Source organism: Elaeis guineensis, chromosome 1 (assembly GCF_000442705.2).
Source record: "Elaeis guineensis isolate ETL-2024a chromosome 1, EG11, whole genome shotgun sequence".
Taxonomy (NCBI): domain Eukaryota; kingdom Viridiplantae; phylum Streptophyta; class Magnoliopsida; order Arecales; family Arecaceae; genus Elaeis; species Elaeis guineensis.
Window position 1 is genome coordinate 146110342 of NC_025993.2, and position 144179 is coordinate 146254520.

Consider the following 144179-nt stretch of genomic DNA (forward strand, 5'->3'; position numbering starts at 1 on the left):
GGTCCTCACACTTATTTGTTTACGGATTGAGTCGAGACTACAAACATGTCGGTGGAAAGATGATTAGCACACTAGTCTGACATATTGTTGAGAAAGATCCGGTGTTAAAGTTGAAGCTATTGTGGCAACCGTTAATGATCAATTTCAATATACAATGTCATACAGGAAAGCGTGGTGTGGAAAGCAAAAGGCATTGGTTGATATTTATGGAGAATGGGAGCCGTCTTATGTTAAATTATCCTATTATATGGTTGCACTTCAACATGCAAATCTCGATACAATTATTTCATGAAATTTTTTTCAAACTGTGAATTTCAATGTTCGAGTTTTAAATTATATTTTCTGGGCTTTCAAACCATCTATCCAGGGTTTTACGCACTGTCATCCTGTAATCAGCATTGATGGCATGCATTTGTATGGAAAGTTTAAAGGTAAGATGTTAATTGCAACAGAATTGATGCAGAGAATGGAATATTTTCATTAGCATATGCAATTATGGATGAGGAGACGACTGCAAGTTGGAGTTGGTTTCTTTTTCAGCTCAGAATATATATCGTTAAAGATAGAAATAGAATATGCTTAATTTCTGACAGACATCCAGGTATATTAAATGCCATCGCAGATGAGTCTATTGGATGGAGTCCACCACGTGCCTATCATCGATACTGTTTAAGACATATCTGCAGTAATTTTAACATTCATTTTAAAAATATGCAGCTGAAAAGAGCAGTATGACAAGCAGGAAGCGCTCATCAAATTCGCAAGTTCAACTTTATCATGGATAGGATCATAACAGTGAATGAAGAGGCTTGAAGCTAGTTGTCCGAGATAGAAAAGGAGAGGTGGATGTTGGCACATGATGATGGCCTGTGCTATGGTGTTTTAACTATAAATTTGTCAGAGATTTTTAACAGTGTTTTACGAGGAGCTAGAAATGTGCCAATTACAGCTTGTGTTCAAATGATATTTTATCATCTTGTGAAATACTTCAATACGAGGTATGCCCAAGCCTTGAGATATGTAGAGAAAAATTCAAATAATCTTTTTACTCCTCATATTGCAATTAAGATTACTGAAGATCAAGTTAAAGCTAACCAGTACTGAGTAACAGCATTCAACCTTCAAAGAGGTATATATGAAGTGCTTACGAGGAGAGCAAGCGCAGGATTACGAAGTGGAGGAAATTTCCATACTGTTACTTTAGCTGAAAGAAAATATTCTTGTGAAAAGTAAAGCATGTACAAATATCCATGTTCACATGTTTTAGCTGTGTGTCAAAAAATTGCTGTACATTTTAGTGATTTTGTAGATGATGCATATACAATTATAGCATATATGAATGCTTGGAACGGTGACTTTAATCCATTACCACACGAAGATTATTGGATGCATACACGTATGTTCAAATGTATTCCTGATCATCATCGTTTGAGATCCAAGCAAAAAGGTAGACCAAAGTCAATAAGACTACGAAATGAGATGGATGATAGGCAAATAAGAAGTAAGAACCACTGTGGCATTTATAGGGAACAGGGTCATGACCGCCGTCGCTGTCCTAGGATACTTCAACATACTTCAACTTCAAGCAGTGGAAGAAATTAAAGGCTCTGAAGACTTATTTTCGTCATTATTTTATGTATTTCTGTGAGATTGTATTTGAATATACGTGTTTAATATCTTGAGATGAACTAAATTTTGTGTTTAAGTTGTATTGTATGACAATATTGTGTTTAAAATATATTTCTCTTAAAATATATTGTATCTTATTTTTTAATACACCTGTGATAATATCATTATTTTAGATTCATTAGCATATTATGGCTTACGATCCGCGGTATCTCGATCCTTGAGACAGCAGTATTCTTACATTGCAGGAGCATCATCCATCACAGACTATTTTAGATGGCGGCGTAAGCATTCCAATCCTATTTACTGTTTAAATTTTTTTTTTAAAAGTCATATACATTATCTAATTATTATATTTTATTGCAGGAGCCCAGACATCTTCATCTACGACGATCCGATGCTGACTTCTGGAGGACAGAGGACATCCCACGTAGAGTGCTAGATTATTTACGATATCTTGGATTTTATGGAGTATATCAGATTAGTCGTATACAGATAGACGTTGGTCTTATTACTGCTTTGCTTGAGAGATGGCGTCCAGAGACACACACATTTCATCTTTCATTTGGTGAGGCATCCATCACTTTACAGGATGTCGGCATTTTTACTAGACTACCAGTTGATGGCGATCCAGTTACCGGAGTTGATCCCACGCTTACCATTTCGAAGTGGCAGGCTTTGTGCTTGCGATTGCTAGGGTTTGAGCCCGATGCACACTTTTTCGATCATTCATGACTCAGGATTGAGTGTTTGGATGATCGTTATCGATATTTTCATATTGCGGATGATGCACTAAAGGAGATGGTGCAGCAGTATGTTAGGAGTCAGGTGCTGTGGTTGTTAGGTGGTGTCCTGTTACCCGATACTTCATCGAATAAGATGAAGTTGATGTTTTTGCCATTATTAGAAGATTTAGACTTCGCTCGTAGACTCAATTGGGACAGTGCAGTACTAGCTTGCCTATACAGAACTATGTGTCGGGGTTCTTATGCTGATCAGAGTGAAATTGATAGTTATTTTGTATTATTACAGGTATGTGAATTAAAAATTTTTATTTTTAATATTTAATTATATTTTACATTGGGTATATCATGTATGATTTTTTTGAAATTTGCATATTTAGGTATGGGAGCGTATACCGACTATCAGTCCATTACGACGACAGTTGCTCGAGATGCCATCAGAGCAGCAGGATCCTGATGTTCCATTCAGACTAGACGAACCATTGGAATATAGGTATCAAAATATTATTTTTTTTATTTCAAACTTACTGTTTTAAATTCGATAAAATTTATTGTTGCCCAGCTATGCAACCCAAGAGGGGAGGGGGTGAATTGGGTTTCTAAAAATTTTAAGCTTAACTTATGACTTATGAAAAATGTTTGACAAAGCTAAATAAATAGGGAGAGTAAAATTAATTCAAGACTAATGGCTAAAAGCAAGAATGCAAGAGAATAATGAAGAGTTAAAGAAGAGCAATTAGACACACCACAAACAAAAAGATTTATAGTGGTTCGGTGCCAACCTTGCACCTACATCCACTCCTCAAGCTCCTACTTGAGAATTTCAATCCACTAATCTTGTATTCAACCCGAATACAAACATCGAAAACTCCGACTCTAGCTATCCCAAGCTAGACCACTTATTTTTCGGATACAAGCCAACCCAATACACTCCGATTCTAGGTTCGGATCAACCTTTCCTTGTTTTGGAACCCTTCCAAAACAAAAACAATAACTCAATCAAAGTATAACAATGAATAGCACAAGTAAGTACAAAGAAAGCTCCTTTAATGAGTGTATGATGCTTTAAATACACTTTACTCAAAGAGAAGAAGACTCTTTTTGATTTCCTCAAGGTGGTTGGAGACTTGAATGTGCACTTGAGGAGTTGGTGAGCTTGGATTAAAGGCTTCTTGAATGCTTTGAGTGAGCTCTTGCTTAGGGCTGAAAAGTTTGCTTGAAATCTCCTTTTCAAAATTTTTCTTCTTTATGTATCTCCTTGATTCCCACCTTTTTGTCCCTTTTATAGCTTTAAAAAATAGTGAAAAATATTCTAGGCTGAAAAAGAGTCGTTAGACCACATTAAATGAGCATTAAAAGCATTTAAAACGGGTTAAAAACTAGTCGTTGCAGAAAAATTCCGTCACAGGGGTCGACTCATGGGTCGACTCATGCCTGAGGGTCGACTCATGGATCGACTTACAGGGTGTGCCAAGTCTGTGCCGGTCAGGAATTTCAGCATGCCAGTCATCTCATGTGCCATGAGTCGACTCATGGGTCGACTCATGATTTTCAAACATGCATATCTTTCAAAATACAAGTTCAAAAATAATAAAATTTTCACTAATGGATCACAAATCTTTTGTTCTATTTTTTGATACTTTCAAATCAGGATTTAGGTAAAATTATAATTTTTCCCTTGAAGAGCAATAAGTCTTTTTCAAGTGAGAAATATTAGTACCCCTTCAACTGCTTTGTAATCATCAAAATCAATCTAAGGAGCAACAATCTCTCCCTTTTTGATGATGACAAAATATTTGAACAAAAGTATATATATGAATCAATGAGCATGAATTTCAAAGGAATGAAATACATTATAGGTAGTTTGAAGATAAATAGAAAATTTACTACCAACTTGAAAATTACTTATAAGTGCATTTGCTTGAAAAGAAGATTGATTCTTTTGGCATGTGATACATGTGCCCATTTGCATAAACAATTGCCTATTGCTTAATGATTTGAAAATTTGCTCATTTGATTATGTGATTCTGGTATCAGAGCAGAAAATTTATTTTTGTTATCAGAGCAAAGCAGAATTTACCTTAGGATTTGAAAATTGCGTGTTTGAAAATATCTCATTTGCTCATTTGCTTGTTTTTCAAATTTCTTAGCATCTTGAAAATTTGCTCATTCTCATTTGATTATTTAATTTTGGTATCAGAGCATGTTTAAAAATTAAGTGTATCAATGCATGTCTAAGAATTAATTTTAAAGTATATCAGAGCATGTCAAATTTTAAGGTGTATCAGAGCATGTCTAAGAATTAATTTTAAAGTTTGCTCATTTGCTTTTTGCTTAGCAATTCACTCATTTTATTTTTAAGTCTTTTATTAATCTTGCTTTTGATACTTTTCTTTAATTTCTCCCAATTCACTCATTTTATTTTTAAGTCTTTTATTAATCTTGCTTTTGATATTTTTCTTTAATTTCTCCTCCTTTTTGACATCATCAAACATTGTTTACTCCCCCTTTTCTTTTGAATACATTTTCTCTTTTTGTTTCTTGAACTTCTTGTACTAATCATTAATTTTACTAACATTAATGTTTACTCCCCCTGAAAACAGCAATCATAAAATAAAATATGCCATTTAGTACCATGGATATGAAATAGACATTAAAAGTCAAAGAGTAGATATATAATCAAAAAGAGATTGATACCAAGGTTGTTTCAATACATATTCCATAATATAAAAGTCAATTAGTTAACATCATTACATGGACCAAAAGATAGATCCTAGAAAGAACAACAGACAAGGCTAGCTACAAGGATCTAGTAGAGCTCATGACTAGATGGATCAGAATCAGATGTATTAGAGATGGGGTGGGGAGATGATGGATCACGACTAAGGACTCGTCCTCTACCCCGTCTGCCTCTGCCACGAGTAGGTGGGCGAGATGATCCTGAAGACTGAGAAGCCATAGACTGGACTGTAAGAGAGAGCCTGATGGTGTCAAGAAGGTTCAGAGCTCTCAAAACAGACTGAAGCAGTGCAGTGAACTGTGTAGATGCATGCTCATTCGAGCCTCTGATCTCTCTCCTCAAGAAATCAAATCCACCCTCCAATACACTTCTAAGTCTGTCTGCCTCCATAGTTAGGTCTGAGACCTCAATAGTGCACTCCTGTGGCTGTGGATGGGCCAGAGCTAACACTTGCCCCTGCAAGTCAAGTACTCTCCTAGTCAGTCTCAAAATATAATCCTCGAGCTGCTGAATCCGAACAGACTGATCTGAGATCATCTGAAATACAGTGGAGATATGGGGGATCAAGGTTTGATCAGATGCATCTAATGATATGGATCCCGGTGCAAAAGCTGAAGTGCTCCACTGACGAGAAAGCAAGGAAGCCACACGCTGAGAAATCAACTCAATCTGATCATCAGCCAATCTGAACTCTGAGGGAGGTGCTCTGCTGTCTGGCTGCTGAACTTGTGTGTGCCTCCTGGTGGACTCTGAAGGGCCAGCCTCTGGATCTGAAACAAACGGATGTCTGGAGATGCTTCCCTGAAGTCATGGAGAGGTGATGAGGGACCTTCTTCCTCAGCTCTGTCCTCAACTCTGTCCTCAGCTCTCTCCTCAGCTCTCTCTTCTGTACCCTTGATCCAACCACCATCAATCCTAGTGAATCTCATGCGGTGCAGAGTGTGTTGGTTGATGGTGTCAGAGTGAGAAAGCCTAGCAGATGCCTCCCCCTCAAAACTAACTCCAAACCTTCTGAATACCAGTGTGAGGGCCATACCAAAAGGCAGATGTGCCTTGGATCTATTCAGTGTTTCTCTCATGGCCTCAATCATTAAAGCAGGGAGATTTAAGGGAGTTTGGGTGATCACATGAAACATTATACATATGTCTCGGTCAGAAAGGAGGTCATGTCTGCCACTTCTCGGGAAGAAAAGCTTTATTACTAATTGATGTAGAATTATCATTTCAATTGACAAGATCTTGACTTCTAATTTATTTAGACTTCCCGAGTAAGTTCCTCCTAAAATCACATTGATCCCTTCTTCTTTCACTGGGAGTTCCATGTTTGAATATCCCTCACAGGGCAAATGTAGAATCTCTCCCAAAATAATAGGATCTAAGCAGATATCAATTTCCTTAACAGTAGAAGTTACTGTTCCATTGCCATAGCACAGATTCAGATAAAACTCTCTAACCAAATCTACATATGTAACTTCTTTGAGAGAACAGTAAAATTCCCAACCTTGATTTTTGATCTTTGAACCAAAGGAGAAACCTTCTTTTTCAAAGAATCTGAAGTCCACATTCTTGCCAGTTTCTACCTTTCTGTCAGAGAGTGGAATTTTGGTAGGACTGAGAGGAGACTGAGAGGAACCTAGTGCAGATGCTGAAGCAGGAATGGGAGCAGAGGAGGTCTGAGAAGCTTGCCTTTTCCTGCGCATGCCTTCTTCCAGCTCACGGACTGATTTCCTTCTTTGAGGGAGTTTCATTTTTGGGGCCATTCTCACCACAAGAGCAAGCAAGGAGACTCGGAAGATCAAATGGGTGAGGAAAAGGAGGGTTATTAGAGGATGGAAAGAGATTTTTGGTGGAGAGAAATCCCGATTTGGAGAAGAATGGTGGAAGCTAGGGCACGCTCCAACCGCTTCAATCAAGGGAGAAAAATGTGAAAAAGCTCCTTTTCCAAGGGGCGATTTGAGGTGGAGAGGTGATGGGAGAAGGATCTTGGGCTAAAACTTTAGATTTGGAGAGAACGAAGATGAGGACGATGAGTTTTGGAGGGAGGAAGACGAAGAAGGATGGGTCGGCTCATGAACGGGCTTTTAGTTAAAAAGAAATGAACCCGTGGGATGTTGGCCAAAAATTTCAAGTATGCCATTGGGTTGACCTTAGGGGGTCGACTCATGATTCACAAAATTTTAGGAAAAATATGAATAAATTTTAAAAAAATTCAGAATTTTGGGAGAAAAATTTTTGCTCAGTGACAAGTTGTGAGAGGGATAATCTTGAGCTTTTAGGTCCAGGAGAGATGATGGAAATTGAGCTCAAAGAAATTTTGACATCGATTCCTTGGAATTGGAGAAATATTTAGGCAAATGGATCAAGAATTTCTAGATTTCTCCTAATTTCACAGAATCTATCCTCACTTAGGGCCTTTGTAAAGATATCGGCTAATTGATTTTCAATGCAAACATAGTCAAGAATTATATCTTTGTTTTGAACATGTTCTCTTATAAAATGATGTCTTATTTCAATATGTTTAGACCTTGAATGTTGAATTGGATTTTTAGTAAGATTTATGGCACTAGTGTTATCATATTTTATGGATGTTTCATTAAGTTTGATATCAAAGTCTTCGAGTTGTTGCTTAATCCACAAGATTTGAGCACAACAACTTCCGGCTGCAATGTATTCGGCCTCAGTCGTAGACAGTGCTACCGAATTTTATTTCTTGCTAAACCAGAAGATTAGATTAACTCCAAAAAATTGACAGGTTCCACTAGTGCTTTTTCTATCTAATCTACATCCAGCAAAATCAGCATCTGAATATCCTATTAAGTCAATTAATGAGTCCTTAGAGTACCATAATCCTAGAGTTTGAGTACCATTTAAATATCTAAGAATTCTTTTAACAGCATTCAGGTGAGACTCTTTAGGATTAGATTGAAATCTAGCACACAGACAAACACTAAACATGATATCAGGCCTACTTGCAGTTAAATATAATAGAGAGCCAATCATACCTCTATAATATTTTAAATCTACACATTTACCTTCTTCATCCTTGTCAAGCTTACATGATGGGCTCATGGGTGTGCCAATTGCTTTGGAGTTCTCCATTCCAAATCTTTTGAGTAATTTCTTGGTGTACTTGCTTTGGATGATGGAGATTCCTTCCTTTGTTTGTTTGATTTGGAGTCCGAGGAAGAATGTAAGTTCTTCCATCATGCTCATCTCGAACTTCCCTGCATGAGCTTAGCAAAGTCTTGACAAAGAGATTCATTAGTAGACCCAAAAATAATGTCATCAACATATATTTGTATAATTAACATATCATTTTGATTTCTTTTAATGAAGAGGGTTGTGTCTACATTACCTCTTGAAAAATTATTATTTAGTAAAAATTTGCTTAGCCTATCATACCAAGCCCTAGGTGCTTGTTTTAAACCATATAGAGCTTTATTTAATTTAAAAATATGATTAGAAAAAGCATGATTTTCAAAACCTGGGAGTTGTTCTACATAGACTTCTTCAGCAATATATCCATTCAAAAATGCACTTTTGACATCCATTTGAAATAATTTAAATTTCATAAAGCAAGCATATGTAAGTAGAAGTCTAATGACCTCTAATCTAGTAACAGGTGCAAAGGTCTCATCAAAATCAATTCCTTCTTCTTGATTATAACCTTTAGCAACCAATCTTGCTTTATTTCTTATTACATTTTCATGTTCATCTAATTTATTCCTAAAGACCCATTTTGTGTCAATTATTGAATAATTTTTAGGTCTTGATACTAAAGTCCATACATTATTTCTTTCAAATTGATTAAGTTCCTCTTGCATTGCATTAATCCAATTATAATCATTTTCAACTTCTTCAATAGTTTTTGGTTCAAGATGAGAGACAAAAGTACAATGATTAAATACATCTTTAAGTGAAGAACGAGTTTTTACCCCATGCATAGGATCACCAATAATTAGCTCCTTAGGGTGATTGTGAACATACCTCCATTCTTTGGGTAGGTCATTTGTACCTTGAGGTTGTTCTTGATGTTCTTCACCTCCCTCATCCTGTTTTTCTTCATGTTCCTCATCCTCTTGAATTGTTGAATCTTTCAGAGTGATCTCCTTCATTCCTTCTATAAGAGGATCTGCATCATCAACACCTTCATTCTTCCTTGAAGGAAGATCGTTAGATTCATCAAAACAACATGTATGGACTCCTCTACTACTAAAGTTCTTTTGTTAAAAACTCTAAAAGCTTTACTAGTGGAGGAGTAACCAAGAAAGATTGCTTCATCTGATTTTGCATCAAATTTTCAAGTCTTTCTTTACCATTATTTAACACAAAACATCGGCAACCAAAAACATGAAAATAAGCAATATTAGGTTTTCTTTCTTTACAAAGCTCATAGGGGGTTTTCTTTAAAATTTATCTAATCAAAGCACGATTTAAAATGTAACATGCTATGTTAATTGCTTCCGTCCAAAAATATCTTGGAAGGTTGCTTTCACATAGCATGGTACGGCCATTTCTTCTAAGTTTCTATTTTTTCTTTCTACTACCCCATTTTGTTGGGGTGTCCTAGGAGCAGAGAAGTTATGACCTATTTCTTTTTCATCACAAAAGTTTTCAAAGTCTTGATTTTCAAATTCAGTTCCATGATCACTTCGAATATTTTGAATTAAAATCCTTTCTCATTAGTGACTTTTCGGTAAAATTTAGTGAAAACATGAAAAATTTCATCTTTGTGTGCCAAAAAAAAAATCCAAGTAAAACGAGAGTAATCATCTATAATTACAAAACTATATCGTTTTTCTCCTAGACTAATGATTCTAGTAGGTCCAAATAAGTCCATATGCAAAAGCTCTAAAGGTCTAGAGGTTGAAACAAATTTTTGGATTTAAATGAAACTCTTATTTGTTTACCTAGTTGGCATGCATCACAAATTCTATCCTTTTCAAAATTAATTTTGGCAAACCAAGAACTAATTCTTTCTTAATTAATTTTGAAAGAGAATGCATGCTAATGTGTGCAAGTCTGCGATGCCAAAGCCAACTAGTCTCATTAATTTTAGCATTCAAGGATATAGGCATTGCATGTTTATTTTGGCTAAATCATTTAAATCTACCATATAAATATTACCATGTCTATGTCCAATAAATTTAATGTCATCATTAATAGGACTAGTTACAATGCAAACAGACGATTCAAAAATAACTTTATATCCTTTATCACAAAATTGACTAATGCTTAGTAAATTATGCTTTAAACCATCTACTAACAAAATATTTTAATGTATTTGGAGGGAGTGATATCAATGTTACCTATACCGATGATCTTTCTTTGCCATTGTCTCCAAAGGTGACCATCCTCCATTCTTAGCATCAAGAGTGATGAATTGGGATTCATCACCAGTCATGTGTCTCGAGCATCCACTGTCAAGATACCATTTCCTGTTTCTCCTTGGGATGCTAGACACATCTGCAAACAAAAGTCAAGTTTTTTTTTAGATACCCAAGCTTTCTTGGATCCTTTTTGGTTAGTCATAATGTTCCTTTTGGAACCATATTTTTTTTATATTTGAATTTGCAGACTTGTTAGAGAAGCAAGTGTATGACTTATGTCCTACTCTACCACATTTGAAGCAAGTAATATTAGAAGATTGTTACTTAAAGAGTTTACATAGATATTTTTCAGATACTTTTGTTTCTTCAAAGGGTTATAGCCAAGTCCAGCCTTGTCATACACGGCTTTTTGATTATCAAGAATCATATTAAGTTTATTTGAACTCAAGGTGAATTTTTCTACTATTGTTTTAGCTTGGCAATTTCATTCTTTAAACTTTGATTTTCTTGAAGCAGGGTGGATTTTTCAATTAAAATGCTTTCATTTTGTTTCAATAAAGATTGATTTTTCGATTTTAGATCTTTGTTCTTCATCTCTAGTTTTTTAATTCATCAACTAAATCATAAAAAGCTTCATGTAATTCTTCAAATGTAAAGTCACTAGGAGTTTCGAAAATTACCTCATTTTCGTGTGCCCTAAGGCACAGGTTGGCTTGTTCGGTTGAGTTTTTCTCTTCGGAGCTTGAGTCATCACTCGCACTCCAAGTGGCCATCATGACCTTCTTCTTGTACTTCTGAGACCCTTCTTCAGTTGTGGGCATTCGGATTTGAAGTGTCTCGGCTTCTTGCACTCGTAGCAGATAAGGGGTTGGTCTTTCTCCTTTTCTTTGCTCTGTTCCCTTTTGTGAATGGCCTCTTCCTCATCCCTTGTTTCCTTTTTCTCAAAAATTTTTTGAATCTTCGGGTAATGAGTGCCATTTCTTCATCCTGTTCTTCATCTTCAGTGTCATCAGTTTTTTCATCTGGTGGAGCTGTGGATTTGAGGGCAATTATTCTTTTCTTTTTGACTTCTTCCTCTTGATGTTGCTTCATGCTTAGCTCATGAGTCATCAATGATCCAAGAAGCTCTTCCAAGGTAGAATGTTCAAGTCCTTGCTTCTTGGATGGCGGTCACTTTGGCTTCCCAAGTTCTTGGTAAGGACCTGAGAATCTTTCTTACAAGCTCACTGTTAGTATAAGACTTACCAAGACTCTTTAAATCATTTATAATATCAGTAAAGCGAGTAAATATTTCAGTTATGGACTCATAATGCTCCATTTTAAACAATTCATATTTATGCACAAGCATGTTGATTTTAGACTCCTTTACTTGATTGGTTCCTTCATGGGTTACTTCTAACCTATCCCATATTTTTTAGCAGATGAGCAAGTAGAAATACGATTAAATTCGTTAGCATCAAGAGCACAATAAAGAACATTCATTGCTTTAGCATTTAATTGGCATTTTCTTATCAACCTCATCCCATTCTTTTCGGTTTGGCTGATTCCACACCATCTATACTTTTAGTGGGTGTGTGAGGATCGTTCACTATGATACTCCATATATCATAGTCGAGTGCTTGAATGAATATTTTCATCCGAGCTTTTCAATAGGTGTAATTAGACCTATTGAAAAGTGAAGGTCGGTTGGTGGATTGCCCCTCGGCTAGAGAAGTGCCGACTTGAGTTGCCATAGATCTTTGGCTCTTTGATTGTTTAGATCAAAATAGGGCTAGAGCACCGGGCTCTGATACCACTTGTTGCCCAGCTATGCAACCCAAGAGGGGGGTGAATTGGGTTTCTAAAAATTTTAAGCTTAACTTATGACTTATGAAAAATGTTTGACAAAGCTAAATAAATAGGGAGAGTAAAATTAATTCAAGACTAATGGCTAAAAGCAAGAATGCAAGAGAATAATGAAGAGTTAAAGAAGAGCAATTAGACACACCACAAACAAAAGGATTTATAGTGGTTCGGTGCCAACCTTGCACCTACATCCACTCCCCAAGCTCCTACTTGGAATTTCAATCCACTAATCTTGTATTCAACCCGAATACAAACGTCGGAAACTCCGACTCTAGCTATCCCAAGCTAGACCACTTGTTTTCGGGTACAAGCCAACCCAATACACTCTGATTTTAGGTTCGGATCAACCTTCCCTTGTTTTGGAACCCTTCCAAAACAAAAACAATAACTCAATCAAAGTATAACAATGAATAGCACAAGTAAGTACAAAGAAAGCTCTTTTAATGAGCGTATGATGCTTTAAATACACTTTACTCAAAGAGAAGAAGACTCTTTTTGATTTCCTCAAGGTGGTTGGAGACTTGAATGTGCACTTGAGGAGTTGGTGAGCTTGGATTAAAGGCTTCTTGAATGCTTTGAGTGAGCTCTTGCTTAGGGTCGAAAAGTTTGCTTGAAATCCCCTTTTCAAAATTTCTCTTCTTTATGTATCTCCTTGATTCCCATCTTTTTGTCCCTTTTATAGCTTTAAGAATAGTGAAAAATATTCTAGGCTGAAAAAGAGCCGTTAGACCACATTAAATGAGCATTAAAAGCATTTAAAACAGGTTAAAAACTAGCCATTGCGGAAAAATTCCGTCACAGGGGTCGACTCATGGGTCGACTCATGCCTGGGGGTCGACTCACAGGGTGTGCCAAGTCTGTGCCGGCCAGAATTTTAGCGTGCCAGTCATCTCATGTGCCATGAGTCGACTCATGGGTCGACTCATGATTTTCAAACATGCATATCTTTCAAAATACAAGTCCAAAAATAATAAAATTTTCATCAATGGATCAAAAATCTTTTGTTCTATCTTTTGATACTTTCAAATCAGAGTTTAGGTAAAATTATAATTTTGCCCTTGAAGAGCAATAAGTCTTTTTCAAGTGAGAAACATTAGTACCCCTTCAACTGCTTTGTAATCATCAAAATCAATCTAAGGAGCAACATTTATTTAACATGAGTAGATTTGGAACAGATGGAACGTTGCATTCAACGTTCATCACGTATCGACGAGAGTGGCACGGGTTTATAGGTGCCAGTTGGATATATTAGTTGATACATATAGACAGATAAATTTTTAATTTTTTACAAATATCATTTTACAGTATTCATAATCTATTAAAATTTTAGCTTACTAATTTTTTTTGTTTTAACTCTATCAGTTTTTGTGGGAGCCATATACAGATGAGATATTGACTATACTGTCGCAGATGTGTACAGTTGGACATGACATATGGACTGCTAGGGTGCCACTTATTTGTTTTGATGTGGTAGAGTGGCATCTTTCCCATTGTGTCCTCGGCAGTTTGGTCAGATTCAGGGCATCCCAGAGCAGTTTGATACCAGCCAGGGACTTCATCGTATTGATTGACGAGGGAGAGCTCATATTGACTGACGTATCAGACATGCAGAGTACATCGATATTTGAGATTCACATCAAGATCACATTGTTCAAGGTGATCCTATTTTAAGAGGCGTTCATATACCGATGACTACATGGCTTGATTTTTTAGCATTACGGTGCGAGTCATTGGACAGCCTCAGTATGCAGTTTCGGATACGAGGGGAGAGTTCTACTGTGCATCTTTTGATAAGATTACAAAATTACTTTATGTTATTTGTGTTATATTTTTGTTTTATATTTTACAGTATACTGACTGTTTTATTTTTATTTTGTAGACTGATTTTATGTCGGATCTTGTGTTAGATGCTCGTCGTACTTTATCTACGACTGATGAGGATGAACGGATTCAGATACTGTGGGAGATAGAGAGAATAAGTTCCGAAATATTGATGGCGATTGGTGTTGATCCATATAGCTGTGCGCCTTGGTATGGAGCAGCCCCGACGTCAGATATGAGATATACGCCGTCACCATATGTTTCACATATGCCATCACCGCATATTCCACAGATGTCATTATTAGATGCTGCACAGATGCCACTGCCTTTTGATCCATAGATGGCAGCACCTTCTTCTTCCTACATCTTCCAGATGACATCACCGGGTACCAGTTGGCCACATGAGTATGATACTTTCTTTTCAGGTCCATCCGTGTATCCAGATGAGAGGGTTGAATGGGTCTCTCAGTCCGTAGATGATCGGACAGCATCAGTTATTCCTGAGCAGCATGATCAGCAGATCTCCTCCACTGATATAGGAGAGGAGCCATCACAGCAGGAGCACTCGACAAGGACCTTCCTGAGAAGGTCCAAGCACCACGGGCACCGTGACGTCCTTGTGGGACTTAGTCTTTGTTATATTTGTACTTAGTATTTTTTATATTTTTATTATACTATTTTTTGTACGTTTACATTATTATTCTATTTAATAATATTAAATATTAATTTTATTTTATATTATTTAATTTCAAGTGATCGGATATTATGCTTTGTGCATATGGATACACGTACTCGAATGTGTCTCAGAATATTAGGAGAGAAAAAGTTATGCTAAAAGGACTATAAAAATTATAACATAAATAATAATAATATATTGAATAATTTAATTATGAGATGAATCGGATCGTACTGGTATATCTCGATCTGATACAGACACGAACAGGTACGTATGGTGTGGTATGAAAAAAAAATTAATTAATTTTAAATAGAGAAAGTAATTTGAAATGATGTTTCTTATTTGAATTATATTTTTTATTTTAATTAAAATTAATAATTTTATGTTTTCTAAATTTAAAATTATAATTATATTTTTTTCTATTTTCTTATATTTATGGCTTCTTTATGGTACTTCTTATTTTTTTAATTTATTATTTTTTTGATATTTTTTTATAATTTAATTTTAAATAGAAAAAGTAAGTTGAAATGATATTTTTTATTTGAATTAAAATTAGAATTTTTTTTAAATTCAAAATTATACCTTATACTTTTTTACCATTTCTTTCTCATCTTTTCTTTTTTTATGGTATATTTTATTTCTTTAATTTTTTAAGATTTTTGTGAAATATTTTTTTAAGAACAAATTTTAAAAGGAGAAAATAATTTAAATTTATTTTTTTATTTGAATTAAAATTAAAATTTTTATTTTTCAAATTTTAAATTTATAGTTTTTTCTCATTTTTTCTCATTTTTATCTTTTTGGCATTTTTTAGGTATTTTCTTCCTTTATTTAGAATATTTTTAAAAAATTAAATTTAAATTAATTTAGTTATTTAAAATGATGTTTTTATTTGAATTATAATTACAATTTTTATTTCTTAAAATTCAAAATTATAAATTTTGTTTTTGAATTAGAATTATAATTCTTATTTTTTTTAATTCTATTTTTTCCCCTTTTTTTATGGTATTTTTTATTTTTTTACATCAATTTTTTTCTTTTCTTTAGATATTTTTTTCAAAAAATAATTTGAAAGAGACAAAATAATTTGAAATGATATTTTTTATTTGAATTAAAGTTAAAATTCTTATTTTTTTTAATTTTTAATTTATAGTTTTTAATTAAAAATTTCATTTTTTAAATTTAAATTTATAATTTTTATTTTTTTCACATTTCTTTCTCTTTTTTTTCTTTTTCTATGATATTTTTATTTTTTTAAATTTTTAAGATTTTTGTTTTGATATTTTTTAAAAAAATTAATTTGAAAAGAAAAAATTAATTTAAAATTATCTTTTTTATTTTAATTAAATATTAAAATTTTTATATTTTAAATTTCATTCAAAATTAAAATTTTAATTTATTTTTAAATTTAAAATTATATATTTTATTTTTTCCCATTCTTTTTCATTTTTTTTTACTTTTTAAAATGATATTTTTTATTTCAATTATAATTAGAATTTTTATTTCTTAAAATTTAAAATTATAAATTTTATTTTTCAATTAGAATTACAATTCCTATTTTTTTCAATTCTATTTTTTTCTTTTTTTATGATATTTTTTATTTTTTTACAACATTTTTTCTTTTCTTCAGATAATTTTTTTTAAAAAATAATTTGAAATGGACAACTAATTTAAAATGATATTTTTTATTTGAATTAACGTTAAAATTTTTATTTTTTTTTAAATTTTAATTTTAAATTTCTTTTTTTTCACATTTTTTCCTCATTTTTTCACTTTTTTATGGCATTTATTTTTTTATCAAAATTTAATAAAATTAAAAATTTAACTTTTTTTAATTCAAATTTATAATTATATAATTTTTCTTTTTTTTTTCATTTTTTCCTATTTTTATGAAATTTTTTTAGGCTATTTTTTTTATTTGTTTGAAATATTTTTTAAATAAATTAATTTGAAATTGGGAAAGTAATTTGAAATGATATTTTTTATTTTAATTAATTTAAAAAATTTATTTCTTTTAAATTTCAAGTTATAATTCTTATTTTTTTTATTTCTTTAAATATTTAATTTTTTAAGGGCATTTTTTTATTTTTTTATTTTTTATTTTTTGAATATTTTTTTTAAAAATTAATTTGAAATGGGGAAAGAATTTTAAATGATGTTTTTAAATTAAATTTAAAATTTTTATTTTTTTAAATTCAAATTTATAATTTTTATTTCTTTCGCATTTCTTTTTCTTTTTTTCTTTTTCTATGATATTTTTAATTTTTTAAATTTATAAGATTTTTGTTTAGATATTTTTTTAAAAATATTAATTTGAAAAGAAAAAAATTATCTAAAATTATCTTCTTTATTTGAATTAAAAATTTAAATTTTTATATTTTAAATTTTATTCAAAATTAAAATTTTATTTATTTATAATTTTAAAATTATAAATTTTATTTTTTTCTCATTTTTTTTTCATTTTTTTCTTTTTTTTGAAGAAAAATTAAAAAACGTCATTTTAAATGGTATTTTTTATTTTTTATTTTTGGATGATATCTACATAAAAATTATGGGTGACGTGGCTGGATAAAATGTCATTCAAAATGATATTTTATCCCTTTCACATTAGATTGGTAAATAAATTAAAATTTATATTATTTAGATAAATAATTTTTTTTTTGTATTATTTAGAAAAAGGACTCTCAGCTAAAGCTAGTCGGAATGATTGCATCCCATCATATTTCTCAAGTGAAAGTAAAATAAAATAATATTTTAAAGGAGGAGAAAAGACCGCGTCAAGTCTAAACATGCTATAGAATTTTCTTTACGATAGGCTGCTAAATCGATGACGAACTCTCTTCTAGTAACGTCATGCAATGCCTAAGCACCTCTGTGAGTGGACAAACATGCAACCGCGTCCCCACAAGCACGCAAAAGAAGTTAGAGTCCAGGGGATTCCATATATAAAAGTCCATGGCTCTAATTTATCTCTTTTTTTTTTCTTTTCTTTCTTGAGGAGAACATGATACATAATTTCTCGTGGTCTGTGTATGGCTAAGATCCAGCTAAGTATTCTGATCTGCTGCACTATCTACCTAAATTTATTCAAGCTTTGTCGAGGCCTTGCCGGTCATAGGATTTCTCCAAGGGATTCCATCACGTTATGTTTGAGTGCTTGGAAGGGTCCGTTTTTTAGGTGCACCACAAAAATAAACTTTCACGAGGTTCACGTACTGAAATGGGACCCCTCCACCATTATTCAGTTAATGTGGACCCATGAAAGTGGCCTCGTCCAATGGACGGCAGCATGCGGCGAAAGGACCCTATGCGTCCATTGCCTTTCTCCATGGGCGCCCCTTAATAATTGAACCATATATAATGCTTATGCTACGGAGGGGCCACGCTCGCGATGACTCCATCCTCAATCATTAACGATAGCAGGTAAGTTAGTCGCCCACCAGAAAATTTATCATGTGCACGATGTTATAAGCTGAATTTTTGCCAGCTCATAGCCGAATATAATTTTTAATTGGACCAGATCATCATTGAATTGGTGGACCGGTCACTTTGCATATTGCTTCACGGTTAAACCGGTCCATCAATTAAGAGATGGACCGGATCGGTCACTGAATTGGTAGCCATGCTGGAACGCCCCCCTCCAACCCCTTTTACCGTATCCCAAAAAAAAAAAAACCTAAGAGATGGATCTGAACGGACCAATTACCATCCTAAAGCTGAGTGGATAGGCATTCCTTGGTAGCCTAACTATCGATTTTACTCTTCATCAACCAGTTGGCCTACCAAACATAAGTTCCGCCGTAATTTGCAATATATTTAGTACAACAAGATGATAAGAGATCCTTAGGAATTCTATTGTTACCCAAAGTGAATTTTAAATTGAAGCAGATCGACTGCATATTTATGTATTTTAAATTGATAGCATAGACTTGGTTTATCGATCAGCCCACTCATATTTATGCATCGTTTCTATTCCTTAAAAATTGATTACAGTATTTCTTAACCACTTTGGTCTCTTTTATAACTCTCTGCTTTGTTTCTGTAAATATTTGGGTCTCTGTCTTCTGTAAACAATTGAGCTTTTATATTCTAATATCTTTTATCAAAAAAAAAAAAAAAAAAAGATTATGGTGACACAAAATTAACTCAAGCCAATAATAATAAAGATTAAGGGAGAGAATTAGTCGCTAAAGAAGTGAACTCAGAACAAGAAAAGGATTCGGTAAAGGATTCTAAGATCCAACCTCATTATTGGGACACTCAACCTGCTAATGGTTACAGAATAATTATGCTGGACAATTGTTATTATAGAATAATTATGTTGGACATCTAGAAGGCAGCAGCCGCGAGAAGCCTCCGGCAGTCTGGCTGTGATGGAAGTCACAGGGAAAGAAAGAGTTCGGATAAGGATATCTTTGAAGAAGATTGAGAATAAACAAACAGTGGAAACAGAAAGAACAACTGTGAAGAAAATGTTTTCTAATCGAACATGATAACTTGGCATATACGGTATGTCTACTTAAGCAAAGTATAAAAACTTCTACATGCTTCTTTCTTTAATGAGTAATGAAAATTTTATACAACTTATAAAGCATTGTCGGGTCCTGGTCTCAAATATGTGACAGACGAAAATTTCTCTCCCTCATCTGATGAGCTGGATTGAGGCAGCATATTGGTGACGCACAAACTTTTGTCTCCTGGCTATTAGAAGCCCACTTGGACCTTCTCCTTGGACGAAAAGCAGATTTTTAAAACTCTCTTCAATTCAATTATTCAATCTTTGACACATACAATATACTTTTCCTCCATTTATTTAGGTGATTCCAAGCAATTTATGAGCACAAACCAAAACCTCCCAGAGCTCCTCTCTCTCTCTCTCTTTTCAATAACCTATGAAGGACGGAAATTTAGGGGGGGGAAAAAGAGCACAACCAACAGCCACTTCTCTCTCTCAAATGGCTGATAACGCATTGCATCCAAGCTCAGATGACCCAAGAGCCCCACTCCTCCCCATCCGCACGCCTCCAGAGAGCTCCCACCTCACTCTCAAATCAATTCTTACCTCAAAAACGCTCTTCATTATCTCGGGGCCTCTAGCATGCATGCTCATATTCTTCTTTGTCGATCTCAATGGAAGCATGCAACCAGAAACATGCTCGCAGTCCTCTCATGGGTGTTCTTGTGGTGGCTCACCGAGGCCGTCCCTATGGCTATCACCTCCATGTCTCCTCTCTTCCTCTTCCCCATCTTCGGGATTGCTTCAGCTGATGATGTTGCAAAATCCTACATGGATGATATCATCTCTCTCGTGCTCGGTAGTTTCATACTGGCATTGGCCATCGAGCACTACAACATCCACCGCCGACTGGCTCTGAAGGTGAGTTCTTTTTACTTGTATCCGTATTCAAATTGTTCAATGACCTTTCGAACTAGTTTTAAAGCTTCGAACTAAATCAAAAGCCGTAATAAATTCATACATAGAATCATGTTTCTTAATTTCGCATTCAAAACGGTAAAAGAAAGACCTGCTCAAGTTAGTTTCATGGTTAAATTTCGATATTGAGGTCTACTCACCATTGTAGTTATTATTTGATTGGGATGCAGATAACTTCGTTGTTCTGTGGAGACCCTCTGAAACCACCATTACTTCTACTCGGGATCTGCGGCACCACCGCGTTTGTGAGCATGTGGATGCATAACACTGCAGCGGCAGTGATGATGATGCCGGTGGCCACTGGAGTGCTGCAGAGGCTCCCCCAGGGGGACTCAGTCCACCCGGACATTAGGCGGTTCTGCAAGGCGGTGATACTTGGAGTAATCTATTCGCAGCGATCGGAGGAATGAGCACCTTGACAGGAACAGGTGTTAATCTCATCTTGGTGGGGATGTGGCAGAGCTACTACCCTCAGGAGAAGCCCATCAGCTTCAGCACTTGGTTCTTCTTTGGGTTCCCTTTGGCTCTACTCCTCTTCTTTGCCCTGTGGGGTATCCTCTGTCTTCTCTACTGTTCCAAGAATTCAGAGAAGGCACTTTCTGCTTACTTGGATAGAGCTCACCTGAAGAGGGAGCTCGAGCTACTAGGTAATTCTTCGTTCACGGATCTTTGGGGAGTCCCTCTGTTTTGTTTGTATCTTCATTGCTTGTCTCTGAATGATTTGAATTTATTAATAGAAAATATTGTAGTTACAATTCTAGTTTTTTTTTTTTTTCTTTTTTTTTGTGATTGAATAGGAGGTATTACCACCCGGTATTTAATGCTAGAGAAGAGAAGTATATCGTACGTACATAGTATGATTAAGGTTAGAAAGATCCCTAGAGATCTTCATGAAGGCTGACCTACAAGATGTGTGGCTCTTTTTTCTCATTCTCATTCTTCTTTAAATCTTCCCTCCTTGCTGCTCTATTTTTTTTTTTTTTTAATCTTCAACAAAAGCCGGCAGCTATCCCTGCCTCTGTTTGATTCGAAAAGAATATCGCATGCCTGACTGGATAGAATGCAGTAGAAAGATTTTCATATGCCCAAATAACACCTCACTATATGATTTCAACTATAGTGAGAAAGCTGTTCGAATCTTTTGCTTGTTGAGCTTTTGTGTTAAGGAAATTATTTTTGTTCTCTGTGGCAGGTCCTATGGCTTTTGCTGAGAAGATGGTTTTAACTGTGTTTGGAGTAAGTCTTGATAATCTGCAAGTCTCTTATATAGCTTGGTTCAATTAATGACAGACTAAGTTGTTTTTTGTGGGGCTATGGCTTGCAGTTGCTTGTAGTTCTATGGATGACAAGAAGCCTAACAAATGATGTCCCGGATGGGGGGCTCTGTTTCAGGACCGTGTGGGTGATGGATCTGTCAGTGTAAGTGAAGAAAACCTAACAACCATTTCCACAGTATTGCTAACAAAAATCCTTGAGAACAAGAATAGCTAAATGCAATCCTGAGTCCATTCTCTCTTTTGATTCAGGTGATGATGGCAACCTTATTATTCATAATTCCAAATAAAAAAAATGAGGGAGAGAAGCTAATGGACTGGAACAAATGCAAGAAGCTCCAATGGAACATCATTCTCCTCCTTGGTGCAGGCTTTGCAATTGCCCAAGGTGTTCAAACTAGTGGCCTTGCTGATGTGATCTCTGCAAACTTGGACTTCCTCAAGACTGCCCCATATTTAGCAATTGCACCACTGGTTTGCCTAGTGAGTGGGACGATCACAGAATTCGCATCGAACAATGCCACCACCACACTCGTACTCCCTCTTCTTGTCGAACTAGCTGATCCATGAGGGTACACCCTCTCCTCCTGATGGTCCCAGGAGCCATTGGGGCTCAATTTTCATTCCTTCTCCCCACAGGCACTCCTTCAAACATTGTGGGTTTACTACCGGGCACATTGATATTAAGGATATGATCAAGACTGGATTGCCATTAAAGATTATCGGCATTGCGGTGCTGTCACTACTGATGCCTACTTTGGGTGAAGTTTCTTCCACAATCAATTGATGCACTTGATTTGTCTGCACAATTTGATAAGAACATGGGCTAATTTTCCTTTCTGAATTGATGCAGGGACACTTGTTTTCGAGACAAACAACAAGCATGAGAACAATGTCAAGCTCAATTCTCTTTCATGGTGCCAGTACTTCATGCATGATGATGGCAGAAGAAACTCTTAGTGCTGTGAAGAGCCATCAGTTGTAATTTATTTTTTTCTTCTTGGGAAAACGATGGTTGTAACTTACGTGTCCAGAGTTCCTTGATCTCGTTCCGGGAAATGGGGGCTTGTTCCATTTAATTCTAATCCTATAAATCTTCGTTATTTTAATTTCCGCAATGCTTTGTAGATATCATATGGGAAGTGTTTTCTCAGAAAAGATGTTATATGAGAAGCAGAAGTCCTTTGTAGGTTCCCAACAACCCTTCGTTTCAGAGCTACAATGCTCATTGCTCATGGGGATCATGTCTTGTTGTTCTAACAGTTTAATCACCTAAACTCAATTTTGTCGTGATACAATGGTAGTTCTAAGATAGGATGATTCCAAATTTACATTCAACTTACATATTTAAATTTTACAAATTAGCTGATAAGGTTTTTCCAAGAATGTGTAATTTACATCCATAAAAGGGATTTGCAATGTTAATACAGACAATAAAATAAGAGTACATCCATAAAAATGGAAAGAGATCCGATACGAACGAGAGATGAGATAATGAAGAACCCATGGAAATGATCAATTAAATTTCTAGTTCATAATCATAATGTCCCAAAAATGATTAATTACAATAGTCAACATGCCTCCTTTCTTCCTTGGAGTTTCGAGATAATTAACAGAATATCACAAAGACAACCTATGAACCCCATTTCCTCTTCCAAAAAACTATAGTTTCTATCCATGTTTGGACATTCTGTGAGAGAAGCTGGAAGCTCTTAGACATGGAGCTCTGTGACAACCGGAGCATCCCAACTCCACAGGAGCCTTAAAAGAAGAAGAAATTATTAAAATTGTGATTGGAGACTCAGGAGATCTTGGACATTGCTGCTTTGAAAATTTGAGCATGCATATCATGAATTCAAAGTAACTGAAACTCTTCTTTCCTAATCCTTCCACGAAAAGATGCATCTTTTCCAACATTCTACCAAAATAAAAGTTTTCTAGATTACCTTCTTTAATTAGAGGCTTTGCTTCTCCAAAACTCTTTTAATTAGAACTAAGCTTCTATAGACAAAATGATTCATGGATTAAAAATATTTTTATATAGAATATTTTTATCCTGCTGTGCATTGCACATGCAAAGGCCAGTATATATATATATATGTTTATATGTAAGAAACCGATTACACATTCTGGTTTTATGTTAACATCCGGGTAACGCTGTATCTTCACTTTCTATTTGCGAAGGAATTTCTTAGGGGTGGCAATGAGAACCTAAAACTATTCACTTGATTAGGTTACGGTCTTGACCGGTCCAGTTTGTTTGTTTGGGTATCAAGTATTAGGTATAAGTCCATGACCTAGTATGTTAAATGAGGCCCATGTCAAAACTCAATTTATCGAATCATGAGGATATAGATAGAAATTAAATTTTTGAATGTGCATGATATAATTTTCAGAAGAGTGATGCAAGTATTTAGATACTGATTCAGCGATTTTATAAACGGAGATTAAGAAGGGTTAGCCTAAATAGGTAGCAGTTGAAAACAGTGAAAGATAGTCTAAAAATAAATAGTATAGTTTGCTTAGCCATGCAATAAAAAGTGCAAGACATGGACTAATCAAATGAGTTGGGAAATCAAATTCAAGCCAATCCAATTAACCTAGGATTGGATTTGCCAATGCCCATTAGATTAGCTAGTTGGCACCTTTATCCAAAAGCTTGCTAGTGAGGAGATCCTGGTTCAAGTCATGGATATTGCTCCAATAAATAAATAAATAAATAACTCGGGTGAGGTTCAGACTATGTAATCTTGATATATTGATCTATTGGACGACTTGGCAAAGAAAGAAAATCAAAGGAGACTTGGAGAAGAGGATGGGACCAGCTGCTCACTATGGCAACATGTTGGCATATTTGGTTGGAAAGGAACTCGCAAATTTTCCTCCAAAGATGTCTTTCATTAACTTTATCCTCTACAAGGCTCTTCGTTCCTTCATTCAATGGGACAACATTGGCAGTGGGAAAGCTAAAGAGAGCTATTAAGTTCTTGTGAAATTTCTTACCCCTTGGAACTTGAGTCTCCCTTGTCTGGTTGCTCGTTTTATCATCAGACTGTGTATCCCCTCCGTAACTCTGGAAATAGCTTTAATCCTAACCGAAGCTGGGGAAGCAATTCTCTTCCTCTATTTTCCCTTAAAATAAATAGATCTGTGGATAGGTCAAAATGGATTTATTTATAGACTTATGGGGACTTGATATATTACCTAGACCTCACCCTACAATTTCATGTTGTATAAGCTCACGCTGCATGAATTACGTAAATCTTTGCTCATCGTTGCTTCTCTCTCCATTTTCATACTGCTAAGATCTCTCTCTCTCTCTCTCTCATTTCTACGATAAGTAATATTCGATTTTTCTTTTTCTTTTGAGAGGAAGTAATATTTAATATTCAATCCCCAAAACTAGTAGCCATGGGCTTTGGCGGCCAAAACAAGATACTCCATGGGAAGAAAAATTGGACTCTTCTTTTGACGCAAATACAAAATATAGGGTGCGGCATATCGCCAGAGGCTGATGAGCTCCAGGTTTCGGTGGACACCAAATAATATAGCCGGCATTTTGGTTGGAATCTTCCTAACGCATATGCAGCAGCGCAAAAGGCCGCACTGCTGCTTTACCGGGTCTCGTGTCCTGAAGTCTAGATGTCTCAGCTGATCCACGCTTTTGATCACAAATTTATATTTCTTCTTTCTTAATTGTATTATTATTTCTAAAGCGAGTCCCCTTGCTTGCTAAGACCTTTCCTTGTTCTTCTAATCCACAACCAACATCGATAACCCAATCTACGTGTACTTATACATAATCTCATATTCTTCATGTTTGTTTGGACTAATCTATGCTCTGTTTCTTGGCGATGTTTTTAAAATAAACAATAACAAAGGAATCAGTCCAATATCAATTATACAAGAAAGACAAACAAATGCTGACCAGTTTTATTGCTTACCTGGTCCAAGTTTTGCAGACCCACGATGATAGTTTAGTTGAGAGACTCTTCCAATGTTTCTCTTGGTATAATGTTTTAAATCCCATGGGGCAGAACCTGATTTCTCCACAGAATGGGATATACTAGTATCCCATCCATCCCAATCATTCCAATTAAACATTCCTTCTTTTCTTTTTTTTTTTTTAATTTTTTTCTTTTTATTTAATTTTTTTTCTTTCCTCTATTCTTTCTTTTCTTTTTCTTCTTTCCTTCCTTCCGCTTTTTATTATTTTTTCTTTTTTTTTTTTCTCTTTCTTTTTCTTTTCCTATATGGATGGATTTGAGGGTTCAACTCCTATCTCGATTCCATTTTCTTATTAAAACAAGATGAAATACCCTCTGCCTTTCTTGTTGGGATTTCAAACTTTGCTCGGTGCTATAATTTTGAATTAAACTTGAGCACATCACATGGTCACTATTTTGTCTTTCCCCATCCAAGCTCACTAATATTGAACTCCTACAATGACAGTTCAAGTGACATGCAAAAACCAGATCCCCCTATCCCACAAATCATTAAATCAAGACTAGTGATATCATTGCCATGGACAATTTTTTAATCCTTAACCTACTTATTTCCAAGAAGGATGCATATTTAATCCAAATGGTCTCTTTCGGAAAAGAGCAGTATGGCCCCATAACCATATGTAGGTGACTCACATCTTATCCTGCAGACAATAACATTCAGAAACCACTTTTGACACTTTCTTATAGAAAATGGTTTTCAACTTTGATTGTTTTCAATTCAGCAATTAGTGCAGGAAGAGAGAAGCTGCACACTTCCAACCCCCATTTCCCTTCCATTGAGCTGTTTGTACAATCTATGAGCTCCAACAAAACCACCACCAAAGGGACATACCCTTCAGCTTCCCTCAGCCCACCACTGGGGAAGATGTATAAATATAGCAGGCCTAGGATGCAATCCACACCAAAGCCTCTTCCAAAATGGATCATCACCCAAACAATTCGAGCTCCTGTGACCCAAAAAGCCCACTTCTGCCAATTAGAAGACCCCTCCAAAACCAAAACTTCTCATTCAAATCAGTGTTGCCCACCATTACCAACTACCTCTTCATCCTTCTTGGCCCCTTGGCATGCACATTTATATGCCTCTTTGTCGACCTCCATGATCATGGTTCAAGCAGGAACATGCTGGCTGTCCTCTCATGGGTCTTCATATGGTGGCTTACCGAGGCCGTCCCAATGCCAATCACCTCCATGTCCCCTCTCTTTCTCTTCCCCATCTTTGGAATCGCTTCATCTGAGGAAGTCGCAAAATCATATATGAATGATGTCATCTCTCTCATGCTAGGTAGTTTTATGCTAGCATTGGCTGTGGAGCATTATAACATCCACCGGCGACTAGCCTTGAATGTAAGTTTATCTTCGATCTCCCTTGTCTGGTAAAATTTCAATAGAATGTACATTACGAAATCATAGCAGCATAGCTTGCAATTATATATTCATAATCATCCACCACCAAGGAATCCGAAAAGAGTCAGAGCCTTACCCCACTTACAAACAGATTGTTCATAGCAACTTTACTATTACATCAGGACTTGCTCTCTTTTAATCTTACCATATAAAAGGCTAATAATTTTGATAATACTTTCTAATTCAATCAAATTTTCGAAAAAACTGATTAGCTAATTGTAGTTATGATTTGATGCACAGGTGACCTTGTTGTTCTGTGGAGACCCCCTGAACCCCCCACTGCTGATCCTTGGGATTTGTGCCACGACGGCGTTCATAAGCATGTGGATGCAAAACACAGCAGCAGCAGTGATGATGATGCCAGTAGCCACTGGCATACTGCAATGGCTCCCAGAAGGACGTCTGGAGGTGCACCCAGCAGTGAATCGGTTTCGCAAGGGAGTGATACTAGGGGTGATATACTCGGCGGCCATCGGAGGGATGAGCACCCTCACGGGAACTGGTGTCAACCTCATATTGGTGGGGATGTGGGGGAGCTCCTTCCCTGAGGAGATGCCGATCAGTTTCAGCACTTGGTTCTTCTTCGGTTTTCCCTTGGCAGTGGTGATATTCTTTGCATTGTGGGGTCTGCTTTGCCTTTGCTATCTCTCAAAGGGTTCTAGAGGTGTGCTTTCATGTTATATAGACAAAAGCAGCTTGAAGAGGGAAAAAGAGTTGCTAGGTACGTAATTACTTACATTTGTCCCTGTACTTGATTTATGAGATTCATTAAACTGATATTATGTTTCGAATTCAATAAAAGTTGGGACTTAGGACTCAAGCATGGAAAAGGTTATGCTATGGCCAACCAGGTTTTGCCAACCTAATTTGTTTAAATAATCAAGAGATCAGGGGAAAAAAAATGTTATGATATGACCAAGCAGGTTTGCCCAAAAAAAAAAAAAAAGTCCTTTGGCACTTACTAATATGCCACCGTAACATGATAGGATAGAAGTTGACAGACCTAATAAAATGTAGAAATTATGCCTTAAACTTATACAAAATCATGGTTACATTATTTAATAAATTCTCTTTGGTTAGTTTCCTCTATTGGTCTTTTTTATAGGTACAAGTGTTATTTGTGTGACAGGTCCCCTGGATTTTGCTGAAAAGATGATTCTAGCTGTGTTTTCAGTAAGTATCTGAACTTTTAACACCAAAAAATTTGTTTTTTTTTCCTGATTTACCTTTTTTTAACTTATCTGACCTCCTTTGTGGTTCTGCTTGTGTCCAGTTGCTTGTGGTTTTGTGGATGACAAGAAGCATAACAGATGAAATACCTGGATGGGGGTCTCTATTTCGTGGACGAGTGGGTGATGGAACTGTTAGTGTAAGTGCAGACAAGAAGCTAACAGCTGCAACATAGATTGCTGGCTTAACCTAACATATGAAAGAACAAATAAATACAACTCCATACCTCTTTCATTTCTGGTGCAGGTGATGATGGCAACCTTGTTATTTATAATTCCAAACAGAAAGCAAGAGGGAGAAAAGCTTATGGATTGGAACAAATGCAAGAAGATCCCATGGAATGTCATACTGCTACTGGGGGCTGGTTTCGCGATCGCCGATGGTGTGCGCTCGAGTGGTCTGGCCGACATACTCTCTGCAAGCCTGGGCTTCCTGAAGACAGTCCCACAGCTAGCAATCACCCCCCTAGTTTGCCTTGTTAGCAGCAGCATCACTGAGTTCACATCTAATAACGCCACTGCCACACTGGTCATCCCTCTCCTCATCCAACTGGCAAAAACCATGAGCATCCACCCTCTCCTGTTGATGGTTCCTGGGGCCATTGGAGCTCAGCTTGCCTTCTTGCTCCCCACAGGCACGCCATCTAACATCGTCGGGTTCACAACCGGGCACATCGAGATCAAAGACATGATTAAGATTGGACTGCCACTAAAGGTCGCTGCCATTGGAGCATCATCACTGTTGATGCCCACATTAGGTAAAGAAGCTTTCATTTTCTTGGACTAATTTCGTACATCCAATTTACCGCTAAGTTTGATTTACAAGCTCTGAGCTACCTACATGTGTGCAGGTGCATTTGTCTTCAGGACCCAATAAACTTGGCATTATGTTGAATTTGCCAGAGGCGTGAAGAGTCCATGAATCTGTAACGAAATTTTTGTATCCTACAGGTCGAGTTTGAGCTGATTTTTTATGTATAGGTTTCCCTATTGGTCAAGGAATAGATTATTAGATGGAGTTTCACTCCATCCTAGTTCAAGTTTTATATAACTTATTTGTAATCAAACTTCTGGTTATACCAAATCTTTCTTGCATACAGTAATGTCTTTAAGTCCTGACATAGAGAAACAAAGAGCAAAACTCGATGGTTGAGAAGATTTTTCTCGAAGACTCGTGAATTTATGCAATTATAATTAGGCATACAAACTGCATATCATACAAATCTGTGTATTGAGTGCACATCGATTACAAAATAATGGAGCAAAAGCCTTATTTAACAGTTGAAAACACATGAAATGGATTTTTAGGGCGAACGCAACCTGTGGCTCACTTAATATTGAACCTCTGTACTTACCACCCATGTAAATTCAATTTATCTTGAGTCTAGATTGTGGCTTCGTTGGATCACCATCAGTCACATGTACAACAGATTCTCTACAATGAAGTTCTGTTATCAACTGCAAACTGGATTTTGCTGATGAACTCATCAACAGTCATGGTCCCAACCTCACCACCCATTCGAGATCTAACAGTTACTCTTCGGGTCTCAACTTCCTTTGGCCCAACAACAGCCATCAGGGGCACCTTCTGCTTCTCTGCATTCCTTATAAGCTTTGGAAGGCGCTCGCCATGACAAAGCTCAGCTCTGATGCCAAACGATTTCAGCCTCAATACCACCTCACCGCAGTATTCAACCTGAAATGTACAACTAAACTATGATGCAAGCATTCGACAATTGTATCAATTTAAAGCCCAATTTATAGATGACCAGCTCATCTCATGTATATCAAACTGGTCCACTGGATGGCAGACCTAAAATAATAATATCATTGATATTCATAGCATATCTCAAAGGATAACCATTAAGTTCAAAAGAGCTTTCTGAGTGTGAGTGAAGGTTCTAAGTAATACCTTTTTCTTCGGTGTTGAGGCTTATTGCGTGGGAAAGGGAGGATGTGCAAGATCACTCTCCAATGTATGTTAAATTAATTTCAAAATGAAAGATTCTAAATTTTATTTTATTGATCCTCTGCACATGTACCTGCTTTCTGGTGTTTGCCTGGAAATACGACACGTACATCTCAAGTTTGAAAGGACATGAGGGTAAAAAACTACTGTGATGGTCAAAATTGAAAGGTGAGAGAAGCTTTATATCTTTAAGGATTTAGATTTAGTAATTTGCAACCTCTGTTTTCCGACACATCCTTTAAGGAGTATAATACTTTAGTTGTTTTGAAATATTTTAAAACTGTGTACCAAAAACATATCCATATTAAACTAGCACTTGCTATCTGCTTAAAGAAGAAATAAGCTAGGGCATATCGTGCGGAGATCTTGAACATTTTGTGCCAATGTTAACCACCCAATGGAAGATGCTATTGCAATATCTTCTTATACTCAGTAGTAGAGGAAAATGTCTTGGAAGTATAGCAATGTGGTCAAATTCCTCTAGGTCATAGACATTAGAGTCATTTTGAAAGTTCTTCAATGGACACAAAAACCAGGTATACTCAAATGTTTCCTAAGTGGGTTTGCTGCCTCAAACAACTCTTGCAAACTCAATCACAAATGAAATGCAAACTACAATATTATTATGACAAATTTCTCAAAAAGAAAATAAAAATATGACAAACCTAAAACAACTCTATCAGCCAAAAGAGAATGTTAACATGCTAAATTTCAGTAACATTAAGAAAATCAGAAATTTCTGCCCATAAATCTTCTGGAAGAATAATTTAAACTTTATAAGCAACAGGAAAATATACCTGTGAGTCGGTGATGGGCAAAACACGAGCCTGGATTGGGGATATCCAAAGCGGAAAGTCGCCCGCATAGTGCTCTATGAGGACTCCAAAAAATCTCTCTAAAGACCCAAGAACAGCTCTGTGAATCATGATAGGCCTTCTTTTCTCAGTGTTTGAATCCACATAGGAAATGTCAAAACGCTCAGGCAAATTGAAGTCAACCTACATTAATTTATAAACAGGTTTTGTTAGTAAATGTGATCTGCTCATTCACAATATCAACTTGCATGCCTCTAGGAACAATCTGAGTTTAAAAAACTTGCATGCCTCTAGGAACAATATGTCAGATAGCTTGCCTGCACTGTTGAGCACTGCCACTTCCTTCCAAGAGCATCCTCAATTTTGATATCGATCTTTGGACCATAGAAAGCCCCACCACCTTCATCAATCTGGTAGTCCCAACCTTTGTCATCTAAAGCATCTCTAAGGGCAGCAGTTGCTTTTTCCCATATGTCATCATTGCCCACAGCTTTCTCAGGCCTAGTTGAAAGGTTTACTTCATACTTTCTGAAACCAAATTGCAGTAATGTCTCCTCAGTCAGATCAAGAACACCCCTGATTTCACCTTTGATTTGGTCATCCAAACAGAATATATGTGCATCATCCTGCATGTGTAAAGATGATTCTATGAAATGCAAAGCAAATACTTATGCATTTTATTCATTTCACCATCTTATGAAGGACGCCCACATCAGGTTTTGAAAGCAAATTTGTTACACTATCTGCAACCCCTTTTTGTGACAAAGCAACAAAAAATAATACTGCAACTAATATAGCCTCGCTAGATGTCACAGAACATGCAGCCATTAGTTCAGTGAGTGCACATTTAAGTGTGAGCTGTAAATATCTACTGCATTTTGCAAAAGAATAAACGAACTTCCAGATCGGTCATGACTCATTATATAATGCTGAATTTGATGTTCAATTTACAACAAATGCAATCAAATCAAAGATAGACCCAAAATTTATTTTCTTTGCGAATAAAACCCAAGACCTGAGATTTGTGACAAAGCTCACGGCTTAAGCATCAATCACTATTGGAGTGACCCTTGATAAATCACATGAAGGGGGATTTCAGCTAAAAAAACAAAACAAATCATCCATAACACTGCATTGCAATCCTTTTAATTCTAGCAAAAAATAAAGAAGATAAACAGAATTGTTGGAAGTTTATTGTTCAAAAGTAAAACATTGGTCTAAGCAGAATGAAAATGGCAGATACATGTACAATGATAACCAACAAGAATTTATACTATTACAAGGATATATCTGCATATAGGATGACCAATGATGTCTAATCAAGGAATGCCAAACAGGGAAGGAGAAAAGTAAGGATGCAACAGTATGGTATGAAATCACCATTGAAAAATTCAATCAAGATGTTCTGCAATTAACAGTTCACAAAGACAGAAAGGAATACCTGGGTGAATCCTCTCACACGAAAGAGTCCATGCAAGCTACCAGATAGCTCATATCTGTACACAGTTCCCAACTCTGCTACTCTGATGGGAAAATCTCTGTATGAATGCAGCTTCCTTTTGTAAACTAAAATATGGTAAGGACAATTCATGGGCCGAAGTTGATAAAGCTCATCTTCTATATTCATTTGGTCATACATATTTTCTCTGTAAAAATCTAAGTGGCCACTGATTTTCCAAAGGTCTGCCTTTGCAACATGTGGAGTGTAGAGTAGCTCATAACCATGTTGCAAATGAATTTTCTTCCATGAATCTTCGATAAGGTGCCTAACAATAGCACCTTTTGGATGCCAAAATACCAGTCCACCACCTGCTTCTTCCTGCAAAATGTTTGGACGATATTCAGGATGTTCTTTTGTTTGTTCAAGCCAAACTATAGTACACTATGTAGACACAGGATCTTGTTGCAGTATGAACATGCAGCAACAGGGGTATACTCTCAAAAAGGAAAACCAGCATTGCCAATTTTTGAAATTCAAGGAGACACAGGACACAAGACAAGCTTAGTCTAATTACCTATATGAAGATACCTGCACTTTTGCATGCACTAGGCCCCTTCCGCATGTAAATTATTCTACACAAACAATACTAAATAATCTAAATGTCTTCCAAGATATACAGGCAGACATATTGCTAAGTAAGATCAATGATACCAGTCAGAGCACCTAATACATTAGTTCACAGAAAAAATTGCAACCACATGTTACCACAAAATATATAAATAAATAATAGACATACACACACACACACACACACACTCACAAAAGGTTTTCTTTAAGTTATTAACTACTGCTGTACAAGAGGTAGGACAAGTATAAGATACAATTTCTTCCAACACAATGAATATGTCACAGTTGTCAACAACAGAATCAACTCCAACCACAGTAGACTTGCATAGATAAGTGAATGGACAGACATAACCAGCATATAGGAAGAAATATTCTAATATCTTCAACAAAACCTCAACTATATATGAAAATGCTATGTTTAAGATGTCCTTCAAGTTAAGATCTTTAGCTGCATTAGCATAAGAAGAAATGATTGGTGCACAGAAGCAGATAAAACATTGAGGGATTTTAACAGCTTTGAGATTGGAAGATGAAACACAAGTTCTTCTTTTAAAAAATTATATTTGATGATGCTATAATGGATTATACAGTGTTAAGATACACATATTGCAAGCACACACTTCAGAAAAGAGTAGAGAGAGCAGAGACACAGCTAATAAGTCTCTCCATTTTATAAGTCCTCATCAGAGCGAGCAAAGTCAAAGATGCTTATGACAATGAAAAACACAGTAGCAGAGTGTAAGACAAAATAAACTATTACCTTCATGGTGCATAAAAGTTGCAGAGCATCTATTGTTTCAAATCTTTTAAATTTTTCAAAAAAAAAAAAAAGCAATTAACAATCAACTTTTTTGAGGTCAAATCAATAGTGTCAAGAAATATTTTTTTTCAAAACAATAGAGAAATATCTTTATAGCCTAACTTTAGGCAGGAAATGTAATATCCAATCTAGCAAGGTTTTCCAGAACCACTAGAATCCCTAGAATGGATTCCCAGCTCAGCACCTTCTGATATTTTGAGAAGAGTTGCACTTTTGAGAGCACAATACAATGAAAGTTGTAAGCTGTGTTTAGAAGTTTAGCAGTCCAGTGATCTGTACATATCAAGGGGGAATCTTAATGGCAGAACATCCTATACTGTCCCTGTCATATACCTATGTGAGGAATAAGGATAAAGTGATAGAATGGAAAAATGAGACAGCATCTAAGAGGTTGGAGATCCTGTGATCCCCAAGGAGTTAGAATACTGCAAATCAGATAAAGAGATTGTGGAATCACATATAAGGGTGTGGTTCAGTTATATCAGCTCAGCTAAATGCAGATACATGAGAACCCTTGAAGCTATCCAAGTATTATATGCCAATGTATCCAAACATACCCAACAATTATCATCAAGAAGAGTACCCAACAATTATCATCAAGAAGAGTATATTATATACACAAAGCTTGCCTGCATTTGAACAAGTAATAGGCTTTATTTAAAATAATGGTTGAAGAGTCATGTAGGTTGAAAGCATAATCATTACAAATAGAACTCCATTGGGAAGTAGATGTGTAAATTGCAAACTGCCGAAACCAGGAACTTTCTTTTCTACCTTGCTGGACCAATCCAACTTGAATGGATGCATGGTCTAAGGAGGAAGCTGACAGCAAACTCAGGTGCCTCTGTGATGTTTCATTCTCTAAAACTTGTTTCTAGACAAAAACGAATTAGCCCAGCCATTTTTTTTGCCTATGGGTAATGTACAAACTACAAAGTAATTAAGGAAGAACATCAATCTTGACAACTAAATAACCAAAAATTTTAAGTGTAAGAGTCATAGAAGTATAATTGAAATATGGGTGTGTCTGCTACAAGCTATTCAATTTTTACTCGTCTCCTGGACTGATAAAAATTGTGGCATGAACATGTGAACGTTCATCTCTATGAAGAACACATAAAAATATTGACTCCTTGAAAGTTAATAACCCAACTGATAATGTGGTTCAGATGAATACCTGTATAGAGAACAGATCAAGATCCTGACCAAGACGCCTATGATCACGGCGCTTCGCCTCCTTTTTTAAGTGAAGGTATGCTTTTAATTGTTCTTCAGTTTCCCATGCTGTGCCATATACCCTCTGCAGCATTGGTTTGTTCTCATCGCCTCTCCAGTAGGCCCCAGCAACTGATTCAAGTTCAACAGCCTTTTTATTTATATGCCCAGTGGAATCAACATGGGGTCCAGCACAGAGGTCCCACCATTCATTTCCTGTTTAAAACAAAGAGAAGTATAGTTGCATAAACCATCAAGACATACAACAAGTTCCTAAAAGAAGAAAAAAAAAAATCATGAGTGCAGCTTGAGTGGTAACATGGAACCGATAGCAACTTTACCTATATGATATATGGTGATAGGTTCTTCCTTGATACTGTCCAAAATCTCCAATTTATATGGTTCATCAAGGGCCATGATTCTTCTTTTAGCCTCTTCTCTGGAAAGTTCTTCTCTTATTAATGGTAGATTTCGATTAATGATGCGATCCTACAGATGATGTAAGAAATAAATTCTGTACCCTGAAATAATAAACTAATGAATATTCTCCACATCTAGGATATTGCACTGACCTTCCTTTAGAAGTCAAAGAAATTAAAGTTATTTTAGGACTCAATTCATGCTCACCATTTCTTTTTTTATTCTCTTTAGGTCTTTGTCTGTTAAGGGCTCCATATCAAAGTCATAATAAAACCCATTGTCTATCCATGGACCTATAGTCACTTTAGAACCTGGGAAGAGTTTCTGAACAGCCATGGCCATCACATGTGCACACTGCAATAAAGATCATACTGGTTAATCACAATTGCAGGATATGAAAATTAACTAGGTGATATATGCATCAAGCGAAACTCTGATTTATAAACTTGGGCTCTGTTTGACATGTTATCAACAAAAGACATGGGGTTAACAGTGCCTATCCTTGCCAAACAGGAAATTTTGACGATGCAAAAATTATGGGTTTGCTATCTGGTAGACACATTCTTTTTATGGATAAATGGCAGATGTTCATAGGTACCATGAGATGGAGATGTCTAAAATTATACCAGAAAATGTATTCTGCTGGTGATGGTAAATTTACTTTAACCAATACATACAATTTCACCATTAGAGAACAGCATTATGGTACGAAAGTTTTGGTAACTCAACACATACTTTGTTTGATGCCCCTGGGACAACAGCATCATTTATGGAGACTAAAAGATAAGTAGGTTGTCCTCATTTTCGATCTGTTTTTCAAAGAGAGCTTTAAAGAACAGGAATCATGATTCAATGGTCTAGAGTAGACTAAATAGTTATAACATAGCACTTTAGTAAGAGTGCAGCTCAGCAGTAAAGAAAAGCATATCGCAATTAAAAGATAAGAATCAATTTTGATCAATTTTCCAAAAGAATACTAAAAAGAAGAGTCTACATTCAATGTCAAATTCTAAGATCGGTTCGTAAAATAAATATCTAAATCATAGAATGTAATCTACAAAGTATGAAATGTCTATAAAGAAAAAAAGGCACCCTAGTGCAAGAGGCTCCCACCACTACAGGACCTAGGGAGGGTCGGATAGCTTTACCCTCATGTGTAAAGGCTATTTATATGTTTTGAACATATGACACCTAGATCATAATAGAGCAACCTTACCAGTATGCCAAAGCCCGTTCTCATGGAATGTCCATAAATGCACAAAAAAAGTTTCGATAACCTTGCCCATGCATCAAGTCATCTAAAAATCAACATGCAGTATTCCACCACTAAAACACTTAATTTAGCATATTTGATGCATGGGAAAGGGATATCGAATGCATATAATATCTTGTTTGTAGGAATTTTAGGCCTTGAAGATTAGATTCAACCAAGTTATTTTCTGTTTGCAACTATCATGTCTGAATTTGGTAGCAGGAGTAAATCTCTCTTTTTCAGTGTTTTTTTTGTAACAATCATATCCGTATATGTTTATGTGTGCATATACACATATATTGCTATTTGTTGTATTATTTGATTCTACCAATTCTATAAAGACCGTTAATAAATATTAGAACTTCCCACCTCCCCTCCTCTTTTCATGGTCCTCAAACACATACATGACTCTCTCAAAATTATTTCACTTGAAGAATTTCTGTTTGATGTATATTGAGGACAAAAGCTATTCTAGATGTACATGTAACTATAGATATTTATTGCCACGCCACATGCAAAAAGCATACCACATATTGGACCCCTTATCAAGTCCCCCACAATAAGTGACTCCATGAAGTGCATGATGCACGTAGGTGGGAAAATCTACATGCACATGTATATGAAGAAAACCTATCAAAACAATCACCAAGTAAATGCTTTCCCTCATCCTAATCATGGATAGCATGGAAGGTGAGAATATAAAATAAGAAGAACATCATTTCTCTTAAAGGATTAGTTGAGAATATACATTTGCAATGTCGAGTGGGACTCCATATTTCTTGTCGTGCTTTCATTTGTGTATAGATATTCTTCCTCTCATCCTTTCTTCATTATCATTGTAGCTAAGACCAGCCACATGGCCGATAATGGTTGAATTTCTATGACAAGAATTGGGAATTAGAAATTTGGGCTAATACAGGTTGACTTGACCACATTATGTCCTGTTTGATTCTATAATCTATCAATGAATGGCACAAGTGGACAAGCAACTGGAGACTGGCACATAACCAACGAAGCAGTTCCAGAATTGGCTGTGGTTTAGACTACAACAATATGGGCATTGATAATTTGTTGAAGCAGTTAACTGTGATCAGTTTCTTGCAATTATTAAATTTGAAGGGAAGAGAAGCCATGAAAAGAGGGCATCTCCAAGAACTCCAACAACTACCCGGAACTTTTTTACAAAGAGTTTCCATGGAATGAACCTTTCCATGATCCTCTTGTACCTTCATTCTTCGGGATGACAACCACTCGTTTGACCCTGGCAAATCTCCTGGCTTGTACTCTTATAAAATCAATCTCATTGGTTTGTTTCACTTGTCTGTGAGGTATTACCTTCTTTCAGCTTAATTTCTTGTATTATTTGCATCGTGTTACAAATTGTGAAATCTCCTTCTAAAGACAAAACCCAATCCAGTCTCCTAATAGACGGAAACCATTGATTGATTTGCTTGATTTGGCATGCCAGCAACCTAATTGACCATCATTTTAGTTTCACATGAAACAACCAGTCTTTCATGTGTGCATCCAAGGGTATCATCAGAAACAAGATCTCAGAGCTCAAGAGGCAAAACTGGAGTCTAAGTAATCGATTAGCAGCCCTATCTGCATCTAAATTACCTTCGTTGGCAATTTTTGGCAAAGCCATCCATGTCACTCTCTCCAAAATTTGTCAGGTCCACCTTTCAAATGCTTTCTTGTCAAAATATGAACAGATGACCGAGAAACAAGCAGAATTTGCATTGAAATTAAACATTGCAAGCACCATTCATCTTCTTGCCCATGATTTTAAGTCCTTGAAAGGAAAAAAGAAGGAACATGGTTTTATAAATTTTTCATCTGATGTATGGTCCAGGGAAACCCAAACTAGCTTATTTTCTCTGCTCGTTGTTCTAATATTTGTAGTTCATTATTCATAGTGTAAATCCTCAATTTAAATTGCTCATGGATGCCAGTTTCGGAAATGAACAAAACCAGAAAAAGCGTGGGACTATAAACGCATGCAGTTCTACCCAAAAAATTAAGCAATTCATCGTTCCAAACAACTGAAAAGCCAACTTTTTCTCCAGAAAAGATAAGAAGGAAGCCCAAGGACTAAGGAGAGTGGGCAAAACCGTGTGGCGAATGCGAAGCAACCTCTGGGAGGACTCGTTGGTAGGCAAGACGACCCTCTCCTCCACTGGGTCCTCCTTCTGCCTTCTCTCCGCGGTCTCGACCGCGTCCTCCGTCGCCACCGCGACTGTGGAGAAGGACCGAGAGAGACCGTATGAATTTCCGGCCGGAACCCTAGAGGCGACGGCCAAGGTTCTCCCGGGGCGTCGGAGGAGGAGGGTCCGCGGAAGGGGATAAGCTAGGGTTTGGAAGCTGGAGAGGAGAGGAAGAGAGCCCGAGGCTGCAGCCATTCTGTGAACAACGTTAATCTCCCCCCACCCCCCGCTCCCTGCGGATTATCTGCTTTGGAGCCTTTTTGTCCAACTTTAACAAGGGAAACGCAAGTAGGATGGACGGCTGTGATCCCTCCATCAAATAGATCATTATTCGCATCTGGCCTATAATTGCCATGTCAGGATAGATAGGATAGATTGTGACGAATCAGAATGAATGAAGCTGTAAAATCTTGATCTTTTCTCTGCATACAAATCAAATAAGGAAATATATATAAAAATAATTTTTGGTACTTTATATAATATTAAATAAATAAAATCAAAAATATGAAATATAACAAACCGATTTTCAACAATAAAAAGAATAATAAATAGAAATATAGTTTTTTAATATATTCACAGCTGCGTTATGGTGCGGCAGATATCCACCGTATATGACATCCGGTGAAGGTCGAATAGAATGCACTTCGACAATTCCGCAGCTTGCTAGAACGAAACGGTCGATGCCGTAGACGCCAGGTGTTGCCTGTTGAGCTCGTTTACTCGCTGGACCATCCCGAAACCGTTCCTTCGTCCTCCCCCTGGCATCTCTCTCGTCTCTCGCTCGATCGCTCGGGGCGTCTCCTCAAGTCCTCCGCTGTCGCTCCTCCGTCAGCGACGATGAGCCGAAGACAAAGTGGCCTCCTCCTCCGCACCATCCTCTTCCTCTTCGCCCTCAACTTCGTCTCTCTCGCCTTCTACTTCCTCCTCCATCCGCGCCCCTCCTTTTCCCCCAAAACCCTAACCCCACCCTCCTTTCCCGCCCTCAAGCCCTGGCCCTCCCTCCCTTCCTTCCTCCCCTGGTCCTTCTCACCCCCGCCGCCGGCCCACTCCTGCGAGGCCTACTTCGGCCACGGCTTCTCCCGCCGGATCGACCTCCTCCGCTCCTCTTCCTCCGCCGGCGGCGGGGGGTGGTTCCGGTGCTACTACAGCGAGACCCTCGCAACCTCCATCTGCGAGGGGGGCAGGATAAGGATGGACCCGGGGAGGATCTCGATGACGGACGGCGGAGAGGCGCTGGAGACGGTGATGGGGCGCGAGGAGGAGGACGAGCTCCCCAAGTACGAGCCTGGGGCGTTCGAGATCGAGGCCGGGGAGGAAGTTATCGGGCGCGCCGATCGGAGGGTCGTGGATGAGCTTGATCGATATTTGCCGCGGAAGGGGGTTCACATCCATACCATGCGGGCTCTCATGCGTTCCATGCGGTTGGTCGACCCAGGGAAGCTCGAATGTACTCAGGTGATTTTTTTTTCCCCCCTTTTTTAGGGAAATTCTTTCGGATACATCGTGTTTTTGGATTTGTGCTTTTTCCGTATTACATCCCTTTTATCCGTCTCCTATTTCTCTCTATTACTTTGCCACTTCTTTGTACATTGTGACTTCAGGGATAGTATGAGGCTTCAATGTTCTTTAGAAAGATTTTCAGAAGGTGACATGGCTGGGTGTCTCAGCCTTTGTAATTGCATAAAATGTTTATTTTTATCTTTTTTGTTTTTTTGGTTGAGTAAAGAACATTAGGTACCTTCCAGTGTGTGGTCCGGTATTATCTCAACTAAAACAATAGGTTGTAATAGGTGTGTAAGCTTGACCAATGAGGATAGTGATATGTTGAAGCAACACAATGATCTGTGTGCTTCAACATGGGATCTGCGTGCTTCAACATGGTGCAATCATCTAATTGACATGTTCTGTCATATGAGGTCTGACAATAGTAGCACTGGGGTGCATCATTCATGGGATGCTAGAATGTACTAAGTTGACTAGCATGGCGTTGATGACATTGCATTTGCTGTTACTCGGGTATAGGGAGGTTAATAGGATTCCCTTTGCTTTAATGACATAATTGTATCCAATGACTAGGGTTGTGAAGTGATGGAAGAAATAGAGAGGGACAAAGAAGAAGAAGATAGTGGAAGAAATAGTCCACTTGGAGCCCACCAAGCTTTGTAATTAATTCTCAAGTCTTCGATATTTAAATCTTGGTAATGTCCACTCTTCTAAGTATAGCAAAGTTACTAAAATCCTCCAAGACATGAATAAAAATGATACCCTTCAGTTAAACATGGTGTTCTTGACATTCTTGTATCAACTAAAAACCTCCACAACCTAGATAATATTGTATTGAGACTTTGAGCTAATTCCCAACATCTAAAATGACTAATTTTGGAGGAACTTTTGACTAGATTGTCTTGGGGGCTATAATCTTTCTAACTGGATGTCACAAATTCGCTGATTTATGCACGGGGTAGGCAGCAAAATTAAGATGCTTGGAGAATAGAGCAAACTTTTTTCTCTTGTTAGACTACTACTAGTATTGAGAAAGATGTTTGGGATCAACCATGTCCACGCAATAACAACAACTAATTCCCTGCATTTCTCCTCTCATTTTGAAAATAGGTTTAAGCGTAAGTTGCACAAACTACCTTTTTTGGTCAATTATATGCAATGTTCCAAAATCATTGAAGCAGTTGGATAATTATACAAAGGAGGTAATTGCATCGGTGGTCATGTTGAACTAATATTAGCTATTTATTATTAATGCTGCTCTGTGGAAAGAGATAGAGTGCATTTTCTTTGTTTTAGTATTCTTCATAAAGTCATTTTGAGAGTCTATTGGATCTGTCTGCTTGTTGATTTATAACTTATTAATCATTTTGTGTATAAATAATTTTTGGTTGCAGTGGGTTGATGAGCCAACTCTTCTGGTGACACGTTTTGAATATGCAAACCTTTACCACACAGTTACTGACTGGTATAGTGCATATGTTAGTTCTCGAGTTACGAACTTGCCAAATCGACCTAATGTGGTTTTTGTGGATGGCCATTGCAAGGTAAGAACCTTATTCATTTGTATCTTCTAATGACTTTAGTATCAATATAGCATTTTATTCAGATTAAAATATGTGATTAAGGAAAAGGAATAATGCATTTTGAGGGTTTACAGCACTTCGTTAGCCATTTCATTTTTTTTTTTTTTTTTTGGTCCTTGTATAAATATGCTCAATTTTATACAAATATTTTAATCTTGTTTGCCTTGACAAGTTTCAACTGCTGTAGTTATGCTGACAGCCTAGAAATTTTGGTATTTAGCCACATATAGATGCATCCTTCATTCTGTAGGACCACCACAGGTTGATACATTTACAATGGTGCTAGCCGTGCCCAAGAGTTTTAAATACATCTTAGTTGGTGATACAACATGGTAGAATATGCTTAGACAATACAATCATCTTTCTCAAGTAGCCCATAGGGAGCACTGAGCTACGGTTGAGTCTCATGAACCATTGCTGAATCTGGTCTCACAGAACAAACTGCATGGTTGGAAGAAACATATGCAGTCAGTTAGTATGTACATATATTGGATTTTGTTAGAATGGAGCTTATGAGCAAAGAGTAAAAGGAAAATTTTCCGAATTATCTTGAAGTTTAATGGGTAATTTCTCTCCTGAAACTTATGCATCTCTTGTGGAAGCTAACTCAGCAAACAAATTTTTCTCTTTTAGAGACATTTTTGTTAAATTAAGAAAAAGGAGCTCCTACTTTGCTAGGTTTTGATGAGTTTAAATACTGGAGGAAGGAGCCAAACTTTGCTCCCAAGTTGTGGTGTATCAGAATTTGAGAGACAAGAGGTAGGAGGTAGGTAGCAAGCAAGTGCATCTTAATTCACTTTCTTATAGAAAATCGAAAAAAAAAATGTATTGTTTTGTGACTTTTCGTGTTCTTCAAGGAAGCTAAATTCCATAAGCTTTCGTCATATCCTAATTGAAGCATCTTTGGCAATTTTTGAGGATTATCCTTCTGACTTCTAGATTGATGTAGGCTCAATGACATCATTTAAAGAGAAAAAAACAAGTTAAGCTGAAGGAAAAAGAAAAATATAGGAACTGGCAAAAGATTAGAAATATAGGAGGTAGGTCGATCAGAACTTTTTTCCTTCATTCAAAAGGCAATCATTACATGTAGATTTTAAATATGCATATAAAATGATGTCTAAATTACACCAAAAGATTATCCTAATAAATCTAAAGCCTTCAAAATCTAACTTGTTATAAAACTATGAATCGTTTGACAAAATTCTACTGAAAGTTAAGACCCCAAATCAATCCAAAAGAATTTTCTAACCAACTAAGATTCAAACTTCTTTTTTTAAATAAATTTTTTATAACATTCTTGAATTATTTTCTTGAATTTCAACCATTCAATGGATCTGCATATGTAAGAACAAAATAAATAGCCTAAAATTTTATTTAAATTGCAAGCTGAGGTGGATACTCTCCCTTTCAGAATTCTATAGGTTAGTATCAATGGCAGCTTCATGGAAAATCTGGGTCTTTATGGCTATAAAGTAGTTGAAAGAGTTCATTAGTACTTCTACTGATGATGACTAATAATTAGGAAAGCTGGGCTACGTTAGAGGTCAAGCCAAGGTTTGAGACCCTCTGCGTGAAGAATGAAGCACAACCCAAGAAACTCTTAACTTGACATCCTCAGCCTAAGCTCAATTTTAAGAACTAGCATTTAGAATTAGGTTTGCTTAGGTTTGAACAAGTCACATTAGGTCAATTTTGGTTGGTTAGGTCAGCGGAAGGCAAGGGATTCTGCTTCTAAAAATTGGAGAGAAAAAAAAGGGGGCATGATATCCAAATTTCATTACACGCTGAATGGGTTTGTTCTCAGATAAAGTCATACTTATATAGTAGAGCTGGAATGCCTTTGAGAGCATATGGTTGGAAGTACTCATTTTTATAAACATACAGTTGCGTTGGAGCATTTTAAGTGAACTGTTCCGTTCAAAAAGATGATTTTTTGTTCAAGCTATTAAATGAAACAAATGATGGAATGTAAAAACGCCAACTAATCTCCTTTGATCCCTCTTCTTTTTCCTTTGTCCACCCTCCTTGACTTTTAACCCATTTATATGAATTTTTATCCACCTTGCTACTATCATCTCTGACCTCTTCCTCTCTAAGCTTGAACCACCATCCTCACCTTCAACCTTAAGTCTAGTGTTTTACTCAAGTTCCTTGTCCTAATGTCATTCACCGTGCTGTGCTCTCCTCTGAGGAACACCATGGTCTGGCATCAGAAGGTATTGATAAGCTTATGAGGCAACTATGGACTAGGAGTGGTTAATGAGGAGTAAGTTATTTAAGGCTCCATGGACAAGCGAGTCCTACCTATGGCAAGATCTTGTTGTCTGGGATGTGGTAATTGACTTCATTGTGTCCATGGGTCTCCAATGGTAGGTGATGGATACTAGCCACAGGGTCATGGGTTGGAGACAATGAATCTCTGCTTGATGCTTTTCTGTAGCTTATGCCGTGCTTTTCCCACCTTCACTTTTCTCTTTTGGCTAGCTTCTCCATCTCTTTCCCCGCATGTTCCTTCGCTGGAGGGTAAGGCACAATATATTGAGAGAAGGTTAAGGCACAACTTAACCCATGTTATTTTGGTTCTTTTGAGCCCACTTCCACTTCAAAATGTGAAGTAAATGAGAAGTGTTTGAAGCCAAATACTCTCAAAAATATTCCAGCTTCATTCTACAGAAAAACATGTATATGACTTGGAAAGAGTAGGTCACCAGATATGGCTTTGTAGAATATAACTTCATCAAATTGATGAACTGACCTATTTCAGATAATAAAAGCTGCTATTCAATGTCTTTATTGTGTTTGTTTGTTATAGATATAATTCATACCTTCCTCTTTCTCAATTCAAGATTCTGTACCTTACATTGTCAATTTATGTCTGCAGTCACCGCTGGAAGAAGCTTGGGAGGCACTCTTTTCTGGTGTTAGATATGCTAAGAACTTTTCAGGTCCAGTTTGTTTTCGTCATGCAATTATGTCACCCTTGGGGTATGAGACAGCTATATTTAGAGGGCTGACCAATAGGATAACCTGTCGAGGCACATCTGCACCCATCCTCCAGGAAAACCCTGATACTCAGAAAACTGCCCGACTATCTGAATTTGGAGAGATGCTCAGAGCAGCTTTCGGTCTCCTAGGAGATGGAAACCTGCCGACAATGCCATCGGCAGGCCATAATGTCCTTTTTGTGCGTCGTGAAGATTATTTAGCCCACCCGCGGCATAGTGGAAGAGTGGAGTCTCGACTAAGCAATGAGCAGGAGGTTTTTGATGCAATTAAGAATTGGGCGGATGATCATAAGAAATGCAAAATAAATGTTGTCAATGGTCTTTTTGGACACATGCATTTGAAAGAGCAAATCCGTGCTATTCAAGAGGCTTCAGTCATCATAGGGGCTCATGGAGCTGGTCTCACTCATTTGGTTGCAGCAACGGTTGACACCATAGTGGTTGAGATCATCAGCAGCCAATATAGGCGCCCGCATTTCGCCTCCATCTCGGAGTGGAAAGGGTTGGAATATCATGCCATCAATCTCGCTGGATCATTTGCTATGCCAGCCGATGTTGTCAACAAGCTTAGCAGCATAATGGGAAGCCTTGGATGCTGATATCGTGGACAACATCTTCAAGTGAGTGATTCTTAGCGTGCAGTCAAAATGCAAGCATCCGTTTTACCCAAAAAGAGGGGGGAAAAAAAAACACAAAGCATACTATTGTTAATAAATTTTGTGCCGATTTGGCTCATGTTGTAGTGGAAGTAGCATTTGCCAAACCATTCCGGATTCCGGATGTGCTGAATCCTAATGATCGATTGGTATTGTTCCGATGTTCAATTTTAATGATCGATTGGTATTGTTCCGATGTTCAATTTGGGTACCGACAGAGAGAGAGAGAGAGAGAGAGAGAGAGAGAGAGGGGAAAGGGGACAGACCTATGATGCCGTCGATGGGCTAGGGATGTTTCTGGATGACCAGATTCCTCCTAGCAGCCTCCATTGGATTAGAACAAGGATGGCTCGTCCTTGTTTCAATTGGATTTTTTAACCCAAGCCATAGGCTTCACTGTATATGAAATGACAGACATGGAAATTTTCATCATGACTCATGTATGTCAAATGTACTTTAAGATTTATCCAGATCACGGTATTACATTTCCATGTCTAGAAACTAAAAAACGTGTTTCATAATGCTGTAACTCATCACATCCAAAAAAAGAAAAAACAGCTGTTGATTATTGCTAACTCTTGACAACATCATGTTGTTAAATTGCAAAAGTATGTAGGACAGAGAGCAGGCCAAATCACTAAAAAGTTACATCAACTAAAGGAAGGTGCACTATCAACTACAACCATGATAATTAAGGTTTGGAGAAAAATAGTCCACCAAAATATTTGTTGGGAGAATTCCCCCCTACAAAAATTATTAAGCATTAACTTAATGGATGCATGTAGACTCGAACATAAAAAATCCAAGTTTGGTTTTCATCACCGTCTGTGGAAAAATGACTTGTTCAGTAACACCCCTTAAGCACCACCAGAGCCATACTTCTTGCCGAAGACAATCAGCTGCAACTTGTCATAACCAGCAAGAACACCAGCACCTGCAATTGCACGGAGAATATTCGCACCTGCACCCTTGAACAGGGACTTCACCCCCTCATTCTTCAGGATCTGAGAGAAAGCATCAAGAGAGCTCTTGTACTTGACTGCTTCTCCAGAGGTCATCATCATTCTTCTGCGAACAGTATCAATAGGATATGATGCAAGTCCAGCACCATTTGTGATTAACCAACCCAACGCGAAGCTTGCAAAAAAGCTATCCTGCAATCATTTCAGCAGACAATATGCTACTTCTTAGCACCCACAAACATTTTTAATGCACCAAAAGAGAAATAACAGAATGCATCTTGACTAGGGGATCTTTATTTATCTAGGATGTATATGTCCTTGGTTCAATCACACAAAATACAGCATGATTTTGTGTGCAGTCCGTTCTTTAGATACGCCATTAACACAGACCACTGATTCAATCTGAATTCTAGTACTACAAGAAAACCATCAACAGCTGCAACTTGATTTTCTACAAGTGCTGTCTTGGCCATATTTTGAAAGAAAAAGGCCAAGCCTATATAGAGATTAAAAGTTGCAATTTATTCAAACCTCTTTGACCTCATCAGTAAGCATTGCTTTTGTGAAAATTAAGCATCATTGTGATGACCAGATGATCACACATATCAAACAGGAAAAATCTACAACAGTATTAAAAGATTGTGAATGAAATAAGAAAAGGCAATCCAGCGGACAAGGGTCCTGCCATGTTGGGGTCTGGGGAGAGTCGGATAGAAGCAGCCTTACAACCATGTGTGGAGTGTGCGGAAGATAACCTCCACATGGAGCAACTTTACCGTTGCACCAAGGTTAACCATTTATCAATTAAATAAACAAACGAAAGGTGGCATACCTGAAGTTTTCCGGTGAGGACAACTGGCTTCAAAGAATCATACATTCCAAAGTAAAGACCACGATACACTATAATTCCAACACATGAAATGTTAAATCCACGGTAAAGCCCAGCAATGCCATCAGATGCCATAGTCTTCCGATAGACATCAATAAGACCATTAAATTGTCTTTCCCCTCCCTTCTTTGCTGCTTTTGCGTCATTTGCCAGACGGGTACGGGCATAGTCTAGAGAGTAAACAAACAGTAGAGATGAAGCACCAGCAGCACCACCTGAAGCAAGGTTGCCTCCAAACCACTTCCAGTACCCATCTTTGTCTTTCTTAAAATTGAACATCCTCTTGAAGTAATCTTTAAATGCAAAGTTCAAAGCCTGGCAAATTGTACAGCTGATGTTATTCAGAATAAAAGAAACACAAAACAGGTTCATACAAAATGCTATTGCTATATTAAAATTGGAAAATATCACATTCCAAAATTCCAATATACAGAGTACACATTCATGTACAATCTGGTTGATCATACCATGCATGTAAGAGTGATTTTTCACATTAGAACAGCAAGAAGAATGTGCTATAATCCAAAAAAAAAGATGAGAAGGATCAGATTATTCCTTTTATGACATCCTAATATTTGAAACCAATTTCGGCATCAGTTCAAAATCCAAAATCTATAATGGCATGCCTATCCTATCTGCCCAATTGTCTGGTTTAGAAAAACTGAAGAAAACACCATAAAAACTTCACAAACTATGAATTAATTCATAGTAACCATACTGCTGATTATGTTAAAAACTTGTCAAAATGTCAACAAGCCAGGGCTCATCATTGCACAAAGACAATGACCAAGGCATAAGCCAGCTTGTTCTTCAAGTGATGGACGATCTGCAGGAGCCACTGCCCACATAAAATTTCTGCCCATTAAAGGTCAAGTTGAATTATCATCTAGACAACAATCAACATGCCAGGACTAGCTAGTCTAGCCAGCATGGGGCATGAACCTCACCTGAAAGCTCTAAATCCTTAGAAAGAAAAGCAATGATCTAAGGTATAATTTTAAAATTGATAATCTACAGTGTCATTTCCAATTATGAACTATAAACTCTTAAGGCTCAAAATATTCAAGTCTCTGCAAAAATTCCACTAATATAAGGTCATAAAGATGGAGCCTCACACCAAACTCACCTGAGTTGGAAAATAGCGAATAACATTCGCTGTATTCCCTCTCCATAACGAAGCGAGACCTTCATCTCTGATTGTTCGGCCGAAGCAGTCTCCAATTCCTTTGTAAGGTTCAGAAAGACGGCCACTCTTGATCATCTCATCCTGGTTCTGAATTAGTAATTTCACACGCTCAATAGGAGCAGCAGCAGTTTTGGATACTGCAGCTGACACACCACCCATAAGGAAATCAACAGCAAAGCCGGCAAAACCTTTTTCTGAAGGCGCATGGGCAGAAACAGGTGTCAACATAGGGAGATCATAGCTAGCACTGGAAACCTGCAGCAGAGGATTCTGCAAGCTGCCATTTTTCCCTGCTGTGTACTGCCTCTCATACAAAGAGGGCATATAAAAGCCGCAGTTGCGAGCCTGCATATCTGGGGAAAAGCTGGATCTAAGATGGAACTGCCCAACAACCTTCTGGATGACAGTTGGACGGTTAATCTCCTCTGCCATGGCTTGCCACCAAAAGAACCTAGAAGCAACAACACAATTAAGGTCATGATTGTGTTTGCATAATCTTCAAACATTCCATTTTGAAGAAATATTTTCTCTAGATGGATATAATATAGAACCAGCAGCATCAACAACTTTAGTAAAAAATTAAAAAGGGGAGGACACGTTCTTTAACATGTTGTTTAAAAGCATCACATATAGATAAAGAAGAAAAAGCAAAATATTGTATTTGATGAAATAAAACATTGCGAATATATAAAAAAGTCCTACCTTGGAACCAAATCAAAATATAAAGTTCACTGAACTCATGGATGTTATTAAACATCTATAAGTTACACTCATTTAAAAAAAACACTAAGCACATAGAGGTACAAATTATTAATATACAATAGTTTTCTTTACACATGCCCACATATTGTGCGAATGCAATTCAAAAACTTAAGTATCCTTCAGTATGTACAGAGATCATATACTTGAAAATCACATCTTCAAGCTGATACTCGTTTATGCATAGAGCAGATCGTTACATTCAAGACACTCTCTACAATATCCCCTACTTTGATGGACACACTCAAAACAGTGGGTCCTTTAAAACTTTGACAGATAAAAGAAATTGATCATAAACTGCCTAGGTATTATACACGGCAAGGATCCAAGGTATTATACACAGCAAGGGTCGAAGGTTATAAAAAAGTTCCACACCTTCACTTTCAACATTAATACGGACAAATATGAAATAATATTATTTCACTATAGCTTAGGAGGAAGTTACAGGCACCATAGAAGTTCAAACAAACATAAACTTAATCCACAACTCCCACATAACTGTGCATTAATATGGTACTTTCATCTATAAACAGTATGTCTCTCAGCAACTATGTTCTGCAGACTGTAAGTGTAAATCTAGGGAGTCAGGTAACTCAAAAAAGCTCCACCAGCCTTAAAATAATTGCAAACTTCTCTGCTATTAAATTTATCAAAGCCATTAGCATACAATAGCGAAAAGTGAAACATGCTAAAATATGTCCAGGTGGTTATATATGCAATCATAATTATAAGTTTCAAAAAAAAAAGGAAACTAAGATTTATGACATTCCAATATCAAATACTGATGTGATATCACAATACTATGACTTGTTTTTAACAACTAAATGACAGGAGGAGGTACATCAGTATTGCTTGAAACATGCTAAAATATGTCCAGGTGGTTATATATGCAATCATAATTATAAGTTTCAAAAAAAAAAGGAAACTAAGATTTATGACATTCCAATATCAAATACTGATGTGATATCACAATACTATGACTTGTTTTTAACAACTAAATGACAGGAGGAGGTACATCAGTATTGCTTAACAACTTTCCAGACGAGCACTAAGGAAAGATAAAAAGACAGATAGAAAACTGAAATGAATAAAATTGAGAATGTAATGTAACAAAGATCAACTAACTAAACAGAGTCTATACTCTGTAACTTAGACATCCTAGACCATTAAAAATTGTGGCAACAGCACCAACAAAAACAACCACCCATACTGTCACATATATTACCCAGATATTTAGCAGATAGCATGCAACCAAATAAAATAATGATTTTATCTTTGTGGTTGTACCAGTGATTATTGTTCTTTCGTTAATCAAGTCGTCAACCACTATGAATCTATGTGGGCCGCTTATATTCCATTATTGAACCAAATTTGCTGGTTCGTTTACGCTTTGCAACACAATGGAGAAATTTGTCGTCTTATGGGAGCTGAAAACAGAAGGACAAAATTTCCTTTTCATGTCCGTTGTTCTAAACCATGACGTAAAAGATAAACAAATTTAACCAATAACAAAAAAGCTGATAACACAACTTTCTGGGAAAGTACACTAGAGATCAGTATAACCTTAAGAAAACCAAAAGTATGGGAAATTCTGGATTAAAATTATAGCCAACTGATTACCAATACATGTAAAATAGCATTTCAAAGAATATCCCCCAACATGATTGGTTAATCCAGAGTTCCACAATTCAGGTAAATCACTGAAAAAGGAAGATGGGAATTTTTACAATATTGATAATATTAACAAAGGTAGGTACGATATTCACCAAAAATTTTAAAAAAAGTTTTCCAAACCACCGCTAGTGACCAGATATACAGATATAACTCAATGTACCGCGGCAGATACGCCACCCTCCAAAAGAGAGAAAAAGAAGGAGAAAAAGAAAAAACATTCCAAAAATGCACTTTAAATAATATAATTCTCGATGCCTTCCCTATTCATCGGGGATTCTCCAAACTACGATCAGGAAAAAAAAAAAAAAAAAAGGAAGCAAAGATCATACAATGCTTATTCGAAAACAAAGGGATAAAAACTCGAATCTACGAAATCCAACGAACCTTGTTCGTAAAAGAAAAAAATCGATCACATGTTTTCAAGAAAAGAAAAATATAAAGATCAGAGAAACCTCAGACACACCCTAAAACAAATATGAATATAAATCCAACATCTCATCCAGATCTACATTGAAACGGACCAAAACATAAAAGAATATGGAACAAACCTTCTCCGGTCTGGATCACGGTTAAAGAAAGAACAAGAGAAAAGAAAGAAAACAAACGGATCTCGAAAGAGATAGAGAGCGATATCGACGCCAATCGGTTGCTTAAATAGCGGCCACGAGCCGTTCATCTGCCGCAAAAACCGGCAGATTAGACATTAAAAAAAAGAAAACACCGTAAGAGTCGATCGATCGGAGGAAACGAAGACAACCAGATCCACCAAAAAAAAAAAAAAAAAAATCGTTCAGAAGAAGTCGAGAGTGAGAAATTGTTTGGGAATGGGAGTGGAGGGCTTACCGAACGAAGGGGGGCGTCAGGCCACTGAGACGTATATCTTTCCGAGAGCTCTCCGCCTCCCGCTAGAAAGGCAAGGAGAAGCGAGAGATGGGAAGCGAACGAGGCCGATGCGACGAATGAGGGGATCCGCTGAAAGGTTCGCGCCTTCTATTTATTTACACCGCGTTGCCCGTTGAAGGAATGGTCCAACCTTGCCCGACCCTGTCCGCATAAATTTTTTATACGGAACGCCTACGATCGACCGTCTGTTGTTTCCCATTATCCAATGAGAACCGCAAGATTTAGAAGACCTTGTAGAAATATTTATGCGGGTTCCCGTGAATTACATTCTCTCATTTAGGAAATGTTGGAGAGATATTATTTGATGTTATTTCTTTATTAAATTGTCGATTCGCGGTAACCGCGTCTACGCTGTAAAAGTTAAGGAACGGGTTCCCGTAAAAACCACCCAAGGAGTGTCCCCCAGTTGTTTGAACGGTAAGGATGGGCCGTCAACTGCGTCGGGGAAAATTTTGTCTCGCATCGGTTGGTGGCAAGAGGCGAACAGGATTGGACGGTTCTGATCGTTAGTTGGTGGCAACCGGCAAATCCGACGGTCTCTGTAACGGAGGGGATGGCGCTGTAGTCGTACATCAAAGAGTGTCCCCGCGTTGTTTGAACGGTGGGGATGGGCCGTCAACTGTGTGGGACTAAATTTTTTATCTTGTATCGGTTGGTGGCCAGAGGCAAACAAGATTGGACGGTTCTGATCGTTAGTCGGTAGCAACTGGCAAATCCGACGGCCTCGGAAACGGAGGGGAAGGCGCTGTAGTCGTGCATCAAACTAGGCTGCTTTCGTGTCGTTTAACGGTGGCAGTTGAAAACCCGTGCGGGATTCGAGCTGCGAGAGACATAACACCAGAAAGCCTCTATATCCAACAGAGAATTGAAGATATGCTGCACGCGGTGGGACCCACACATTTCTGGAGGAATAGAGTGCAGGATTGGAGGAAGGAGTCTTTGGTACTGTCTCGTGGGATTGGGTGGAGGTGGGCCGCCAAAACCGCGGCGGCTGGACTGTCACGTGGGAATGGGCGGCTGAGAGGGGGACAGAACATGGGAACGGGGAAGGTTCGGCGACGGCACGTACTTTGTTCTTAAAAAAGGCAAAAAAGTGCATACAAATCGCATGCTAATAATGGTAGCCTTCTTAATTTGACTCCACCTAAAAACATTTTTTTTTTTAAACTCTTCCAACAAACTCGCAATCCGGGGTTCGATGGATGGGAGACGGAGGTTGGATGGGTGGACCCGGATGCAATTTTTGACCGGAGTAGGTTCGACCGTGCTAGATCAGTGGTCTGGAACCATTGACTCAGAAAATTCCAACAAAAGAAAAAAAAGTTCCAAAATGTTACGTTATTTTGCGGGTCACAATCATGCGGGGGGTGTAGGAATCCTTCTAGCGTCGCTATTTAAATTTCCACACATGGCATCTTGGTGTTTGCGTGGCAGCTCCGCTATATACAGGTTATGTTCTAAATTATTTTGCAGATTCTCTTGGATTGCAGTTTGGAGTGTCAAGGTGTCAGGTTGTACTTAAGTGATTCAGATTTTTTTTTTTTTTTTCAGATTCTAATATTAGATCCACATTCAACGTAATTTAAAATTGAGTCGGATTCCGATCGAGTTCATAATCAAAATTTTTTATCTAATATTTTATTTGAATCTAGTTGGATCTATGTAAAACCTAGTTCCAAGTCAAAAAATTCGAGTCCAACTAGGATCCAGATCAATTTGGATCAGATTCGAGTTAGATTTGGATCATGTATATGACAAATGACAACAAATTTCATGCATTAAGAGAAAAAAAAGATCGTATCCTTATCAAACATTTTATGGAGTAGCTTCTAAAATATTTTTTTATTAAATTTATTATATCTTCACATTAGGTTTGAACAAAATTTATCTAAACTCTCTATTCTAGCATATTTAAGTAGAATGCTATCTAAGTTATACAATTTTAGGAAATATTTTCTGAGGAATTGCTAAGGAGTCTATGAAATGGGTTTATAGAAGCTATATGCCTCAATACCGATTAAGCCTTCCAAACTCATAACTATATCAGGAATCACATGTATCACTTTCATCTTCCATCCATCTTCCATATTTTTTTGGGGAAGAGTTTGAAAAGTATTGCAGTCAACTCTCCGTCGTTTGTCGCCGATATCGAGCACTTGCAAGACAGCATCCACACAGACTGGATTGATGTCTGACAGGAACTCTCCGATACTTAAGTCAGAGGAAGTTGATGAACAGTAACTTTGATTGTATGAAGTAGCAGAGCTTTGGCCCAAAGTTGGCTTATCCGTATTGTTCACTTACCTCCCTTTTTTATAGGTGATTCTGGTGTAACCGTTGAGCACGTGGTCCTGCTTTTTATGGTGCTAAATTATCGGATCATAAATATAGAATTAGTGGGGCATTACTTCTCCTTAATAGCCGTGACATAGTCGATAACTATTCGTGACGGTTATGATATGTTGAGCAGATTGCCAACCATACGTCGGTATAACCGACTTTATGTCAGCAGAATCTATGAGCGATCATCGGCTATTAGCTCTGTCATATCGATGCATGCCGACCGACGGTCTAAGTCGTCCGCTGTCGATCGATGGTAGTCGAATACTAGTCGGTCAACCGATCTTAGTTGATTAACCGACAGTAGGTCGGCGTAATTAGCTCGATCAATCGATGAAGAATCGGTACTATCTATTCGATCGATGTATTGTCAGAGTCGTAGTGACCAAAGTCGAAAGTCAGTCGATTTACCCCAATAGTTGCCCCCCACTCTCAAGTCTAAGGTGAGCCGATGTGTGAATTGCCACGTGATTTATCACGTTGGACAAAGAGAGTTCTGTCACATCAAGTCTCGATTTTGATACTGTTTTCTTCGAGATATGAGTGATCGGCCAGTTTATCGTGTTAGCAGGTATGATCATCTGTCGCACTGATCGATCGATCCAATATCAGTTGTCAGTGTTAGGCATCATTTTGGAAAGTCGATTCGGTATCGGACGATATGATTTTGATAAATAGATTTATGCCGCATGCCCGAATGTTATTGGGTCGGAGTTATTCATGCGAATAGAGGTGACATGGCTTGATCTAGGGCAAGTGCATCGAACCATCTGATCAATGGTCGGTCCAGATATTGCCATTTGTCGTCATCTAGTAGATCTTCGATTTGACCATCTTCATCTCGATCATTGAAAGATCCTATATATATAGGATCATTCTCAGCCAAATTTTTACTTTTCGCTGTCTTTGGTGCCAGAACTCTGCCGGATTGTTGCCCAACATTCGAGATTATCACTCCCAACTTTCAGGTCAAGTTCATTTTTCTTTTTGAGTTCTTTCCTCTAGAACCTTCGTCTTCCTTAGAGTTGTTCTTATGGCTAGGACTTCTCCTTCTCGGGATGATCGATCGAAAAATCCAACTAATGAATCCCAGTCAAGTCCGGATGTAGAGGTCTCTTCACTTTCGGGATCAAATGTTGAGCGGCTCTGAGAGCAATTTTGTATCCCGGAGCAGTTTCAACTTTTCATCTCTGGAGCCGATGGTTGGATGAATAATCCTCTTTCGGGTCAGGTGGCCTTCTATGTCAAAGATCTTTGGGCAGATCTTTGATTTTCAATCTCAAAATTTATCTGAAATATTTTAGATTATTACGGACTTTGTCCGACTCAGCTGGCACCGAACTCGGTCTGGCTGATAACTAGTGTTGCTTTGCTGTGTCAGATGTTGCCGACCATGCCTCGTTCTTCTCTTTTTCGAGCTTTCTTTGTCCTCCGACCTCATCCGAAGGTCTGAAGGTGGTGGTTCTTCAATCCCCGAAAAAGTTTATCCTTTATTATCGATCTTCTATCATCCATTCATGGATGAAAGAATAATTTTTTTTTATTTTTTTTTCTTTTTTTGGGATTTTTCTTCTCATTGGGACAATAGGAAGCCTCATGTATGTCATGCTATGTACACGATCTGATATAGCCCATGCTGTGAGTGTCACAAGCAGATATCAGTCGAATTCAGGCGAAGAGTACTGGACTTCTGTGAAATGTATCCTTAAGTACCTAAGAAGGACTAAGGATATGTTTCTAGTATTTGAGAATGAAGAACTCCAGGTTTGGGGATTTACAGACTCAGATTTTATGTCTGATATAGATGATCGAAAGTCAACATCTGAGAGTCTGTTCATTTGCAATGGTGGTGTAGTTAGCTGAAAAATTTCAAGCAAACGGTGATTACTGATTCCACCATGGAGGCAGAGTATATTGCTGCATCAGAAGTTGCAAAGGAGGCATTCTGGTACAAAAAGTTTGCCGCAGAGCTTGGAGTGATGTCATCGGATGCCGTCCCTGTACAAGAAGTTTGCCGTAGAGCTTGGAGTGATGTCATCGGATGCCGTCCCTCTTTACTACGATAATAATGGTGTCATAGCCCTAGCTAAGGAGCCAAGGTCTCACCAAAAGTCCAAGCATATCGAGCGGCGATTCATATGATCCGTGATTACCTCGAAAAAGATTATGTCGATGTTAAGAGAGTCGACTCTACAAACAATGTGACAAACCTGCTGACAAAGCCATTAGGCCAACAGAAAATCGAAGCCCATCTTGAGAAGATAGGACATAGATATGTAGCCAATTGACATTAGGTCAAGTGGGAGTTTGTTAGATGTGTGCCTGGATGCCAGATTGGCTGACACATTCCTGGACAAATGTAAGGACAAAATTATAATTTTGACTATAAATGAATAAAAAGATTATTCTACTATCATATTGTGTACATTATATCTGTGATACATCTTTTGGTTAGTAGGAATGTTAATTCATATTTTCAAGAGTTGAAAATTTAAGACATGAATTTACATAACTAACTCATAAACAGCTCCTGACCATAGGATCATTATGAGGATGGTGATCGATCGAAAGGTTGGTGTACGATCACTTTCTTAAGGTAGATGTGTCTTGAGTCTACGGTGTGGAGACACCAAATGAGAGTATAGGTATTCGTTGAGAATGAAAGTACTGAGTGTGACCACCTCGAGCAGTCATAAGGAAGTCTACCTTCTCGTCGATGACTAGCTCGATGCTGCAGCTATGTATCTAGTTCTTTGACCTGAGGTGCATCGACAGTTTACCTTGAGTGTGTTATAGTTTAACTACACCATAACTCAGTCTTCTAGCCATTCGAAACCCTGAGGTGTATGTTGGCTGTAGCATATTCATTGTAGAAATCAAATCGCACCAAGATGGGATCTATCAATCTCGGTAGATAAGAAAAATAGTCCTATGATGATCGAAAGATCGAGTCCTTAAGCCCATGGCTATGACAGAGTGAAATAATAGAAAAAAATTTTTCATTGGGTTTCACATCAGACTCGGATCGATTGATTAATTCATATGACTGATGTTGGGTTTAACGAGTTACCTTAACCCTAATTCAGTCAAAACTCATGATAGAAGAACTCAATCACACAGGTAGCTGCACCGAGAGATTCGTCTTCATTTCTGATGAGTTGCCACCATATACTGCTAGATATCACTGATGGATTTTGGGAGCAATTAGAATGATCATGATGATCGATCATTCTAATTGTCTGAATCAGAAGAGTTCTGATCCATCGAAAGAAGTTTCGATGATGTCGATGATGAGATCACGATATATCTCATTACCATACGAAAATGAACCTAACTGGATCACACAAATAAGAGTTAGGGTCTAGATGTCATCAATCAAGCTAGTCCAGTTCGATTGATTTGGATTAGATCCAATTAGGTTCAAAAAAATCATGCTAGCACATGATTGAGCCTAACTTTCTCCTCGTGCAATCTTTTTCATCTTGACTGAGCCAAATGTGATTTAACTCACCCAGAGAACCTTGAGAAGATTTCTCTCAGTTGACTGAAACCAGTTCAGTTTAGAAAATCTTGTCTTAATTCATGAGATAAATTTAAGACAACACCTACTAATTCCTGTCACCTACCATTTCTGTTTTAGGACATCGGTCAAACGTTGACTTATGGATCTTAAACTGAAGGCCACTTGGCAAGAGATTATTGAAGAATTTTTGTAGAGTATCCACCTGCTAAATTAGGCTTCAAAGTGGGTGCCAAGATCAGATTGGGCATGCGCCCCAAGTGGATAAGGATAGAGTCCCATGAGATGAGGACTCTGATCCCTTGATAGACTTGGACTGTGGGGCGCCAATCTCACTGTGCTTATCCAGTGTTGGCACCAATAGTGGTGGAAATTGAGAGAATTCTTATCTGATATTATCAGATGATATCACTCTATCAATCAAAATTTTTTTAAATTAATTAAAATTTTTTGATTGATCGAATGATGTGGCACTGCATGGCGCAGCAGGGTCTATTTAAACCCTGTCTGTGCCTAGGGTTTAGTGGTTTTGCTCAATACCCAGTAAAAATAAGATTTTCCTCTACTTCTCCACATCTCTCTACTCTTCTCTCTCCCCTCTTCACGTCCAAGAAGTTGGACGTCCATCTGGTGCTTGTCCAAGGCGTGGTGGCTCTCTGAACAGAAGGCGGCAGGGATTTGTCGAGAAGCTGCTGCTCCAGCTTCAGAAGATCTTTTGAAGATCTTCCAGATCAGATCTAGATCTGATTTTTGGAGGAAGATTTGCGAGGAGAAGATGATCCAGATCCTACTCGAGTGGATACCGATAGAGGCCAACGACTGCATGGCTATTTTAGAACCTCGGGCATTGCTACGATCATCTACAGGATAATCTAGTTACCCTAGAGGTATTTTTCTAATCCTTAAGTTTTAGATTTAATTTTAAATTAAATATCAGATAATAAGAATCTGGTCTAATAGATCTTAGATCTAAATATTGTAGGATAAATTTTTTTTTTTAAATATTCCACCTCAGATCTCATTAGATCTGGAAGATCCTACAAGAAAAAAGATATTTTTTCTTCAGTTGGCACTGGCCGAAGAAGAATTATCCTTCGCTCGAGCCGATGCTGACTTGGTAAAGGCAAAAGTAGAGTCAGCAAGGGAGGCATTGGATCGGACAGTTGAGGATTTTTAAGTTCAAAAGAATTCAAGGAAGAGATCCTTGAAAGTGGCTTCGCCTCGTACTACGTCGGGTATGAGGACAGCCGAGATATGGTCAAAAAATTATACCCAAGCCTCAACTTGAGCAGCATCGTCCCTCCAAGATCAAAAGATGGGATTGCTGAAGAAGAAGCTGCTCCGACTCAGGATGAAGCACCGAGCGGGTCTGAAATTGTTCAAGTCGGCGATGCTACCCCCGAACAAAGGAACAGGAACAGTGACGAAGCTTAGTCGGTGTATTTTGCCTCTCTTTTTTTTTATAGTCTGATACTTGTAGTCGGACTTCGATCCAATTTTGTAACTCTTTGTTGACAATGAATGAAAATATTTTTAAGTTTGAACTTTTATTTTTTGGAATGTCTGCAATGTAAAGTAATCACTGAATATTAATCGATGATTCGATCATTCGGTAAGACTCATAGAATATCCGTTAGTCTCATAGTCCTCGACGTACTTTGATGGTAAGTCGAAGATCTAGTACCCGATGCTTGATCAGATTTGTATGTCGGATTATTTGATAATCAATGGCAGGTCGAATATTCTTAGACTAGCTGTAGTCATGTCAGTATAATTCTAATCTACTTTGGTCGTTTTGGTATTTTCGTTCTGCTTAGTTGGGACTAAGTCGGTATATTAGTCTTTCGACTATAGTCAGCTTTTATAATGGAGAGCCGACATTAAGAACCAAGGTATAATCGATAGTACAGCTTTTGCAGTGAAAGCCTGTATAGTCGATGTTGGTTGAGATTGCAGTCGGTATGTCAGTTTTTGTAGGAGAATCGAAATATAGTCGTCACCAAAGCAATTGATTCTTCGATTTTTAGAGTGGAGGCTGAAATAAACTTCGTGTCAAAGTATAGTAGATAGTTTGATTTTGACAATGAAAGCCGACATATAGCTAGTAGTAGATAAAACTTGTCAAAAATTTATGATTCTAAAATTCTGATTGTATTTTAAATAATGTACATATCGATGACTTTATTGATAATACATCTTCAGATTGTCAGTATTCCATGTTCAGAGAATCGCCAACCCTTCGAGGATTTTTAGCCGATATGTGCCCGATCTAAGAGTTTCAGATATTCTGTAAGGTCCTTCCCAGTTCGGGGATAGTTTTTCTTGATCCAAGAATTTTGAATTTTCTGCCTTTCTTAAGACCAAATCTCTTGGTCGGAAGACCTTCGGCTTGAATCTTGCATTATAATACCAGGCTATCCTTATCGATATGCAGCCATCCGAACTTGAGCTTGTTGTCGGAGTTCTAGAAGGAGATCTAAGTCAGCTCTCCGATATTTAGAGTTGCTCAATTCATTATATTATTTCACTCTTGTTGATGGCAATCCGATCTCGAGCGGTATCATTGCTTCTGTCCCATAAGCAAAATTGAAAGGGGATTTTTCGATTGGTATGTGGGGAGTCATTCAATACGCCATAAGATCAGATATAGTTCTTCCATCCAGAAGTCTTTGGCTTCATTCAGTCAGATTTTTAGCCCATGTAAGATTGTTCGGATAGTTACCTCCATCTCTCCATTTGACTGTGGATGGCCGACCGACGTAAATTTGTGCGTAATATGAAACTTCGCACAGAACTCTCTGAAATTTTGATTGTTAAATTATCGATCATTGTTACTGACGATGGTGTGCGGCAAACAGAATCTGTAATGATGGATTTTTGAATGAAGCCTTCCATCTTGCTTTCAGTGATTTGCGTCAGAGGTTCGGCTTCCATCCATTTGGTAAAGTAATCGATGGTGATCACTATGAATTTTTTCTGATTAGATATCGGGAAAAAAGACCTAGTATGTCGATCCTCCATTGTACAAAAGGTCATGGTGCTACAATTGATATCAGCTGACTAGCCGGTTGATGTTGTATATTTGCATACTTTTAACATGGTTCACACCTTTGAATGAGTTCAGCTGCATCTTTTTTCATGGTAGGCCAATAATATTTTTGTTGTAGGACTTTATAAGCTAGAGACTTATCCCCCAAGTGATTTTCATAAATTCTTTCGTGTAATTCTCTAAATACATAGTCGGTATAGTCGGTATTTGTAGGTCCCCAACACTTTAGCAAGAGGAGAGAGAAAGACTTTTGTAGAGATGACCATTCATCATCACATATTGAGAGGCTGTCCATTGGAGTCATTTAGCTTTTGAAGAGTCTGCAGGAAGGATCCCATCGATCAGGTATTAGATGATCGGATCCATCCAGCTTGATTCGATAGTGAGCTGCAATACTTCCTCAACTTTATTGATGCTCTGCTGTTCGAGGCATTCAACGAATATCCGACTCAGTGAGTTGAAAGCAGTAGTAGCCAATCGTGAAAGTATGTCAGCCTGAGCATTTTTTATTCTGAAAATGTGAAAGATCTCAAAATATTTCAAGCTCGTTGTAATATCTTTCACCTTCTGAATGTACTTCATCATAGTAGGGTCTCGGGCTTCAAATTCATCTTTGACTTATCCACAATCAGTTGTGAGTCAGTGAAGACCTTCAAACTATCGATCTCAAGCTCCTTAGCTATCTTCAAGCTGGCTAAAAGTGCTTTATATTCAGTTTGATTATTTGAGGCTTTAAAGTTGAATCGAAGGACGTATTCAGTGAATACCCCTTCAAAATTTATGAGTATAAGGCTGGCTCCACTACCTTATGCATTAGATGCTCTGTCAATATGCAACACCCAAGTCAACCTTAGGTCGGGGTTGGGAGTCGTAGCCTCCTTTATTGTATTATCATCTGTATCTTCTAGCTTATTGTCAGATATTGTATATTCTATGACAAAGTCGGTCAGAACTTGTGCCTTCATGGATGTCGTGGGCGATATTGTATGTCGAACTCATCAAGTTTCACTGCTCATTTTGCCATCCGACTTGACGTATCAGGTCGATGTAAGATCACCTTCAACGGTTGATCTGTCAAGACCACAATTGGATGTGCTTGAAAGTACGGATGAAGTCATTGTACCTATATGATTAGGGCGTAGATCATTTTCTCTGCTCTTGAGTATCGGACTTCGACATTGTGAAGTACTTTACTGGTATAGTAGATCGATCGATGGATTCGATTTTCATTCTCTTGGACGAGCACCGAGCTAACCGCTTCTGTCGAAGTCGTCAAGTAGAGATACAATATCTCTCCGATCTTTGATTTTGTAAGCAAAGATGGAGAAGTCAAGTAGGTTTTCAATCTTCGAAGGATTGTCGGCATTCATCCGACCATGAGAAGTCCTTCGTCTGCCGTAAAGTTTTGAAGAATGGTAGACATCTCTCGACCGACCTAGAAATAAATCAGCTGAGCACGGCAATCCTTTCGTTGAATTGTTGTATCTCTTTTTTTAAACTTGGGTGCTTAATGTCGATAATGACCTTTATTTTTTTGAGATTAGCCTCGGTTCTTCATTGTGAAATAAGAAATTTAAGAAATTTCTTGGAGATTACTCTAAACACACACTTGGTCGGGTTTAATTTCATCAGATGCCATCAGAGTGTGCCGAAAGCTTCCTCCAAGTCTCGAACATGATCTGAAGTTTGGAGGCTCTTCACCAGCATGTCGCCCACATATACTTTCATGTTCCATCCGATCTGCACCTTGAAAATCTTGTTGACGAGCAGTTGGTAGGTAGCGCCGGTATTTTTCAGACCGAAAGGTATTACTTTGTAGCAATATATGCCTTTGTCGGTCATAAAAGTCGTGTGGTCTTCATCTTTTGATGCCATGCGGATTTGATTATGCCCAGCGAAGACATCCATGAAGCTCAGAAGTTGGTGGTCAGAAGTCGCATCAACCAATTGATCAATCTTCGGCAATGGAAAGCTGTTCTTCGAACAAGCTTTATTCAGATCAGTATAGTCGATACAGATCTTTCATTTTTCATTGGTTTTTCTTACCATCACTATATTGACGAGCCAGTCGGGATATGTAGCTTCTCTGACGAAGTCTGCTGCGAGAAGTTTGTCGACTTCTTCATCAATGACCTTTTATCTTTCAAGAGCAAAAGATCGCTTCTTCTATCTCATCGGCTTAACATTTAGGTTGATGTTAAGTCAGTGAGTTATTATTTCTGAAGGGATCTTGGGTGTGTCAGTGGCTGACCAAGCAAAAATATTAGCGTTGGCTCTGAGTAATTTTATTAATTGTTGCCGCTCTGAGTCGGATAGCTATGATCCAATTTGGATCATTTTCTCAGATTCTTTTTCTTTTAACGGGATAGAAATCAGTTGTTCAGCTGGTTCACCCCTCTCCTGATTCTCTCTTTGGTCCAATTTGTCAACGGACAAAGAGTCTTCAGATTTATTACTTTGGATGGAGATAAGGAAGTAACATCGGATGAGTTGTTGATCTCCATGCATTTCTCCAACCCCATATCTCATCAGGAATCAGACTAATAAATGGTATGTCAAAATCACTACTCTCAGAGCATTAAGCCCAGGTCGTTCGAGTATAGCGTTATAAGCCGAAGGTACCGAATCACCGTGAATGTTATGAAAATAGTGCTTTATTGTGGTTTGGTTCCAGTAGTTAAGGGGAGAGAGATTTCTTCTTTCACTGTGATAGCATCCTCTATGAAGTCGACCAATGGAGTCGAGACTCTTCTGAGTTGGTCAGTCAGTAGTTGCATTCAGGAGAAAGTCAAGTAAAACAGAATATCAGTTGAACTTCTATTATCTACAAGGATTCTTTTTACATCATAATTTGCTATCGTTGTCGAGATGACAATAGCATCATCATGGAGAGTCTGCATTCTCCAAATATCTTCTTCCAAAAAACTTATTACATTATTGAGTTATCATCGTTTCACTGATCCTTCTTCGGAAGTTGCCCTCCAATTCGATCGTTCGGAGATCATGTTGATCACTCTTGTAGTCGACTGATTATTTATAGCTTTCTCAGTTTGCAGCTGAGGTCATTGATCGACAGGAGGTTGGAGTCTTTGTACTTTTCAAGATAGTCTTGTCGAATCAGGACTTCTATATCATCCCTGAGTTGAATATATTGTTTAATATCGTGACCATGATCATGATGAAACCGACAATACTTCCTTCGATCGTAGTTCTTCGACAATACTTTCATCGGTGGAGGGTGTCATAAGTATTTCGCTCCTTTAATTTTCATAAAGATTTACGCACGAGGAGCAGAAAGAGGAGTATAGGAGTTATACCTATCGTAACTCAGCCTTGGAATCCATCGTCGGGGTGAAGCTTGCTTATTAGAATATGGCCGACTCGATTAGGCCGGAGCTTCTCCCTTCTTCTGTTTCTTCTTCTTCTTACCTTTGCCTTCTGTCTGGCTCGGTCAGAAGTTCCTTCGTTTGCGTACATATATTTGTATGCACGCTCAGAAGTTCGGCATAAGTCCGAGGGAGAGTCTTATTCAAAGAATATGTGAATCAAGATCTCCTTAGATCTCTTTTCATAGTCGATATGGCAATGTTTTCATTGAGGTCCTTGACCTCAAGCGTGGTCGCATTAAAATGGGCCATAAAATCTCGAAGTGTCTTAGTCTCTCCTTGTTTGATCGAGAAGAGACTGTCGGAGGTTTGTGACAGCCTTCGACTGGTGCTGAAGCGAGCCATGAAAGAATGTTCTAACTACCCAAAAGTGTATATGCTTCCCAACTAAAGCTTAGAGTACTAGGCTCTAGCAGCTTTCCAAAGAGTTGTCAGGAAACCGATACACAAGAGGGTGTCGGTTGCCCCCTGAATTGTTATGAGAGCCTTTTAGCTCTCGAGGTGGTCAATCAGGTCGGTAGAACAATCATATAGCGCCACTTGCGGCATCTTGAATCGAGATAGAATCGATTCGTCCAAGATGTGCCGAGAGAGAGGCTGGGCGGTGTGAAAGTGGTAGTCGTTGGAGGACTTCTGACCTTCCACCTGAAGTTGGACGAGTCGGTGGTTGATTTCTTGGAGCTTGCACTCATATTCATCAAACCGATGCTGTTGAGAAACTCCAGGGGTAGAACCCCTCGACGAGCTTGAAGGAGAAGCAGAAGGTGTCCGCGGCCGTTTTTCTTTCCTAATGTGGTCGAGATAGAAAGAAGAGGAACGTCGCAAATGGTGGGTGGTACGGCGAGAGTGTCGAAAATATCATTGTTCATCTCGGTGAGAGAGCTGAGACGACCGCTCCGGAGAAGGGGAAGGTGATCGCTGCGGATGGCAGTGGCTGTGCCTGGACGGCACCGAATGTGCCACCGATTGTTGCTGTCGGGTCTGCTATTGTTGGAGGCTTTTAACTGCCTCCGTAAGAATATTCATTTATTGCATGAGTGCAGCAATCTAGACATCCGTGGTGATTGCGGGACGTGAGAAACTAGGCTCTGCTACTGGAGGAGGGGGAGGAACCTCTTCCTGACAGAAAGAGTATCTTTCTCCCCCTACCTGGTGCACCAATCTGTTGCAGTCAACTCTCCGTCGCTTGTCGTCGGTCTCGAGCACCTGCAAGACAGCATCCATATAGATCGGATTGGTGTCCGACAGAGACTCTCCGATGCTTAAGTCAGAGAAAGTTGGTGAACAGTAATTTTGATTGTACGAAGTAGCAGAGCTTTGGTCCAAAGTTGGCTTATCCGTACTGTTCACTTACCTTTTCTTTTTATAGATGATTCTGGTGTAACCGTCGAGCACGTGGTCCCACTTTTTATAGTGCTAAATTATCGGACCATAAATATAAAATTAGTGGGACGTTACTTCTCCTTAATAGCCGTGACATAATCGATAACCGTTGTGACGGTTATAATATATTGAGCAGATTACCAACCATATGTCGGTATAACCGACTTTATGTTGGCAGAATCTATGAGCGACTGTCGGCTATTAGCTCTGTCATACCGACGGTCTAAGTCGTCTGCTGTCGATCGGTAGTAGTCGAATACTGGTCGGTCAATCGATCTTAATTGATTAGCCGACAGTAGATCGACGCAATTAGCTCGGTCAGTCGATAAAGAATCGGTACTATCTGTTCGACCGATGCATTGTCGGAGTCGTAGTGACCAAAGTCGAAGGTCGGTCGGTTTACCCCAATAATTAGTTTTCGAAGAAATATGCTATTTCTAAACCATTGTATCTCTTTGAAACCCTACTGCCTCCTTAGTCATCCAAACAAAGTTTATAAGCAGGCTTTGGATCCGATCGTTTTGGGATAATTCAAAATACCTTCTCTTCATCTGTTTATCCACTAGTGCTTTGTTCTGAGAGACTTTCTTTCTGAGATAGAGATTTTATCTTTCTTTTTTTTTTTTCCACTCTTTTTTTTTTTTGAACTCTTTTTTTTTCCACTCTTTTTTCTTTTTGAACATATGAAAGAAGTTATTTGGATCGAATCACTGACTCACCCAGCAATCGTACTTGTTATAAGAGGATTGGATAAAATAGAATTGTTGTACCTTAGAGATGAGATTATCACAGATATGCACATAAGAAATGAATAACATTTTTAGAGTAGTGTTTTCATGCACTTTGATCCAAACTAGCTTTTTTTAATCTTCTATTATTTTTAATATTTTATTTTTTTATAATACTATCTTAAAATCATATAAATAGCGTAACAATTTTCTAGGCAAGTTAGCCAGTTTCCAACAAGATCGGCCAAAGCTAATACATGCTGAATTAAATAAGAGCATTCAGAAAACATAAAATATGTTGGGTCCTCTGAACAACAAATCCACATGTTATATAGCTTATCAAGCAACCATTGGATATTGATACTCGTGGAATATAGCTGAATCCATTATATACTTCCTAACTACCTCTGGCATAATGGAGAGGCCCTTTTGCTGAGAGACATGATGGATGGCAAATACCAAAGTTGGTGATAATGATATTATTGTATGAAACAAAGAACAGTAGTTCATATATTTGACTAAACAATGGAGTTTATTTTTGGTATGTGATTTGGTGGAAAATAAGCTTGATGATATAGTATAATCAGATTGGTCTAGTTTGCAATTGACATGGCCATCCAAGCATACTCTAAATGCTTTAAGATAGTTAGATTAGGATCATCCTTACAAATTAGGAGGCTGGGACAAATAGATCGAAAGCAACCATCCTTCAAGGCCGTACACTATCTGACTTGAAATCTTAAATCTTGAATTGACAAATATTCAGCTCGATGTCCATCCCAAACCAATCCGAATCCTCTCACCTCAGCTAATGATTTTTTCATCCTATGCGAAAGGATGCCCTGTGCCTCCTATATCATTTTTCGAGTAAAGATTACCATTATCACCTTCCATGGTTATGCCGAATCTTCAATTGATAATAGTATAATCTCAAATGATTACAACATGACTCCAAACTGTTGATACACAAATCATAAGAAATTTTAGATCTCGATTATAAATAAGCCATGAGCACCTGTTAAAAAGATGCTTCTCTAATATTAGCATTATTACAACCACAACTATTAGATTCCTTATTTATATTATTTTCTTCTTTCTCATCTTCCACAAAAAAAAAAGGGGGATATTTGATTTAAGCATCCTTCAACTAAAGCCAATCCGGCAAGCTCTCTCACTCTTCTTTATTGCCTTGCAGATCCATGGAGGAAGTCCACACTAGCAACCCAAGATTCGTGGCAACAATATGAGATATGAATTATGCTATTGTAAAAGCTCATGATGCTTTTGCGGATGTTTTTTATACATAAGAAATTACTTAATTATCCATTATTGCATTTATTGTTCTCTGCCTTTCTAAATTTGCCATATCGATGCGGTGCTGTATCTTGTATCTCCTATCCTCGCACATGCTCCATGTGCTGTTCCTTATGCCCTAATGAGGGAGAATGACTTTTTCAAGTATCTCATCTTAGTCTCCACTTTGTCCTAAGTTCTAAAAATTACTTCCAAGGATCTAGAAGTGTGAAAAAGTTTATGATAGGTTAACACCACTTGTTTTATTGAAATATCTCATATCAATTTCAGTGGGATGGCTTCTAGAACTGTCGCAGTTTGACTGGTTTAGCCATCATGCCACTCCCAATAGTTTGTCCAGGAACAATCAAGGAAGATGAGATTGTGGGAGAAACAAAGCTTTAGAGAAGATTCTCTGCTTCTTATGAGACCTTAAGAGTTCAGATTTATTGGTGCAATTGAATTTGGGGGTTAGCCTGACACAAATCTTAGGGGCATGATTAGGTTTTCGGAGGAGATTCCAAACAGAAATGCAAAAGAAGACCCCAAGGATGATGTAACAAAAAATTGAATTTCTCAGACCATGTCTATTCACTGATCCCAAAAGGAATCCCTTTAAACCACTTTGAACCTTAAAAATTAGGCTTCCTATACAAAATAACAATATTCACATATATATCCACATTAATGACAAGAATTGATGATAAATTATTATCTTTATTATAAAACTCGTATCAAGTTGTCTACTTAGGAAAATAAACTTGAAATAAAAATCATGATAACAAGGCACCTTGTGCAAAAGTTCCGCGATGCACCAACACTTCTACTGGTACATTGGTTTAAAATACTGGGAAAGGACTCTAAAATATTTACAAAGAAAGGAAACCATAAAGCCTTTATGCACCATAGAAATGTCATAGAAATCAGGAAAATTGATTTAAGGTGTTGATGGGTAAGTCTGTGAAGTCCCACCTATTGATCAATGATCTTTGTCATCATTATATATGCATGTGATAGAAAATGTACTTTCAGAATAACCAGCCACCTTATTTAAGAATAAAACTTCCATGAAGGGACATCCTAGAATAACTACATTATTATCAATGCATAACATGGATTACTTTACTAATAACATTCTAGTATTGTATTGCAACCATGTAATCTCTACGGTGGAAAGTCGGCATCATCAGCAAGAGCTGCAGGTTTTCTTTGTGTGGCTGCATAACCAAAATAGCAGGCACAACAATTTAAGAATTGTGTTAACATAAGATTCAAAATCTATGATTTTAACATAATTTTAACACTTACATGGTTTTGATCACAAAGCCTTCGCAATTCAGAACAGTCGCCTCCACCACTGTCTTCAAGCTTTATTTATTTATTTAAATTTGTGACTCTACCCTTGCCATCTCAATTAAAATATAGATGTCATGACTTTGGAAATCGCTGGCTTAAAGAGAACTTCTCAAGCTCATAAAATAAGCACATGGCTGCCGTACCTAGCTGCTCTACAATTCATTCGCTTCCAACAAGAGCGTTCATGAAATAACAATGAGGCTATAAGAACACAAACCTCCGCATCACTTAAAAAAAAAAAAAAAAGGAAAATAAAAGAAAAAAAAAGAGAGAGATCGGCAAAAGTCGTCCAGTAATGTCCATCAATAAAACATGAATCATTTGTACACAAAACAATGAATTAGGATATAACCAAGACGAACTATATTACATGAACTTTTCCAATATTAATTATTATAATTCTTGTTGTTTGGATACCCAAGAGGCAATTATATGGCAAAGGAAATAAAATTTGATTGAATAACATTGCAACCGAACAAAATAAATAATTCCACTACCCGATAAGTTATAATCAAGGAGCAAAGGATCCCAAATGCTAAACAAAGCAGCCATTTTTCCTTAAAATTCATCCTTGTTACATGAACGAAGTATGGTATCACATCTAAACTTTAACATTAATTATTATTAAAAGTAAGATTAATTATATAAAAATTCTAAATTATTTAAGAGTTTTTAATTTTATCTTTAATTTTAATTTAGTGTAATTAGATGATCCAATTGTTAAATTTATTCAATTCGGATCCTAGCTATGAATTTTGTCTCGCTTCAGATCCGAGTTAAACAAATTTCAAAGTCGAATGATCAGATCATACTAAATTAAAATTTAGGAGAAATTAAAAAATTTAAAATAGTTTTTTTTTGTGCATAATTAATCTTTAAACGTAATACTGTTTCACTTTTGCTCCACTCTATTCCCCTACGGTCATATGGTGTCGGTGCGACACCGGGCTCCGTCTCTTCGCGTCCCTTTTCTTCTCCTTTCTTTCTCCTTGCCTTCTCCTCCTCGAATCCATGGAGACCACTGTTTCTCCAGATCTGGAGCCTTCTCCAATGGCCACGGTCGATTACTCCGGTCGCCGCCGCGAAGGCATCATTTTTCTCGACCCATCATCGCCTCCACATCGGCGGCTCAGGGAAGTCTGAAATTCGGATGTTTGCCATCTTCCATTGAAGGTACGCAACCTATTCTCTTTCCTTTTCTTGTCTCATAAAAGATCGAATTGTTCATGATCAAATGAAATGCACCTCGTTGCCATTGGTGATGTTAATATATAAATTTATCAATTTCCCAAATGTCTAATAAAATGTGACGTTTCTAGTTCCTCAAAAAAAAAAAAAAAAAAAAAAATTTTCAGGTGGAGAACTGTTCGAGATGGTTCCAGTATGGGTTTTGGAGGTCAGAGATGGCCTTTGGATTTTTTTTTTTAGAAAAAAATGGTGACGCTCTAAGAAAAGTGGGTGGAAAGATATGCCAAGTTCTATCTTATGAGAAACATGACAAGCAATTATTATTTGGAAACTAGACGAAACAGTTCTCCACCTTCTAGGTCCTGGGGACACTCAAACCAAGCTGAGCTATATATTTATCATAAGCAATAATAGTGATGGTCTCTGTACTTGTCTCGCATGATCTCCCAAAGGAAGAGTCATTTGCTTGTGAGTGTAGATCAGATCCAAGAAGTTGATGTGATCATGATTGTCCATCAAGCACCCTTCTTTCTTGGTAAGTGCATCATTGTTTTTCTGACAAGCACTTCATTCTATCTCATTTCTTAGTAACATGTACCTAAACACAAAATGAGAGTACATTAAGGACCTTTTTTGTTTGAGTAATAAAAGACATATCCATCATGCACCCATCTTAAAAGTGCTCCTGTATTCCCTATCTATGAATGTATATAACTAAAATGTGACTACACCTACGACCCTTTATGTTTCCACCACTATGCCTAAAAAAAAAAAATTCTACCTTATTACTATGTATAAGAGCACGTATGCATAAAATAAGAGTATTCTTAGTACTTTCTCTGTTTCTTTGTTCTGGTAGCAGAGACATTGCATTTGTAATAAGCTGTAGGAGTTTAAGCGTATATCCATCAAACACTCATTGTTCATGAAAAATGCACCCCTATTTTGTAACACGCATTTCACTTATGTATGTAATTCGTATTAAAAATATGTATATGCAAAATGATGGTGGATATCCGGGAAATTTATTTTTTATAATAATAAAGAGTCTCCATATGTATAAAAGTAGGAGTGCAGGTCAATATCAAATTTGCTAGGGCATTTTAGAATTTTTTAATGTTGTTGACTAAAGGAAGAGTGATTAATCCACTTACCTAAGAGTTACCTTTTAGCTTTTCTGAAATCCTATATTACCCATCTAGTGCTAAAAAGGATATTTGGCAAAATGTATAATAAGTGTGCTTTGAGGCATGCAGGCATAAAAACTTGAGCTTGATTAGCAAATTAAATGACTGAAGAAAAAACTGTCAAGCTTACAAAGAGAAAAGTAGCAAGCAAGATTAATTGCTATAGTCAGGAGAAAGGTGGACATATGTGCCTGCTATACTTAAAAATGGTTTTCTAGAGCATCTTGTTTGTTAGGATATGATCATAGTAGATCTCAAAAGATCACAATGTCTCATGTGTCAAATCATCAGTTCAACTTGCATTGGGTTACATGATCGTCCAGAATAACCTTGGCTTCATGTCACACTTCCAGGAGGTGCCATATTTGTCTTCTCCTTTGCCTCAGTGCCAGAGATTCAACTGTAAAGATGGCAGAAAACTTGCTGTTTAATTGGTCATTGTTATGTAAGAGGAACCATGCTGCACTTCATAACTTCTCCTGGGATGAGATGCATTTGATCAGTCTTGCAGGAAAAGCCTGGTCCTTCTTTCGATCTATTTATCTTTGTTTAAATGTGGCTTGTTTTCAGGAGCCGTAGAAATCAGCAGATTCATGGTAAGCTCCTCACACACACACACATACAAGAAACAAAAAGAAATAACCGATTAATGATACGACCAACCAATGAATTTTTACTTATAACTTTTTTTAGCATTTTTATTAAGATTTTATCATTTTGTGGGGTATTTAAATGTTCATTAGATTTAGTTAAGACTCTTGAGAGCAGGCTTTGGTGTAACACTGAAGTTGCTCTATTATGAGCTTGGTGTCATGGGTTCAAAATATAGAAATATCCTCTCTTCATGCAGGGGTAAAGCTGCATACATTTATCTCTCCTTAAATCTCGTAGTGGCGAGTGCTATGTGCATTGAGCCGCCTTTTTTAATTAAGACCCTTATGCTCAAGTATTCATACAAACAGGAAATTTTGGACTTGGCTGTGGTGAAGGAGTTGGTTTATCTTTTCAGATATGGGATAAATTTAGTATAGGGTAAGCATTGTTAGGTTTTGCAAGCTGATAGGCAAGAAAATAATATGGTTTGTTTTTTTTAGAACTTTCAGCCAGTGCCCTGATGCTCATATAGATATCCATATGCTAAATAGCTTGGCCATGGGAAAGGGCTTTCATGCATCTTGATATTTAATTGGAATAGCAACTAGATAAGCCAGTTTTGTTTGTGGAATATTAATTGGAATGAAAGACATGGGATATCTGAGGCTCTTATAATGTCCCATTTTGATAATCACATGGTCCTGATGATGTTAAATATCTCTTTTTCTTTCTTTTTTAAGTAAAAAATATAAGTGACTTTGTGTAACAATTATCTGTAAGAAGTCAGTAGAAGAATCCTTCATCCAGATATCTTTGTTTATCATGTCTCGTTGGTACAATGTTTATGAAGTTTGAGTTAATTGGATATGATGTTTAATCCATTCTTCATTTCACGGAATTTTGTTTTCTGAAGCCCCATGGAGCTAATCAACCAAGACTGCACTGTAGGCGACTTCATTGGTTGCTCATTTAGCAGCCCAGTCGTTTAAAGTGGGATTAATGGTGAGAGAGTTCTTAAGATTTATAATCCCTGTTTCCGAGCCATGTTGCTGAGGTGCTTGTACCCATGCAGTAATTTAGGTTATCTGATACTGTCTCAGATTTTCTCAGATGAGATGGAGGAAAACTTGTTTTATGGAGGGAGACTCTGCTGCAACGGAGATACGAATGAAACTCGGAGAATTTAGACAATCATGTAAAGAAGCAAGGATTGTTTTTAAGCTCAATCATGTAAAGATATGAAACTTGTATTGAGACAGTCACGTTGAGCAGTCTTGGGAATATTACTACAAAGAAACCAGGATAATAGGAAATATAATCACAACATGTGATGAAGCATAGGTTCAGACTTGGGAATATTACTGCAAAGAACTAGGTTTCTTTTAAGCCCAATCATGGAACTGTGCTACTTTTTTAAGTAGCAGACATTAGGAAGTATAATTACAACATGGGATGAAGAACAAGTTCAGACTTTCACGACTTCAAAAACACATTAACATTATGACATTGAGGGCTTGTTCTTTTGTGGATAAAAAATTTATCTAAAAAATTATATTTTTCTGGATAAGCATTTTTCAGGCATCATTTAGATAAAAAAATAATTTACTCATGTTCTTTTGTATTATATTTTCTTGGATAAGTTACTATGATCTATCTATATTTTTTATAATATCATTTATTATATAAATATTATTATATATTATATTAAAATATATCATAATATTATAATATATATATTATATAATATTATTATATATAATGATATGTATAATATATTATATTATATGAATGTATACTACTATATAAAAATATATTATATTATTATTATTATAGTATTTTATAAATATATATAATATAATTTAATATATTATATACATTATATTAATATATATAATATATAAGAATACATTATATTATTATATTATTATAATATATTATATAACCGTTATATTTTATTATTATATATTATATCATTATAATATATTATCATATATTATAATAGTATATTATATTATTATTTTAATATTATAGTGTAAAATATTAATATATTATATTATTTTATTATTGTACATTATTATAATATAATATATTATATTATAGTATATTATTATATATAATAATATATTATAAATATTAATATATAATATATTATGGTATATTATAATATATTATACTCTATTATTCTATGATTATAGTATTATATAAATTATAATATAATATATTTATTATTATATATTATTTTATTTTATTATAACATATTATATTATATTATATTATTTGTTGTTATACATTATTATAATATAATATAATATATTATAATATTATATTGTATTAATATCTTATATTAATACAGTATAATATATATTATATAATATTATTATATATAATAATATAGTATGATATATTATATTGTTATATATTATTATATTATTATATAGTTAATGGCATATTAGGAATGAATTAAATGGATTACTTTCTCGATTGATGGAAAAATGATTTAACTACCTCCTAAATGGATAATTTTTTTTTTTATTTTATGGATAAATATTGTACATGGGAAAGTAACTTATTCATTTGAAAATCATGAGAATATAGATAAGTTGGTCAATGAAAAAGTTGACCAACTTTTCATTGACCAACTTTCTGATGATATTTATCCATAAAAGAACAGGCCCTAAGAAGAAATTTTGACGTTCAAAACACTTTGAAGTACGATGATGGGGCAAAAATAGTTTCTGTTGCATTTTCTTCTTTGGGGCCTTTACTCATCTTCTAATTCTATATTTTAGTTTCATTCTATCAATGAAATGAGTGGCCACCTTTTGCTTATCACAACTTTATATGGAACATGTTTGTTGCTTCTAGCACAAGGTCATTTACCTTGGAGATTGTTTATCACACAGCATGAAGAATGAAGAGCATTCAATCACCAGAATTAGCTTTGGAGATCAACCTACAAATTAAAAGTAAATTAGATTGAAAAACCCTCCATTCTGTGCATAAAGTTCTCGCTGAAAATATGATAAAAACCTTCATCCTTTTATACAATGTATTAGAAGCGTACATAGGACGTGATCTCTAATTCTAGCATTAAACCTCGTACAAAGTCATACTATAAATAAAAAGAATATCCCCGATGCACAAGACTAAAGCCACTACAAGGTCTAGGCAGGATTGGATGTACACGGTCTTACCTCTATATCTTGAGAGATTATTTTCATATTTTAGAACAATGATGCCTAAGTCTCAATGAAGCAACCTTATCAATACGTCAAGGCCCATGCTTCATAAAATCATACTAGAAATTGGACCATTAATAAGGAAATGTACTAAAATCATTCATCTACATATAAAGAAACCCAGCTAAAATTTGATCCTATAGTGAATGAAAAATTTTTGAGAAAATCTACTGAAAACTTCAGAGTTTGCTGGCTTATCTGAAATTTGGCATGGTCCAACTAAATTGGCCATAATACCTGCTGGCTGTATCCTATGCCTGTATTAATTGTTCTGTCAATATCATAAGGCCATATCCACTTAGTTCTTTCCCCATTTTCTGGGTATCATCATAAACAAAGACCAAATGAATCATACTTGGAGGAAGATCCATGCTAGGTGATGGACTTCAAACTGTCTTCAATATTGACAGAACTTATATATTGGAAGATGAATGAAAGATTGGGAGGAAAAAACTACATCTGCACGATATAACATGAAGTAAATAAATTTTATCATTACAGATTTTATCTTCAGTGGAGGAGTATTGAATCTAGGATTAGCAGGCGATTCAAGTTTAAAGCAAACTGGGGTTTCAATGGACATCAGCAATCTGTATGTTGAGATGATAGGCAGCTATATAGCTCATCATTAATCTTTGCATTTAACCACAACAACTCGTTGGATTCTGAGCATGGCATCCCTTACTGGTTGTGATTAGGCTCTGTGCTCAATTTGCTTCCTATAACGTTAAGTCTATGACCCCCTTCACTGGGAAATATCAACTGATGGGCCCTTATTTGAGAGATACTTCTTCTGATTCATTGCATGTATTTAATCCTAGTCTGAGCAGGATCCATGCTTTTCTTCTCCTTGTCTTTCTTTGATTGGCCCATGAACGTAGAGATATAATTGCGATATGGTGAGATATAACAAAAGCATAAATTGAACCTTCTGTCCCATGTCAATGAACCTATGACTCTAAAAGCCCACACCATGTACAACCTAGTGTTTTAAACGCTTGTATGTGCAGAATAATTAGGTGCTCAATTTGATAGCTCGCTTTACCCATACTCCTATTAAATGATACCATTAAGATCCACTGTATCGCTACCTGACTCATCACATCTATTTTGGTTGGAATAAATGATGAGAACCATGCATGTGGCCTTAAATTATTTGGTCTCCTCTTTCGAATTTGATCTGCTCTCTAGTCTTGCTCTTTAAAGTTTGCTTGCCTCTAAAGTCAAATTTGGCATCTACTAACACTTTCAATTTCTAACTTTATTTTTCTATACAGGCTTAGAAAATAATGACCTACACTCAGGATCCTCTATCGTGCATTTGCACCACAGAGCATTGTGCAGCAGTTGATAGCCACCCTTAGAAGATAGATGGCCGTCAAACAATATGCACCATGTATAACACATAAGGTCATTTTGGTTGATTGCTATCCATCTTCTAATGGCAACCACTACGTGTTGCATCGCATTCTACGGTGCAAATTGGCATCATAAAGGATTATAAGTGCACCTCTAAAGTAAATTGGATATGATTACAAATTAATTGAAAATTTGTAAAAATGATGCATTACACTGGATGGGCATACTTTGCAGATAAGATAAAATAGACATCGATGTGCTTGCTATGTTGGAGGAAGTAGTGAGTTCCATTAACATTGGTAGATTGAAGAAATATTTGGAGCGAGGAGTTGCATTGGGTAAGACGCAAAGGAAAGCTGAACCCATAAACCGTAGGTTAGAGATGATGTAATAAAGAAAATAGGCAAGTCGAGGAGTGGGAAAAGGAACATCTTTTAGTAAATTGTACCATTGAGATGTGTCTTACATAATGTTATCTCGTAGAATTTGCCTCAAAAGGACGTGAAGTTTTTATCTTCAAATTGATGGATCCATATTTTTTTTTAACTAATCTTACGGGAAAAAAAAGAAAAAAAAATCAAAAGCATACTATGTGAGAACTTCAATGAACGAGCAACATGTAATCTTTACAAACTACACCAGAAAAAATGGAAGCATTGTTATTTTTTGGCATGTGGTGTGGCCATCTTGAGAATATGTACCTGTGTTCTATGTAGAAAGTTTACATCACATGTTATTCTTAAGAGTGCATTTGGTTAGCCATTAAAAATTTTTTTTTTATTTTTTAATTTTTAAAAAATAAAAATCAAAAAATAATGTTTGATAACATCATGAAAAGCAAAAAGCAAAAAAATTAAAATAATTATTTTATATATAAAGAAAAAATTTTTGCTTTCTAAAATTTATTTTTTTATTTTTTTTTGCTTCCGCACATCTAAATTGCCAAATCAAAAAGTAAAGAGTCCGAGTCCTTCCTTGTCAAGCTGGTCACCTCCCTCCCTTCTTGAACCCTTCTCCTTCTCTTTCTGAACTCTTTTCCCTCATCGAGCTGTTCACCTGCCGTCTCCAATCATTGCTTTTGCTTTATAGCTACGTCGTTATCAAACAAACTTTTTATTTTTTTGCTTTTACTCAATAATAAAAATATAAAATATAAAAAATATTTTTTAAAAATTAAAAATCAAAAAGTGTAATCAAACGCACCCTAAATGTATAGAAATCATTCAAATTTCATACAAAAAGGTCCAAATCGTTAAAGGTATAGAAATCATTCAAGTTTCATACAAAAAGGTCCAAATCGTTTGCTTTCATGACCACCATTATTCTCTGTCTGAATTACTTTTGATAATTGACAAATGAAAGATGTGATATCATGATGATCCGATGCTTTCGATCAGTGAAAAGCCGGATGAGAAACACTTCTGTTTCCGATGAGAGAAAAGAGGATGGATGGTATGATAGGTGGGATTCTTGCCCTTGTCATAAAGGAGCAATTACAAAGTCATCAGTCCTTACTACCTTCATCCACTCTTTTTTTCCTCTGAATGTTTACTGTTCATGTGACATTTATATCTTTGTGTTGGTGATGTTTGAATCAGATCTGGTATTAGATGTTTCATTTGCATTACTTTTCTACCCTACAAAGTATAATTCAGAGAGCAATTCTTTGTGCACCTTGTGCGGTACAGAAAATTAAGCACCGCATGTGATGATTCGCTCACGCACGGGTTTAGGGATATCGATAAAATTTTTTTTTTGCCGGTCCCGTGCGAGAGCGAATCATCGCACATGGTGCATGATTTTCTACACTGCATGCGGTGCACAAAGAATTTCGCTAATTCAGGACCATAAAAAACATACCACAGCTCAAGTATTTCATGCTACTTAGCATTGTTGCAATTGTATGACCCATCATTGAACTAAAACAGTTTAACCCTAACAGGCAAATGGGTTTTGGCTCAAGTTTCTAGTTTAATTAGAGCCCTACCAAGTCCAAGAGAAGGTGCTTGTACTGTTGGATGAGATTGGATGCTAGAAATACACAAAACCCCAGAGAAGACTTACTAATCCTCACTGCTGTGACCGTAACCAGAATGGGGCCTGAATCCCTTATTGATTGTGAGCTGAAAGGAAGGAAAAGAAGACAGTGAGTTGCTAACAACCCATTTGTGGGATAGTGGTCAGGGTATCCCCATGCAGACAGGTTGCGGGTTTAAGTCCCTTCCAATTGGGTACTGGTGTAGGCCTATCTTGAGTACATCAGAGTGGGAGGTGAGGACGCCATGTTCATGTCTGATGTGACCAAGAGAGATCTCAAGTGATTGATGAATGATGGGCGCGGTCCTCAGAGTTGGTGGGAAAATGATTTGAGGATACCATAAGAAATGGTGCTCTGCCACAAGAATCCAAGAGCTTGCCAAACTTATTAGTACGTTTTCAAGTGGGTAACGCTAGCGAAGCGAGATCCCAATTCTGTTTCCAGTATAGGACCTATTAAGGCAATTATGGGGGAAATTATATCCCGTACCGCAAGCACCACATGGCCATGCAGGATGCTAATCAGGCTATCGCATTTTGTAGGGCCCCATTTGTCTTATGCTTGTCTTAGTGATAGACTTATAGAAATCAGATGATCTAATTGGTATGGCACATGATCGTATTGGTACATATGATACAGGATGTAATTATAGTCAATTATAGAGCTTGTGATGCACAATGTACGTATATGCATGGATATTGCTCTCTCTCTTACACTCACGCACATAAAAAAAAAAAAAATAACTTATTGTAGCAGGATCGACATGTCATGTGATCTAATATTTATATGGAGAGAATATGAGGTGACATAATTGCTGGTCGTCTTATTAATTCTATTTCAAAGGATGGAGATTTTTTAAATTTATTATGTCAGCTATCATGATGGAAAATTATGATTTTTAATTATTTTTTATACAAATATATATATGATATTAAAAAAATCAATAAAAATTGCACATAAGTTAGAAAATATGCAAGCATATTATGTTGAAACAGTAAGCCAATTGTTATATAATATAGAATCCTTTAATGATGTAGAAAAAAATAAAAATAAAAGCTTTGAGATATCGAGACAAAATATTCACTTATAAAAGTATAATAAAAAAAAGGATGATCCACGTTTGTCTCAATTTTTGCATTGGCTCGCCGACAATCTTCATGTATATTTCAAGGCTACTCTCAAGAGTTTGGGGGTAGTTTGATTAACAAACATGCGCCACTGCCAAAGATACATTAGTAAATATGTATATTATTCTTCAATGGCTGTCTACATTATGTAATCAAGATCCTTTGTCAAAATTTGGAAGAGTTTAGGTGAAAGTTCGAAACGTTCTTAGAGATCTTCATTAAATTAATGCCTAACATACAAAATATCTAACTCTTTTTTGTCGTTTTTCTTTATCTTGTTCCGTGTACCAACTGTGGTATAATTTTTTTAAAATCTTCTCTCCTCTCTACTGTTTTTTTTTTTTTTTGATCTCAATAAAAGCTAGCTGGGTGGCTATCTCTGCCTCCTTTTCATTCAAAAAAATATATACATTGTTCTGTACCATGAGACTAGATGACATCCAATCAACATGATGTCTGACAATCCACATTTAATCAATTCAAACCCCACCCTACAGCCCTAACTACAACTTTGTCTCCCCAGCATTGTTTTATATGATAAATATGTGGTAGGAGAGAGACTAGCCTGCTTAAAACACTGCCAAAACTTTACATTACAGTTGAATTATGTTACCCACGTCATGCTTTCTTCTTGCCTAAAAAAATAACGTATGATGCTTTACGAGATTCTTAGAGAAATTTAAACCGAGGGAAACCGCAAAACTGCTAATCTAAGAGAGCACCTCCCCTCGTGCTTTCTAGGAAACAGTAATGGATTGGGAACATGGAGTCAAACCAGACTATTTTTCTTCGCATATTCTGTAACTTGGTCACTTTGCCCAGCGAGAAAGCATTTTTATCCAAGATTTCTGCATTTGGTCGTCCAAACGTCAGAATACCCTGCCTCTGCATGTGATTGTTTTGACTCTCATGCATTTGGTTGTTCATACACCACAATCCAAGCTGGAGCTCAACATAACCTTGCATTTCATTTGCCAAATGAAAAAAAAAAAAAAAACTAGCAAGTGAGCCATGATGCCCCTTTTATAACATTTAGTATATATTCATGTATTAGTGTATCTGCACATTTTTGTACACTATATATATATATATATATATTGTGCTTTCTCTTTCCATAGGAGATTGCTTAACCTATTTATATTCTATAGTTTTTAGGTATTTTTAGTTGTGCGATCATAATGAACACTGTAACCTTCAAAATTGGGTAATATATTATTAAATTTAAACTATTAAGCTTTTTGCTAAAAGTTTACCTTATAGTACGCAATTTAATTCTAGAAAGTAGAATGGTAATATCTGCAGATAAAATTGCTATGATAGCGATATATATATATATATATATATATGTACGCACGTATGTATGTATGAGTGTATATATATATATATATATATATATATATATATATATATATATATATATATAATGTGTGTGTGCACGCACGCATGCATGTATGAGTTTCTCTTATGTGTGTGTGTATTGTGCTTTCTCTTTCGGTAGGAGAGTGCTTAACCTGTTTATATTCTAGTTTTTAGATATTTTTAGTTGTGCTATCATAATAAATATTGTAACTTTCAAAAATAGGTAATATATTATTAAATTTAAACTATTAAGCTTTTTGCTAAAAGTTTACTTTCTAGTATGCAATTTAATTCTGGAAAGTAGAATGGAAACATCTGCAGATAATATTGCTATAACGGCGACAAATATGAGATGCATTCTGTCTTAAGTGAGAAAGAAATGAATAATGATGTTTTTATCACTATCTATTTGCACTTGCCCCAACTTATATATATAGTACATCAAATTTTGTGTCTAATTTGCCATATCTTTGTACGCTGTAATTTCTTTCCTGCGCTTTTCTAACTCACTTGACAAACTTGATGTAAAATTATAGTGAGGTTACTTTCATTTTGCAAGAAATGCTTTCATAAGCATGGTTCTTTGGTATTAATTAAAAATCTAATACCAAGACAAGATCGTTCCTCGAAATCTATAGGACGTGCAATGTTGATCAATATCTGGGTATTTCATGGGGGAAAAGGAACTTTTATTAGCATAGTGGAGGAAGACATTGGAACACTCTTCTTAATCGTTAACAAAGAGAATTGCAATAATATGCTTGGAACTACATATTTCACTATTCAATTTTTTGTTTTTTTCCCCTTCAATTAGTACCCAACCGACCTGAGCTACTAGAATTTATTTGTATTGAAGTTGTGATAGCGCGTCATATGTACTACATCAGCCATTGCTAATAAATTGTACGCGCCATTAATCTGAAGCTCTCCAACCCTCGGGCTCTTACCTAGCTTCTTCACAAGTGAAGGAGCAATTGGAGTTGATCATTTCACATTGCAGTGAGGAGAGACTGACAGTACTATCAAAAGATATTTGGCTCTCATTCTCTCTTCGCTAAATATGTCGGACAAATGAGCTGATGCTGGTACTTGAATCATAAGATATGTTTTAGTCTTGCATTGATGTCATGTTTTTGAGTGAACTCATAAATGTCATGTTTCACACAATTTATAGCCATCCTCTTCAACTGCATTTGCCAACATTCATTACATTGCGGGCTTCATCATGAGAGTTCCAAGGACTCCAAGAAGAAGACAATGTACCGTCTCAGTAATGCAGTTACTGAAGCTACCAGCCATTTTTTGATAAAGCTACCAGTCATTAAAAGCTTGCTGTTCTATAGTCCTTGGATTTCTCTTGACAAGCTTCTTTTGCTGAGGAAAGTGCATTAGATGAGCTTCTTGCAGAATGCTTGATCTTGTTTACTAATCACATTTTTTGATAGTTTGGCTTATCAAACTCTACAATTTGAGAAACCTGCCTCTAATTTCCTTAATAGCTAACAGATTAGCAATCTTTTCATCTAACAGAATGTAAAAAATAATCTGATTCATATTGTGGGTGTTGATCCTATAGTTGATTTTGATGATTCTAAAATATTAAATATAATTGATATTAATCATATATTTCAAAGATGAATGTAAGAATTTTCAAGTATTTAAATTGAAGAATTTATCCATGAAAAAGATCTTCTTAAGTTAACAAGATAAAGTACTTCAAATAACATATTTTCTCATATCTGGCTAAGAGGAGTCGATCTCTGGTGAAGAAGAGTCGACTTTGGCATGTTCAAAGAAAAGTGGCATGGAGTCAAGCTGATTTGAGGAAAATCCGAGCCGACTCTATTCGCAGGACAGAAAGCTAAATTCTATATGCCTGAGACCAAGTTTCCTCGAAATGAAATCGAGTCGACTCCAAAAAAATTCGAGTTGACTTGTGACACGGGACAAGCTATATCGGCTAGTTTTTCTACACTTCTCCAACGACTAGTTTTTGTTCCTAACAACTATTTCAAGGGCTCCAATGATCAAAACTCATTTTCCAACAACTTTCAAGTCTATTAAAAGCTAAAGAATTATTTGGAAAGCAAGATTAAGGAGATTTAAAGAGAGAATCTTTTATTTTTGTGAAAAACATTGAATATCCAAAAAATAAAGAGAGAGGAAAGTTATGCACAGATTTCAGCAAGTCTTCAAAAGTAATCTTCTTCAACATCTTCTATATCCTTTCAAGCATAAATTGAAAAGAAATCAAGCTTCAATCGAGTAAATCATCGGCTTCTTCTTCGGGCTTTAAAAAGTTTAAATTTTATTTTTATCTTGAGCTGAAACTTTTATTCTTGTATTTATTTTCTTTAGGAGTTTCTTAATTTAGGAAAAAAAAACTTGAGGTTAAAACTCGTTCAAATCCGAAATTGGACATTGTAGGTTTTGGTTGGTGAGTCCGAAAAACTAACTGAATTGATTGTGAGCCTGAAGAACAATCAGTATAAGATTTTAATTGGTGATTCTGAAAAACCAACTGAATTTATTTGTGAGCCCAAAAAATAAACGCATTGTAATCGGACTGATTATAGTAGAATTTTCAAAAAAAGCTTAGAGAGTAGACGTAAGTGCGGGGTTGCACCGAACCACTATAAATTACTTATATTTGTAGTGTGATTTGATTTTTTTGCTTTTCATTCTTACATTACTTAGTTTTAATTTCTTTTTAGTATTGTTTTAATTGTTACAAAACTTATCTTATATCTCAAATCCACTATTGCATGTATTGATTATAGTTTTGTTAAATTAACCGAGGTATATTATTATTTAGAGTTGGAACTTGATTAAAATTTTTAAAGAACCTAATTCATCCCCCCAACCCCTCTTGGGTTACTACCTTTCTGGGCAATAGTGAGATTTTAAGTTCATGCCCTTTTTAATGACACACAGTCAAAGAGTCAGGACATAGGCTGAAATATCAAATTCAATTTTACCTAAGTGATCGATCATCTTCTATAAAGTTGTAAGCCCCCAACCAAAGTGAAAATTTCAGATGGTCCAGTCATTCATAAGGTTATTTTGTAAAGGAAGCAAAAGCAAAGTGAACGGGAAAATAAAGGATGAAAATTACCACACTAGGAGACAAGGAAGCATGTTTTCTGTACCCATGCGCCTTTACACGACCCACTTTAAAGAGCAGGAATACCTTGAAGATTTTCAATTCAAATCTACATAAATGATGTAATTCTCAAAAATGTGGAAGCATGAGTACAATCATTCATGTGGCTTTCCAATTCCACAAAAACGGAAACATATAGAATCACTACCTTCCCGCAAAACCATTTCCCCTTCCCCAAAAATCGTGCAACTTGATCCTCCATTGGATCCCATTTTCCCCCTCATTGCAAACCTTCCCCTTCTCTCTCTAAATTTTACCTTGCACCATGCAGATGAGGTGCATCATATATGAATCCGCATCTCAATTCCTATGGGCACCACTCATCATTTGCTCATGTCGAATTGCCATCCGTGCACCTCGGTTCGTTCGTTTGGTGCATGGGTGACATGGTGCATATGTGGTGCAAGATATAATTTTTATTTGGAAAGAGTGGTTTAATTGAAGAAGATAATAGCATAATTTAAGCATTTGAGGACCCGTAAATCGCTATCTTACTGATATTTGCTCTTATTCAAATAAGTTTGCTAATAGATCCGTTGCAAATCACCTTCAAGACACAACAAAGTCTTATAGAACTGTGCCGATAGCAATTCTGAAGAAATTTACAAAAACTCTCTAGAAAACTTTTTAGAAAGTGGCCGGGAGGAAGAATAAAAGTTTTAACAGTAACATCTGATGACAAGAGTCGCAGGTGATGATAACATTCCAATAACAGTAACTCAAGTAACACAAGTTTTTTCCTCAAAGAGGGTAAAAGAGAAAGTTACACCAGATATAGTTTATCTAGCTACTATATAGCTACAGTCATGTGCCAGTCTACCGGTCTTAGCTAGTACAACTTGGCCCACAGTTCACTTGGCTGCGGATCAAGCTGCAACATCCATGTGCTGTCGTTTCTGAGTAATTGGAACTACGTGTGAGTTTGCTAAACAAACACCAACTTAAAAGAGTGTTAATTAATTGGAGTAATTGGGCTTGCGGGTGATCATGCATCCAAATCATATACAACCAGGCAATACGCTTTGCACCACCAATATCATTAGCTACAGCGCCTGCTGATCCTACTATAACTACGATATATGCTTTTGTACTCCCAACACCACAAGATCATCAACTTACGCATGGGCCCCAGCCAAACATGATGTACATTGGTGCACTTGGTGTCCCCATGGGCAAGAGTGGCAGAAAACGCGTTGCCCTGGTATTTTACCCCCCGACAAATTTTGTATCTCATAGCACATGCATTTGCTTCCATGTCCCCTTCTCCCACCTCTTCTACCAATCACACATGCCTTAAATGAAAGAGTCTCCTCTTGTCTTTTTTAACACAGCTACACATGACCCTCTCTCTCTCCGCTATTCTAATTCAATGGCCTCACTGTTCGTATGCTGGGATATACCTCGAACCTTACGTGTCGGTTGGAAAGATGCCCTAAAACTTTGCCGCGTTCTCCAGTTTCTACAGCACAAGAGAACAATACCACTGTTGCAAGGCCATCGATTGCTATGGGACAGCACTGTGCCCATTTTAGGGACGCTTGAGGTCACCGTACAGTGCCCATGGGGCGTAGGTTGGTGATGTTTACAAAGTTTAGGTATTGATAGGTTGGTGAGTTGGTTATGCATGGCCGTCAGATAATGATCGTGGAGTGCAACTTTAGCTTCGCACGATAATGGCAGCTGGTGTCACAGTTATCTTAGGTAGTCTGTAGATTGTATGACGAAATCTATGCAAAGTTGGCATGAAGGATTTTAAATTAAGATGGAAATCCCAGGTATATCTCGGTGTGCATGCAGCCGATATAGAGATGAAATGAGATATTGGTTTATCTCACCGAGATGGAAAACTGAAGGATTTCAAATAACCAGGATATCGATCGTAGCATCTAAAGTGATATATAGGAGATGTGAAAAATACTTATCTATACAGTAAAATCAAGGGGTGAAACGGTAGGTTAATCGTAGAGGGTTCAACTGGTTTAGGTGGGCAAAGTTTTTGGATGTTGATGTAAAGGATTTGGTGTGTGTGTGTGTGTGTGACAGAGAGAGAGAGAGAGAGAGAGGTTTTCACAAAACATCATTATGTTCCCCCCTCAAATTTAACTTCGAACCAATGGAGTTTGATGGCAAACTTGGAATTCTGAAAAAAAAAAAATATAAGCTTTTGAAAAGATAAAGGAACATTGGATCAGATCATGGATTGTATGATTGTGATGATATGATATTTTCTTTAATAGGATAGCAGCATCAGAGTAGCACCACAATTAACCTCTTTTGGTTTGGTTCTTCCTTTTCTTTTTTGGGGTGGAGTGATGTAGATAAAATGAATTGGACTATATTTTCTTTGTTTCACAAGACTGGAACCTAACATATAGAAGAATAGATGGATTGCATATACAAGTTAGATGACAATGAGATGAGATTATGTAATGGGCTGCATTACTCGTTTTTCTTATCCTTCATCAACACTTAAACCCCATGTACAACAGGTCCAAATTGTTTGATTTAGTTAATGACTAAATGACTGAGCGTGTGGTCCAACTCTATAGGCATCGTCAATCAAAGCATCAACTTGATTACTTTCTCATCATTAGCCTAATCAGAAAAGTCTTTCAGCAAGCTTTGCCAAATAAAGACTGACTGTTATTGAGAAATTACGATGTGTTGTGTATCTTTAATATTATTCAAAGCATACTCTAACCAAATGTCTAATCATCATCCACCTTTAAGGCAACTTTTGTTGGTATTGTCTTTTCACTAAATGCAACAACCACCCTGCTTCCCACCTCTCTTGGTTTTTTTCTTACTCTTTAATTTTGCTTTGATCAAGAGAGAAAAAGAAATATACCAACCAAAGATGAAAATTTAAAAATATTATATAATATATCCATAAAGTTCAATTTTGATAAACCCACTTTAATTAGTAACCCTACTTTAATTAGTTGTTACTTTAAGAGAAAAAAATATTTGACAAATCAAAATTGCCGGTATATTTATCAAGATACACGAGTAAATAAGAAAATCTTTTGTCATATTAAGGATAGCAACCATTCACGCACCTCTTATATGCCTTTCATGTACCAAGAGCCTAGGTAACTGGGCAATTTGACTCTACTTGTCCTAACACCACTTTATCTGTATCTACTAGATCGGATATTTCTATCTTTAATGAACAAATATGCCTTCAATTCTTGCTTCAAGGGAGGGGAAAGAAGATTTCATTAGCCAACATTAAGAATGTTTATTAAGTTTACAGATAAAAGAGAAAAATATTTTGGTAGGAAGAGAACCTTAGACATCCATACAACTCTCTATACATATTTTAACTCTCAAGTAAAGGATATGGACCCGTATCTTTCATGTGAACGAAGGATTCGCACCTTCCTTCACATGAATCTAGTATTGGATCATCTATTGGTTGCTTTGAGATCTATACAAATGGATGAACAATGATATTCGGAATACTTTGAGATGTGTGCGATGGATGATCCAATAGTGGCTTCACGTCAAGGAAGATGAATCCTTCTTTTGAATTAAAGGTACAATCCCATTCCCAAAATAGAAATATGCGGAAGTGATAATGTTTCTTTATACAATCAAACCACTTTTTACTTGCCATCCTTTGTGATCACCACCAATGCATTGACTGTTAAACTATCTGTTGCAGTCAAAAGCTCACGACTCGGCATGTGAGGTTTTGTCTATTTTGACCTATGGTGCATAGTCCGAGGATTGTATCGATCATTTTTTGGCTTTATGGTTTTGCCTCTTGAAAGATACCTCACATAAAAAGGATGGTCCCTTCCTATATAAGCTAGATTCTTCTTTGATTCTAACCAATATTCGACTAGTGATGTCTTTTCTTCTACACCACAATATAGCCCCACCTTGGTTGGAGTTAAGGGAGAATCTACATACTCCACAGAGGAGCCCCACAGTTCATAGAGGGCGATGCTCTCCTTCTAGCATCAATGCAGTCAAGGACTCATGGCTCGGCATGTGAAGTATTGTCCATTTTGACCTACGATCTATAATCTGAGGGCTATATGGATCGTTTTTGAGCCTCACAGTTTTGTCCCTTAAAAGATGACTTACGTAGGATAGATGGTCCCTTCCTATATAAACTAGATTTCTCTTTGACTTCAACTAATGTGGGACTAATAATGTCCTTACTTCTACACCACAACACTATCTATCTATTAGGTTGATAAATATAGGAGAAAATGTTTTAACAGATAGAGGACCGCAGCTATTAACATGCACTGAACACATTAAATTGTCAAATAGAAATGCAAGGAAGTGGGAGCATTTTCTTTCTGCAACCAAATGAACATCTAGCCACCGTCATTTATCACCACCAATGCATGACTGCCAAGCTTACCACAAGCTAAAGAGTCCTACTATTTGTATGTGCAAAACATTTGTATACATCCAACGTATACCCGGGCCACCACCATCAAAATTGCATGATGTTGATTGAAACATCGTATACCATCGAATATTCCATACATAGGGTGAAAAGGAACATGCAAAACATCAAATTATCAAGCTTGAAGGGCTGCCTCCACAACACCCAAAAAAGAAAACACCACCTCCTGCACTTGCGTGCTAGCCCTGCAGTGCTCCACAAAATTACAGTGATGGTGGACACATACTTGTTTCCTCTGGAAGACTCATTAATCGATGAAAGAATATTTTGCTTTCCGAAATGCATGGAATTGCCCAACGGAGCCAAATGAAGCCGAGTTATCGGCTCGAAGCGGAGATGTGGCAGGGGTCTAATTTGTGACGGTGTGAACGGGGGCCTCACGGAAGGAGTAGTGCATGGGAATCGAACTACGAGGGAGCATAGGAAACAAGGATTGGTCGGCTTGGGGTTCGGGATGAGGGCGTCGTGGGCTCGTCCCGAGCCGAGCCGACCGGGGCGCGCCCACCGAAGTAATTGACGGGATGGGGAGGAACCGGTTCCCATCCCAAGCAAAGGGCATATTGGAGGTGTCTTAGCGCGTGAAACAAGATCCAACCCTAGCCTCTAACCTTGTCTTTGGGCTAATGCTACGTCTAATCTGTCATTCTTTTTCCCTACGTTTGTTGGTTGGTGCAGGTATTTTTGTATGAGTAAGTTTTTTCCCCATCTCAGGGGAGAGGTGTGTTATTTTAGTCCCGGCAACCTCTCTCTTGCTCCTCCAAGTCCCTAGATTGTCTCTCTCTCTCTCTCCCTTTTCTTCTCCTTTGCTTTTTATACGCTCTCTCCCTACTGGGTACTTTTCCCTCTCTCTCTCTCTCTCTCTCTCATCCACACCCTCCCTTCTTCTATCTATCGAACACACATCCGTTTGATCTTTTATTATTTCTTTAATCAGTGAATTTTTACTCTACTTTACACTTTTGAGTCATCTCTATTATTTGGCGGTCTGATACTCTCTCTCTTCTCTATAATAGGCTTTCAGTCCGGAAATCGATCCACCGCCCTCCTCTCTTTCCTGGTGTCCAACCATGGCAGACCCCTACACCAATTTCTTCAAAGGATACTACAATTACCACCCTTACTCCACCAAGCCTGCTCCCCCTTCAACGGCCATCCCCACCTACAACTTGTACAACACGCACAGCTACAACAACCACAACCCCCACTTCCCAACCCCTCCCCCCTCCCCTCCCCTCAGGGAGGCCCTTCCTCTCCTTAGCCTCAGCCCGACAAGGCCGCCAGAGGAGGAGGACACCTCCTGCAGTGAAGCCAAGAACAAAGTCATGAGTATTGATGAAGAAGCTGATGATGGTGATGATGAGGATGTGACGGTGGCCCTTCACATAGGCCTTCCAAGCCCGAGTGCAGCTGATCTCATCTCCAGAGTCTCCTCCACCGCAGAGGACAGTACTGGAGACAGAGAAGGAGAAGGTGGTGATGATGTGGTTCCTCTAGGCTACCCTTCGACTCCTATAGGAAGGCTCAACAAGGGCCAGTATTGGATCCCCACCCCTTCTCAGATCCTTATCGGCCCCACCCAGTTCTCCTGTCCTGTGTGCTTGAAGACCTTCAACAGATACAACAACATGCAGGTGATCCATCTCTTCCCCCTTCGCCTCTTCTGATTTTTTTTTTTTTTTTGTCATGGGATCTGTCTTTCTGATCCACATATTTTTTGTGCTATAAGGCCTTTGCATGGTAAAGAGGTGTGGGATGTTATGTCACACCTGTCTATATGTCTGGTGTCAGGTCTAATTGAGGCTGTGATCCATAGGACCTCCCCTTTTTATGTGATTGAACTACACATAGGCAATGTTCCTCGTGCTTTTGTTGCTTTTTGATTGTGTGTTTTTATTAGGCTTTGGCTGCTGTGAAACTACTGAAAAGATTTCCAGTTCTTTCAGGGTGGCTCAGATGCCTGTATGGCCTGTAAAGAAAAACAGTATCACATATCTACTGTACTCAACAGTCACTGGCCCAGAGAAACCAGTCCTTGTATGAAGATTTCGATTTTGGGTGGCTTCTCCCCAAAACAAAATGATGATATCTGCAACCTCTCTCTCTCTCTCTCTCTCTCTCTGTGTGTGCGTGTAAGAGAGTGCTTCTCTTGCAGTGAACTTTCTTTGACACTCCTATTTTCGCGTGATTATTTCCTGTGATTCCTTGCTTTCAAGTTTTTGACTGATCACAAAAACAAAACTGCAACTGTTCACATTCACCAACATAAAACCAAAAGAGGTGGGCATCATCATTTATCACCCTCGTTTTTGTAGAGGCCCTCATATCAGGGAGAATAATTCTATCTTTCTTACCATGATCGAGAACTTATCCAAGCTTCTAAGCAAAAAGAACGACAAACTCTAATGACTAAAATATTCTAAACAGCAACATTTCTTTGTCGACACCAGAATTCCAGAATTCTACAATATTTCTTATGCGAAATATTGCAAAGAGTAGTGTCATGGAAGTGCATCTCGTCATAGTAGAAATCATATCGAAACTTCTCAAAGAAAAGAATGGGACATTCTATACATCGACATCATAAAATATTCTCGACGGAAACAACTTTACTCCGTCCTTGCCGGAATTCCACTACTATTCTTATGCAAAATCCCATGTACTGCTGTCAACCTTAATATTCTGGTCACATAATGGAATTCATATCTAAGCTTCTCAACAGAAGTTCAAACATACTGTACATGTTAATAACCTCAATATTTTTTGAGAATAATAGCTAGCTCCAATAATTTTAGGAGCACTCATTTTTTGATCTCTTGACTCCTTTTCTTTCATGCGGTGTAACTATATATAGATGCATATGTGGGGGCATGGCTCACAATATAGGAAGGGTCCGGAATCTCTGAGAGGCATCCAACCAACTGCAATGCTGAGGCTCCCATGCTACTGCTGTGCACCGGGGTGCCGGAACAACATAGACCATCCAAGATCAAAGCCATTGAAGGACTTCAGGACCCTGCAGACCCACTACAAGAGGAAGCATGGCATCAAGCCCTTCATGTGCCGGAAGTGCAGCAAGGCCTTCGCAGTGAAGGGGGACTGGAGGACACATGAGAAGAACTGTGGCAAGCTCTGGTACTGCATCTGTGGGTCTGACTTCAAGCACAAGAGGTCGCTGAAGGACCACATCAGAGCCTTCGGGCATGGGCATGCAGCATACGGCATCAACTGCTTTGAAGAGGAGGATGAGCCATCATCCGAGATCGAACAAGATGGCGATCTGTCGCGATGAGTGTAGGGCAGTATAGAAGAAGTGGGGTTTGGAGTTGCGTATATGGTTTGATATAATTAGGTAGTGAGTTGGCTCTATCAAATGGTACAAGCCCTCTTAGCTAGTTTCGAATTGATTTAGTTTAGAGGGTTCTTTGCTCCCTTTGTTCTGGTTTTAGTATGAGACTGATATGAAAGCAATGTCGGCCAATGGCTTGTAAATGGAGTTGTCTTAGTTTCTCTTTCTTTTAACTTGGTTCATGCAAGTTCTGATGTACTTTTTAATTTGTTAGATCAAAATAGAGAGCATAGAATTGTGTTATGAGGTTATCAAGGTCAGGTTGGGCAGTACCTAAGGTCTCTTTTTTCTTTCCTAGTTTTGGTTAGCAATATATCTTTCCCTATCTTTGCTAATCTAATTTAGTCGTCTTCTGTGCTTTCCTGGCCTCCTCTTACCCCAAGACTGGGAGCGTACGGATAGTAAAAGAAACGGTGCAACTTATTGATTGTCTGTACCTTTCAAACCTGGGAGGTATTTTACCTATTTTTTGATGCAGTACAAATGCTTTTTGGGTATAAGGTTTTAATTTTTTATTTATAAATTTCCAACACTAACACAACAACGTCAAGCCGATCTCTAGTAAATACAGTTTGCTTTTGGTTCATCGAAATTCAGTAGTTGATGTCTTTTTATTTATTTTTTTTTCCAATATTATTAGATGTGTATCTTACAAATCAATCTTAACTGACATATATTTTTTTTGGATAATATTTTGTATTAGATGAGCAGTCTTGATAATCAATCATATCATATGTGTCCATGATTTGTCCTACAAATTAACAAAGATGATTCTATATATTCTCAAAGTATTGAAAATTTGAGACATACATCATTAGTGGTTAATTTCTAAATACTCCCGATCGAAGGATCGTCGCGGAGGACAGTGATTAATCCATTCAAGATCGGTGCACTAATCACTTCCTTTTAGAACAGATGAGTCTCGAATCTGCGGTGCAGAGATACTGAGATGAAAGTACAGATAGTCATTAGAGAATAACTTGCACTGAAAATGATCAATACGAAAAATCACTTGGATGTCTACTCACTCGTCAGTGATTTTCTCGATTCTGCAGTGGTGTGACTGGTCCTTTGACCTGCGGTATGTTGGCTATTCGCAGTGAGACTATTTAGTTTGACTGTCCATTCCCTTGATCACTAGTCATTCGGATCCTTGCTGTGTATGTTGGCTATTGTAAGTTCAGGTTCACTGTTTGGAGTAGGATGCACTTAGATAGAATCTATCGATCTTGATAGAAAAAGAGAAGTCCTATGTGATTCGTAAAACTGAGTTCAAAAAATCTCTGGTCAGAGAAGTGTGAATACTGAAAAAGAGTTTTCAAATGATTCACAAATGAACTCGAGTCGAGCAAATCTAATATATGACTGATGATAGAGTTTGACGAGTTCTCCATGACCTCTGTCTAGTCGAGACTCACGATAGAGGATTATACCACACGATAATTACACCTAGGGATTCATTTTTATGTTCTACTGGGTTGCTACTATATGTTGCTAGGCATCACTGATGGATCGTGAAAATTTACTAGGATCATTTTTGGATTAACGATTCTTGTTGAGGTGAGTTGGAATCGTTCTGTCTATTGAATAAAATTTTGATGATATTGTGATGGAGATCACGGTATGTCTCACTACCGGATAGAATAGAACCTGAGAAGTCACACACAAAAAGAGTATGACCTGATCAATAGTTTGAATCATATTCGAATTATCAATCAGATTAATAGTTTAAATTTTAAAAACTACTAATTTGTAAGTGTTAAGTTATGGCAGCTGCTAATTGTTAGCACAGAGATTTAATTGTAAATATTATAGTTTTATTGGAGCTGATTAAATTATAGATTAAGTCTTAATTAATTTAAATCAGATTTAATTTAATTTAATTTAATATTAATTGAGTTCAATTATCCAAATCAGATTTAAATTTCAAACTTGATTAGATCAGGCTTGACAGCCTTTCGAATTCGATTCGATTCGGACTCGTTTTGAACTCGATTGAGATCCAATTTGAATCAGATGAGCCATGACTCAGAGAGTCCAAATTTTTTGAGACTCTCTCTCTTTAGAACAACTATCCAAATATGATTTAAATAGATGTCTTATCAAGAAAACTTTTAATCATATTAGATTGGGGCATGGAATAATTTTTTGTGCGACAAAAACTATGGAAAAATGAGGCATGCGCTAAGAAATTGCATGATAGATCTCACGCAGTTCTTCTTGATTGCACAACTTATTTTCTTCCATTATTACATGCCACACATACCCTATTTTGGTAAAGATCTGATCTTATTCCTTTTTTAGGCACGAGGGATTTCTTTGTGTGCGACAAAAATTAAGAGAAAAGAAGGTGGCGTGCGCTCAGGTTAGGTGTCTTTTTTCTTACGGCATAACCTTTATCCCAATGCCCCTTTCTTTCTCCCCTTCATCCCCAATGCCCAGATCTGATAGAGATCAGAGCTAAGAGAGAAAAAGAAGAAGAGAAGAAGAAAGATTTTTCTTTCCTTCTTGGTGATGTGGTTCAGATCCCATTGGATCTGTCCGAAAGAATTTGTACAGTGATCTTCTTCTTAGGGATCTAGAAGAACAGATGTAGATCTAAGACTGAAGAGTGAGATTTACAAGGTGCTAGCACATTGGTGATCTCGATGCTCCGATCAGACATTTTCGTGTGGATACCAGCAGAGGTCGGGTGCGTCCATGGCTACGATCAGAACTCCAGACATCTGTAGGATCTAAAGGTATGAAAATTTGATCTTCAATTTGATTTTGCTAACGTTTGTTTTCTTTTCAGATTTCAGATAAAGGTAGCATGTTCGTGTCAAGATCCTAGCTATGATTTTCAGATCAGATCTGGTACATGTTTAAATTAAAAATATTTTAATTTATTTATTTTTGCTGTATAAAGATTTAGAAAAAAAATTTAAACTATCCGTACGAAACCCTAGCTGTCTTCTAACAATGGTATCAGAGCACATATCCTGATACGAATATAAAAATTTCTCAGATCTGAAATTTGATTTGTAAAAATCAGATCTAAAAGTTAGTGAGATGATCCACGTCATTCTGAAATTAGATTGCCCTAGCATAATCCTATTATACTGAACGGTTGTCCTAGAATGATGTAGAACATCGATTAATATTATATCTGAATTTTTTGCATGCTGTAATATGATTATAAGATTATTTTAGATCTAAAATTAGTTTAGATCTGAAATAAATCATGAGTTATTTAAATCTAAAATTAGTTTTAGATCTGAATATATTAATTAAAATTTAATTTAGATATAGTATGATTGTCAAAATTTTTTCTACATGCATAGATTTAAAATTATTGTTCATATGTTCGACATGTGAAAGATAGTTAGATCTGATTTTTTAATTGATTACATATATAATATATTAGATTAATCTCTTAGTAGCTTAGTAATCGAATTGGGATAATCACTATGACCATCCGGTCATAAGAAGATGAAGAGATTAAAGTCCCTCTCTTATCCATTCGATGGATTTTTTCTTATGACTTGTAGAGGTGCCAACTGTGATATTTCTCCTGAAGATGAATAGCAAATGAAAAATTATATATATTACATATTCTAATTAAAATCAAATTATGCATGCATTTTTATATATTTTAGATTGCTAAATATTATATATGATATATTATTTTGACACACGATCTAAAACTTAATTTTCATGAAATCTTAGATCCAAAACTCTAGGTCTTGTTTGCAAGAAATCAAGAAACTGGGACTGGTATGCCCATAGAGTCGACTCGATTTTCGATTGGATCGACTCGAATGCTTAATGAGTTGACTTATTTGGTTGGAGTCAACTCGAGACCCTTATAGGTCGGCTCAATTGCTGATGAGCTGACTCAATTATGCAGGCTAGTTCTATAAATTTTTATTTATCTCAATATTATGCCGACTCACTGTGACAAATCGATTCGTGTACCAGGATGAATCGACTTGATTCTATAAACAGTAAAATTGTATAAGATACAATACAAATTGTTTAGATTAGAAATTATTTTAAGATCTAAACTTAAACCCATGTACGTAATGCACTTAATTTAGAATTAAGATTTAAAATTATAAGATCTAAATTTCAATGCATAAAATATAGACTTCGGGTATGGATTGAACAAATTAGGTTTAGAGACTAAACTACAATTAGGATCACTGATTAGATCAGATTAGAATCTTTTTTTGATTTGAGCAGTTAATCAAACCTAATCAAGAGTTGGTTGGGATTAGGTCAAAAGAACTTAAAATTGAATTTAGTTGTAGTTGACTAAATTGATTCACATGTGATGTGAATTGATTAAGTCAAGATCGAATTTGGCTCAGCGGTTTGAGTCCAGGTTTATAGGTTAACCTAATTAATTTTAATCAACCAATTTGGTGTCTAAGATAAATATTAGATGGTGATTCTTTAATTGGTTTCGTTGTCTGATTTGATCAATTTGTTGGTGTCTAAGAAAAGCAATGGGGAGACCCTCACTCATCTTTATTTACCTGACCATCTTGGGAGATTATGTTTTGTATAAGGTTACTTGTTAATCCGAGTACACCTATGCCGACTAAGTTGGTCAGATATAAAATGTGCTGACCCAAATCAGATTAGTCATTATATCATTTGTATGTGACTAATTAGAAGAGACCAGAACCTAAATTTTTTTATTAAATATTAAGTCTATTGATCTTCCACCATTGTAGAGATGCGGGTGCCTTTTCCAATATTGATCGTTCTCAGCTGGTTACAATGGTTCGGTTGTATTAGAAAGGCACAACTATTCTATTGGCATTAGATGTCCCAAGGTAAAGATGAGGTTGGGTTCAATAACTGTTAGGTGAGGGATCCAATGACGGTTTTACACTCGCTGGTGAATAGTGGATCGGGCTTAAATAAGAAATATGCCAATAACTGTTAGGAGAAGCCACAAGACTTAGAGATCAAGTAACTGTTAAGTGAGGTGCCATACATCGATGGGACCGCAGCACCCACTAGAACCACTTATCACGTTAGAATTTTCATTTCTCCACCTGAAGAGTATGAGAGACTCGAAAAATTAGTGAGAGCTTTCTTTGTTTATTTTTAAAGTTTCTAGAATAAACTATTACAAGTACAATCATCTAATTAAATCTTTACTCTCTATGGTCAATTCTATCAGCTTCCAATCCTCTAACTTGAATCCTGATATCAACCACTTAATCGAAATCAATTATACATTCTGATTTAAAAATCTAAAAATAGTTCTTAGATTTTAGAAATTAAGTCATGTTGTTCACTAGATTAACCCAATATCATCAGCTTATCCAATTCATGGTCAATGAGCTATACTTGATAAATGATTGGATATTGACAATTAAGATAGGTACTATAAATGGACTCCATAGTTGATAAAATCCAATGTATGCATAAGAACATGTAGATTGTCAATGACATGCTGATTCATCTGCAACAGTTGTGAGATGATCAGAGTCGCACAGTGCACGAGATGCATGATGGATAGTTTGTCCATGATCGATGATCAAGGATATTAAAGAGCTTGAAAAGCTCGACATGATCATGCATAAGAAATTACTAATAGATTTGATCCTGCAATCTCTGATTCATATGGATAGTTTGTGAAATTATTATATGAATAAATATTATAGCACCTTAACCAAATTGGTTAATATGTTGGTAACTAAAGGACTTTGAAAAGTTCAGATGTACATATCTAAAGAACCTAAAGAAACATTGACATATCTTTGAAAGGTATGTCGAATTGCTCAAATATGATCTTATGATTTTTTTTTTATTAGACTCTAGTGTATATTATGCACTTTAGTATAGGGTCTAAAGAAGGAAGAGGATTGAGAGAAGATGAAGTGACTCTTTTGAGTCGGCAATGATGCAAAAGTTGCACTGTAGCCATGGACACCTAACCTCGATGATTATCATTTTTTATCATTTGCATAGTGATTCATTTGTGAACTTATTTGAGTAAATAGTGAATGTCATTGGGTCTGAGAGATCCAGAACCAAATAATCTGAAGTATATAGATAGTTCTTTTGGTTAAGTCATGTATGAGAAGAAACGATTTGCCGACAGGAGAAAATGGATCTTTGGGCTCATTGATTGTTAAGTCATATCTAGTCTGTGCATCATCTTTTTGAAGATTAATGACCAAGCTATCCTTTATGGGTCAAAGAGATAAAGCACTAAGATACTTATCCTAGGACACATACAATGTGCATGGCCTATTTGATGAGCCAGAATAGGAGATTATCACTACTTCATCACTTTTATTGATGAAAAGTCATGGTATAGGTATATGTATGTGAGATATAAATCTGAAAATTTTGAAAGGTTCAAAGAATTCAGATGTGAAATAGAAAAGATAAATCAAAAAAAATTTAAGGGTACTTCAATCAAATCAAAGATGCAATACCAAATAGAAAATTTATCGATTATCTAAAGAGAATAGCATAGTTTCGCGATGGAATTCTTTTTGGTGTATCTGTCAAAAGTAATGACACTGTATGAGATATAATCCGGTCCATCATGAACATCACTAATTTAAATATTATTTCTTTAGAAACAAGGTTTAATTTCTGAAATTTAAATTAGATTTTTTTTAAAGTTAATTTCACTACACCATATGAGATATGATATGGTAGACAGGTTAGAGGATAGATCTGTGAGAGCTCATTTATAGGATATTCTAAAAGAATTTAGGATGTTATTTTTTTTTCCAGTGGTTCACAATATGATTGTGAGCAATCATACTGTTTTCTTAGAAACAGTGGGAGGATGAACTCAAAGAGAAAGTCTCTGAAGAATAACGAGTCACAGGATCTGTACAACCTATTTAAGATGAGCCAGTATATAAGGCACCTCCTCCACTTCGTAGATTTAGTAGGATCTTCCATCCTTTAGATAAGTACTTGATATTCTTATAAAAGATTAAGAGAAAGTATTTCTCGAGAGAGAATGAAAATATAGAGATGATCTCAAAACCTACAACGAGGTGATGTTGTACATCGCCTCGAAAAATGGATGTGTAGATAGTCCTACTAAATGGATATCTTTGAAAGATATCTATTTACAGTAACCTATAGATTTCACTTCCAGTGATAAAGATCATATTGCGAAAATCTATTTATGGATTTAAGCTAAAATCTTGGAGTTAGAATTATTGTTTGATTTCATCAAAAAATAAGGAGGAATCATGTAGTTACATGAAGATTAGTGAGAGGATCCCATACTGACATCAATTACGATGTGGTTACATATAGAATTTTTTTTATCAAAGACCTAGGATAAACATCCTATATTTTAAAAATAAAAGTCTATAAAGATAGATCCTAAAAGGATATTTATTTTTCACAGACAAGTACATAGAGGAGATGCTGAAAGGGTTCAGTATTGAAACCTCCAAAAGAGATCCGTTATCCTTTTGGGCATAAGTATATACGATGCTATTTACTCGACTTGGTATATCTTGTTGTGAAAGTCACGAGTAGATATTAGTCGAATCCAGACTGGGAGCATGGATGGCTGTGAAAAATATCCTTAAGTACTTGAGAAGCACTAAGGGATTATTCCTCATCTTTGAACAAGGGTTAAGCTAAGAGTGGAAGGATACACTGATGCTGATGGTAGAATATCTACATCAGCATATATTCTTGAGTTATGTTGGCTCGATATGTTGGAAGAGTTTCAGACAATCGATCACTGAAAGTTGAATATGCTATAGATGTGCAGGATACGTTCTTGTTCTTATGATAGTTGCAGAACTAGATGTCATATCATTAGATGCTATGATATTGTACTGCAAACATAATGGTCCATAGCCTTCGCTAAGGAGCCAAGATCTCACCGATAGTCCACGCACATAGAACAGGGATATATGCGATTATCTCAAGCAGAAATACATGGAGGTACAGAGAGTAAACTCTATATAGGATATGGTGGGCCCGAGTCACTTAGCCAGCTAAACACCGAAGCCTGTTTTCAGAAGATGGGGCTCAGATATATGGCAAATTGGCTTTAGTACAAGTGAGAGTTTATTAGATGTGTGTCCTAAAAGCCAATCTTGGTTGACATATACCTTTTTCTAGGACATATTTTGTACTTATGGGCAGTCTTAATAACCAATCATGTCATATGTGTCCATGATTTGTCTTAAAACTTAACAAAGATGATTTTGTATATTCTCAGAGTGTTGAAAATTTGAGACATACATCATTAATGGATAATTTCTAAATACTCCTGATCGAAGAATCATCACGGAGGATGGAGATCAACCATTCAAGATCGGTGCACGGATCATTTTTCTTTAGGACAGATGAGTCTTGAGTCTGCAGTGAAGAGATACTGAGATGAAACTGCAGGTGATTGTTAGAAAATAACTTGTACTGAACATGACCAACACAAGAAGCCACTTGCCTGTCTACTCACTCGTCAGTGGTCTTCTCGATACTGTAGGGGTGTGACTGATCCTTTGATTTACGGTGTATTGGCTATTTACAGTGAGGCTACTTAGTTTGACTGCACATTTTCTTGGTCTCTAGCCATTCACGTTCTTGCTGTGTATGTTGGCTATTATAGATTTATGTTCGCTATTTGGAGTATGATGCATCTAGATGGAATCTATCGATCTTGATAGAAAAGAAGAAGTCCTATGCGATTTGCAAGGCTGAGTTTAGAAAATCTCTGGCTTGAGTAAATGTGAATACTAAAAAATTTTTTAAAAATTTACAAATGAACTCGAGTTGAGCCAATCTAGCATATGACTGACGATCAGGTTTGATGAATTCTCCATGACCTCCATCTAGTCGGAACTCACGATAGAGGATTGTATCACACGATAACTGATGCGTAGTCGTTGATAGCACCAAAAATAACTCTACTCACTACGTAGGTAGGATGAGTCGAGATAGTATCCTCAGGAACCTTGGGCTAAGTTGAGATTAAAAGACAGAAGCATTGTTTTGATTTAGAAAATAAATTATCTTAAAATTAATGTAATTAGAAAATAAAGAGCTCGGGAGTTTTGAATTAATTTTGCACTAATAGAGTTGTATCACTTTTCCTTTAATTAAATAGATGTGATTAATTTTAGAAAAAATACCTATCTTTCCTCAGCACGCCCCGTATCCATAGATCACAGCGCGTCTCCGGAAAGTACTAGGTAAACAACTCTTCTTTCCTCGACACGCCCCGTACCCATAGATCACGGTGCATCTCCGAAAATAAAAGTTGTTCCTAATATTAATCTAACAGAAAAGCATAAATAAAAATATATGAAAGAGAGCAAATAAAGAACTTATGACGATTTAAATAAAAAGCATAATCTTTATTGCATATAAAGAAATACAAGAAAGTTTAGAACAATAAATCCGCTCTATGTCGTTACAAAATTTCTTCTCCACTCCCGAGACTGCTAGCCTAGCTGCTCATGGATTAGTCCCTTTCTATTCCTCTATGCAAGGCTTTAGAAGAATTTCTGGGCTCCCCCTGTAATGGGAGTACAAAAGCTTTTTATAGGTGTTAGGAGGGAGGAATTTTATATGATTCTCTGATGTGGGACTAAAAAAAATACTAAGGACTAAAAGATGGATGGATGAGATGAAAAGATCACAAGCAGATAAAGAAAATACAAATTCTTTCTCTTGAAATATTTCTAAGTATATATTTTTTTCCTTTAATTTTCAGATCCATCTGTTCGTCTATCCCCACGAACCCCACGATGCTGCGCGAACCCGCCGTCCGCTGCTGGGAGGAAGAAAGGAAGATGAATCTGCTTACCTCAAGGAAGGCCCCCAGCGAGTCCCAGACTCGTTGTGCAGGATCGACGCGGACGATCCTCTGGACGACTTCGGGCAGTGAGCACCCGTCTACCAGCTTTTTTATTAGGTCCCTGTCACTAAAGAGATCATCCCCCTGCTCCTCTTCAGAGCCGCGGGATTCTTCGGTGGCAGCCCGGCGACTGCCGACCCTGCGGGCCAAGGTCTTCCTCCTCTTCCTCCTCTCACCCCCTGGCACCTCCTCAGGATTGATCTCCGAAGCGGGGACCTCGGTAGGAGAACTCAAACCCCTCGAGGAAGCCTGGGCGGCTGGAAGCTCAGTGTCTGCAAGGACGTCGGTGGCTGAGGTCGCTTGGGTGGGGCGGCCGAACTTATCCCCTCCACTCTGGTCTTTTTCGCCAGCCTGGAGGCTGCGGTGCCCTTTCTTTTGAGAGCCTTCAGGCCCCTGGCAAGCATCTGTGCTTCTTCGGCGTCCATGCCTAAAAAAAAAAAAAAAAGAGAAAGAGGGCGTGAAAAAGAAGAAAAGAAGAGAAGTAGGAGAAAGAGAGGAAAAAAAAAGAAGAAAAGAAAAGGAGAGATGAAATACTGGCAGGATCCAGGAGGCTCAAGCCGATGTTGAACAGAAACTGCTCCTTCAGGAGGTTGGGGAGAGAAAGAGGTGGATATTTGAGGAGTTTCTTGGAGGCTTGATGATCGTCCCCCCCAGGCTGGGCGCCCGATGGACGGAGTCCCTCGGGGAGCCCCAAGTGGGCAACCCTAGCCTCAAGGTCGGGCATCGAACATAAAGAAATTTTCCTTCCAGTTATAGATAGAAGAGGGGGCACCTTTCAGCAACCCCTTTCTACCGAACTGTGGGGAGAAGTACCACTAGTCCTTCATCATGGGATGACGCTTGAAGGTGTAGAAGTATCTAAACAAGGAAAGGGTGGGCTGGACTTCGACTATATGACAAAGAGAGAGGAACCCTATCAAAAATCTAAAGGAGTTCGATGCAACCGAAGCCAGAGAAATATCCAAAAATGGAAAAGAGCAATGACAAAAGGCGGAAGAGGAAGCCGAAGTCCGGCACGGAAGGCCTTCTGGTACAGGCAGAAGCAGCCGGGGGGAGGGGCACTAGTCCGGTCGACGGGCCAGGAAGTTTCAGTTCATACTTCGGAGGAACTCCATACTGAACTCTTATCAGTTGGAATTCGTCCGGAGTCAGAGAACAAGGAATGGCATCCGGTGCAAAAATCGGACGAAGTTCAGCTCTAGCTACCGGTTCATCTACCGCCTGAGGACTCTGTGAGACCGAGATAGACGAACTCCTAGAGCCGCTAGAAGAAGAAGCCCTGGAAGACATCTAGAATCACACGAAGACTACTTACAAAGGCGAAATCCCCAAAAATCAGAGAAAATCACGAAAAAGGTCTCGGGGGACTGATGTGCAGAACAAGAGGAAGAAAGATCGAACGGCAAAAGGAAGAACAAAAAGAGGAAGGAGTTTCGAGACTAACCTAAGCGATTCAGAGAGGTGCGAAGATGCGAAATGGGGATGGCTCGAGGAACGCCTAAGGCTGGAAAGGGCGCTGAGAAAAATCGAAGTTCTCAGGGAGAAGAAGGGCGCCAGAATGAGACCGTCGGATAGAGCGAGACTCTTGGAGGAGGGGTGCGGGTTTAAATAGGCCCCGAGATCCGGCATAATGACGATTGCGAATCCCCTCTAACCGGTCTCTTTTCGTCGCGTGTCCCACTCACCACAGTGGGCGATTAAAAAGTGGCAAACGGCTGACAGAGCCTTTATTGCACCACGCCTTGAGCACCGTTCCGCTGCAGGTTCCAAAAGGGCCTCTTCAGATCGCCTCGATTTGAAAAGACTCCAGCGCATGCGCATTGAATGCCAAAATATCTGAGGATGATTGCGTGCGGACATCAAGGGAGCAACTTCGGCTGTGACAATCTCTCTGTACTTCCTTCATTCGAAATTCGAACTAGGAAGTAGGGAGACTGGTGTTGGGTATAAAATATCCTCAGCCGAAGTTCTTGACAGGATTGACCCTCCTAGGACTCCTCCGGCTTTCGACCGCAGATGGGATCTCTCTAGACTTCTCCAACGGCCGGATTCCCACAGTGCTGACTGAATTCTTCCGACGGACGAACTCCCACTGCACCACCCGAGCTCCTTCAACATGAGCTCCCTCAGTCATCTATTAAGCCGCCCCAAGTGCTCACTGAGCTCGCCGCCAGCCGACCTTCTACGACTATCAGCTGTTCCCCGAATCCCTTCCAGACTTCTTCCAGCCAGGTTCAACTCCAATCCGAACTAGCCCGAACTTCGTCAACGGCTGAACTTCTCCAACGGTAGATTCCTACAACTACCAGATTTCATCCGGACCCCTACGGGAGCCGGACCTCATCCCCGACCTCGACTACTGGAAGGCTTCGCCCAGACTCCTACGGGAGCCGGGCTCTGCCCACAACTTCACTTACAGGTAACTTCGTCCGGACTCCTACGGGAGCCGGACTTCACCCACAACCCCCATTGCAGGAAGACTCAGCCCGGACTCCTACGGAGCCGGATCTCATCTCTGACTCCGACCGAAGGAAGACTCCATCCGGACTTCATCCCCAACCTCGATCGCTGGAAGGCTTCGCCCGGACTCCTACGGGAGCCGGGCTCCATCCTCGACCCCGACTGCTGGTAAACTTCGTCCGGACTCTTAAGGAAGCCGGACTTTACCCCTGACTTTGATTGCAGGAGGACTTCGCCCGGGCTCCTACGGGAGCCAGATCTCGTCTCCGACTCCAGCTACGGGAAGACTCCGCCCGGACTTCGTCCCTGACCTCGACTGCTGGAAGGCTTCGCCCGGGCTCCTACAGGAGTCGGGCTCCGCCCACGACTTCACTTACAGGTAAACTTCATCCAGACTCCTAGGGAGCCGGACTTCACCCACAACTCCCATTGTAGGAAGACTCAGCCCGGACTCCTACGGGAGCCGGATCTCGTCTCCGACTCCGACCGAAGGAAGACTCCGTCCGGACTTCATCCCCGACCTCGACTGCTGGAAGGCTTCGCCCGGACTCCTACAGGAGCCGGACTCCACCCACGACTTCACTTACAGGTAAACTTCGTCCGGACTCCTATGGGAGCCAGACTTCACCCACAACTCTCATTGCAGGAAGACTCAGCCCGGACTCCTACGGGAGCTGGATCTCGTCTCCGACTCCGACCGAAGGAAGACTCCATCCGGACTTCATCCCCGACCTCGACTGCTGGAAGGCTTCGCCCGGACTCCTACAGGAGCCGGGCTCCACCCACGACTTCACTTACAGGTAAACTTCGTCCGGACTCCTACGGGAGCCGGACTTCACCCACAACCCCCATTGCAGGAAGACTCAGCCCGGACTCCTACGGGAGCTGGATCTCGTCTCCAACTTCGGTCGAAGGAAGACTCCGTCCGGACTTCATCCCCGACCTCGACCGCTGGAAGACTTCGCCCGGACTCCTACGGGAGCCGGGCTCCGTCCTCGACCCCAACTGCTGGTAAACTTCATCCGGACTCCTAAGGGAGCCGGACTTCGCCTCTGACTTTGATTGCAAGTGGACTTCGCCCGGGCTCCTACGGGAGCCAGATCTCATCTCTGACTCCAGCTGCGGGAAGACTCCGCCCGAACTTCATCCCCGACCTCGATTGCTGGAAGGCTTCTTCCGGGCTCCTACAGGAGCCGGGCTCCGCCCACAACTTCACTTACAGGTTGTTGCCCAGCAATGCAACCCAAGAGGGGGGTGAATTGGGTTTCTAAAAATTTTAAGCCGAACAGATTACTTATGAAGAACAAAACAAAGACTTTAATTCAATATTAATTCCCTAAGGCAGGAAAGCAAGAATATAATAAAGAAATAAAGTGAAGAGATAAAGCACACCACAAACACAATGATTTATAGTGGTTCGGTGCTAACCTTGCACCTACATCCACTCCCCAAGATCCTACTTGAGAATTTCAATCCACTATCCTTTGTATTCAACCCGAATACAAAACGTCGGAAACTCCGACACTAGCTATCCCAAGCTAGATCACTTATTTTCAGGTACAAGTAAACCCAAAACACTCCGATTTCAGGTTTGGATCAACCTTTCTTTGTTTTGAAAATCCTCCAAAAACAAGAACAATTACTCACAAAGAGTAAGAAAATTTAAAGCACAAATTAATATAATAATAGCTCCTTAAATGAGCGAATATAACAATAAAAGCTTTATTCAAATGAAGAACCCCTTTTTCGGATTTTCTCAAAGTGGATGAACGCTTGAATGCTTGAGAAGAGGTTGATTGTTGATTGAAGATCTCTTGAAAGCTTTGAAACAATCTCTAGATCAAGGTTGAAACAATAGGCGTGAAGAATTCTCTCCTTGAAAGATCTTGCTTTTCTCTTTCACACTCTCTCTGGTATATTGTGGATCCTCTCTCTTTTTTTTTTTTGGATTTTTCGTTGATCTCAGACTTTTTCTTGCAAATTTCGGATCCTTTCTTCTATTCTTCTCTTTTTTTTGATTTCACGTTTGATCCGCTATTTAATCTGCAATTTTTTCACCATTTAAAGCATTTTGTAGCATTAGAAGCAAGAGAAAATAATTTAGGTAGATAAAGAGTCGTTAGAGGATTTTTAGGAAGCATAAATGGCAATTAAAACGGACAAAAAAATAGCCGTTGCTGATATTTTCCGTCGCAGGGGTCGACTCATGAGTCGACTCATGCTTCAGGGGTCGACTCATTAGTCGACCTCTGTTGCAAAAACCAGAGAATGCGTTTCTGGAAATTCTTGACTCAAATTAGCAGGGGTCGACTCATACCTTGTGGGTCGACTCATGAGTCGACTCACAGGTCGTGCCAAGCCAGAAAACTAGCGTGCCAAGGAGAATTTTTACGTGCCAATCAGCTCACAGTGCCATGAGTTGACTCATGAGTCGAGTCATGCATTTCAAACCTTCATAACTTCAAAAATATAAGTCCAAACACAATGAAATTTTCACCAATAGATTTCAAATCATTTGTTCTACCAAATGGTACTATCAAATCAGGATTTTAGTAAAATTATGATTTTGCCCTTGAAGAGCATAAGGACTTTTTCATTTTAAAATTATTTGTATCCCTTCAATCTGCTTTGTAATCATCAAAATCAATCTAGGAGCAACAATCTCTCCCTTTTTGATGATGACAAAATATTTGAACAAAAATATTTATGTTAATGCATTAATTTCAAAAGATACATTATAGGTGTATATGCTTGAAAAGAGTATGATTCTTTTGGCATGTAATATAAATGCAAACATAGTTTGTCCATTTTCTTAAAGATTTGAAAAGGGTATTAGATCATTTTGAGTTTAAGATATATCAGAGCAAGAGAAGATAAATAAATTTTGCAATGTATCAGAGTAAGAAAAATAATTTTTACAATGATATCAGAAAAGATTTTATAATGTATCAGAGCAAGAAAATTTTATAATATATCAGAGAAAATTTCACACTGTATCAGAGCAAATGTTATAATTTATCAGAGAAACCTTCACACTGTATCAGATTAAATTTTATCATGTATCAGAGCAAGTTAAAAGAAATTATAGGGTGTATCAGAGTAAAACAAATTTCTTAAGATGTATCAAGGTGAATTTCAAAAGATGTATTAGAGCAAGTTTGAATTTTGAAATATATCAGAGCATAAAAAAAATACTTATTTGCATTGTACTTATGATTTTGCTTTTGATGGATGGCTTTTTGTTTAAGTTCTGTCTGATACCAAATTTCGATACCAAATTTCTCAAAGTTTTGTTTAATCTTTCAATCCTTGTTTTTATTTAATTTCTCCAATATTTATTTAATTTCTCCAATATTTTTTTAATCTTCCAATCTTTGTTTTGGTTTAATTTCTCCAATATTTATTTAATTTCTCCAATATTTTTTTAATCTTTAATTTCTTCCAATATTTATTTAATTTCTCTAATATTTGTTTTAATCTTTCAATTTTTGTTTTTGTTTAATTTTCCTCTTTTTCTCATAATTTAGGGTTTTGCTTTTTGTCTAATTTAATTTTTGTTTTTGTTTAATTTCTCTCCCTTTTTGACATCATCAAACATAGTTAACTCTTCCTTTTCTTTTTCTGAAATATTCTTTATTTTCTTCCTCTTTAGAGTTTTTCACAGATGTTTGCTCCCCCTTAATATAGCAATTATCAACAGCAAACAACAACAAGGAGAAGACAATATTTCAACAAGAAGAAAATATATAACCAAAATATGATCATTACAAAGAGGTAGAAATATAGGTAAAAGATGATTCTATTAATATCATAATTATTTCAATACATAGTTCTTAAAAAATAAAATTCAACCAGCTAATTGTCAATACATGGCCCCGAGGTATAGATCCTAGAACAAGACACTAACACCTAGGATCTAGTAAAGATCAAGATAAGTCAATGATCGGAGTCATCAGATATAGGGTGAGGAGATGATGGATCAGAAGTACGTCCTCTACCCCGTCTGCCTCTGCCACGAGTAGGAGAGCGAGATGAACTAGGAGGCTGAGAACGCTGAGATGCTAGGGCTGATACCATGAGTCTGATAGAATCAAGTACGTTCAGTGCTCTGGAAACAGATTGAAGTAGAGCAGTGAACTGGGTGGTAGCATGCTCACTCGATCCTCGGATCTCTTTCCTCAGTAATTCATATCCACTTTCTAGTGCTCCTCTGAGCCTGCCAGCCTCTGCAGTGAGGTCTGTGACCTCAATAGTAGACTCCTGTGGCTGGGGATGGGCCAATGCAAGGACTTGCCCCTGCAAGTCAAAAACTCTGCCAGTCAGTCTCCAGACTGTGTCCTCAAGCTGCTGTACCCTGACGGACTGATCTGAAATCATCTGAAACACAGTGGAGATGTGGGGAGTAATGGTCTGATCAGAAGAGGTAGCTCCAGGTGCAAAAGAAGTACTACTCCACTGGCTAGACAGCAAAGAAGCCACACGCTGAGATATATACTCGATCTGATCATCAGCCAGTCTGAACTCTGAATGAGGTGCTCTGCTCTCTGGCTGATACACTGGTGTGGGCATCCTAGTAAACTCAGAAGGGCCAGCCTCAGTATCAGGAATGAACTGGGTATCTGGTGAAGCTGCCCTGAAGTCATGTACAGGAGAAGATGGACCTTCTTCTTCTACTCTGCCTTCAGTTCTGTCTTCAGCTCTTTCCTCAACTCTCTCCTCAGCTCTTTCTTCAGAGCCCTTGATCCAACCACCAACAGTCTTTGTAATTCTCATTCGGTGCAGACTGTGTTGGTTGAAGGTGTCCACATGTGAGAGTTTGGTAGCAGCCTCCCCTTCACAACTAACTCCAAACCTCCTGAATACTCTAGTAAGGGCCATACCATAAGGCAAGTGTGCCTTGGATCTGTTCAAAGTTTCTCTCATAGCCTCTATCATAAGTGCAGGGAGGTTTAGGGGGGTCTGAGTGATGATATGAAACATGACACATACATCTCTGCTGGAAAGTAAGTCATGTCTACCACTCCTAGGAAAGAATAGCTTTGTTACCATCTGATGCAGGACCCTCATCTCAATGGATAATAGCTTTGCTTCCAATTTGTTTAAATTTCCTGAAAAAGCTTCTCCTAAGATAATTCTGATCCCTTCTTCTTTAATTGGGAGTTCCATATATGAGTATCCTTCACTAGACAACTGAAGTATTTCTCCCAATATCCTAGAATCCAAGCATATGTCAATCCCCTTGACTGTTGAAGTCACTGACCCGTTTCTATAATGTAGGTTCTGGTAGAACTCTCTAACAAGATCAACATAGGTGACTTCCTTAAGAGAGCAATAGAGTTCCCATCCTTGATTTTTGATCTTGGTAGCAAAAGTAAAGCCTTCTTTCTCAAAGAACCGAAAATCTATATTTTTCCCAGTTTCTACTTTTCTATCAGAAAGAGGATTTACACTGGGGCTTATGGAGGATTGAGAGAGACCTTGAGCAGGTACTGAAACAGGATCGGGAACACTGGAAGACTGAGCATGCCTTTTCTTTCGGACAAATTCCTCAGGCTCACGGATTGATTTCCTTCTTTGGGGAAGTTTCATCTTTGGAGCCATATCCAATAAAGTATCAGACAAGAAGACTTGAATTGAGTGGAGGAGAGATCACAAGAGAGTAAAGAGGAATTTTAGTGAAGAAGGAAGTGGATTTTGGAAGTTCGGTGAAGTGCTAGGGCACGTTCAAACCACGCCAAGCAAAGCGAGAAAGCACGAGAAATCTCTTTTCCAAGGAGGCGATTTTTGGTGGAGAGTAGGAGGGAGAATTGCTTCAAGTTGGATCCTTGAAGAAAAAATTTGGAGAAGACGGCTTTTGGAAGGAAGACGATGAGAAGATGAGTCGTCTCACAAACAGGGTTCCCGTTTAAAAACAATGAGCCCGTGGGAAGTTTGTGGGATTTACAAGTTTGCCATTGAGTCGACTCATGGGGGTCGACTCATGAAGTTCAGAAAATCAGGAAAAATTGAATAAATTCCAAAAAAATTTGAAATTTTGAGTGAAGGAATTTTGCTCAATGATAAGTTTTTAGAATGATAAATCTGAGCTTTTGGGATCAGGATAGATGTTCAAAATTGAGCTCTAAGAGTTTTTGACATCTATTCTTTGGAAGTTGAGAAATTTCAGACAAATGGATCTAGAATTCCTAGATTTCTCCTAATTTCACAGAATCTATCCTCACTAAGGACCTTTGTAAAGATATCGGCTAATTGATTTTCAGTGCAAACATATTCAAGAATTATATTTTTGTTTTGAACATGTTCTCTTATGAAATGATGTCTAATTTCAATATGTTTAGATCTTGAGTGTTGAATTAGATTTTTAGATAGATTTATGGCACTTGTATTATCACATTTTATTGGTGTTTCATTAAGTTTGATTCCAAAATCTTCGAGTTGTTGCTTAATCCACAAGATTTGAGCACAACAACTTCCGACTGTAATGTATTCGGCCTCAGCCGTAGACAGTGCCACCGAATTTTATTTCTTGCTAAACCATGAGATTAGGTTTACTCCAAAAAATTGGCAAGTTCCACTTGTGCTTTTTCTATCTAATTTACATCCAGCAAAATCAGCATCAGAATATCCTAACAAATTAATTTGTGAGTCCTTAGAGTACCATAACCCTAGAGTTTGAGTACCATTTAAGTATCTAAGGATTCTTTTAACAGCATTCAAATGAGATTCTTTAGGATTAGATTGATATCTTGCACATAAGCAAACACTAAACATGATATCAGGCCTACTTGCAGTTAAATATAATAATGAGCCAATTATACCTCTGTAGTATTTTAAGTCTACGCTTTTACCTTCATCATCCTTGTCAAGCTTACATGAGGGACTCATTGGTGTGCCAATTGGTTTGCAGTTCTCCATTCCAAATTTTTTGAGTAGTTCCTTGGTGTACTTGCTTTGGGTGATGGAGATTCCCTCTTTTGATTGTTTGATTTAGAGTCCGAGGAAGAAGGTGAGTTCTCCCATCATACTCATCTCGAACTCTCCCTGCATAAGCTTAGCAAAGTCTTGACAAAGGGATTCATTAGTAGACCCAAAAATTATGTCATCAACATAAATTTGTATAATTAGCATATCATTTTGGTTTCTTTTAATAAATAGGGTTGTATCTACATTGCCTCTTAGAAACCATTATTTAGTAGAAATTTGCTTAGCCTTTCATACCATGCTCTAGGTGCTTGTTTTAGACCATATAAAGCTTTATTTAATCTAAAGACATGCTTGGGAAAAGCATGATTTTCAAATCCAGGAGGTTGTTCTACATATACTTCTTCAGAAATATATCCATTTAAAAATACACTTTTAACATCCATTTGAAATAACTTGAAATTCATAAAGCAAGCATATGCAAGTAGAAGTCTAATAGCTTCTAATCTAGCAACAGGTGCAAAGGTTTCATCAAAATCAATTCCTTCTTCTTGATTATATCCTTAGCAACCAGTCTTGCTTTATTTCTAATTACATTTCTATGCTCATCTAATTTGTTTCTAAAAACCCATTTTGTTCCAATTATTGAGTAATCTTTAGGTCTTGATACTAAGGTCCAAACATTATTTCTTTTAAATTGATTAAGTTCTTCTTGCATAGCATTAATCCAGTTATGATCATTTTCAGCTTCTTCAAAAGTTTTAGGTTCAAGTTGAGATACAAATGCACAATGATTAAGTACATCTCTAAGTGAAGAACGGGTTTTTACCCCATGCATAGGATCACCAATTATTAACTCCTTAGGGTGGTTGTGAACATACCTCCATTCCTTGGGTAGGTCATTTGTACCTTGAGGTTGTTCTTGAATTTCTTCACCTTTCTCATTTTGTTCGTCTTCTTGATCCTTGTCTTCTGGAGTTGCTGAATCTTTCAGAGTGATCTCCTTTATACCTTCTATTAGTGGATCTGCATCATCAACATCCTCATTCTTCCTTGAAGGAAGATCGTTAGATTCATCAAAAATAACATGTATGGACTCCTCAACTACTAAAGTTCTTTTGTTGAAAACTCTAAATGCTTTACTAGTGGAGGAGTAACCTAGAAAGATTGCTTCATCTGATTTTGCATCAAATTTACCAAGTTTTTCTTTGCCATTATTTAATACAAAACATCGGCAACCAAAAATATGAAAATATGCAATATTTGGTTTTCTTCCTTTCCAAAGTTCATAGGGGGTTTTCTTTAAAAATTGTCTAATTAAAGCACGATTTAAAATGTAACATGCTGTGTTAATTGCTTCCGCCCAAAAATATTTTGGAAGGTTGCTTTCACAAAGCATGGTACGGGCCATTTCTTCTAAGGTTCTGTTTTTCCTTTTAACTACCCCATTCTGTTGGGGTGACCTTGGAGCAGAGAAGTTATGGCCAATTCCATTTTCATCACAAAAATTTTCAAAATCTTGATTTTCAAATTCAGTTCCATGATCACTTCTAATATTTTGAATTGAAAAACCTTTTTCATTAGAGACTTTTCGATGAAATTTAGTGAAAATATGAAAAGTTTCATTTTTGTGAGCCAAAAAGAAAACCCAAGTAAAACGAGAGTAATCATCTATTATTACAAATCCATATCGTTTTCCTCCTAGACTAGTGGTTCTAGTTGGTCCAAACAAATCCATATGTAAGAGCTCTAAAGGTCTAGAAGTTGAAACAGTGTTTTTGGATTTAAATGATACTCTAGTTTGTTTACCTAATTGGCATGCATCACAAATTCTATCCTTTTCAAAATTCAGTTTTGGCAAACCGAGAACTAAATCCTTTTTAATTAATTTTGAGAGAGAATGCATGCTAATGTGTGCAAGTCTACGATGCCACAGCCAACTAGTCTCATTTATTTAAGCATTTAAGGAAACTAGGCATTGCATGTCTAATTTTGTTAAATCATTCAAGTCTACCATATAAACATTGCCATGCCTATGTCCTATAAATTTAATACCATCGTTAATAGGACTCGTCACAATGCAAACAGATGATTCAAAACTTACTTTATACCCTTTATCATAGAATTGACTAATGCTAAGTAAGTTATGCTTTAAACCTTTAACTAATAAAATATTCTCAATGTATTTGGAGGGAGTGATACCAATGTTACCTATCCCGATGATCTTTCCTTTGCCATTATCTCCAAAGGTGACCATCCCTCCATCCTTAGCATCAAGCGTGATGAATTGTGATTCATCACCAGTCATGTGTCTCGAGCATCCACTGTCAAGATACCATTTCCTGTTTCCTTCTTGGGATGCTAGACACACCTGCAAGCAAAGGTCACGTTTCTGTCTTAGGTACCCAAGCTTTCTTGGGTCCTTTCAGGTTAGTCAGAATGGTTCCTTTTGGAACCCATATTTTCTTTGTGTTTGCATACTTGTTAATAAGACATGTGTATGATTTATGTCCTATTCTTTCACATTTAAAACAAGTAATATTTGTAGACTTGTTACTTGAATAATTTAATAAATATCCTTCAGAAATTTTTGTTTCTTCAGGGGTTTATAATCAAGTCCAGCCTTATCATATATAGCTTTCTGATTTTCAAGGATCATATTTAGTTTGTTTGAACTTAAGGTGAACTTATCTACTATAGATTTCAGCTTGTTCATTTCATCCTTTAAGTTTTGATTTTCTTGAATCAAGGTGAATTTTTCAATTGAAAGATTTTCAGCTTGTTTCACTAAGGACTGATTTTCCAATTTCAGCTCTTTGTTTTTCTTCCCTAGTTTCTTTAATTCATCAATTGAATCATAGAATGCTTCATGCAATTCTTCAAAAGTAAATTCACTAGTGGATTCAGAAGTTACCTCATTTTCATGTGCCATCAGGCACAGATTGGCTTGTTCTGTTGAGGTTTCCTCGTCGGAGCTTGAGTCATCACTCGCACTCCAGGTCGCCATCATTGCCTTCTTTTTGAACTTTTTGGGACCTTTCTTCAGTTGTGGACATTCGAATCTGAAATGTCCTGGCTTCTTGCACTCGTAGCATATAGGGGGTTGATCTTTCTCCTTTTCTTTGCTTTGATCCCCTTTTGTAAATTTCTTTCTCATTCCCTATTTCTTTTTTCTTAGAAACTTCTTAAATTTCCGGGTGATGAGAGCCATCTCTTCATCCTGATCTTCATCTTCAGAGTCATCCGTTTATAATCAGGCGAAGTTGTGGATTTGAGGGCAATGGTTCTTTTCTTTTTGACTTCATCCTCTTGATGTTGCTTCATGCTAAGTTCATGAGTCATCAAGGATCCAAGAAGCTCTTCTAGAGGTAGAGTGTTCAAGTCCTTTGCTTCTTGGATGGCAGTCACCTTGGCTTCTCAAGTTCTTGGCAGTGATCTGAGAATCTTCCTTACAAGTTCACTGTTAGTATAAGATTTGCCAAGACTCTTTAAACCATTGATTATATCAGTAAAACGAGTAAACATAACAGTTATGGACTCATCATGCTCTATTTTGAACAATTCATATTTATGTACAAGCATGTTTATTTTAGACTCTTTTACTTGATTTGTTCCCTCATGGGTGACTTCTAACCTATCCCATATTTCTTTAGCAGATGCACAAGTAGAAATACGATTGAATTCACTAGCATCTAGTGCACAATAAAGAACATTCATGGCTTTGGCATTTAATTGTGCCAATTTCTTGTCAACCTCATCCCATTCTTTCTCGGGTTTGGTTGACTCCTCACCATCTATAATCTTGGTGGGTGTGTGAGGACCATTCACTATGATACTCCACATATCATAGTCGAGTGCTTGTATGAAAATCTTCATCCGAGCTTTCCAATAGGTGTAATTAGACCCATTGAAAAGTGAAGGTCGGTTTGTTGATTGCCCCTCGGCTAGAGAAGTACCAACATGGGTTGCCATAGATCTTTGACTCTTTGATTGTTAGATCAAAGAAGGGCTAGAGCACCGGCTCTGATACCACTTGTTGCCCAGCAATGCAACCCAAGAGGGGGGGTGAATTGGGTTTCTAAAAATTTTAAGCCGAACAGATTACTTATGAAGAACAAAACAAAGACTTTAATTCAATATTAATTCCCTAAGGCAGGAAAGCAAGAATATAATAAAGAAATAAAGTGAAGAGATAAAGCACACCACAAACACAATGATTTATAGTGGTTCGGTGCTAACCATGCACCTACATCCACTCCCCAAGATCCTACTTGGGAATTTCAATCCACTATCCTTTGTATTCAACCCGAATACAAAACGTCGGAAACTCCGACACTAGCTATCCCAAGCTAGATCACTTGTTTCTCGGGTACAAGTAAATCCAAAACACTCCGATTTCAGGTTCGGATCAACCTTTCTTTGTTTTGAAAATCCTCCAAAAACAAGAACAATTACTCACAAAGAGTAAGAAAATTTAGAGCACAAATTAATACAATAATAGCTCCTTAAATGAGCGAATATAACAATAAAAGCTTTACTCAAATGAAGAACCCCTTTTTCGGATTTTCTCAAAGTGGATGAACGCTTGAATGCTTGAGAAGAGGTTGATTGTTGATTGAAGATCTCTTGAAAGCTTTGAAACAATCTCTAGATCAAGGTTGAAACAATAGGCGTGAAGAATTCTCTCCTTGAAAGATCTTGCTTTTCTCTTTCACACTCTCTCTGGTATATTGTGGATCCTCTCTCTTTTTCTTTTTGGATTTTTCGTTGATCTCAGGCTTTTTCTTGCAAATTTCGGATCCTTTCTTCTATTCTTCTCTTTTTTTTTTATTTCACGTTTGATCCGCTATTTAATCTGCAATTTCTTTCACCATTTAAAGCATTTTGTAGCATTAGAAGCAAGAGAAAACAATTTAGGTAGATAAAGAGCCGTTAGAGATTTTTAGGAAGCATAAATGGCAATTAAAACGGGCAAAAAAATAGCCGTTGCTGACATTTCCATCGCAGGGGTCGACTCATGAGTCGACTCATGCTTCAGGGGTCGACTCATGAGTCGACCTCTGTTGCAAAAATCAGAGAATGCGTTTCTGGAAATTCTTGGCTCAAATTAGCAGGGGTCGACTCATGAGTCGACTCATGCCTTGTGGGTCGACTCATGAGTCGACTCACAGGTCGTGCCAAGCCAGAAAACTAGCGTGCCAAGGAGAATTTTTGCGTGCCAATCAGCTCACAGTGCCATGAGTTGACTCATGAGTCGACTCATGCACTTCAAACCTTCATAACTTCAAAAATATAAGTCCAAACACAATGAAATTTTCACCAATATATTTCAAATCATTTGTTCTACCAAATGGTACTATCAAATCAGGATTTTAGTGAAATTACGATTTTGCCCTTGAAGAGCATAAGGACTTTTTCATTTTAAAATTATTTGTATCCCTTCAATCTGCTTTGTAATCATCAAAATCAATCTAGGAGCAACACAGGTAAACTTCGTCTGGACTCCTACGGGAGCCGGACTTCACCCACAACTCCCATTGCAGGAAGACTCAGCCCGGACTCCTCCGGGAGCCAGATCTCATCTCCGACTCCAGCTGCGGGAAGATTCTGCCCGGACTTCATCCCTGACCTCAATCGCTAGAAGGCTTCGCCCGGACTCCTACGGGAGCCGGGCTCCGTCTTCGACCCCGACTGTCGGTAAACTTCGTCCGGACTCCTAAGGGAGCCGGACTTTGCCCCTGACTTTGATTGTCGGTGGACTTCGCCCGGGCTCCTACGGAAGCCAGATCTCGTCTCCGACTCCAGCTGTGGGAAGACTCCGCCCGGACTTCATCCCTGACCTCGACTGCTAGAAGGCTTCGTCCGGACTCTTACGGGAGTCGGGCTCCGTCCTCGACCCTGACTGCTGGTAAACTTCGTCCGGACTCCTAAGGGAGCCAGACTTCACCCCTGACCTTGATTACAGGTGGACTTCGCCCGGGCTCCTACGGAAGCCAGATCTCGTCTCCGACTTCAGCTGCGGGAAGACTCCTCCCGAACTTCGTCCCCGACCTCGACCGCTGGAAGGCTTCGCCCGGACTCCTACGGGAGCCGGGCTCCGTCTTCGACCCCGACTGCTGGTAAACTTCGTCCGGACTCCTAAGGGAGCTGGACTTCGCCCTTAACTTTGATTGCAGGTGGACTTCGCCTGGGCTCCTACGGGAGTCAGATCTCATCTCCGACTCCAGCTGCGGGAAGACTCCGCCCGGACTTCGTCCCCGACCTCGACTGCTGGAAGGCTTCGCCCGGACTCCTACGGGAGTCGGGCTCCGTCCTCGACCCCGACTGCTGGTAAACTTCGTCCGGACTCCTAAGGGAGCTGGACTTCGCCCCTGACTTTGATTGCAGGTAGACTTCGCCCGGGCTCCTACGGGAGCCAGATCTCATCTCTGACTCTAGCTGAAGGAAGACTTCGTCCGAACTCTCACGAGAGCCGGACTCCGAGCTCCTCTCAGACGGGCAACTAGCCACCCCTCTCCCCCAGACACTCCAGCCAGATTTTGGCCAACAGGCCTGCACCCTCTAGCAGGCCACAGCAACGGCCACGACTCTGCTCCACTTCCTACGATGGATTTCGCGTGGCTCCATCACTCCCTGGCAGACCGCAATAATGGCCACGATCCTGCCTCACTTCCTGCGATGGATACCACGCGTTCCTCCATCCTCTGGCAAGTCGCGATAACGGACGCCGCTCCACCCCCCGCGACAGACTCCACGTGGCATATCCCAGTGATAGCCACGATTCCACTCCACTACTCTTCGCAACAAACTCCTCCTGACCGTGGGTAGTCCACTGCCGAACGGTTACAAACATCGCTATCAGTCTGTTGCTCCCTCCACCTATAAAAGGGGGGATCCCAGATACGTTATTCTCTAAGCTCTCATTTTTACCTAGAAACTCTGCTAAAATTTCCGTTCGAGTACTCCATTCTTGTTGAGGCAGAGAACTGACTTGAGCGTCGGAGGGTCTTGCCGGAGCTACCCCACCTCCAGTTTAGACTTCTTTTGCAGGTCCCGACGGCGACCGCGGCTTCCTCGACTCCAGCTTCTCCGATGCGGACGAATTTTTGCACCAACACTCTTTAAATCCTCTAACTTAATGTGAGATAGGTTTATTATCTTCTTGCAATTTAGTCCCCTTATTATCCACTATTTTTTTAACATTGCCCACCTTTTTACGTGAACCACAATGCTTACTTATGCGAAAGGGCCCGGTTACTCAGTAGGAAATCAATATTTTTTTTTAAAATAAAAAGTATATTTTAAGAAAAATTTTTTACATATCTCGATCTTTCCATCCAATCTCTCATGAAGCAGATTCTTTATTGAGATCAGTAAGAAGAGGGTTGTAGAATCACTCCTAAAATTTGGTCTAGTCCAAACCCTACCATTCATTAGGTTTTCTTAATAATTTATTCCTCAGTATCTCTAAAATTCTCTTGACCGTTAATCATTCATTGATTAGGATGCCTAATTGACTCTTAATCAAAATAAAATTTGGATACACAAAACTAATTATTTCTGACCATACTCAAGGATTTGATTAATTTTCTTCCCCCTCAACTTAATCTACATTGTCCTCAATGGAGTAGGAAAGCAAAGAAAATAAAAAGAGAGAGTGCACCGGGGATAATTTTGCTTCAGAAGTTGAAGATAGCTTCATTGATTAATAGGCTCTTGTTCTAAATTTCTGTAGCTGCAGCAAAGTAAAAAAAATATGAAATCATTGGGTTGCCTTCTAAAAAGTGCTAAGTTTTACGTCTTCAGCCAGATGTCAAGTTTATTGACAAACTCTTCCATATAGAGCGATCTTTTATTCTTAAAAAAAAAAATAAAGATCAGTTAAAATAAAATAAAAAAAATTTGGATTGCCTCCCAAAAAGTACTAAGTTTAATGTCTTCAGCCAGACGTCATATGCAATAAAACCAACAAAAGATGGGCAATGGCTCATACTTTATTGTCCATGGAGGAGTGGTTTTATCGTGTGGTGTATCCAACAAGGTGTTAACTTCTTTCATATATCCCTCAAAGTCATACACTCTAAAGTGAAACAAGCAAGTATCTAAGGGGTCTGGTGCTAGAATTGTGGGTGTTGCATCTTCTATAATGTCTTCTAGTGTATCTACTTTGAAGCAACTATCCATTGATGGTCCTTGAAAAGTACCAAACACATTCAGTCTCAATTTCTTATTCCCAAACGATACGTCTATGACTCCTGTCATACAATTAATGCATGCATTTGCTGTAGCTAGAAAGGGTCGTCCTAAGATAATGAGAATTTATTTTGGGTTGCCACTTAGTTCCATGTTAAGAATCAGAAAATCAACTAGAAAGTAAAACTCATCTACCTTGACCAAGACATCCTCAAGCATTCCACGTGGTTTCTTAATTGATCTATCGACTAACTGCAGTGTGACTGATGTGGGTTTCAGTTCTCCGAATCCAAAAAGTTCATACACTAAACTAGGTAAAAATTCACACTTGCCCCAATGTCCAGAAGAGCTTTTTTAATGTGATAATCTCCTATAACACAGAAATGATGGGGGCTCCTGGGTCCTTAAGCTTTGGAGGAGTGGCATGTTGGAAGACAGAACTAGCCTGTTCAGTGAGGCGTATTTTTTTTGGGATTTGTGATCTAGATTTACGTTTTTGGGTGCACAAATCCTTCAAAAATTTGGCATAAGCAGGGACATGTTTGATTGCGTCTAGAAGGGGAAGATTAATTTGGACTTGCTTAAACAATTCCAACATCTCATCGAATTTTTCTCCCTTCTTATCTGCAGGAATAGGGGCTTTCAAGGCATCCAGAAATGAGACTTTAGGCAAGTGAGATGATTCTGGTGTAGGTGGTTCATTCTCTATTTTAAGGTCCTCCTTGTTCTTGGATGATTTGGCTTCTGTTAGAGGTTTAGGGTCGGTCTCATTGGTTTTACTAGTGTGTTCAATGACCTTCCCACTTCTCAGAGTCATGATTGATTTGGCATGTTCAGAAAAAGCTTCTGGGGTATTAGAACTCTCAATCACAAATTGCCCTCTTGGGTTGCTCTTGGGTTGGCTAGGTAATTTTTCTCCTTCCCTCCTACTGAATGCATTCGCTAGTTAACCTATTTGGATCTCTAGCTTAGCAATGGATTGTGTGTGGGTGTTAAGGATTTGAGTGTTGACTTCTAATCATTCTAGTGCTTTCAGAACTTTTTCCTCAAAAGCTGAGCTGTGCCGGTAGTAGACAGTTGAGGAGCATTTTGAAATTGATGGTATGGTCCATGCCTATATGTTGGGTCCTAATATTGAGGTCGAGGTGCGGCAGGGCCAACCACTGGTTGTGGTCTCCAGAAAAAATTTGGATGGTTTCTCCAGCCGGGGTTATAAGTGTTCGAATAAGGATCGTTTCCTAGTCTGCGAGCTTGTTGGACTTGAGCTTGCTGAACCTGCTCGTGCACAAACTCAAGAAATTGAGGTGCGGCTGGGCATTCACTAACAAAATGGTTCGGACTTGCACACAATGCACAAACTTCTTAGATTGGGTTAGGTGGAATCGAAGATTGTCCAGTATTTAGAAGATGGTCTAATTTTTGGGACAGTTCATCTACCTTACTGTGGATATCTACATTTCCAATCTGATAAATTCCACTTCTTTTTTGTTGAAGCATGGGTTGTTCTCTAGAGGTGGCAGACATATGATGTAGAAAATTCTCACTAAGTGTTTCAAAGAGCTGCCAGGCTTCATCCTCACTCTTTAGCATGAATGTCCCACCACATGATGCATCAACCATTTATCGGTGTTTCTCTGATAGACCATCATAAAAATACTGACAAAGTTGCCATTTAGGGACAGCATGGTGTGGATATTTACGAATGAGGTCCCTTAACCTTTTCATATCTCATGAAAAAGTTCACCCTCCAATTGGGAAAAACTAGTGATAGCTTTTCTAATTTGATTTGTTTTTCCAATTGGAAAGTATTTCTTGAGGAATTCTCTCTGAAGATGATCCCAAGTTGAAATGGTTATAGAGTCTAAAGAGTTTAACCAATACTTGGCTTTGTCCTTAAGTGAGAAATGGAACAGTTTCAACCTAAGGGCATCATCAGAGAAGTTTTGAATTTTTACTGTGGAACAAATTTCAAGAAATTCATCCAAGTGTTTATATGGGTCCTCGTTACTAAGTCCATAGAATGATGGCAATATTTGAATAATGCTAGACTTAATCTCATATTGGGTAGCTTCTACTGGAGGTGCTTGAATGCATGGAGAGTAGGTATACGAAGATGGAGTGAAATATTCTCTCAATGAGCGTGGAGGATTAGCCTCATCAGGTGCAGCCATGTTTCTAACTCGGATAGTCCTAAGAGTCTTTTCTAATTCTTCGTCTAATGGTTGCAATTCGGGTTTTAGTGATCGTCGACCTAACATGCAACTAAAAGGTCTATGTAGGACTATCCTAGTCTGTTAAGGATTTTTTTTTATTAAGAGGAGAAGAGAAGAGAGAAAAGAGTTCTAAAGAAGAGATCCTAAGAAGTCCTAAAACTAATAGAAGAATTAGTTGTGGTTAGATTTTAATTACAATCAAGTTAGCACGCAGTGGACTCTCTATCCTAAAGTTATCTTAGTTCTAGACAGCTCTTAACTGTAGTTAGCCTTCAACCCCTCCAAGTTGGAGTTTGACCAACCAACTGGCCAGGTAAGTGTAAGGTTGGTGGGAGTCCCTCCGTTGCTTTTTTTAGACAACAATTAAATTAGCCAGGTCAGCGAACGGAATCAATTAAAAACCACCTTCCTTCGGGCCCAGTCATCCTGCAAACCACTTGCCTAGACACCAGCTAGCTGACCAAGTCTAACCTGGTTCAACTCTCAGGGTCACTTGTCCTAATGAGCTCGAAATCCTTAGGGGTCAACGTCTAATTAATTTTAGATTAAGGTCTAGATTATGCAAATGCAAGGGAGTGATTTGTGGGTCAAGAAAGGGTGATCAAATCCCCACCTTATCTTAGTTAATGGGTTGCACCCTTAAAGTTATTTATGGAGATGCAATGCAAAGAAACAAGGTGTCCAATCAAATTAGAAATTTTTATATTTGAGATTACGCTATTTTAGTTAAGTGTTATGAAATGTCAATGGCTTTTTTTTTTAATTCAACCGTGCCAAGATCCCTGGCAACGGCACCAAAATTTGATGTGTAGTCATTGATAGCACTAAAAATAACTCTACTCACTACGTAGGTAGGATGAGTCGAGATCGTATCCTCAGGGATCTTGGACTAAGTTGAGATTAAAAGACAGAAGCATTGTTTTGATTTAAAAAATAAATTATCTTAAAATTGATGTAATTAAAAAATAAAGAGCTCGAAAGTTTTGAATTAATTTTGCACTAGTAGAGTTGTATCTTTTTTCTTTTAATTAAATAGATGTGATTAATCTTAGAAAAAATATCTATCTTCCTTCGACACACTCCGTACCCATAGATCATGGTGCGTCTCTAAAAAATACTAGGTAAATAATTCTTCTTTTCTCGGTACGTCCCGTACCCATAGATCATGGAACGTCTTCAAAAAACAAAAGTTGTTCCTAATATTAATCTAACAGGAAAGCATAAATAAAAACATATGAAAGAGAGCAAATAAAGAACTCATGACGATTTAAATAAAAAGCATAATCTTTATTGCATATAAAGAAATATAAGAAAGTTTAGAACAATAAACCTGCTCTATGTCGTTACAAAATTTTTTCTTCACTCCCGAGACTGCTAGCCTAGCTGCTCATGGATTATTCCCTTTCTATTCTTCTATGCAAAGTTTTAAAAGAATTTCTGGGCTCCCCCTCTAATGGGAGTACAAAAACCTTTTTATAGGTGTTAGGAGGAAGGAGTTTTACATGATTTTTCGAAGTGGGACTAAAAAAAATACTAAGGACTAAAAGATGGATGGATGAGATGAAAAGATCACAAACAAATAAAGAAAATATAAATTCTTTCTCTTGAAATATTTTTAAATATATATTTTTTTCTTTAATTTTCAGATCCATCTGTTCGTCTGTCCCCACGAACCCCACGATGCCGCACGAACCCGCCGTCTGCTGCCGCGCACCCACGTGTTCGCGCACGCGTTAGCTGTTAGGAAGGCTCTCTTTTTTTTGATTACCAAAAAGAAAATTTTGTTTCTTTAAAATGACACCTATATCCTTTTTAGATTCCTTGCATAGTATCTTCATTTTTTATAATACCGTATGCATCCTTCTTTTATTTTAAATTTATTTTAAGTCTATTTTTTTTCAAACTTGAGTCTTTTTGATCTATGAATCGGACTCTTTGTATCGGCGATCATTTTTCCTGCAAAATATAAAAAGAAGCATCAAATTCTTAATAAATAAAATAAATTAATTATAATTTTCTACTTTAAATGACTTAAATTAAGTGTTTATCAATAACTGTACCTAAAAATTTATTTTTCTATTCTGCTGGGTTGCCACTACAAGTTGCTAGGTGTCACTGGTGTATCGTGAGAACTCACTAGGATCATTTTTAAATCAACGATCCTTGTTGAGATGAATTGGAATCATTTTAGTCCATCGAAAAGAGTTTCAATGATACTGTGATGGAGATCACGGTATATTTCACTACCAGACAGAATAGAACCTGAGGGGTCACACACAAAAAGAGTATGACCTGATCAATAGCTTGGATCATATTCGAATTATTAATCGGATTGATAGTTCAAATTTTAAAAACTACTAATTTGTAAGCATTGCAGTTATGGCAGCTGTTAATTGTTAGCGTAGAGACTTAATTACAAATATTATAATTTTATTGAAGTTGATTAAATTATAGATTAAATTTTAATTAATTTAAATTTAATTTAATTTAATTAGACTTAATTTAATTTAATATTAATTGATTCAATTATTCAAATCAGATTTGGATTTCAAGCTTGATTGGATCAGGCTTGACAGCCTTTCGAATTCGACTCGATTCGGACTTGTTTTGAATCTGATTGAGATCCAATTTGAACCAAATGAGTCATGACTTAGAGAGTCTAGATTTTTTGAGACTCTCTCTCCAGATTTCATGCCAAGAAGTGGAGGGCACACATTGAGATGCATCCCTTATTTTCTTGCGTGCATGAAAAGAAGATGGGCGCCAATAGTTGGCGCCCCCTCCTTCTGAAACTCTCTCTTTTTAAGACAACTATTCAAATATGGTTTGAATAGATGCCTTATTAAGAAAACTTTCTAATCAGATTAGATTTGGGCATCGAATAATTTTTTTTATGACAAAAACTTTGAAAAAGTGGGGCATGCGCTAAGAAATTGCGTGAGAGATCTCACACGGTTCTTCTTGATCGCACAACTTATTTCCCTCCATTATTACATGCCACACATACCCTATTTTGATAAAGATCTGCTCTTATCCCTTTTTGGGGTGTGAGGGATTTCTTTCTGTGCGACAAAAATTAAGAGAAAAGAAGGTGGCGTGCGCTAAGGTTAGGTGTCTTCTTTCTTACCGCGTAACCTTCATCCCAACGCCTCCTTTCTTTCTCCCCTTCATCCCCAAAGCCCAAATTTAATAGAAATCAGATCTAAGAGAGAAAAATAGATAGAAGAAGAGAAGAAGAAAGATTCTTCTTCCTTTCTTGGTGTTCTAATTCAGATCCCGTCGGATTTGCATGAAAGAATTCGCGCAGCGATCTTCTTCTTCAAGATATAGAAAAAGAAGTGTAGATCCAAGACTAAGGAGCGAGATCTGCAAGGTGCTAGCACACCAATGATCTTGATGCTCTGATAAGATGTCTCCTTATGGATACCAGCAGAGGTCGAATGTGTGCGTGACTACGATTAGAACTTCGGATATCTGCAAGATCTGAAGGTATGGAGATCTGATCTCCGATTTGATTTAGCTAACATTTATTTTCTTTTTGGATTTTAAATCAAGGTAGCATGTTCGTGTCAAGATCCTAACTATAATTTTTAGATCAAATTTGGTATGTGTTTAAATTAAAAATACTTTAATTTATTTATTTTTGCTACATAAAGATTTAAAAAAAAAATTTAAACTACACGTACGAAACCATAGTTGTCTTCTAACAAGTAATCCCTATGATGACCATGCATCAAAACACTCAAATAATTCTTCTCACCCAAGAGCATGTGGCTTATATTTAGGGCTTATTAATTATCATTATTGCTGCAAGACTCCAGAGGGAACTGGATAAGATTGGTGTTGGACTGAATTGGAGTATTGCTAAAGATCAGATCGATATAGAACATGAATGAATCTACAAAAGAAATCCTAAGACTGGTGGGATACCCTCCGATTTAGGACTCTCCAATCATTAAGTCAGTCGGAGTCTTGAAAATAAATAGTGAAAATGAAAAAGCTGAAAGACAACAAGAGAACTCTTGTTCCCTTCAGTTGGGGAGCTGAAAGAGATTCAATCGAGTCTTAGCTCCATAAGTTGTTACTTACCTCATGGAGGGTACCTTGCCTCTCTTTATATTGAAGAGGCTTGCTTAGGTCGTTAGCTTTTAAAAAAGTTTGTTAGGCCATTTAAAAAATTGTTAGACCGTTAGTTTGTTATAACACAATGACTAGCTATATGGGGATCGTGAGTTATTTATCACATGGTGATTAGTTATGGTATAGCTGGAAAACAACAGCTATTGAGTTGGATGACAATTGTAAGGTAACTATCTATGTTTTAAGACACATCACCTTGGACCGATATCCCTTATGATAGATCAATAAATAGTCAAGTTGATCATCATGTTTTATCAGGAATCAATTTTGGTTAATTCAGATCGGTATAGAGTTGAGCTAAAGGTTGAGACAGATAGATACTTAGCCAACTTGACCTAGAAATATACTCATAGTTCAGACAACTCTGATGTTACCACGTGACTTGATGATGATATCAGTTTATATATACCAACACATGCCCCCCACTTTGTAGATCCAAAGTGGAACTCTTCATAATGGGTGTAGAAAGTCAGTCCAAAAGATTTTATTTGACCTTTCATCATCAATACAAACGTGTTGTATGATGAGCAATTGAGAATATTAATTTTTAATCATTCGAAGCAATACGTCGCTTCTTAGAAATGATCTACCAGATTTGGTAATTATGGATGCTTAGAAAATCAAGAGGTCATTATTACCTGGGTGATTATGCCTAGACAAGAGTGCACCATATGTCACACCATCATTGGTCACCTCAATTGTCAGATGGATCAGATCTGCGTGGCTTAATTAAAAAAAGGTGCATTGAATCGATTTTTCTCAGAATTATTGGATCATCAACAAGTGGCATTGATCTGACAGTTAGTCGATTAATCTAAACCATTGGTGAGTTCTATAAATAGGCTTGTACTATGTTTGAAAGTCACTTTACTATTTTCTTTATGCAGAGACTCTATCAAAAATTTTTAGAACTTTCTCAATACCATCGAAGTCAGAGAGGAGATTTCTTGACATCGTCAGAGCTGGGGAAGAGATTGTTGAAGCCAAAAAAAGATTCTCAAAAGCTTCCTCAAAACCTTCCTCTTTGTCTATTAGGTAGACTTCTTCATTCTTGACTTCTTTTTTGTGCAGCTCTAGGGTTTTGGATATCTTTAGTTTCTGCTTTTCCTTTCTAGATAGTTCTTTCCTTTTTCTTCTCGCCTACTTTCTTCTTCCCCTTTGCTCCTTTTTTCTTTTCCTACAAAAAATATCCTCTGACAATAGTGAGATAAGTCGAGACAATCGTGTACCTCAATCGACCTAACCACTGCTCGAGTTCGAAGTGAAAACTCCACCAAAGATAACGGTCGAGATCAGTACTTCGGGTCGGAAGGATTTAGAGTCTTCCTAAGGGGATTCTTGGATTATTTCGGTCCTAGTACTAAATGGTCTGTCTTGACCAATCTCAATCTTTAGAAACTTAGAGATAAACACATAATTTATTCTTAAAAAATTTCAACAGATAGCTTCAGGTTGGGATGATAGGATTACTGAACCTCCAAAAAACTATGTCACATTCTATGATGAGGTACTTCAGTTTGGCTTTTGATTTTCTTTATATCCTTTCATTAGTAATATCTTAGACTTCTATAGACTTCATCTAACTCAAGTTACTCCCAATGCTATGAGAATAATCATCATTTTCATCATTTGCTATCAATTCTTTGCCATAGAGCTTAAGATCTTCCTCTTCTGGGTGCTGTTCGTCCTAAAGAAGCATCCTTATAAAAAGAGCTGATGATACTTTCACCTCAACCTAAATGTAAATTTGATCCCACCTGCCCTTCTACTATTCATAATTGAAAAAATTATTTTTTCTTTGTCTCTTCAAATATTTCATAAGATTTCAGTTGCAACTGACATAAGTCTGAGACCAAATGAAACTCTAATAATGAGATACTACCTAGGGATGAGGAGGCTTTTGTAGAACTATTGGGTATGAAGGTACCCATGTTGAGTCTACTGGTGTCCGACCAGTCTTTATTTGATACCGATATCAGTCAAATCTCTCTCCAAAGTAAGTGTGATGCCAGTTTCTATTCTTCATCATTTTTATTTTTTTTTAACAATCTTTCTTCTTTTGCTGCAGCAATAATAAGATTCGATCCAAAGATACTAGCAGGTATAAAGAAGAGAAAGTAAGATCCTGCTGATTAGCCTACCCTGAAGAGGAGCAAGGAGGCTACGGCTTCTTTAGATCTTCACCTGGGGCTCACTACAAGAAAAAAAAATTTTACGATGGAATTATTTGCTATGAAAATATTTTCATCATAAAAACTATTATTTCTGATGAAAAAATATTTTCATCACAAATATAAAATATTTAAGACAAAAATTTTTAGTCACAAATAATTTATATTTATGATAAAAATATTTTTTCATCATAAATACTAAATTATTTTTTATAAAAATTTTTTGTTGCAAATAATCGATAAAAAATTAAAAATTTTAAAAAAATAAATGATAGATTATTTATAACAAAAATCTTTCATCGCAAATAATTTTATTTATGACGTAAACTTTATTTTCATAGTAAATACTAATTTATTTGCAACAAAATTTTTTTATCGCAAACAATCGATAAAAAATTAAAAATTTTTAAAAAATAAATGATAGATTATTTATGATGAAAAATTTTTTTGCCGACTTTTGCCCAACTTTTTTTCTACTAACTTTTGTCCCTCTATTGTACTAGTATTCTCTTCAACCAGCCGTCAAGTCCGTACTTGCAACTCTCCAAACTTCTTCTACTCATCCTGTTCATCTCCTATCCTTCTCCATTTATACTAACTTCCAAATTTTAAGCAGTTTTAGACCGTTAGGCTTACTCAAAAAAAAAAATCGATTCAAGCATGGCAAAAGCCGAGGGGGATGAATCGTTGGTGGATGCTATATTTCCATCGCTAGTGTTTAATTATTTGTGATAAAAAATTTTAGATCGATCTAATCGGATTGATTCAGATTGAGTCATAGGTCAACCTGGTTCATTTGCACTTTGAAGATCATGAGCAACGAATAATGTGCATTCTGCATTACATCGAATGACGTGCATGCTGCTTAGCATCGAATGATCCAAAAATTATTAAAATTTTTGTACTCTCTGCATCACATCAGAGTTTTTGTGGTCCCCATTCATAATCATAATATAGGTGGCGTGCATCTATGCCTGTCCATCATGTACCGTGCGAGCTCGCACGTGCGCGGTGCATCGAACGACATGCACATGCTCCGTGCATCGATCAAAAATTTATTTATGATAAAAATTTTATATTTGGACAAAATTTATTTTAGAAAAAAATAATTTTTGAATAATTTTTTTTGTGGAAAGTATTTGCAACGTAAAAATTTTTCTATTGCTAATTTTTTGGTTAAATTTTTTTAGAGAGAAAATTTTTAGGAGAAATCATTTTTTTGTCAAAATTATTAACGACAAAAATATATTTTCATTGCTAATAATGATTATTAGCAATGAAAAATATTGTTTCATCGTAAATTAATTTTATATGAAATTTTTTTGGTTAAAATTTTTTGGATGAAAAAATTTTTAGAGGAAAAAATTTTTTTTGATGAAAATTAGTAGCTACAAAAAAATATTTTATGTCTCTAATTAATAATGCTTATTAATGATGAAAATTTATTTTTATCACAAATTAATTTATTTATGGATTTTTTTTTTGGTTAATTTTTTTTAGAGAGAAAAATTTTTAGAGGAAAAAAAATTTGACGAAGATTATTAGCGATGGGAATGGAATATTCATCGTTAATAATAGTTTTTAGTAGCGGAAATAACTTTGTGTCATTAAAAGTTCAATAAAAATTTGATCATTTTCGATCACTTTCTGCTGCCTCTCTTGGTTCCTGCGAAACCCTTCTCTCTTCCCGCAAAATCCCTAGCCCTTCCCCACTACCTGTGCTTTCCCTCTCTCCCTCCCTCTCTCCTGTCGAAACCCCTCTCCCTCAGCTCTCTCCCTTTCTCCCTCCCTCTCTCGCCGTACATCAATCCTCACTGCTGAAACCTTCTTTCACATGTCGTACATCTAGCTCCACGCCGCCGTTGCCGACAAAGATAAGATCGGTTCCCTTTTATTCATTTTCATTTCATCTAGCTAGAGGAGAGGGGCCGAGGTGGGGAGGAGGGAGGGGAGGGGTGGCAGGCGCCACTAGGCGATGGTGGGGTGCGGGCACAGGAGTCGGGGGGAGGGGTGGCTCGCGGGGGGCGTGGGGTGCAAGCATGGGGACCAGGGGAGCCAATGCCGGTGAGGACCTCCCATCCATAGGAATCGCAGTAGCTCTGGCGTCGTAGATGGGAAAGGTCTAAGGGCACCGGAGAAGGAGGTTTTTCTGTTTCCACCAAACAAGGGAGGGAGAAGTGGGTTTGTTTTTTTTTATTTTTTTTTTCTTTCTTCTACGATGGGTCCGTGTGGTTGCCTCCGTGAGAAGCTATAGGTCATAGGGAAAGGCCAAGGTGAGGAGGAAGTTTTAGACCAACAGGGGGTAGTGGAGATCGATGGGATGCGGTGGGGAGGAAAGTGAGGTGGTGAGGAGCCGAGGAGGCTGGCGTCTGCAAGGGTCTGGAAAGCTTCTACAGGGTTCGAGAGAGAACACGAGAAAGGAAAAAAAAAGTTTTGAGAGCCCAAGACACCTAGTACGGCCTGGATTCGATCAAGTACTTGGGTCCCTTCTCTGGCGAGTCCCCATCCTACGTCACCGTCGAATTCTCCTTTGAGAATGATTTTCGGCCACCATCCAGAGAGGCGGCGGCAATTCAGGTAAGAAGCGGTGACTTACGGATTTCCTCCTTTTCTCCGAACAAGGATCAACAAAAGCAATCACACTGTGTAAAGGCACCAAATCCAATTCATTCTGATGCAGTAAACACTTTAGGGACCTTAATGCAGTGTCAAACAATTTAAGGATTCACTGCAGCAATCAATCTTGATATTGTCATATATTATTGAATATACTGATGTAGTGGTTGTTGACAACCCTTAATTTTTTGATGTCATTGATTTCTGCCACTTTGTTATACAAACCATATCTTGTTACTTGCTATTTAATTTCATTATCAATATCTGATTTCATTACACAACCATATCTTTTTTGATGAATTTATATTTTATAATTATATATTAATTTAATTAATTAATTAGATATTTATTTTTATAAAATTTATATTGCATAGAACTATAGATCTGTCTTTTGATTAATGTACACATTCTATGACATCCGTATAATTATATATTTTTATACGAATGAAAGAATTATGCACATTGATTAATTGATTATCCAGTTTGGATAGTTTAAAAATTATAATTAATTCTATAGATAATTACAGTAATCAAATAGTATATTAAAGATTTGAAAAAAATTTCGAACAGTACTTTTCTTTAGTTCTCCTCACACATCTTCAGCCGTATGGGGAGAACTAAGGAGAAATATTGTCAAAAAATTTTTTGACCCTAATTGCACATCGTTTGATTACTATGATTGACCTATAGAATTAATATAATTTCTGAATGGGATAAGACGTAACTTTACCTATTAGTTGATCATAGGATGCATTTATTACATAAATTATTTTAAATAATAAAATAATTAAGTAGCAATTATCTTGTATTTGTATATGCAGAATCTGTAGATAGTGTGCCATGGATCCTAAGTCCTAAAATTCTAGATCCTAAATCTTAAAATTCTAAAATTCTAAATCACAAATTCTAAGTTGTAAATTAACCCTAGACCCTAAACCCTAAATTAATCCTAAATCCTAAACTCTAAATTAACCCTAAACCCTAAATTGAGTTCGCACTCCAAGAAAATAGAATTTTTTTGATAGAATTATTTGCTATGAAAATATTTTCATTGCAAATATCAAAAAAATGATGAATCTATGGGGGAAAAGAAAATTTTATTTGTTTTTGCTGATTTTTACGATGTTTTTTTATGCTTTTTCTCTACTTTTTTTCATTTTGAGAAGTCTCAATCTAAGCTTCCATATTCGGCCGCTCCAACCCTCCACCCATTTAAGACTCCACAAAAAAAAATAAAGAAAAAATAGGGAAAAAATAAAGAAAAAATAAGGGTCAGGATCCAAGTCGAATTGGGTTGGGATTCGGGTCCGATCTAGATCCGAGATTTGAGTCGGAATTTGGTTCGGATGAATGTCAGAGGTATTTTCTATGTTGTTAATGATTTTTTTTGTCGTTAGATGGATATCAATAAAAGCTGGATGAATGTCAGGGATATTTTCTTATCTGAATATCGAAAAGATGTTCAAAATTTTATTAAGTTTGCACGACATAAGGCTGACAGTGCCAGTAAGATAAAGTATCCATACAAGAGATGTGTCAATATGATATATCATCACATATCACTTGTTAAAGAGCATCTACTATATTATAGTATGGATAAAAAGTATACTCACTGAATATGGCATAGAGAGAGGGATCCGAATGAAGTTGCGCACGATGATAACGATATTGAAGATGATTGTGATGCTGCTGAATCTGTCGAACATGATGGTATAGGTTCACTATTGGACAATTTACATTAGGATGTTCGCTCAAATATACCTGTGAGTACTAGTGCATCTGAAGGCAGTTCTGATCACGAACACAATATTAATAGGACAGGAGAAACTTTTGAATAGTTTACAAAGTTTTTAAGGGATGCACGAGAGTCACTCTATCCAAATTGTATAAAATTCTTTAAGTTAGAGTTTTTGATCAAATTGCTTCATATTAAAATCATGAACTGATGAAGTTAGAAGTCATTTGACCAAAATTTGATATTGATTAAAACAGCTCTTTTCGATGGAGAGAGACTTCCGAAATCATATTCTGAAGTAAAAATATATATGTAAAAATTGAGACTTAGCTATATTTCTATACATGCTAGCAAAAATGACTATATATTATTTTATAAGAAGAATGAACAAGCAAGTGAATGTCCAAAATGTAGTGAGCTTAGGTATAAAATCGGTAATAAGAAAGAAAAGAAGATACCTCATAAGATTTTGAGATATTTTTCATTGATTCTAAAACTTCAAAGGTTGTATATGTCCACAAAGATAGTTGAAAAATGAGATGGCATCATGAGCAATGAATTTTGGAGGAGAATATACTTAGCCATTCGACTGACTCTATAGTGTGAAAAAGCTTCGATACAAAGCATCCACACTTTGCGAGTGATCCATGCAATATCCAGCTTAATCTAGCGATAGATGGATTTAATCTCTTTAACAATTTGAGTACTTCCTACAGCATGTGGCCTGTGATGCTAATACCATATAATGTGGCACCTTGAAAGTACATGAAAGAATCATTTATTTTTGTCACTATTGATTCTGGGTCCGAAAGCACCAGGTAATAAAATTGATGTACATCTACGATCCTTAATCGATGATTTGAAGGAGCTATGGAAAAATTAAGTATAAACATATAATTCTGTTAGTCGAAAAAATTTTAAGTTGCATACTTCGATTTTATGGATCATAAATAATTTTTCTATGTATGAAAATTTATCTGAGTGGAGTATCAAAGGATATCTGGCATATCCAATATACAACAAGGATACATCCTCCTTATATATAAAGCATGGAAGAAAAATCTGCTTCATGGGTCATCGATAATTTGTACCTGCTAATCATTATTGGAGGATCTGGTATAATCAATACTTTGATGGTAAGTCCAATCGACATCCACTACCTAAAAAGTTAGGCAGAGTAAAAATTTTAGAGCAACTTGAAGCCATTAAAAGTCGCATCGTATTCCTATATGCGGAAGCGTACTGAAGCTGAGCTGAATTGGATGAAATGAAGTATATTTTTCAAACTACCGTATTGCAAGCAGCTACTACTTCGTCACAACCAGGATGTAATGCACATTAAGAAGAATATTTCTAATAATATCATCGATATAGTATTGAACATCATAGAAAAATAAAAGATAATTCAAAAGCTCGTCTTGATTTGCAAGAAATGAAAATCTGATCAGAGTTGTATTTAGTAATAAAAAAAATTATTAACGATAAAAAAATATTATTTTAATAATTTTTTATGAAAAAAAAATTGTTAATGAAAAAAAAATTATTAGTGACGAAAAAAAATTTTGTCAGTAAAACTATTTTAAAAATATTTTTTTTTATTTTTTTGAAGAAAAAATTGTTAGAAAGAAAAAAAAATGGATGGTATTTATTAGTGAGGGAAGCTGTATTTCCGTTGCTAATACCCTTATTAACGTATATTTTTATTTTTGTCACTAATAACTTATTTCATGAATTTTTTGGATGAAATTTTTTTAGAGAGAATTTTTTTAGTGAAAAATTTTTTACGGACCTTATTGACGACGAAAATTACTTTTCTATCGTGAATAAGTGTATTAGCGATAAAAAATTTTCATCACTAATACTTATTTATTTATTACATATCAAGTCGACGTTGCTTTTCTTTGTGCGAAATCCTCTTCCCCTCCAAGCTCTTCCCCCTCCCTCTCTAAAACCCTCTCCCTCTCTGAGCTCTCCCTCTCCCCCCTCCCTCTCCGAGCTCTCTCTCTCCAAGCTCTCCCCCCTCTTCGAGCTTCCACCGATCAGCTCCACCGTCGCTTTTTGGGCTCCGCCATCACTTTTTGGGCTCCATCGTCATGGACGACTCCTCTTCCCCCTCAAGTACAATCAGCCATCCTTTTTTTTTTGATTGATCGGGCCACCGGCAAGCAACATCCGGTGCCCCCACCGGCCCATGCCAGTGGCCGCCATAGCACGGAGCTGTCGGTGGGGGGGGGGAGGGGGGAGGGGGTGGGGAGGGGGGTGGAGGGGGTTGCAGGGGTGGAGGTGGGCGGCGGGGGGCGACATGGGGGCTGGGGGGTCGGAGGGCAGAGGGGGTGGCACGACGGGTGGAGGGGGTTGCAGGGGGCTGGGAGGCCAGAGGGTGCAGGGGGTTTCGTGGGGTTGGGGTGGGCGGTCGGGGGTGACACGAGGGCCAGGGGGTCGAAGGGCGGAGGGGGTGGCATGATGGTGGAGGGGGTTGCAGGGGTCTAGGAGGCCAGAGGGTGGAGGGGGTTTTGTGGGGAGGGGGTGGGCGACTGGGGGCGACACAAGGGCTGTGGGGTTGGAGGGCGGAGGGGGTGGCACGATGGGTGGCGCGAGGCCGTGGATGGCACGCTGGAGGGGGTGGGTGTGGGTCAGTCATCGACGGAGGAAGGTCGGTCGGAGTGGGGAGGGAGGAAGGGAAGGGAGAAACAAGAGAAAAAAATAATAAAATAATAAAATATTTTTTTTATTATAATTTAATACATATTTTTTTTACTCATTATAATTTAAAGCATATTTTTTATAATTTAATGCATATAAAATATTATGATTATAATTTAATGTTTTAACTAGGATTAGCTGAATCCTTCAGTGAATTTTTAATGCATATGAACTGTCCGATCCGGAATCAGGATTGGGATCCGATTCGAATCTGGATCACGATCTGAATTGGATCGAGGTCAGGATCCGAGTCGAGATCTCAATCTGAGTTGAGATCCAGATCAGGATCTGATCAGGATCCGAGTTGAAATTTGGATCGTGGGGGGTTGGAGAGAGTGGCGGTGCCATGGGAGGTTGGAGAGGGTGGCGGCGCCGTGGGAGCGAAGGTCACACAGGCCGAGTTCGGGTGGCATGGGATGGGTGACAGCGGCGGCACCGCGAGAGCGGGGTCATGGGGGCCGAGTCCGGACGGTGCGGGATGCGTGACAGCACTAGCACCGTGGGAGCAGGGGTCGCAAGGGTCGAGTCCGAGCGGTGTGGGGTGCGTGACGGCACCGACGCAATGGGAGCAAGGGTCACGAGGGTTGAGTGCGGGCGACGGGGGTTGGGTGACGGCGACGGCACAACGAGGGGTGTGTCAGGCCGCGGTGGATGATGCTTGGAAAAAAAAATTTTTTAGAAAAAAATATTTAGGATAAAATATATTTAGAGAAAAAATAATTGTTAAGAAAAAAATATTTTTAGATAAAAAATAATGTTTTAAAAAATAAAAAAATTATTTATTATATATATAAAAGTTAAAATACGGATTGGGTTGGGGTTGGGGAAGAGGAGGTTTAATTAATCCGAACCCAATCAAATCGGCTCTGAGCCAGATCAAATGTCTGTCCGAGCCCAGTCCGATAGCCAAACAGACCCTATTTTTTTGACTAGAGCCTGGCCTGAATGGTTTGGGGCCAAGTTTGAAGCCCGACCCGATAGACTTTGAGCCAGTCTGATAGGCCTCCTAGCGGCCTGACCTACTTTCAGTCTTATCTGTGGAATTGCCTCTACAGTGCTGTTTTTGGTGAATTTGGAAGATGAGGGAGAGGGAGCGGAGGATATTTGGTGCAAGATCGAGTTTCATATTATTATTTTATATTAATATTATTTTACATGCTCAACTGCTTATAGTTTATTTTACATTTATTGTATAAATTTTTTAGTATTACTGCTGAAATTTATAAATTTTTTATTGTTCCACTAGCATAATGCATATTGCTTTTACTTATTATTATTTAATTATTTTGTATACTATTTTGTATGCTTTTGCTTATTATAATTAAATATAAAAAATATTTTTATTTTAAAAAAATTAATTGAAATTTTTGATAAAAAAATTTCAATACAGAGTTACTCTTTTTTGATAAATTAAAAATCTATCTCTGAATATATGTTCAGAGATGGTAGTTAAATTGCATTGAGCCATAAATTCTCATTCAAGAGTCGATCTTGATTGAGATCGAATCTTGCATATCTCGTATTCAGACTTTTTGAAAAAGTAATAATCTTATTGTTATTAATAATTGATATTTTATTTCATTATGTGGTAGTCAGTAATTATCTGTCTACTGTTCTCTGGATATATGGTGGATAGGGTGCGTAGGCATCATATTCATGTCGTATACGTAGAGAACTATGAGAGATGCTATCAAAATTTTTATAATAATAAAATAAAATATTGACTAATAATAATAATAAGATAATTATTTTTCTAAAAGAAATAAGACCACATCTGTTAGTAATGATTTGAAATATATAGGATCATACATATTTGCTTCATTAAATTGGTAAAAAGAGATTTTCTGTGTTACTATTCAGTCTGTATTCTTTAATGCATACTATTTTGTATAAAATGATCTATATCTAGATCCAGATTGGGATTTGGTCCGAAATCTGGGTCGAGATTTGGTCCACAATCTGGGTCGGGATCCTGTTCGGATGAATATCACTGAAAAATTTTTTGTTGTTAATGATTTTCATATTTGTTATTAGACGGATATCAACAAAAATTGGATGAATATCAGAGATATTTTTTTGCTTGAATATCGAAAAGATGTTCAAGATTTTATTGTGTTTGCAAGGCATAAGACTGATAGTGCTAGTCGGATAAAGTATCCATGCAAGTGATATTTCAATATGGTATATCGTCACATAGTACTTGTTGAGGAGCATCTGCTATGTTATGGTATGGACAAGAAATATACTCACTGGATATGGCATGGGGAGTGTGATCCGAATGAAGTTGTGTGTGACGATGATGATACTGAAGATGGTGATAGTGATGCTGCTGAACCTGTCGAACATGGTGATATAGAAAAACTATTAGATGATTTACATCAGCGTATTTATTCAAATATATGTATGAGTACTAGTGCATCTGAAGGCAATTCTGATTATGAACACAATATCTGGCTTGAGGTAGAAGAGACTTCTAAATAGTTTGCAAAGCTTGTAAGGGATGCACGAGAGTCACTCTATCAAAATTGTACAAAGTTCTCTAAGTTAGAATTTTTAATAAAATTACGTTATATTAAAACCAAGAATCGATGAAGTCAGAAGTCATTTGACCAAGACACTGATTAAAGCAGCTCTTTCTGATGGAGAGAGACTTCCAAAATCATATTCTGAAGCAAAAATATACAAGCAAAAATTGAGACTTGGCTATATTCTTATATATACTTGCAAAAATGATCGTATATTATTTTATAAGGATAACAAACAGGCAACTAAATATCTAAAATATGATGAGCCTAGGTACAAAATCGATAACAAAAAAAAAAAAGATATCTCAAAAGATTTTGAAGTATTTTTCATTGATTCCAAGACTTCAAAGATTGTATATGTTCACAAAGACAGCTGAAGAAATGAGATGGCATCATGAGCAGCGAGTTCTAGAGGAGAACATACTTAGTCGTCCGACCGACTTCGTAGTGTAGAAAGACTTCAATGCAAAGCATCCGTATTTTACGAGTAACCCACACAGTATCTGGCTTAGTCTAGCGACAGATGGATTTAATTTCTTTGGCAATTTGAGTACTTCCTATAGTATGTGACCTGTGATGCAAGTTGTATATAATGTGTTATCTTGAAAGTGCATGAAAGAATCATTTATTTTTATATCACTGTTGATTTCGGGTCCGAAAGCATCAGGTAATGAAATTAATGTATATCTACGATTGTTAATCGTTGATCTGAAGGAGCTATGAAAAAATGGAGTATAGACATATGATTCTATGAGTCGAAGAAATTTTAAGTTGCATGCTTCGATTTTATGGACCATAAATAATTTTTTTGCATATAAAAATTTATCTGGATGGAGTACCAAAGGATATCTGGCATGTCCAATATGCAACAAGGATGCATCCTCCTTACATTTAAAATATGGATGGAAAATATGCTTCATGAGTCATCGGCGATTTCTATCTGGTAATCACTCTTGGAGGATCTGTTACAATCAATACTTTGATAGTAAGTCCGACCGACATCCATCACCTAAGGAGTTAAGTGAAGCAAAAGTTTTAGAACAACTTGAAGTCATCGAAAACATCCAATTTGAAAAAATATTGGATATTCGTAAGCAAAAGCGTACTGAAACTGAGTTGAATTAACGAAGCGAAGTATTTTTTTTGAACTACTATATTGAAAGCAGCTACTACTTCGTCATAATCTGGATGTAATACATATTGAAAAGAATATTTATGATAATATCATCGGTACAGTATTCAACATCTCAGAAAAAATAAAAGATAGTATAAAAGCTCGCCTTGATTTACAGAAAATGGGAATCTGATCGGAGTTGCATTTAGTTCATTGAGATGATAGATTTTTTATGCCACCTACATGTTATTCGCTGTTTGATGAGAAAAAGAAAAGTTTCTGTGGATGGTTCAAAATCATAAAATTTTCTGATGCTTACGCTTCAAACATACCGTGGTGTGTTGGCAATAACGACGATAATATCTTTGGCATGAAAAGTCATGACTCCCATGTGATGATGCAACGCTTGCTTTCTGTGGTCATGCGTGGCTATTTGGATGGTGATGTTTCAACAGCATTGATTAAGTTGAGAGTGTTCTTCTAAGAACTGTGTTATCAGAAATTGAAGATTAACTTACTTGAGAAGTTTGAGAAGGATATCGTGCTCATTCTTTGTAAGTTAGAAAAAAATTTATCATCATTATTTTTTGATATTATGGTGTACTTGGCTATTCATCTTCCAAAAGAAGCTCTTTTGATCGGACCGACACATTATCGATGGATGTATCCTATTAAAAGGTAAAAAAATTGTATACACTTTGTCATATCAGTTATAAGATATAAATATATTTTTAAAATTTAAATTTATTTTTATTTATAGTTTCTTGTGTATCCTGAAAAAATATATGCATAATAAAGTACGGTCTGAAGGATCTATAGCGGAAGTATACGTAGCTACAGAGTGTGTCATATTCTGCTCGATATATCTTGACGATATCGAAACAAGATTCAATCGTATAGATCGTAATGCAGACCGTGAATGAGATGATAATGAATCGATACTATCCATATTTAAATAAATGATTCGACCCATTGGTGGAAAGAGATATAAATTTATGGACGTGAATGAGCTATCCAAGGCACACTTCTACATTCTAAATAATTATGAAGAAATTGAAGATTTCATTGAGTAAGTATCATCTTAGCATACTGTTTAATATTTTAAGTAATTTTTTAATATCGATATAAAATTAAAAATCATGACTTATTACAGTGAGTACAAAAGTATACTATCTCGAGAGAATAATACGAATGCTGATGATCGATATAGGATAAAATTTGCAAAATGATTTGAAGATCTTGTAAGTTGCATTAGTAATAAATTATTTTTAATAATTATAAAAATAATTATTTGAACCAACATAATTTTTTAAGTTATGGTATAGATAAAATATAAGTATTTCAATAAAGAAAAGGATGCGATCGATGAGTTGTACGATTAAGCATATGATCCCGATCAAAGAGTTAACCATTATACATCCTGTATCATTGAAGGAATGAGATTTCACACAAGGAAGCTTGAGATACAATGACAGATCTAAAATAGTGGGATTGCTACGATAGGATATGAAGGAGAAGAAAAGATTGAATATTATGGTATACTGATAGATATCATAGAACTGAAGTATGGGTCCAGTAATTCTGTATTCTTGTTTCAGTATGAATGGTGAGATATTAGCAATAAAAAGATCTATATTCATATCGATCCACACTTTATCAGTGTAAATTTTGCACGAACATGGTACCAGAATAAGCCGTATATGACATGTCGTATATTAGCAACTCAAGCGAAACAAGTAATATATTTGAAGGATCTAAAGTATCGAGGTAATTGACATGTCGTACAAAGAATAATATCTAGAGGCGTATATGACATACCAACCCGACTGGAGATGGATCAAAATTTAGATTTATATGAAGAAGAAGCTTTTCAAGAGGAAAAACAAACATTAGCCAAGCTTTTTGTTGATGAAGAACTTGTAACAGCTCCTTTGAATAGGACTGATCTGCCACCTAACGAAGTTGAAGCTGATTTTGTATTTAATCTTGATGAGTCAGAGGGCGACGATCAGTTCATAAATGATGATGAGATAGAAGATGATACATTAATCGATTATTATAATTTCGAAGATCTACACATCATAAAAATATGAATATTGATGAGTAGATCTATATTCTTTGTTGAATCTTCTCTTATAATAATGGTGTGCGATATAATTCTATTCATTAGAATATAATTTATTTTTTTACTATTATTATTCAATATTATATTTATTTATATGTCAAAAATTATAGGTATGACATCAGGAGACAGACGACAAGGTTCGTGTTCGTAGCCTATCCCTGAGGCTGAGGCACCTTCACCCATTTCCACTGCCGCACTAGTAGAGTCGTCAGAGAGTCCTACACTGATAGGTTCTAGTGAGGCAGATCCGAGTGAGATGGATCTGAGTGGTATTATTATATTTTTTACATAATAAAATTTATTTTTTTTATTTGGATAGCATCATACTAACGATTTATTTATTGCTGTTTCAAGTTAGTCTCCACCGGTTGTGAGGCGAGGGCGAGGTTCATTAAAGAACCTCGATCTAGAGTATTGGAGATGCGAGTACGTAGGACAGCATCTTCGTATTGAGATACCACCCAACTATACCAGGTCCATTGGAGATAGTGGAACCGTGGCAGACCGAGCTGGGCATCATATGCTGCAGCTATACCCCTGTGATGCTTTTCGATTGACGTCACATTATACGGACTCAGAGAGAAATTTTCTACACTCAGTTATAGATAAAATAAATTATATTATGACTATTTAATTAGCATGATATTCTTTTAATATTTGTTACTGATATGGTGTATTTGATATTATTGATTTTGAGAAGGATCACGTGCGGCGAGCTGTGGATGCTCATTTATGCTTGCATTTCAAGGAGTATCACCACCGCATTCATCAGCACTGGTACCATGTGATGCAGGATCATGGGATGGAGGTAGTGCAGTAGTAGCCGTATGACAGCATCACTATGGATAATTGGACTCTCATATGCCAGCATTACAAGAATCCAGCATATCAGGTTACACATTTAAACTTCTTTTTTCTAGAGTTTAATGATTGAATTATTTATTCTTAAATTCAGTTTGTTACCTACTAATTTGATTGCTAACTGTACAGAGATGATGTGTCTAGAACATCATAAATCGGGTAAGATAGATCGTGTCGTATTGTGGAGGTTCGAGGTCATTCGCTCGTCATATAGAGCAGATGGTAAGTAATTTCTAATTAGCATATTTTAACTCTCTAACTATTTAAAAAAAATTTAATTAATTATTCTCAAATTACAAAGAGATGTAGAGAGTAGCAAGCTTTCTGACAGGATCGATATCTACCAATGGATCCACCAGCGACAGTCAGGAGAGTAGATGATGGGCCAAAAGCTTTTTATAAGTTTTTTTAATTATTTTTTTATTCACAATTTGATTTTTAGTACAAAATTAAAATAGATATAATTTTAATTTTTAGGATCATATAATAGGCATCAGATCCCAGCCTACCTTGAGAGCTCGATCGCACCCACAAATGACGAGATCTATGATCAGGTGCTTGATACAAGACCTTGTTATGTTAGAGGTCTAGGGCATGGGATCAGTGCTCTCTCATCCTCAGTTCATCCAGGACTAACATCCATACTGCCTGTGATGCTCGACTGACAGAGATATAGTAGCAGGCTACTAAGGATCGACAGCGGACTGAGCAGCAAGCAGATGAGTTGGCTGCACACATCGACGAGTACCAGCTGCTCCAGACCCAGATAATGGAGCGGATGATGCAGATGGAGCAGATGATGCATTTGATGAGGCAGCAGTAGGTCGGTCCGAGCTCTTCCGAGTGCTTCCCTTCTCCAGCTCGTTCTCCTTCTACAGATGCCGATACTTGACAGGCTGTTTATGTTGCTTTTTATTTTTATTTCATACTTCTTATAATTTTAATTTAATATAATAAAATAATAAAATTTATTTATAAATTTATTATATGAATTTTTTTATTTTAATTTTATAGATTATAAATAAAAAATATTATAAATATAAATTAAAATATATATTCATAAATTATTTTTTAAAAAAATTATGTATAAATTTTTAGTGACAGAATTATTTCTGATAAAATTTTGGTCGTTAATTAACCTATTAATGATGAAAATAATTTATCATAAAAAATTTTTTAATAAATTTAAAAATATTAAAATTTTATATTAAATTATTAATGATGAAAATAATTTCATCACAAATAATTGCTTGTGATAAAAATTTTCATCGACAATTATCATATTTGCAATGAAACTTTTACATTGCTAATATTTTTTTTATAAATCTGAATTTTATAAAAATTTTTAATTAAATTAATGATGATGAAAGTATTTCATCGTAAATAATTTTTTTAAATTATCTTTTATTAGTGATGTAATAATTTATTGTAAATTATTTTTTTTAGGATGAAAATTTTTCATCGCAAATAGTTTTCAAAAATAAATTTTTTTTTAATGACAAAAATTTTTGATCGGTAATATCGATTATTAATGGTAAAAAAGTTTTTTCTGGCATAAAAAATTATTAACGACATCATTATTTACGATGAAATATTAGCGATGATTATTTTGTCACTAATAACTATTACTAATGAAAATCTAGTATTAGTGATGAATTTTTTACATCGCTAATACTCTGTTCTGTTGTAGTGACTTCGGACTGTCGATATCGCATCCACGACTGTCCTGTAGCCACTGACTATGATGGCCTTTGCAGCGATTCTCATTGCTCCTCCTCTTGTCTCGCCCTCTAAAACCCTTTAATTCTGGCCTAAGAGATGGAAAGAGATCGGAGGAATGGGGAAAAATATAAGAAAAATTTATGCGTACAGAATCCTTTAAGAAGATAAAGGTTGCATGGAGATACAGGGGTTTAACATTTCCTTACATTTTGAAGAGTTATGTCCCTCTCTGAAGAGTAACTTCCAAACTGGACACATGGCTTCAGAAGCGGCGTTGGTGGTGGGTAGGAGGACAACGGGTTCTAACTTTTTATGGTCGTGACTCTATCTGCTTCTTATTTTTTTCTCTTTTTTAGAATAAAATTGAGTTATAATAATTTAAAATATTTTTTATTTTTTATCATACTATTTATATTTATATTTTTTATTTAAAAAAATATAAAAAAATAAAATTTGACATATGACGTTGAGGGAGATAATAATTTATAATATTTTTTATTTTTTTATCATACTATTTGTGCCTTTATTTCTTATTTTTAAAAAATATTAAAAAAAAACTTGATACATGGTGTTGTGTTTATAATCTTACGTGTTAACATGAAAATCCTTCAATTTGAGTTTAGAAGATAGAAAGAGGTCGAGGGAGAAGAAAAAATAGGAAATATTCACACGTACTGAATCCAATAAAGAGATGGAGGTTACGTGTGGAGACACATAGG

The 144179-nt window shown here is 37.2% G+C and overlaps 5 protein-coding genes, 1 long non-coding RNA gene and 1 pseudogene across 17 annotated transcripts; 5 read left to right on the top strand and 2 right to left on the bottom strand.

The window, feature by feature from the left end:
- The first annotated feature begins 19509 nt into the window (after positions 1-19509).
- On the top strand, positions 19510-22598 carry LOC140850951 (tonoplast dicarboxylate transporter-like; annotated as a pseudogene).
- A 3752-nt stretch (positions 22599-26350) lies between these two features.
- On the top strand, positions 26351-29442 carry LOC109505531 (tonoplast dicarboxylate transporter). 3 transcript variants are annotated; one of them, XM_019848698.3, is made up of 6 exons: positions 26351-26843; positions 27144-27624; positions 28033-28076; positions 28177-28272; positions 28380-28890; positions 28984-29442. In XM_019848698.3, exons 1-6 carry the CDS (start codon positions 26415-26417, stop codon positions 29007-29009), a joined length of 1587 nt encoding a protein of 528 aa, XP_019704257.2. In that variant the 5' UTR covers positions 26351-26414; the 3' UTR covers positions 29010-29442. The 3 variants fall into 3 exon arrangements, with proteins under 3 accessions (XP_019704257.2, XP_029118536.2, XP_029118535.2); XM_029262702.2 differs by having other exon boundaries at positions 26688-26843; positions 28009-28076; XM_029262703.2 differs by lacking the exon at positions 28984-29442 and having other exon boundaries at positions 26414-26843; positions 28380-28919.
- Positions 29291-39127, bottom strand: LOC105038938 (threonine--tRNA ligase, chloroplastic/mitochondrial 2). 2 transcript variants are annotated; one of them, XM_010914869.4, is made up of 8 exons: positions 38806-39127; positions 35647-35793; positions 35361-35508; positions 34982-35235; positions 32358-32735; positions 31234-31542; positions 30899-31099; positions 29291-29828 (listed from the first exon to the last, which is right to left on the bottom strand). In XM_010914869.4, the coding sequence occupies exons 1-8, from the start codon at positions 39091-39093 to the stop codon at positions 29568-29570; spliced, it is 1986 nt and encodes a 661-aa protein (XP_010913171.2). In that variant the 5' UTR covers positions 39094-39127; the 3' UTR covers positions 29291-29567. The 2 variants fall into 2 exon arrangements, with proteins under 2 accessions (XP_010913171.2, XP_019704255.2); XM_019848696.2 differs by having other exon boundaries at positions 38828-39003.
- A 394-nt stretch (positions 39128-39521) lies between these two features.
- Positions 39522-45816, top strand: LOC105038937 (beta-1,2-xylosyltransferase RCN11). The gene is made up of 3 exons (XM_010914868.4): positions 39522-40353; positions 41796-41945; positions 44869-45816. Exons 1-3 carry the CDS (start codon positions 39736-39738, stop codon positions 45589-45591), a joined length of 1491 nt encoding a protein of 496 aa, XP_010913170.1. The 5' UTR covers positions 39522-39735; the 3' UTR covers positions 45592-45816.
- Positions 45817-46213: 397 nt separating this feature from the next.
- LOC105038936 (ADP,ATP carrier protein 1, mitochondrial) lies at positions 46214-52116 on the bottom strand. 3 transcript variants are annotated; one of them, XM_010914867.4, is made up of 4 exons: positions 51962-52116; positions 48626-49136; positions 47443-47814; positions 46214-46802 (listed from the first exon to the last, which is right to left on the bottom strand). In XM_010914867.4, exons 2-4 carry the CDS (start codon positions 49115-49117, stop codon positions 46506-46508), a joined length of 1161 nt encoding a protein of 386 aa, XP_010913169.2. In that variant the 5' UTR covers positions 49118-49136; positions 51962-52116; the 3' UTR covers positions 46214-46505. The 3 variants fall into 3 exon arrangements, with proteins under 3 accessions (XP_010913169.2, XP_073099113.1, XP_073099121.1); XM_073243012.1 differs by lacking the exon at positions 51962-52116 and adding an exon at positions 51065-51368; XM_073243020.1 differs by lacking the exon at positions 51962-52116 and adding an exon at positions 50732-50980.
- Positions 52117-69996: 17880 nt separating this feature from the next.
- On the top strand, positions 69997-73381 carry LOC105038933 (uncharacterized). 7 transcript variants are annotated; one of them, XR_012134211.1, is made up of 3 exons: positions 69997-70249; positions 70432-73047; positions 73146-73381. It is a non-coding gene; the product is annotated as an uncharacterized lncRNA (long non-coding RNA). The 7 variants fall into 7 exon arrangements; XR_012134212.1 differs by having other exon boundaries at positions 70432-72047; positions 72959-73381; XR_012134210.1 differs by having other exon boundaries at positions 70432-70799; positions 71805-73381.
- A 16254-nt stretch (positions 73382-89635) lies between these two features.
- LOC105038932 (zinc finger protein WIP2) lies at positions 89636-92242 on the top strand. The gene is made up of 2 exons (XM_029262705.2): positions 89636-90390; positions 91611-92242. The coding sequence occupies exons 1-2, from the start codon at positions 89827-89829 to the stop codon at positions 92046-92048; spliced, it is 1002 nt and encodes a 333-aa protein (XP_029118538.1). The 5' UTR covers positions 89636-89826; the 3' UTR covers positions 92049-92242.
- The last annotated feature ends 51937 nt before the right edge of the window (positions 92243-144179 follow it).

Coding starts and splice junctions, on each gene's coding strand:
- LOC105038937 (XM_010914868.4), top strand. CDS start 39,736: ATGAGCCGAAGACAAAGTGGCCTCCTCCTCCGCACCATCCTCTTCCTC. Junction 40,354..41,795: donor GGAAGCTCGAATGTACTCAG/GTGATTTTTTTT, acceptor TTTTGGTTGCAG/TGGGTTGATGAGCCAACTCT. Junction 41,946..44,868: donor TTGTGGATGGCCATTGCAAG/GTAAGAACCTTA, acceptor TTATGTCTGCAG/TCACCGCTGGAAGAAGCTTG.
- LOC105038936 (XM_073243012.1), bottom strand. CDS start 51,084: ATGCTATTTTACATGTATTG. Junction 47,815..48,625: donor TTCGCTATTTTCCAACTCAG/GTGAGTTTGGTG, acceptor ACAATTTGCCAG/GCTTTGAACTTTGCATTTAA. Junction 46,803..47,442: donor TCCTCACCGGAAAACTTCAG/GTATGCCACCTT, acceptor AAATGATTGCAG/GATAGCTTTTTTGCAAGCTT.
- LOC109505531 (XM_029262703.2), top strand. CDS start 26,415: ATGGATCATCACCCAAACAATTCGAGCTCCTGTGACCCAAAAAGCCCA. Junction 27,625..28,032: donor GAGGGAAAAAGAGTTGCTAG/GTACGTAATTAC, acceptor TTTGTGTGACAG/GTCCCCTGGATTTTGCTGAA. Junction 28,077..28,176: donor TGATTCTAGCTGTGTTTTCA/GTAAGTATCTGA, acceptor GCTTGTGTCCAG/TTGCTTGTGGTTTTGTGGAT.
- LOC105038938 (XM_010914869.4), bottom strand. CDS start 39,093: ATGGCTGCAGCCTCGGGCTCTCTTCCTCTCCTCTCCAGCTTCCAAACC. Junction 32,736..34,981: donor TTGATCTGTTCTCTATACAG/GTATTCATCTGA, acceptor AACATTTTGCAG/GAAGAAGCAGGTGGTGGACT. Junction 31,100..31,233: donor GGCAGTGCTCAACAGTGCAG/GCAAGCTATCTG, acceptor AAATTAATGTAG/GTTGACTTCAATTTGCCTGA.
- LOC105038932 (XM_029262705.2), top strand. CDS start 89,827: ATGGCAGACCCCTACACCAATTTCTTCAAAGGATACTACAATTACCAC. Junction 90,391..91,610: donor ACAGATACAACAACATGCAG/GTGATCCATCTC, acceptor AACTATATATAG/ATGCATATGTGGGGGCATGG.